The 129,658-nt window shown below is 42.4% G+C and overlaps 1 protein-coding gene across 2 annotated transcripts; it reads left to right on the top strand.

Moving 5' to 3' along the window:
- Nucleotides 1-9,056: 9,056 nt before the first annotated feature.
- On the top strand, nt 9,057-81,936 carry LOC136678006 (cadherin-7-like). 2 transcript variants are annotated; one of them, XM_066655753.1, is made up of 11 exons: nt 9,057-9,376; nt 30,005-30,299; nt 37,319-37,438; nt 41,334-41,501; nt 42,034-42,221; nt 44,898-45,151; nt 46,392-46,528; nt 55,849-55,970; nt 61,394-61,511; nt 61,642-61,893; nt 81,096-81,936. In XM_066655753.1, exons 1-11 carry the CDS (start codon nt 9,137-9,139, stop codon nt 81,602-81,604), a joined length of 2,403 nt encoding a protein of 800 aa, XP_066511850.1. In that variant the 5' UTR covers nt 9,057-9,136; the 3' UTR covers nt 81,605-81,936. The 2 variants fall into 2 exon arrangements, with proteins under 2 accessions (XP_066511850.1, XP_066511851.1); XM_066655754.1 differs by lacking the exons at nt 9,057-9,376; nt 37,319-37,438 and having other exon boundaries at nt 30,272-30,299.
- Nucleotides 81,937-129,658: the final 47,722 nt, after the last annotated feature.

Raw genomic sequence — 129,658 nt, 5'->3', positions numbered from 1 at the left:
TCATTGTAGCGGAGAGTGCCGTGCACGCGACACCGTGAGTCTCGCTCTCTCTCTCTCTCCCTCTCCTGTTCGGTCCTCGTCTCTCTCTCGTCTCTCTCTCTCTCTCTCTCTCGTCTCTCTCTCCTCTCTCTCTCTCTCTCTCTCTCTCACTCTGTGCACTTTCTCCTCGGAGTGAGTGATGGTGTCTCGCGCTGCGCTGGTCGGACTCGCCCGTGTGTCGCGCGCTCTGTCTCGTGCAGTGTCTCCGGTGTGTTGCTGGACCGCGCGGACCCGGAGGCGAAGGTAAAGTGCGGGGTTTAATGTGTCTGTGGATTTTATGGATCTATGGGCTGTAGTTGGTTCAGTGGTGTTCACTGGTCGGTGCTGAACGCGCGCGTGCAGTGTGTGATTGTGTTGCTTTTGTGTGTGTGTTTTTTCTTTGTTTCTTTCCTTCAGAAGAATTTTTGGAGATTTGGGTGGATTGTGGATTTGCTGTTTTTGGGCACTTTTATGTTGTGTGTAGAATTAATATTTCACCTCTTTTTTTTAAATTAAAACAACTATTGTTACTGTATAAATGTTATATTCCGTGAGTAAAGTCTGGGTGTATGTTTCTAAATATAAGAGCTTGTATTCATTCGATATATTTCCTTTGATCTGTCCTTGTTGGAGGGACATTTACATGTATTTACTCATGTATTTATGCACGTCTTGACATTTAGAGTGACCGATGTGAGCCGTGGGCATTTGGAGGGACCCACAGACTTTCATTAATAATAATAATATTAATAATAATCATCTTTATTAGAGTCTAGAGCCTGAGTCCTCAGCAGTAGAAACTGTTGCAGGAATTTCACTCACATCAGCATTCAGCAGCTCAGTTTCATTCTGCAGCACTTCATTCACATCACACACACACACACACATCACACACATCACTATATCCATACTCTGCAGGAGCCCCGAGCCACGAGATAATGACCCCTCTGCGTGCACTGCACCAATACCGCGTTCCTAAAGATTCTGAGGAGTTTGTTTGCTCGCTCAGGTGTTTAATGTCTGTTATTTTCAGAGAGAGAGAGTCTTACCCCCAAGTCACTGCAGAGATCAGCGGCGCTGTTTGTTTATTTATTTATTACTGTATTATTATCCCATGATTCCTTTTCTAAAGAGTTGTAAAACACTTATAAAGTAGTTTGCTTTGAAAGAGACCCATTTGTCCTCCTCTGCAATGCCACTGGAGTGACTCTGCCTCAGCGCAGTGCCACACCGAGCCACTAGGGGGAGTGATGAAAGTAGAATCTCTGATGAAAGTAGTTTGGAGCGATGATTTAAGACCACTTATAGTTTGGTGGTAAGGTGGTGTGTGTGTGTGTGTGTGTGTGTGTGTCTGTGTGTGTGTGAATGTGTGGCTTAAGTGGCCCTTAAAAGTTCTGAAAGTATTGATTTAATTTTTCCTCTGCACCTTTCTGCTGTGTGCTGATGGATTAATAGATAGAGAGACAGGTAGATATGTAAATAAGTTTGTAAAATGGTAGGATATGACGCAAAATAAAGGTTTGTGTGGATATATTCAGTTTTAGTGCTTTGTGGGGAGCAAAATGAAAGAACACATGGACGTCTGGACACGGACAAGGGCATTTTTGGGGACGCTGGACTGGTCCTGAGTTTAATTATTAAGTGTAATTGATTATATTCCAGCAACTGAAATACGCTGTAACCTTGTAAATAAGCAGACAAAATAAAAGTCCTCAAACGATAATAATAATAATAATAATATTAACAACAACAACAACAATCATAACAACAACACCAACAACAACAACAACAATAATAATAATAATAATAATATAATAATAATAATAATAATAATAAAATTATTCACTGTATGTTTCTTCTTTAATTCCTTCCCATTTAAATGATTAAGACACAAATGCAAAAGTTTGGGTACCCCATTGTGTAAAATGTTCTAGCTAACTTGCATAGAACCTTTGGAAATTTCAGTGCACATTTTCAGTTTATTTCCTGAATTAAAAACTATGCAAAACTTTGCTTATTGCTAATTTTAGTTTTTTTTTTAAAACACATTTCCCTTTATTTAAAAACATGGTAATTTGTGCCCTAAAATAAACAAACGGGTTTCACACCTAATGTGTCTAATACACACATGTACCAACTTGGAACAACACATCGGTCTCACATTTCAAGCTTGAAATGCACTTAATTCTACTAACACTTTACCCCTGATGTGACATATGTGTTAAGGTGATGCCTAACGTTGCGGTTACGGAGTGGATTAGGGCTGGGGATTTGGCTCAGGCTTTTGGGCAGCTGTATTGTAGCAGCTTGTTCATTTCTCGCTTTACTGCCACAGTAACGTAACACTGACAGGTGCAGCCTTGCGCCGTGTGTCATACACACCCTATTTTTTTTTTTTTAATCTTTAACTTTGCCTTTTTCAAAGGTGCTATTTAATTACGTAGTCATTCACAAATCAACAGAACAGCTCTCAGAATTTTTACAAGATGGTTTCAAATCACACCCTTCACCAGCTTCAGTTAAACAGTCTGTTAATGTAACAGCTTTTAAGACACAGTAAAATCACATGCGATGTAATGTATGTAAATGTGCTGCGCTCTGATTGGCTGTATTGCGTTACTGGATCAACAGGCATTGGAATTTAAATTAAGTTTGTAGGTGGAAATGAAGATAAATGGTTCTATTTTGTTTTGACCAAATTTTCTGGTAAAATGATAAAAATAAATAAATAAATAAATAAATAAATAAACAAATAATACATATTTAAATCCTAAGAAACGTACGGGTAACTTATTATTTTTTTAATACAACTAGATACAGGAACATTTCAGTGAGAGTTTTATGGCAGCTATAAGGACATTAGTGAGACCAGGTACAGATGTGATGTTGGATGATTAGCTCTGGATCACAAACACTGCTCACATCTCTAACACATCCCTAAGGTACTGGATGGCACGCTGTCACTCTAGAGAACACAATTCCACTGATTCATAGCCCAGTGCTGGGGGGTGGTGTTATTTTATTTATTTTTTTCCAGCTTCTGCTTGGCATTGACAGTATGGACCTTAGGCTGTGGCTGGTTCAGAGTGCTTTGTTCATACCATGCTTTTCTATGGAGATCAGTTCCACAGTGTGTGTACCTTAAAAAAGCGGAATAAACCAATTATCAAATTATCAAAGGGTCTGTATAAGGGTTGGACTGGTGGTGTATATGAGTGTTGTGAATTTGTCTGCTCTGATATAAATGATTCAGCACAAGTACCTTACTCACCTTGTTTTTTCAATGAGCCTTTAAATATATACACTTCCTGTGAAGAATGTGGTCTTTGAGCCCCACCAGAGCAATGTAGCACACCAGCAAGTGCACATAAGCAGCCCATAAACTGCCCAAACGCCAGGCCGAGTCCTTCAGCATTCGCCTCCTTCCTCCAGTGAGCGAAACCACAAGGCAGCCATAATAACAAGTCCATATGTTACCAGTCCTCTCCATGCTGTGTTTGAAGTCCAGATGCCAGGAGCTATGGATGCTCCCCGAGTTTGAGTGAACGAGTGAAAGAGAGAGTGAAGTGCTGTCCCTGGTGGACGCCTCCAACGCTCCTCCTCAGCAGGAGGACGGAGAAAGCGGGGGTCCAGCAGGCGGGTGTTTACAACTAGTGAGGAATCTGTGAGAGGTCTGGACACCCACCAGGAGCTCTGGGCATCAGACTGGAGGAGTGGGAAGAGGGGGGTCCTCTCGTCAGATGGTGTGGGAGGCTAATGAGACCACGGCAGACTCCATCAGGACTCCATCATCCGGTCCCAGACCATTTGGGGCCAATCTGTGCAGAACATGGCGTCTGGGGCCTGGGCCAAACCCAATAGCGAGCTGGACCTGGCGAAGAGGAGGATGAAGGAGAAGACAAGGAGGAAGGGAGTGAGAGTGATGCGCTCACTGTGAGTATGAGGGAGAACCACTGAGAGGAACCCAAACCGAAGAGGAAACTCAGAACAGAACTAAGGACCAATGGGTAAAACATAGGCAGAACCATTGAGAAGCAATTGAAACCCAAAGCAGAACCAAGACCTAATGGATAGCACATACTAAGGGCATGATGGAGAACAACTAAGAAGAACCAGGACTGAGTATGATGATGAACTAATTAAATGAACCCAGCAAGCTTCTAAAGAGCATGAAGGGGAACCATGGAGCAGAACCAAGACTCGGAAGGAAACCTCCCTGAGAGCACAACGAAGAGGAAGCAAGTCTTGAGAAGCTAAATGTCTCAGAGTATGAGAATGGGAGACGAACACACAGGGGAAAAGTGGGCATTGGGGGATTTCGAAGCTGCCTCAATATTTTTGTCCCCTATAGAGACAGGTGTGTTCATTAGATCTCCAGATCAGCAGAGGAACCCAAGAGAGTTCAGAAGAGAGCACTGCCTTCATCCCAAGGGATGGGTGGTGCACCCGGGTAGAAAGGGATGAGGATTTGCTTGAGGACAGAGGTTTAATTGGGTGGTCTATGCGCAAGCTGCTGTAGTGTTATGAGCACTACAAGTTTAGTCTTTACTTCATTCTATTACATAGGAGATATTTCAATGACTTCTCCGTTACGTTAAATGTTAGCGTACGAGGGTCAGGTGCACTGTGTCCTGACTGAAGGCAGCATGAGTGAAGTGTCAAAAAACACTTGGACTTGAAATGAAATTATCTCCAGAATGACTCAAAATGACAAAGTCCCTACAACCAGGCCAAGGACCATCTGAAAAAACTACAACTCAAGAAATCAAACTCATTAAAAGCATGGAGTTGTAAGAAAACTAAGAAAAGAATCAAGATTCAAAAGCAAAAACTCCCTTAGCGCAGAAAGAACATCTGAGAAGAACCAAGACTCAAAAGGACAAACTCCTTACCAGCACTGAGCTTATAGAAACACAGAGAAGAACCAAGACTCAAAAGGAAAAAAGTCCTTGGGAATCCAAGAATTTAGAAGCACAAAGTCTCTGAATGGCAAACTTTCTAAGACCATGCAAAGGAACATCTGAGAAGAACCAAGACTCAAACTTTTTATGAGCATAAAGTTTCAAAAAACACAGAATCGAAGACTCAAAATAACAAATTTCCTAAAACCATGAAAAATAAATATCTGAGAGGAACCAGGTCTCAAAAAGACAAACTCCCCAAGACCATCTGAAAGAACATCAGAAGAACCAAGACTTGAAAGAACAAAGTCATGATGTTTCAAGGAATGTAAAATGGTACCAAGACTTGAAAAAGCAATTGGAAGAAAAAACCTTAGAAAAACCAAGGCTTGTAAAACCAAATTCTCAAAGATTATATTAAAGGAATAGAGGGAAAAACCAAGCCTCCCAAGAATTATCTAGAACAAGTGCTGTTAGGATGCAAGTGGGATGTGTTTAATAGTCATTTGTTGAAAAGAACGGCTAGGTTTAGAACAGCAGGGAGAAGGTCAGCAGTCTTGAATCTCACTCCAGATCCTGGTGGTATGTGGTGGTCCACTATTCATTAAAATATTGCGAGGATCAAGGTGAGTCTTTTCATCACAGTAGGAGAGTGACCGGTGCATGCAAATGACTCTGAAGCGGTCAGCCAGGTCCAGAGGGCACGGCTCTGCATCTAATGAGAGAAGAGCTGTTTCCGTAGAGCTGTTTTGAGATGCAGAGGTATAGCTCTGGTTGGAGAGCAAGGGTGGTCTTGTTCTGCTGAGAAGCTCCTCACTGACTCCCCATTCATTCTAAGCAGGTATTTTTTGGGCAGTGGATCATTCTCAGTGCTGCAGTGACACTGACATTGTGTTGGTGTGTTAGTGTGTGTTGTTGCTGTGTTTAAAACTGAGTTTTAAAAACTCCAGCAGCACTGCTGTGTTTGATCCACTCATAGAGGTACAGGGTAAAAGGGGCAAAGAATGCATGCAGAGCAATAGATGGACAACAGGATGTAATTGTGGAATTATAAACTGCATTTCTATAATCAGTGGAGCTGTAAGAGGGTAGAAACAAGGAGGCGTATAACGTTATGGCTGATTTGAACCTGAAAGCGCACCTAGGGGGTCTTTATGGTGCTAGTGGTCACTTGATTGAGGGTATTATTTGGTTTAGAGATATTTGTGGCAATAGAGAGAGAGAGAGAGAGAGAGAGAGAGAGAGAGAAAGAGAGAGAGAGAGCATTACTTTGGCATGACTCCCATCCACATAATCTGCCTTTTTTTGGTTCCTCACCGTTTTCTCGCATTTACCTAGCGCAACGTGTAGCGATCTAATCAGCGAGCTAAGCGCTTGTAATTCCTCTGTAAAGGGAGGCTTCTGATGGAGATTATAGGCTTTAGATCAGACATTTCCCCTCAGAGGCACCTGGCACTCCGGGTCTCTGGAAGACAGGAAGGCTCGAGACAGTCTGTTCCTTACCAGAGAGAGAGAGAGTGAGAGAACCAGAGAGCAAGAGAGATGGAGAGAGAGAGATTTGAGACTGAGACTGTGAGAGTAGGCCAGAGACACTGGGAGTTGGGGAGTCCCTGAAGGATCCTTTGTGAATTACTCCGCTACAGTGTTCACAATCTGGACGAGAACAGGAGGAAAGAGAAGGAAGTGTGTGTGTTCGTGTGTGTGTGTGTGTGTGTGTGTGTGTGTGTGTGTGTGTGTGAGAGAGAGAGAGAGAGAGAGAGAGAGAGAGAGAGAGAGAGAGAGGAAGAAAATAGAGGAAGGACAGAAAGAGTGAGAGATAGAAAAGAAGCATTTGTTGCTTTGTGAAATGCTCTTGATTCTACATTGTAGATCGTATCAACCTCTTATCATCTGTTCTATTTCCAATTTCACTAAACTGCATCTCGCCAGACTTTTGCTTAGAGTGGATTCCCTATTCCCAATCCAGACGACATTCCCACTTCATAAGATTTTGTTAATCAAGACCCAGGTGTTCAGAGCACGTTTGGGAAGAGATGGGGATTGGCTGGCTTCTTTTGGATTAGTGAGGCTCAAGGCTGCTTCTTGCTATAAGCAATATTAGAAGCTGCATACAGCCTCCAACTACACAAAAGTCCCAGAAATGGGTCATGTCTAACTTTGATTTGGCTTGTATTTATTGAACTCTATTGTGGTCAGTATTGGGCAAAAGGTAGAGACCATAATTTATTGAAATGCCAAACGTTTGAAGAGACACATCTCCAGAGTTCATCTGGATGCAAAAGAGATGGGGAAGCTTTTATAATTGTTAATGGTATAACATGAATGGCACTCTTAATAGCCAGGCAAGGCCTCCTGGACCAGAAAAAAAGTACTTGAAATAGCCAGTAAAATGCCCTTCTTGAGAAAAGGAAATAGAACAAAAAATGGCAAACAATGGCAAATAAAAAAACCTGGTACATATCTGAAAGAAAATTGTAGAAACAGTGCTGTAAACTGTTGTGGGAGATGGTTATTTTTGTTCTACTGGGGAAAGAGAATTATTGTGCTTCAGATAAACTCTGTTAGCACACAGACTGAGAATCAGTGGATTATGGATTAACAGTTTGATCCATTTGCGAATGGACTTGTGTCAGTGCACCTGGGTCAAAAGACCCATTAGGTACAGGGTAATATTTTCAGATATTAAGTCCCAAAACAACCTCAGATAGACCTGCTTAGGTCATCACAGCAAGAATAGGCTTAGGGTTAGGGGTTAGGGGTAGGGGTAGGGGGGTAAGGGTAGGGGTTAGGGGTTGGGGTAGAGTTAGGGTAAGGGTAGGGGTTAGGGGTAAGGGCTAGGGGTTATGGGATTGGGGTTGATTGCTAAGTTTAAGTATAGGGTTCAACAATGTTTTTGTAAAATGGCAAATTTACGTCTGGGACTCAGGAGCCACGACACCATCCGAATGAAGCACTGGGCCACAAGGCCTTCAGCTGCTGCTTTTGAAGTGCCGTGAGGACGGATTTCTCCAGAGAACATCTGCTGGATCTGCCCAAATTCCGTTTGAACTTTTTTATTTTTTTCCCGCCTCTTCCCGGAATGTTAACGTCTGATTTTAAAAGGCGGTTTGAAACATGCATAAGGTTCCCTGGCTCCGAGAACCCCCCCCAGGACTGCTTAGGAGGAGCTGTGTGACTGGAATTTTGTCACTTCAACCAGGGTTACATCCTTTTGAACTGTAGTTTTGCATTGCTAATAGGGAGCCATGCCGTGTTCCTAGTCAAGGCTGCCTTGTTCTGCCGGTTCTCCATTACTCCCGTCCTTATCAAGGTGGGAAGTGGGCCACGGTGAGCGTTTGGCAGGGATGCAGTCGTTTTCCTCGCTTGCTATCAATCGGCGAGGAAGGATGGGGCTCTTAAGCTGTGGAACGCTTGAGAATCTCATCCTTTTATTGCACGGTTAGGCATTTCCATTCAGCTGCCACCTTCTCGGCGGGGACTCGGAGTGGCGTACGTTTGTTTTAAAGCTCTCTGCGATTCATCTCTTCTTTCTTTTGCTCTATTGCTTTCTCCCAGTACAAGCCACTATGTGACTCTGTCTTTCCCTCCTCCCTCCTTCCCTCCCTCTCCCTCTCTTTCTCCAAAGCTCACTTTCTCTCGCTTTCCTCATCTCTCTTGCTCCCTGCCCTTAAGACGAATGTGCTCCACTTTTCCGAGCGCTGTCAACTAGCCGTCTGGAGGAGAGGAGTGTGAGTCTGTTTGCTCACCCGCAGCACTCCTGACGCCTTTGCTTTGAAATATCAAAAGATACCACTTAATCTCAGGGTCAATTGCTGGGATAGACTGCTGAGGAAACAGTTGAAAGAATTGGGTGAATGTGAAGGAGCCCTTTCCTGAACCTTGTCTAAGAGTGGGTAATATTATATCGCTGGCAAAATGAGCCTGGCTTGTACTGACAGTCTCCTATCTCTCTCTTCTCTTTCTTCCCTCTCTCTATCTATCTCTTTCTGTCTATCAGGACCGGCGTCCCTGATGCGGCTGTGATCAGCGTCCACTAGAGCTCTGCTCCACCTCATCAATCACTGCCGAGTGCCTCGGCAGCCCCATCTCAAGCTTCTCCAAACTCCAAAGACCCTTTCTGCCTGGTACCTAGTGCCTACAAAACCCTGGATCTCTACTTCCCCCTGATCCTGGACTATCGCTCCGTCTATCACTGTTGATTTACCAGAGCCCACACCATGAGGAGGAGCTTCGGTGTTTGGGGAGGACTTAGCATAGTGACCCTACTGACGCTTGTTCAATGGGATTCTTGCTGTTGGGGGATGACCCTGAACTCAATCGCCTTGCATCCAGCATCTAGCAGGCCACCCAAGGCCAGGCCAGGAGCCATCCCTCACAGGCACAAGAGGAACTGGGTGTGGAACCAGTTCTTTGTTCTGGAGGAGTACACAGGAGATGACCCGCTCTATGTCGGCAAGGTAAGGAATGACAGGTTGTTCGTTGGTTGTCATTGTCATTAACGTTAAAGTCAACAAAGTCCGATTTGTGCATCCTACCACATTAATATCAACGTGAAAATCCTCACCCGATGTCTTTCTGCTTGTCTTGTTTTGCTGTTATCTGTGACTCGAGTCATACATTGTTTTATAGTGGTATTGAACCTGTAGGGGCAAGGTTATTGAGTGCCGTACCACTTATTGATACTTGATACATTGTAAAACAGTTAGAAATAATGAATTGAACCACCATTTTCCATATTTTTGTCATCTAAATGTTACTGAAATTACACGGAAATTATATTTTGATGATTTTTTTGCCACTTTTTATGTTGTTGGAAGAAAACCATGTGTCATTTCCAAATATGTTTTTCAAATATTTTTTCAGCTTCATGAGTCTGTTTAAATGATGGCTGAGCAGGTTTAATAGGATGAGTAGGTTGAATGGGTGTATTAGGATTAGGAGTGTGATTATTAGGTTTATTGCATGAGGCAGTTTGAGTGGGTTTATTGTTTGAGTGGCTTTAGTGTGTTTTACTGGGTTAGGAACACCTACCTTGTGTCTACATTCATTGTCCATTTTATCAGTGCCACTTACCAGACAGGAGCACTTTGTAGTTGTACAGTTACAGAGTGTGGTCCACAAGTTTCTCTGCATACTTCCTTATCCCCATTTCACATTGATTTTCAACAGTCAGGACACCCACAGGACCACCACAGAGCAGGTATGATTTGGGTGGTGGATAATTCTCAGCATCTAAGCACTTCTCAAAAGTTATGAGTGGGTTGAGTAAGTGCGATGTTCGATATTTTAATCAGCAAACACTTTTTATAAAATTTGGAGGATGTTTCCTCACCATTTGCTGCTCTCCAGTCTGTATTCTCGAAATCGGTCTAATTTGTTTACGAAGGCCCAGGAAAGAACTCCAAACATCAACAAGCATGAACCGAGATGAGGATATTGCTTAATTCCTGCTTTATACGTGGGTAATATTTGCTTATTTTTACTGTAAATGGAAATGATTCTAAATTATGTTGAAAACTTAAACAGCTCGATTTGTACAGGCATGTACAGGCAAACTGTAAGCCACCTACAAACAACTTGTTTTTCCCCACTGTTCGACCTTAAAAGATGACAGAGAACTGTTTAAGTGGGTTCCTAAGGTTGAGCAAGTCAGTAAGTTAGTTTGTCAGTATGAACTATGAGGACCAGTGTCTGTACACAATCAGAAAAAAAATCTGGTGCAGCACCTTCTGCATGAAACCATGTTCAGTGCCAATACTACACCTCTGAATCCAAGGCTTATTCTTCCTGACATCCACATTTTCTGTTTGGATGCATTTGCTGCATCTGTTTGGCACCAGATCTGCGGCTCTGGAGTCGGGATGTGTCCAAGATTTGATGGCAGTTGCCCGTTAGCAAAGCTGACATGTTTATTCAGGGAATGGAGTCTAGAATGTCCAGAGGCCACTGGTGCTGTCCAGGCGCATGAGTTCAGTTGTCTGCAATAGCTGAAGGAAGGTACAGGTACAGGTATATTTTTAAGGTACAAACAGTGTGAATATACTCACAGTAGTAGCCATATGTATCCAGTTGTTATCTGTAAGTAATATAAAACCTTCCAGATGGGTTGTATGTAGTCAGTGCATAAGGATATGGAACAATTTATAAAGGCACTAAAATACTTACCGTACTACCACAGTAACTATAAATACAAAATAAATGCACCCTCAAGCTAGACACACTCATGTGTTGGGGTGTACCTCAAGGTTATGTCTTAGGTCCTTTTTGTTTGGAAATATAATTTAATGCACATGGCATTAAATCTGTTTTCCTATTTTAAAACATCAGACCATGACGATGTACAAATGTATTCCACCTAACTTGCAAAATTTGCATTGATGTCCACTTACATTTACTTTGATAAACCAAAACATACCTGTACAGTACCACACACAGATAGGAGTTGGATCCCCCTCAGGGACAGCTTTCAGATCAGCTGCAGTCGAGCGCCTGGCTGGCTTCCACTAGTGAGAGAACAAAAATAAGCAAGTGCTGATACCAGTCACACATCCAGGTGGAAATGAGAGGAGGCACAGAAACAGAGCTGGTTTTAGAAAGAGCGTGTGAAGACATAGTTTTGAGAATGTGACTGAACATGGAGTTCCTTAAAAATAAAATAAATAAATAAAGTATAAAAACCTTAAAGACAAAAGCAAATCTATTTTCTAAGTAGGTGACGTTCAACAGACAAACAGTTAACACTAACACAGCATTTGCAGAGTAACACATGGTTAAATTCACCAGCAAAACCATCCCTGATGAATGAACGTCATGCCAACATTAAGTTCTGGGGTCTAACAGAAATATCAGTGACTTACTTTAGTCAAAATACCACAAGGTCCCATAAGTGCCCATACACTTAAAGGAAATGTCTATGAAATTGGGGGAAACACGATTCTCTTGTTTGTGTACGTTCTGTTTTTTAAGGTGGAATGGTATGTTTGAAGAAAAAAAAATGACTGAATTACACAGAAAATGTAGATAGATATGTAACTAAAGCTGTTTTTAGCGCTTTCAATCTGTGTTTACTCTCATGCAGTTGGCACTTTCCTGAATTTAAAGAATGTACAGCAACAGATAAGCCATTATTGCCAAGCTATGGAGCAGCAATAGAGCAATGTCCTCATCTTGGTTCATGCTATTCAAGATTTGGAGATGTAATTTTTGTCAAAAAACTTCCAGATTCCGTTTCTCTGCCTTGAGCAGGCAGTACAAGCCTAGCATAATGGACCGAGGCAATTGTTTTTTTACCGATTTACTGACACAAGGGATTCATAACTGAGCAACAACTGGTGAGAAAGCATCCTCAGAATTTTATAAAAAGTGTTTTATTAAAATCATGAACTTCTCCTTTACCAGTTGATTACATTCCCTTATTAAATCTCCTTTAATAAACCATGTATAAATTGTTGGTTGTAAAGAAGTGCAAAGGATTCCATTCCTTATCTGTTCTCTTTATGTTGGGAACTAGTAATCGCACACATTACTGTTCTTAAACTACCACTGAAGCCCCCTCTAATATTTGCTTTTCACAGCTTTTCCATTTGAATGCGGAGCTGCACCAAATGTAAGTCGACATTCGCGTTCCCCTTCAAAGCTTCGCCCCGGCTTTTAAGTGCGCCTCGCTGACGGTCGCTAGCTCCTTGCTAATGGCCGGATGTGTGGATGAACATGTCTGTTTAATGAATATCTGATGCATTGTTTGATCGTGGCTCTTTGATAGCGCGCTGATTCCTTTCTCCGCGGCCAGATTAAAGACGATGTAGGGATTAGTGGCCCTGGCTTTCAGTGAAATGGGAGAATATTGGGATTTATTTGTACAGGGCTGGCGGATTTCAGAGACTCAGTTGTGTATTCCGAGCTATGTTTTTGTTGTATTAGCACTGAATTCAAACACAAAAGACCTCTGGAGTTCAACTAAACGCTTCAGGCAGCCACCTGTCATAAAACAACACCGGGCTCTGTGTGTGTGTGTGTGTGTTTAGCAGTGTGCAGTGAGTTTCAGACAGCAGCCCGAGCTTTATTAGGCCCTGGCTCAACTCCAGCTCTCTAAATGGAAAGATCCAGGCAAAACAGAAGCCACTGAACATGAATGTGTCTCAGCAATGAATGTTAATCACACACACACACACAGACACACACACACGGACACACACACACACACTCAGACACACACACGCGCACACACACACACAGGGATTCAAATACAAACACACACACACACACACACCCACACACACACCGATTCAAATACAAACACGTACAGACACAAACACACACACACAGATAATCACACCAACACACATACACACGCACACAAAACCTGGCATACACACATGCGCGCGTGCACTAACACACACACAGACATACACACGCGCGCACACACAGTGATTAAAATACAAACACGTACAAACACACACACATCCACAAAACCAGGCATACACACACACACACAGATTCAAATACAAACATGTACAAACACACACACGCACACACACACACACACACACAGATTCAAATACAAAGACGTACAAACACAAACACACACACGCACACAAATACAAATACAAACATGTACAAACACACATGCACACACACACAGATTCAAATACAGACGTACAAACACACACACACACACGCACGCACACAAAACCAGGCACACACACACACACATAGATAATCACACCAACAGACACACGCACACAAAACCTGGCATACACACACACACACACACACAAAACCAGGTATACATACACACACACACACAAACACACACACACACACAGACACACACACACAGATTCAAATACAGACGTACAAACATACACACACACACACACACACTCACCGATAATTACACCAACAGACACACATGCACACAAAACCAGGCATATACACACACACACACCCACAGACACACATACACACATACACACACACATACACACACACACTCACAGATAATCACACCAACAGACACACATGCACACAAAACCAGGCATATACACACACACACACACACACCCACAGACACACATACACACATACACACATACACACACACATACACACACACACTCACAGATAATCACACGAACAGACACACGCACACAAAACCAGGCACACACACACACACACACACACACACACACACACACACAGGGATTCAAATAAAAACACGTACACACACACACACTTAAAGCTATAGATTTACAAATAATACATACATTTCTTTCAATTATCAGGTACTTAATTACTTTTGTGTGTAGTTAAGTATTTCTCTCTCTCTCTCTCTCTCTCTCTCTCTCTCTCTCTCTCTCTCCCCTGTTCTAAGTTAACTGTGTGAACTGTGTGGATGTATTCAGGGTGTTGGTTGCCACGTTGTTTTAACCTTTATTTTTTAAATTTCAGATTTCCATGTCTCTGTTTTATGTTCCTCCTCCTCCTCTCGGCTCCAGAAGATCTCCAAACTCAGAACTCGGGTACTCAGGCACTGCCCGGTAAAGGCTGTGGTTCTGTCCCTGGCCCCTGTTTAATTATAGAACAAGCCAGCATGGAATATGGAGATCATTCAGCGGGAAACCTTACACTCGTTCTAATATATTACTGCCACACATGAGGGGCTCCTAATGGGCAACAGTGTTTCGAAAGGGATTTTACATTCCTCCTCTTCACCTCTTTTGTTTTCTCTGTATTAACTCACCCTGGATTGGTTAAAGCTTCGGGTTCTTGAAGAGGTTGAAGGTCGCAGGCGAGTTTGTCAGTTTTCAGCGGATGCTGCTTTGTTTCCCTCGGGTACATTTCAGTTTAAGCACGATATCGGAACCAGTATTCCCGCTACAGTGGCATATAAATCATAATGTGTGTTTTTTTTCATGTCAGTCAGACTGTCAAAGTAGGTAGCCCTACATAATGCTAAGCAGCAGAACCTTAGATAATGTGATGATAGACAGAAGCCTAGCTTGCGTGACCAGGATGTTGGCATTGTTAGAAGCATCATTTGCATGTTGAAGCCTTCTGTCAGCAGTTCTATCAGTGCTGTAAAGGTCAATGTTTGCACAGAAATTCAAAAATAGCCCTACTAGGACAGGAAACAGCTAGCTGGCTTGGACAGCACACATGTCTGCAAGCATCTGTTCTAGTTGCTGCGAGGTTCCTGGAGGAGGTGCAGGCAGAAGCTGACGAAGCCTGAATTGTGGTGTGGAGAATTCCAAGCTTTCGAGCGAATGACAACTTCAAGGTTCTTTTCAGACTAAGACCAAGTCATTTCTTTGAAGGAGTTTGACGGCAGCAAGCAGATTTCCCGTGATATTCGTTGGTGCATTTGACTTTGTTTCACTCGAGTATGTTTTCGTTGTATCACACTTCTGAAAAGTTGGCGAGAAGGTGAGTGGTTGGTTAGTTTACATCTCATTCAGACGGCCCCTTCCTGTCACCGTAGTGGCTGGCAACACGAGGACACTAGGATTGTTTAAAGGGATCATTTGCATCTTGAAGGCTTCCGTCAGCGATTCTATCAGTACTGTAAAGGTCAGTGTCGCTACAGCGATTCAAAAACAGCCCAAGTAGCTGAGGAAACGGCCAGCCGGCTTGAATGGCACTGGTGTCTGGGAGCATCTGTTCCAGTTGCTGTGATGTTCCTGGAGGAGGCTGAGGCAGAAGCAGGAGAAGCCCGAGTGGAGTGCAAGTGAGGCTTCAGAAGAGACGAGACGAATTCAAATCAATGCGCCGCTGTTTTGATTGAATGACAACTTTGATGCTCCCAGAGGGGACGGGCGGAACCATTAGAAACGTTTTGTCACATTTCATCTCCCTGGCAGCACATCATACCACTCAGCGATGGGAGTGTAGTTTGGAAGAGTTTTTCTACAGATTGCGGGAGTTTAAGACGGTGAACACAACACTAGCAGAATGCCACAGTGTGTACTAGACTCAGCAAAGGTTCTACATTAGAGAAAACTCTGGTAGTATGCATGTGCTGATCATGAATTCATTTTTGTGGCTGATACACACTGATTTTCTTACAGCTGAGTTGGCTGAAGACTTGTGAGTGAAGGGTAAATCCCTCCATCTTGTCTAAGGGTAGGTAGAGGGGTAGGGCGAAGGGTTAGAGCGACATGCCCCTTCAAACAGAGACTCATTAGCTTTTTTTTTCACATGCTACTGTGTGACTTACCAGTGCTCGGAGCCTTGTTACTATTGTCCAGTGTTTCTGTTGCTGATCCTTTGCTATGTTTTTGATTCCTGGTTTTGCCGGTGATATGCTTCACTGCCCGTGTTCTGACCCCTGCCTGTTGTGCTATGGTTATAAGCTTAGTCCAATTAAAACTAAGCAGCACAGAGATCCTTCTTCCACGCCTCATTTATCACAGCATTATGATTCTCTTTAACTGTCTTGTTGAAAATTCATGAGTCCTCAGATCTGAGTCAAGTCCTTACTCTTAGGGGCAGTTTCCCAGACAGGGATTAAGCTTAGACCTGGACTATATCCTTATTTCAGTGGAAGGCCATGACTCAAAATGCTGGGTCATCCAGGACAAGACTAGACTTGTCTGGGAAACTACCCTTCAATGTTCATTCATTCATTCATTGTCTGTAACCCTTATCCAGTTCAGGGTTGCGGTGGGTTCAGAGCCTACCTGGAATCATTGGGCGCAAGGTGGGAATACACCCTGGAGGGGGCGCCAGTCCTTCACAGGGCACCCTTCAATGTTATAGTTCTGAATTAAGCCTCAAGTCCAAGTCGAGTCGTGGGTCTGAGGTGAGCAGTAAGTCTGAATCACGTCTCGAGTCCAAACCAAGTCATGCATCCAAGTGGAGTATAGCGAGTCTGAGTCAAGTAGTGGGAGTCCAAGTCAGGTTCAAGACTCACGTTTGAGCCACAGTCGGTTTAGGAATAATCAATTCGGAGTCATGTCTCAAATCAAGTCTCGTTGTGTTGCGAGTCCGAGTCAAGTCTTGAGTCAGAGTTCATAAATATAATGAAAATTCAAAAGCTACTTGGCTGCATCTAAGTTGCTCACATTAACATCCTGAACATACAGGACTCACAGGAACACGTGTCCAGCTCTTGCAGCATTTCAACTCTCTCCTGATTCTTTTATGAGAAACAAAATCAGAGTTAAACTGAGGGAATTAAAATCTTCGAAGCAAGGGAGGTTCAAATCAGACCCAAGGAATATTAGCGTTGCGATAACGAGGTGGTAATGACTGCTGCTGGAATGTTCTCGGAGGTCAACTCTCTGATTTCCAAGAATCAATATCAAGTAGCCAAATAAATAAATGAATAAATAGATGATTAAATGCAAATATTAAGCCAAAAGATTCTTGAATGCTGATTTTTAGAAAGAGCCCCCCAGTGGTTTGGGCCGAGGCCGGTCATGCAGAAACAAGCTCACCAATATAATCATCGGCATAATTATGCCAGAGCACTTTTTAATGAATATTCTTTTGTCGACTTGATATTGTAACACCAGTAACTGGGATTATTGCCTGTGACCTCACGTGGGCTGATGAATATTGATACGATCAGTCTGTCTCAGACATAAAAAAAAATAGCTCCCTCAGATGAAGGAATGTCGTGGAGGGCGGCATGAATAAAACATGCCCTTGTCTCTAGGGTGAGTTCAGTAATATCAACAATTATTAGCGATGACCCGCGTGTCTCTGCTGAAAGTACACATTCATTACCGCACTTCCAGACTCCATCGCATCGGAACGGGCCCGAGCGCCGGTCCGCTTTTATTAATAGCGCTCATCTTGCCCAGTTATCTTGACTGACAATCCTCGGTCCTGCTTTAAAAGAACTCAGACTCTACGTTTCTCCTTCCCTTTTTCACTCCAGCGGTCTCTCGTATCAGTCGTGTCATTATGTATCAACACAGTCACATTTCATTTTACTGTAAACAGGCTGTTTATGAAGGCACTTTGTTACTATAATAAACTCTTGCCGCTTTGTACGGATGCTTTTTTTAAATGTTTGATAGGTTTGGAGTTTGGAATGTTCTTGAACAAAGCACGGGCGGCACGGTGGCGCAGCAGGTAGTGTCGTAGTCACACAGCCGGTTGTGGACTCGAGTCCCGCTCCGGGTGACAGTTGTCTGCCAGTAGTCTGTTGTGTCCTCACCCTGTCCATGTGGGTTTCCTCCCGGTGCTCTGGTTTCCTCCTACTGTCCAAAAAACACATGTTGGTAGGTGGATTGGTGACTCAAAAGTGTCTGTAAGTGAATGTGTGTGAGTGTGTGTCGCCCTGTGAAGGTCTGGCGCCCCCTCCAGGGTGTGTACCTGTCTTGTGCCCTGTAACTCCAGGTAGGATCCGGACCCACCGCGACCCTGAAGTGGATAATAGAAACTCTTTAGAATTGCCCCACATCCTCTTCTAAGTCTCTCCAATCACAGTGCTGTATGCACATTTATGTGAGAGCGCAAAGGTGAGGTTAAACAGAGCAAGTAAAACACATTAAGCACAGAGAAATAAATAGAAACAAAATAAAAACAGAGAAAACTAGAACAGAGAAAAAATAGAAATGAGCAAAAACAGCTATAAACCTCACCTCGCTACTCACTGTGCGCTTGGGTTGGGGTGAACAGCGAGCCGCTCCTTGTCATTTAAAGTAACTGAACAGGGCTGTTCAGACAGGGGGAGGAAGCTGCTGTTGGGTTTGATCTTTGTGGTATTTTGGCCAACACAGGTCACAGATGTTTCATTAAGATCCAGATCTGTGTTCTCTTCTGGAAAATGAGAGAATAAAGTTGTTTTAGGGTGAATGGGCAGATGTTTAAAAATATGTCCATGGTTGTGACATCACAATCATTGTCAGGTCATTAACAGTGGCCAGCTGCACTGCTGTATGACATGGGAGTGTATGATGTTATCTGGAGTTTTCTTGGTTGTTTTTTGTTTTGTTTTGTTTTCCCTCCTATTGGATTTGCAAGGGTTCCCAGTGGTGACACCTGGGGCATGCCACAAATGCACAGTTTAGTGTTATTCCTGCTCGGGCAAACCTCGTTCAACTCATTAAGGGGTTGCTAATTAGTCACGCAGGTGTGCAAGAGCCTTGGAAAAACACTGTAAGGCGTGGAGGTCCCCCAGGACCACCGGGCTGGGCTCCATTATGCTGTTTCTTTTCCGTTCCTTCAGTGATGGACCGGGCCTGTCAGGCAGAATCCCGGAGCTTGCTGTTGAGCGTCCGCTTGCATTGCGCTTGGGCGTGTGGAGCGCTCCTGCTTTAATTGGAGGGGATCCTTTGATGCTGTAACTCTACAGGGTGGGGGTGGGAGCCCCCCCCCCCCCCCTCCACCGCTGCCGCTGCTGCAGTCCATTTACATCTCCTTTTCCCCTGCTGCCAAAACCAACTTGCAACTCACCTCCTAAACAGGGGGCTTAATGAGAAGCAGGCCAGCTAGTGGCAGACAGAGGTTGCCAGATCCATCGCTTTTACTGCCCACCTCCCCCATCTGGCCACTGACAGGGCCAGGCCGAGCAGATTAAACACATGCTCTCCGCTCCCCTCGCACTACATCAGAGATCCACTCAGGCTGATCTGAACCAGAAAGAAAGGGGCGACAGAAAGAGGCCTTTTTCATGTGGTGGATCGACAAGACCAGCACCCACTCACAACCCCCACCCATCCCACAGATCCTCCCTTGCAGTGATTCCGAGCATGTGTTGGGTAATTAAGCAAGGTGTATACAAGGAGCCTTTTCATCTGCTTCCCTCACAGTGCAGATCGCTGACGGTGAATGGTCATCACTGCAGATGAAAGGCATCAGGTTGCCAAACCTAACCCGCACTCTCCTGACAGTGGTGTGTGTATACACACACACACACACACACACACACACACACACTTTTATATTCCATCCCAATTTTGGGTAACTGTCTGTGAGGTGTGTGGTGTGGTCCCCTGTGTGTCCCTTTGCTCTAGTTTCCCCCCACAGTCCAAACACACATGCACATAAGAATTTCCCCACAGTTGTGTGTGTGTGTGTGTGTGTGTGATGCCCTGTAATGAATGAGCACCCTGTCCAGGGTGTGTTCCTGCCTTGTGCCCCATGATTTCAGGTAGTTCTCAGACCCACTGCAATCCACGATGAAATTATTGAAAAACAGGAAATGAATGTACAATAATTCTACACATAATTTAAACATACCAATGTCTTTTGTGTCATAGGAACACTGCATTTATGAGCTATATACTTGCCTTACTGCTGACAGGGGTGTGCAGTGCGGGCACAAACACAGACATTTGAACAATGACTCCTGGTATTACACTCATCATTTTGTGATATTTTATTTAAACATATTTAATGTCATTTTACTGAACTCTACTGAAATGGTTTGTTGGAAGCTGAAACACCTATTAACCACCTGCTTTGGGGAGCTCACCTTGTCTCATATGTGCTGCTGCATCTGAAATGCCAGAGGTGCCTGTTCTTTCTTCCCCAGGGACTGCGGCTGCTTCTGGAATTAACATTATGCATTTTACGAGTTAGTTGCTGGGCTGAGGCTAACTTGGCTGGGTTGTGACGGCTGAAACACTGTTATACAAAAGTAAATAAATAAAACACTGTCTTTAATAGCGTAACCTCAACATACAAATCAATTCACTAGATATGGAACCTGTCTTTTGGTGACCTGTATTTTTAGGACTGATTATTCACGGGCCTCAATTTATTTTAGTGAGTCTTTAAGAGTAAATATGCTCTACACCTTTTGTCCTTTATCTTTTGTGATATTTCCATTGATGAAGGCACCAATGAAAATGCCCCAAAACTGGAAGAAAATGTTAGGAATATGTTTTTCTTTGGAGAATACTGATATACATACTGTACACAAGCCCTGGCTATAAATGAACACAGCACTCCATTGAAATAATTGAAGCAGACTATATTACGCCGGGCTGATGTGCGTGAGCTGCTCCTTTCTAGCATACACTCTTCTGCGGAGGATATGAGATGACACCTCCGAATCTAATGACAGCCAATAAGAAAAGGATTCCTCCACAATGCCGGTGGAATGAGGCTCGCTATGCCCCAGCCCTGGCGCCGGCGTCACAATACAATACGATAGCATTTGCATTTATATAGCGCTCTTAAGGTGTTGATTCAGGTGAAATATCACAAGGGGGAACGGATCTATCACCTTCAGACCATCTTCAAAAGGCCCAGGCGAATCAATCCTATATGTAAAAAAGCCAGCAGCTGGGAACGATTGACTTATCTCCGATATTCAGGCATTCACACTGTTATTTAAGGTGGACTGGTTGCCTGGGGGTGATAGGGGAAGATGATTCTTTTTTTTTTTTTTTCCAAAAATAGACTGAAAATGATATTGTAAAGTGCCAAACTCACCTAAGGAGGAGAGAAAAAAGAAGGCCAGCCTGTCCTCGCCTCATCCCAGATCTGTCGCTTGCCGTTAAATGTCACAAAAACAAAAGACAGCGACACGAACGCGGACATCGGAATGCCCAGCCAGATTTTTATCACCTCTCTACAGTGACCCAAGAATAGTTTACAAGAAGCTGGAGGACTGGTGAAAGCCTGTGTATGAAAGTGTGTGTGTGTGTGTGTTTTACCTGTTTTCTGCAGAAAATCTCAGCTCAAAGGTGACTCTTTAATAACAATGTGCCCAATTTGGGTAAAAAGTGACCTGTCCGCTGTCCAAAAGCTGTAATAATTCTCACAGCTAATTTGATATAGTGCTTGCAAGTCTGTGCCTCTATCAGCTCATGTGGCAGATCTGGGTAGTTTGCATCCCTCTGATGTGTTAAGCTGTCCCGTGGCAACAGTAGAAGCGATGGATAAGGGGTGGATTTTATCATGTCCTAAAGCTAATGTTGAAATGACATTTTTGTTGTACACATTCAGAACCTAATCTCCAACCTAAAGTCATAACATTAAATATAACGTTTCTCTTCCAACCTCTAACAAAAGACAGCAGTCAGTTACATGATCAATGAGAATCTTTCTGTGGAATCTATCCCCAGCTTTGTCCAGGCCTGGAAAAGCGCATCAGCTTTTTTTATTTGTGTTGGTTGCTCTGTGGCTATAGCACTCACATATAACAAAGTATAAAACAGAAGCTTTTTGCAGAAATAGCTTGTTGAAGCACTTTATCCTCATCTGTATTGTCATTTCCACAAAAGGACGGGCCGCATTATGAGAGTTTCAGCTTGGGCTAAAAGATGAGCCCAGTGCGCCACTGTAGGCTAATGGTAATTGGAAAGTGCATTAAAAGTAAATTTGGAAGAGCTGGGGACGCTCAGTTGAACTATACAATGTGACGAGACGTATTTTTTGCTCCACGGCTCAGAGATGACCCCGGGTTGCCGTCTCCAACAGAACGCATGACTGTGTTCTGTAGCCCGGCGCTAATAATGCTAATACAGCAGACATCTCAAAATAGCCTAGCTATGTTCCGGCTGGATGATAAACTGCGAGCAAGCATTTTGCAACAGTATAAAAAAAAATAGAATCTCGAATGCTAAGAAATACAAAGCCAGGGAAACTCAGCATTTCCTGCTGCTTTTGATTTAATCTTACAATGTCATTTGCTTCATTTTGTTGCTGTATATGAGCTAATGCTAAAAGCATTTCACAAAATCAAATCTTTTGTGGACTAGAATTGCTTCTGAATAGACAGCATGGTGTATATTTGTTTAGAAAGGTGGAGGAAAGTGATTTGAAGAGAGGAGAGTGTGTAATAAGCTTGCTACTATACTGCCGATGAGAGTCATTCTCTCTTGCTGAGTCACTGACGCTCATCTGATGCTCACTGAATGCATTTACATTCACATAACAATCCAATCTAAGTCAGATCTCAGTAGTTACCTGATTATTCAAGATCATTCCTATGTCTCAGATCAGAATAAGGTCTAGAAATCCATATAAACACTGGATTTTAGCTCAGTAATCTGATTTCTCAGAGCATGTAAAATGTATATTTTAAAATTCTCTCACTATCCTATATATGAAAATTCGTTTCACTCGCTCCCAACCACAAAGACCTGTCCAGCAGCTCGGGTCTCTGTCGGTAACCCAGGGACAGGAGCTATGTCCAAGAACAGATGCTTGTGTTTTTGTTTTTTTTAAATCTTCTCTCCATCTCAGCAGCAGTGTAGAGAAAGCTCAGTGTAGAGAAGGGCGACACTGCATAATATTAGAAATCATGATAAAGGAAACAGACATATTTGCAGGTAAAACTTGCCCATGTTTAATGTCTCATATTTCTGTGATATTACTGGCTGTTCAGAAATCAGACTATTCCCAGAGTTTTCCCATTATCTAAGCGTATGTAAATGTGTTGATCAGATGACTCACAAAAAAAAAAAAACTTGTGTGTGGTTATTGGATTATTACATGAGTATAAAAACACCAAGACTCTTACTGAGTCTGGAGGAAACCGACGCGGACACAGGGAAAACACACCACACTCCTCACAGACAGTCACCCGGAGGAAACCCACGCAGACACAGGGAGAACACACCACACTCTTCACAGACAGTCACCCGGAGGAAACCGACGCGGACACAGGGAAAACACACCACACTCCTCACAGACAGTCACCCGGAGGAAACCCACGCAGACACAGGGAGAACACACCACACTCTTCACAGACAGTCACCCGGAGGAAACCCACGCAGATACAGGGAGAACACACCACACTCCTCACAGACAGTCACCCGGAGGAAACCGACACGGACACAGGGAGAACACACCACACTCCTCACAGACAGTCACCCGGAGGAAACCCACACAGACACAGAGAGAACACACCACACTCCTCACAGACAGTCACCCGGAGGAAACCCACGCAGACACAGGGAGAACACACCACACTCCTCACAGACAGTCACCCGAAGGAAACCCACGCAGACACAGGGAGAACACACCACACTCCTCACAGACAGTCACCCGGAGGAAACCCACGCAGACACAGGGAGAACACACCACACTCCTCACAGACAGTCACCCGGAGGAAACCCACGCAGACACAGGGAGAACACACCACACTCCTCACAGACAGTCACCCGGAGCGGGAATCGAACCCACAACTTCCAGGACCCTGGAGTTCTGGGGTTGTGTGACTGCGACACTACCTGCCACCGTGTGCCGCCCCGTTGGTGAAGTTGTTATCAAATATTCTTACTGACTGAGTCAATGACTAACTGAATAAATAACACTTTTTGATGAAAAGGTACATAAGACTGACTCTACTAATGAAAAACTTGAGCTTCCAGAAAGTTAAGCCAAGTAACACAAATTCCATATCTTTTTTTTTTTCATTTGACACACTGCATTTCTTGAAATCAGGCTCCAGGCTCCAGGCTTAAGCTAAAGTTTTAGTGCCATGTAGTTGTTTTGGCTTCAGTAAAACTGGTAAAACTCTTGCCTAGTGCTGATATAACTGTAACACACACTGTCCAGGGTGTTTTGTTCCTGCCTATGGTTCCTGGTTGGCTCTGGTCCCACTGCAGCCTTGATCAGGATGCTATAGCAGTTACAGAAAATGAATGAATGAATGAATGAATGCCCATACCTCATTACAGCATACAGCTGTGGATAATATGCGCCCACGCTGGAGGACAGAACTAGGTTTTCTTGTTCGTTTGTTGGAAGTGTTTAACGAATTCGCAGAAGCAAATTCTGGTTTTCCCTCATCGTAGCGTCGCCATTCATTTTCGGCAGCTCTCAGTTCTTTAACAAGAGGCATGTTCAATGGCTTGATTGAGGAGATGTAGCTAATTAAGAGAGGCGCCGCCATCTGTAACATAGCCGGTGCCGTGCGGATCTCCATCACACTTTGCGCATTTCAATGAGGGAATTACGGCGAATCTGAGGAGGAACGCTTGGGCGATATCGCAATGAGCCGATCACTCCAGAGATCCTTGGACTAATGCTGTGTATATTTTTTTTATTTATTTTTCTGGCTGCTAAGGTTTGTTTCAGCTGGAAATGCGCTCATTAGATGCGACTATGAAGAGAGTAATTGATATGTGCTGGCAGGCAGAAAAGTGTCGTGTTCCCAATCAGCAGCCATTGGAACAGGGAAAGGAAGATGCAAGAAAGGAGCGAAGGAGCAGGACGGAGGACTAGGGATGGCTCCTGCAGGACAAAGGGAAGGGGAAACAGATGAACGGTAAATTAGCTGTGTGTAAAACAGGCGGCGTCCCTAATCTCGCCGCATAATTGGCACTCGCCTCTTTCTCTCGTCGGCGACAGATGACAAGGCTGTAATGGCTGTCTTCATTTGTCTTGCTTTATTGTGGCGTAATGCGCTGGCAGCATGGACCTGGCCTCACTCCTGGACAACAGGCTTATTAGGCTGCTTCTTTTCGCTGGAGGACTCTTCGCCATTGACGAGGGTCAGGTTCAACGAGTCTCATCTGAAACAGTTTGATGATGAATCGAGTTTTGCCGTTGTTTTGCAAACACAGACAATCTGCCAAGACAGGACTGTTGGAGAAAGTTTGCTTGAGACTAATGTAGCTAGTCATTAGTGAAGGTGATGTTTCGCAAAGGTTCCTCTGCCATTAAAAGGTTAGGGTCAACAAGTGTCATCTGAAGACAACAGCTTGGCAGAAATAATAGTGCATGGTGTCAGATGTTTGCATCATTGGATCTACAAGGCTAATATAGCTAGCAGAAACATAAGCATGTACTCAACCAACCAGTTAGCATCATGCTAAAGTAATTGACCTCTAATTTAAAGGACACTTGGCTGTTCATAAGTGTCATCGTCAACAAGTCCCTGAAATTGCAGTTTGTCTGAGACCTGTCTAAGACCTTTACCTCAGACATAGCTCATCTACCAAAGCCTTTATTGGAGCTGCAAAAATATTGTCGCTAACTGTAATGGCAAACAATTTTCCACCAATTAGCCTCAGGCCACAAAACAATGGCTTGAAACCTGAATGCTAACTATAAAATGTTATTGTTTCTTAGCAGCGGCACGGTGGAGCAGCAGGTAGTGTCGCAGTCACACAGCTCCAGGGACCTGGAGGTTTTGGGTTCAATTCCCGCTCCGGGTGACTGTCTGTGAGGAGCTGGTGTGTTCTCCCTGTGTCCGTGTGGGTTTCCTCCGGGTGACTGTGTCTGTGAGGAGTGTGGTGTGTTCTCCCTGTGTCTGCGTGGGTTTCCTCTGGGTGCTCCGGTTTCCTCCCACAGTCCAAAAACACACGTTGGTAGGTTGATTGGCGACTCAAAAGTGTCCATAGGTTGTGAATGTGTGAGTGAATGTGTGTGTGTGTGTTGCCCTGTGAAGGACTGGCGCCACCTCCAGGGTGTATTCCCGCCTTGCACCCAGTGATTCCAGGTAGGCTCTGGACCCACCGCGACCCTGAATTGGATAAGCGCTTACTGAAATGGATGGATGTTTCTTAGCAGAATTAGCTTTGTAGATTCAGTGCTAATCTAAAGTAGCATCTTTTGTTGATTACTATGGAATTTTTAGCATTAAAAGCATAGCAGGAAGTTGCTTCCCTCTGCCTTTGTCTTTGAGTGCAATTCTCTAATAAAATCAAATAAAATTTATTCAAAAAGTGGTTTATTAAAAATATCTCAAACTCAGTATATATCATCAAATCTTTAGTTATGTGTTGTGTCCACTCAGTGTTGTTCATTCTTTTCAGGAGACTTGTCATGGAGGTTGGTTATATTTTCTACTGTGCACTATCCAACCAAGCTAAACGCATTCTGCAACATTCCGGTGTGGACTCTGATGTAGGCGATACATTGATGTTAGTGAGTGAGGTGTTGTGCCCCGAGTGCAAACGACAGAATTACAATTATTACTTTTCATTCATTCCCATTCATTTCTTTTCAGTAGAACTTATAAGACTCTATTTATGCCTCTGGCCTCGTATTACTCTGACCCATTTTGCCTGAACGTACCCTATAGACGGACGGTCAGTGGTCATTTCTCTCTACATTCATTAAAATGCAAATGTGTAAAATGTGAAGCAGTCCTTTTGAAGAGGCTCATAATGAATTTCTGTGTTCAATAACGGCCAGAAATGAAAGCTGAGTTTGTGCTGAATCAGAGGAGACAGGTCACTGGGGGAAGGGGGGGGGGTGGATTTCACCAAATGAAAGCCTACATCAAGGAGATATGCCCACTTTAAGGCAGGGATGAGGGCCTCGCTGGGTTTAGGGGCTGAATTTATTCCGAAGACTTTGGCTGTGGTAGTAAACAGAGATTTTGTTCCTTCTTTAAGGGTCCTATTTCTTCTGTTGTTTCACGATCAGGGGCAGTGAGAGGACTCATCTCTGCATGATTGTTGTTGTCCATGGCCTTAGAAATCACTTTGCATCGCATAAGAGAATGGAGATTTAGGATGAGGCAAATTCACACTGCATGATTGAGCAGAAATAAGAGTGATAAACAGAGAGAGAGAGAGAGAGAGAGAGAGAGAGAGAGAGAGAGAGAGAGAGAGAGAGAGAGAGATACTCATGACTTCAGTAAGAGAAAAAAGTGAGATGAGAGAGCAAAAAGACACATAGAGAGGGAGAAAGAGTTTTTAACGAAAGTTAAAGTAAGAAAGATTGGAGAGAAAATGGCAGAGCATCAGAGAGATTAGAGAGAGAGAGAGACATGAGAGAGAGTGAGAGAGAGAGATAGAAAAAGAGAAAGGAAGACTCTTGGGGTCTGAGAAGATAGATAAGTCTCTCTCTTTTCTCTCTCTCATTCTCATTCTCTCTCCCTTCATGCTGTTGACCCTCCATCCTCTCATCCTCCCTCTCTCTTTCATTTCTTTCTTCTGCTCAGACCTCCTGCACACTATTAAGTTGTGCTTTGTCTGCGTGGGTGAAGAGGGAGGGGAGGGGGAGGGGGAATGCGGTCACACAATGGCCTCAGAGCAAAGGACAGTTTAGAGGGGAGGACGATCATGAGCAGGAATGATACTGAGAACATATGCTCACGTGAACTGACCACTGAGTTCCACTCACTTCTCGGCTGATGAAGGAAGTCTCAGAAACTGAGTGTGATATCACAACGTCCAGTCTGTACTGTGTCCACCGCTGACCTTGAGCTCGGCGTCCATTCTCTTCAGCAGACGTTCTTTCAGCTTTTTCAAGACGTCTGTGGCCACAGCTCCAAAGTTCAGTCTCAGATGTTGGTTGCACTTTCTGCTTTTCACGATCTTATTCGGTCTGGAGCAGGATGGCTCTGCGAAGAACAGTGAATATAAATGTTCTTCTTCTGTGTCTATGTCTTTTTTCTCAGTGTGGGCTTCCTGTTGGCTCCACGTCCTTTCAGACCCATAGTGTTGTGTTTTATCTGCTGCCGTTTAAAAATGAAAGTTGTAAGAGGTGTTAATGTGATGGGAACAGTTTCTGTGATCAGGTTGGTAGGGGTCCCATTGATTTTCCTTTTCGTAATGGAAGTGGATCTGGACAGTACATAACTAAACATAAGTGAAAGGTGGTCTCTGATTTACTCTCTCTCTCTCTCTCTCTCTCTCTCTCTCTCTCTCTCACACACACACACACACACACACACACACACACATACTACACAGGTTATTAATCTAATAGCATGTATTGCTTAGACGTCCAGTCGTGTTTGCTGACTGAAGTAATAAAGCAGCACCGAAACCATAATGACCTGCATAATCATCCGCAAAATTATGCATACAATAAAGATCGCACACAAGACAGGGGCTTCTGCCAAGCAGCACTTTTCTCATTGATATTGGACTCACTATTGGAGAATCACTGAAACAATGACCACTGCACACTCACGCCTCACTAATTACACTGAGCCGACATGAGCAAACACAAATGGAATTTCTGGCCATCTGAGTCCTACAGACTTTTATTTTGGCATGGATTTGGGATGAATATTAAATTCTTTCTGGGTGCTGTAATCCTGGAGCACATGGAGGAAACCCATGCAAACATGGGGAGAACACACAGAACTCCTCAGTCAGTCACCAAACCCTAACCCTAACCCTACAGTAGAAGATCATACAAGAGAAAAACAAACTGGTTCCACAATCCCTATTCCCTAAAAATCAAGGGCACTAATATTTCCCACATTAAATTTTAAGCTAGCATTACTCAGGTTTGCTCAGCACTGGAACAGCAGTTACATTGTGCTACATATGACACAGTGCATTATGGGTATACCGTATTTGCCAAAGCACAAGCTAAAGTAGTGCACTGTGGGATTTCAGAAGTGCGCTGGATATTCTCCACTATGTTTTCGGACACCATTACTCACTACAGCACTGTTTGGTAAATAGGGCACCATTGTGGCCAAGCCAATCACATCTTGGGTTTATGGATAGTTACATGGCAGCAAAGTCCCAAATGTCCTCGGAAACACACAGAAAGGGCCAAATCCGTTGGACAAATAGAGCATCTGTTGGAAAAATATCCCCGGCTTTGTATCTGTGGCTTGGAGTTCTCCATCAGAACGCTCATAAATAAAGGCTCTCAGCACCAAATGCAGGAATAAACAAGTCAATAAAACCGTTGTTGGGTTTTACAAAGAGAAGACAGGAGAAATAGAGATGCAGAAGTTATTTATTTATCAGCCTGTGTGTTGGACTGTGTGTACAAACGGCCATTATGAGTTTCATTGTAGAATTCCATGGAAATCACAAGGGATTTTCTACCCGCATGAGTTGTTTTCTTCCTGCTTTTAAATAAGACGATAAAGAGGCCTCTGAGAACGAGAAATAAGTGGTTGTTAAATTGGCCTATTGTGGTTCTTCACCACAAATAAGTGGCACTTTCAAAAAGTACAGTTTACATAATATTTATCACAGTTTAGAAACAATGCCATGGAAGAGGCTTTATTACAATATCATGCATTAATTTTCATTTTTACATTTTTTTGATTATTGCTTACATTGTCTCTCTTCATTCACGTTTGTTTCGATCTCAAAATTAGGACGTCTCCAATTGATCCGATGAGATGTGCGCTAATAAACACTAGTTATATAAATAATGGTTATAAACTTGGAGAGTTAATGAGGTCTAGACCAAACATGGATGACAAATCAAACACAGAAATGTTCTTCTTTTTCTCCCTGTAGTTGCATTCTGACGTGGACAAAGGGGAAGGAAAGATAAAGTACGTCTTGACGGGCGAAGGGGCCACCACCATTTTCACTATCGACGAGAACACAGGTGATATCCACGCCACCAAGAGATTGGACCGTGAGGAACAAGCCTATTACACTCTGAGAGCCCAGGCCCGAGACCGGGTCACCAACCTGCCTGTCGAGCCAGAGTCTGAGTTTGTCATCAAGGTCCAGGACATCAACGACAATGAGCCCAAGTTTCCAGATGGCCCCTACCAGGCCCACGTGCCTGAGATGTCTCCAGTGGGTGAGTGATTGCAGTTATAATGAGGCTAGTGACTTACTGGCATAGGGCATTTAGGATTCAGGTCTTTAACCTTAGTGCTGGAATATGTCAGTTCAGCTTCTTTCAGTTCATTCATTCATTCATTCATTCATTCATTCATTCATTCATTTATTCACAGTCGGTCGGTTTCTCAAAAGCAAAAAGACAAAGGGCTTGTGTGAGAGGTCACATTACAATAGCAAATTCACAATGTCACATACTGATTCATCCTCCTTAATTGGATTGGATCAAGAACAGAATCCCTGTAGTTTAACTGTCCTTGGTGTTTGTGTTTTGGAATACTGGGATGTAATGTGAGCACTAGAATTTGACGTTAAGAAATAACTCAAAATGAGAAACCATTTCTGTAACCACTACATCCTTATCAGGGTTGCTGTGTCTCCAGAGCCTATATTAAATCAATAGACGCAAGGCAGTAACACACATTGGACAGGCACCAGTCCATCAAGACGATCACACACCCAGGCACAGACCAAACTCCTCAGTCTTTGGATAGAACCCAGGACCCCAATATTCTTTTGCTTTGTAACAAGTACTAACGGAAAAATAATTCAGAACAATTGCACTAATCCAATTCATTCATTGCCTCCCACAAATATTTGCAGCTAGTTTCAGTCTAATTCAGTTTAATCATTCATTCATCTTCACACAAAAAAACAAAACAAAAAAAAATGCTTCATTCTGATCAGGGTCATGAAGGGTCAGGAGCCGACCCAGAATCATTGTCAGCAATTGACTTATCTAGCCCCATTTTAATCATTTTACTGTAGAAATCCTTTAAAACCTCACGGGCTTCTCTACAGTTTCTCATTGAGTGGAGTGGGATTTTGGAAAAAGCTTATTGAACATTCTAACCACGGTTACATTTGTTGGTAAAACTTGGGCAGTTCAGTTCAATGTCATTTTCTTTCATTTCATTCCAGTAATGTTTCCCTCTTTATGTGTTTCATGGGCAGAAATATAACAGATATATTCATCTTATGGCAACAGTTTCAAGTGTCTAATGGCAGAATTGATAGAGTAATTTAAGCCTGTAATTACTATCCAGTAATGTCCATGACCTTGTTCTAGACTGGCCAGTTGTGTCCTTTGGCATAAATGGTCATTCTTGTACAAAACATCTCAGAGTACTTTTCTTTGAGAAGCAATGCGAGGGTTAATTGACAGCATGGCATTGTGGTGAGAAACACGCATTTGTTTAAAGCAAACACCTTTAGATGACTCCACAGACTGATGAACCCAGAGCAAATCAATCACTGGGCGGACAATATTTACTCTCTGGACGCTGCTGAAAGGAAGGTTTTATTTGCCGCTGTTTGACCATGCGGCGTGTAATGGCCAACAATCAGCTGGAGAGAGTTGACATGCTGTTTTATAAGAGCCATTAACATGCTGGCCACTAGTGTCCATCCAGAACCCGAGAGCAAAGCCATTAGCCCTAGCCAGCGCACGCGACCTCGTTTCTCATTGACCGCGTTACAGATCAATTTCAAATCATTAGCGGCTGAGCGCTGATGAATGGACTTGATTAATGAGAAAATGATTAATTTAATTTGGTAATTAAGAAGCAGGAGATTGTTTGCGGCTGCAGACCTCCGGTGGCACCTACACACACGTCTCTCTCTCTCACTTCTGACTTCTGGGTGTGCAAATTTATAACAGATGCCGGCGATGACCGCCTCGCCCGGTCATTTTTCACACATTATGACGTTATTAAGATGTGAGTCCGGCTGCATTAAAACGTTATTGTCCGGTCAGTCGGCCTGAACACGTGACGTGGAGGTCTAGGAGTTTCATTCTTCCACTAATTTAATTCTGCTAGCAGCTGAAAGAAAGTTTAGCACTGCCTTGTGTTTTATCACCTTTCTGGAGTGAAATGGGCCTTAGATCAACTTTATGAATTCATGAATACATTAAGGGCTAGCAGCATAGCCAGCTACATAGACAACTAGCAAACTAGCTGGCATTAGACAGCAAAAGTGCTAGTCGGGCATTAGACATCTAAATATAGAATTAGCCAACTGGCTACTATCATAACATCTTAGCTACCGCAGACCACAGGCCAACTACTAACTAGCTAGGATTATGCAGCTAAAATGAGAATTAGCTAACTAGCAACTACCATGGAATTAGCTACTTAAAAACTATCCAGGAATTAACCTGCTATAAAGTGAAGTTAGCCAAGTAGTACTACAGTGGTAAAAGCCAAATAACAAGTACCCTAGAAAATCATCTTCAAAGATATTAACAAACTAAACAGAGAGTTTGCCAAATATTTTCCATGAAATTAGCCAACTAAGCTTAAGGTTAACTACCAATCTGCAAGGTTTTAGCAAGCTAAAATTACAGGTAGCCGGCTAAAAAGAGAGTTAACCAACATGCAACACTCATAGCAATAGCATAGCTCTGTGAAATAAAAACTGGTGACCATGCAGAGGGTAGGGCAATTAAATGCTTTATGGTTATGTTTGGTGTTATGGTTATATTTAAGGTAGGTTTAAGACTCATTTTCATGTTGAGTAGGTGTCAGAAATTCATGATAATGCCCACAAAAATCCACTATATTTGGTACAAATTGTACAAATTCCAGAATTGTCTTAAATAAATAAATATATATATATATATATATATGAATTCAAAAGCAGGCTGGAGTGAGATATTTCTGCAGTTAGATCTACACGTTTGAGTAGATATCTGAGGCGTTGACAGGTTTTTGAAATGTAAGCTAATGTCATGTCTTTTTAATCATGTTGCACATCAGCAAATGATGGAAGAGAACAGGGAAGATGCACAAGAAAGATGCAGACTTTAAAAGAAAATGCACTCTTTAAAGTTGTTGAGATTTTATATATATATATATTTCTTTGTGAGTGAGAATTCTGAGCTTCACTTCTGTCTTTTAAGTTATAAGTTATATGCAGTTTATTAAGGGTCAGGCACAGGGCATAGATTTGGACACACATGACTTGGTTTAGCCTCTCAAAAGTATTCACAGAGATGATGTAACAAAATCCCCCAAAGTTTCAGTCAGAAGTGGGCTGGATTTTCAGCTTTTCAGCTACTGTTCTTCTGGTGGGGGAGGTTTGGTTGGTCTACCAGTGCTGAAGCTGAGAAGGACCCCATGGCATGATACTGTCACCACCATGTTTAACCATATCAATGGTATGTTTTTCACCAGACTTAGTGCGTGCTGTTTTACCAAAAGTCTGAAATGTTACTTTTGGCAGTTCTGTTTTTAGTAATTTGTTTGCGTTTGACATTTCTCTGCTTGTGTGGCAATGTTTGAATGAATATTAACGTCTATGTTAAACTGGAAGCAGCTTTTGTTGGAAGATCCAACTTTTACCTGATTTCAGGACTGTAAGGATGGAAGCGGCTCAAAAGGTTGCTGAAATGTTAACAGTGTTTGTTAAATCAAGGTTTCCTGCTTCTATTTCCGACATGAAATGTATGACTAACGTCTATGTAATGGCTGTTTTGAATGGAATAAATTATATCCTGTGTTATGATATATTGTGTATATGAGATTCAAGGTCAGTGGAAAAGCAGGTGGCTTCTCAAAGCTTCTTTTAAGAAGGCAAAGGTGGTGAAAGGCTGTATCAGTGGCAACTGTGGCTACTTTGAAGAATCTAAAATAGAAGATTTGATCTGCAATTTTGTTTGGTCACTGAATAATTCCATATGCGCCTTTCCATCACTTTGATGTGTTCAGTCTACAGTGTGGGAAAGATTCTAAAAAGAGGTGACACTCCCTTTTTATGTGAGAGTCCAAACACTTGACAGCCACCGTGGAGTCATGTGCTAAAATGTGGACAGCCACTGATTTAAATATGCTAATGTTGAAATATTTACAGTACATACAAAACCATACAATACAGTATGTGGAATAATAGTGCAGTGGAAAATCAAAGACCTCAGATTTCACGCAATATTACAGGATATATTTGGATTCTGAATGTTGCTTTATTAGTTTAGAACAAAAACTGAGATGCTAACTTTGCTAACAAACACTGGAAATCAATAGCCAAATAATTTCTGTAAAAACCGACTGTTGTTTGTACGTGGCTGAAGTTTGACGATTTTATTCACAGATTGATTTACCACAGAAACTTGAGGTGTTTCGTTTCGTAGCACTTTCCATAACGTAGTTAGCCGTCTTCTGAGTTTGGAAACATTTTCATCTTAAGTGATCCGAAACAGCAATAATAAGTCTATATTACCCACCTATGGAGCACTAATACAGCAATATCCTCTTTTTGTCAGGACAGGACAGAGAGCTGACACTTGCGGAACACAGTAAACAGTTTAATGACGTTATCCAAAAGAGTAATCAAAAGTCAAGCAAGGTTCAAAAACAGGGAGCAAACAGTACCTCAGAGGATAAGTGAAAAGCGTAGTCGAAAATCAGGCAGCGTTCAAAAACCGAAAAATACAGACAATATCAAAAGGGACAAGGCAGGAGACGTAAACCGGAATAACAGGCAAGAAGTAGGCAACAAGAAATCATCAGACTGATAACAAGAGAATGCGTTGTAAGCTGGGATAAACCACTGCAATACTCGGCAGAGAACAGTTCAGAGATAGGGGTATATACAGGGAAACAAACAGGTGTGCGTGATTAGAATTCCAGGTGAGGGAGACCGGTAGGTAGTCATGTGACTGATGGGTGCGTTCTGGGAATTGGAGTCCTGGGATGTAGGCGTGACACTTTTCAGTTCATGCTTTTCAACATTTGGAGTTCTCTCCATTGTCTAAAAAACTCCAAATGACCTCTGCCATAAGCAGAGAAAGAGAGAGAAAAGGACTAGCATACAGAACCGTGACAGTTGTTTTTTTTTTTTTTTTAATAATTTACAGACACTGGAGCTTTGTAAACACATTAGATCGGTTTCCAGCACTCACAGGTTTCCAAAAACAATTTGGGGTATTTGGGTGACTACTCACTTTAATGATTTGTTAGCAATATTAGCAATGATTCGTTTTTTCTAAACTGGCTAAAGAAAAGTCTGACTGTAAATAAGTTGTTGCCAATAAACTGCATCTTGGGTCTGTAGAAAATCACGTACATTTGATTTTTCCTTGAACAATTCCTTTAACATATGGTGTGAAAATCATATTAACATTTACAATTTACACTTTTAGGGGGCTTTATACACCTTGACACTTGGTACTGAGCATCTTAGGTTCATATGCAGCTGAGGGTTACATTATATACCCTGGGTTTGTTAATGCAGATACAAGATACAGCTGTATGAGCAACGGGTGCACATTAAAGCAGCTGAATTTGTTTGTTCTTAAGTTTTTGGACATAAAGTGTAGATGGTGTCTTTGGGGACGTAAATTAAAGTCCCATCTCATCATCTAATAGCGAGTGCTGCTGCCTTTCAGCAGCATCCCGTTCCTTTTCCCAGTGGCATTTTCCAGATGTTTGGGTTTCAGATTTGACACAAACTGGGCCTGTTCCCAAACATCTTATTTAGTCCCTTTATGAGCGAATGCATTTAAGGATAATCAGCATTTTCTTTCTTTTCCAGAGGAATGCAACAGCCTGTAAATTGAGCCCAAATGAAGCTCTGGCACTTTTCATTAGATATTTTAAAGTTGAAATAAAATCTATGTGGGAAAAAGCAGCTGGCCAGACCGGCAGTATTAAAGGGGACATGTTATACCCCTTTCCCACAAGTGAATGCACTTCTGGGGTCTTAATTAAATGCCTGTGATGTGCTTTAGTTGAAACACCAAAAGGATCAAACACCGCAGCAGCATTCTCCCGGAGTCTAAACATCCCTGTTCATAACGGCTAGTTTCTGCACCTTTCCCTTTAAATGATAATGAGCTGCTCTGTGTTCACCCCGACCCCGAGTTCACAGCAGTGAGGAGCTAGGGGCGGAAGCTCTGGTTTTTAGCAATTTATATATTTTTTTGCTCAGTCCAATGTTGTGATTGGATTAGATGTGATTGGACTCAGATGAGGGGGTGTGGCAATTCTAAAATGTCAGCACTCTACACAAGAAGCCATGCCAAATTATATTAGCTCATTCTATATTATGGTTTCAGACTTAGGCAGCACACACACACACAAAAAAGGAAAAACAAAATGAATGCACATATGCACGGAACAACCAAGCTTTTCATAAGCTATCCCCTTTAAGCCCTCTTTCTGGAGATGAGAGGCCGCTTGTAATCATGGTAAGAGACGCAGTCTCACATACGAATTGGATTGTGTTTGGGAAGAATAGGATTATTTCACAGAGAAATGAAGGAACCTGCCATGAAAGCATGAATCTGTTGTCTGATAACAATGATATGGAAGTGTTTAGAGGCGTAAATGGGACTGCGAAGGCGTCTGATTCAATAAAACACTTGCGGACGACCACAGACCAACATTTTGTGGTGTGTTATAGTCTGCTCTTGGAGTCACTCGCTGTGTCCTTGTGTTGTTTTGTGACTTAGGCACGGCTAAAAAAAAGATCAGAATGAGAACAACATGAATGAGTTGCCCACCACACGACAGACGCTCAGTCCAGCCTCATGTTTTGACGGACAATGGAGAGCACACACATACGTTTGCCCTTGTCTTTTGTCCTAAACATTGCGGTGGGTCATTGTATTCCTTACAGTTTATCACAGTGGAACTCCCTTCACAGCTCCTTACACTGTAATGGCATTGAAGTATGCTACTCTTTAAAATCCATACACATCTGCACCAACTGTTCAAGGGAAAAACTAATAGTCCATTTAAACAGTTCATGAGAAGGAAGTAGCCAATCACGGTCGACCTTCATAGGCCTGTCACATGACGTCTTAGCCTCTGACAATGTTTAATCTCCCAAAACGTTTCTACACAACAGTGGTATTGGAAACAAACCAATGGCATGGAGCACAGTGTCCATAGGCTCTTGAGTGACTGAGTGTCTCGATAGTTTTTGGACGTACACTCTGTTTAATAAACCACTAATGACATCACGGTTGTTTTTCAGGTACCTCTGTGGTGGAGGTGAAGGCCACAGACGCAGACGACCCCACGTACGGCAACAGTGCCCGAGTGGTCTACAGCATTCTGGAGGGACAGCCTTATTTCTCAGTGGAGCCCAAGACAGGTACAAACAAACATTAAAGAAGGAAATGGTTCTCACTCTTTGTTCCTGCTAATGTTCTTGCAAAGATCCAGAGCTCTTCTCACTGCAGCATACGGCACTGTTGGAACAAAACCTCATATCTTCAGAATGGTAAAATACAAGGGCAGAAAAATGTTTGTACCCTTCAGTGATTGTTACATAGTTAATGGAATTCATTCATATTCGTGGCCCATTGTTTGTCAATTGGGAATAATAATAATAAAGAAAAAAATAATAATACATTTATTTAAAGGACGTCGAAACGAGCAGCCCTGATAAATTTTGATTCATATTTATTTTACTTCAACAGTAAAGTGCACTCCTGTCCACTGGGGGCACTGTTTTATTAAATAAACTCAAATTCTCGTTTTTTTTTTACCTGAAGAAGAATAACAGAAATAATGTTGTAGAAGAACATTACTCAGGAGGACAGCAAAGAAATATCCTGCAGCTTCCAACTTTTTGGAGCTGGGGTTAGGAATGACGTTTAGGGATTTGATTATGTTTAAAGTTAGGTGTCAAAAATTAACTCGTACATCCATGAAGAGCAAACTAAGATAAGATACAATGTTTTATTTTGACGGCAACTCTTTACTCATAATAACAGGCTTCAGAATTTTTATATTTTCACATTTGTCTTTAAATAAAATCTGTAGTTATGTTCCCTATTCACTATTCCCTATAATACTCACTATACACTGCACAATTATAGGGGACTGATTTCACGGTTTTGAACTCTACCTTGTGGGGGTAAATACCAAACAGCGCAGAGTATTATGGGTATCCTCTATCCACTAGCATATACCAGTTGTACACTACTTATTGTGGTACAGTGTGAAATTGTTTTTGTACAACACCAAAAATGGCGGAATGCCAAAATAGTTCACTAGATAGTGAATAGGGCACATTACATTCTTTTTGTGTTGTGCAATTTTTACAGATTGTTGATTAAATATATTTCATCCCTCATTGTTTACTAGCACCTCAACATGAGTGTAAAATATATTACAGAATCCAGCAGTTTTCTAGTTAATCTCATTACTGAGTAACTAGGAAATTCCATTTCCACACCTCTGTTGAAATTCTCATTCCAAAAAAGTTTGGAACAATGCAACTTCTGAATAAATATATCTGCAATGGAGCAATGGCAGAATGCTGGATTCTATACACCAATCCCACCAACATCCTACTGGATAATAAGTTGCTGCTGCATCCATCAAACACTGAGCATTATTTTTATGTCACTTGGCAGGGCAACGGTCACCATGTGTCAACTCACCATTTGAACTGAAGTCATGTGACTGAGACACAAACTCAAAACCCTGATGCCTGTCATAGGAGGGTATCCACCACATGTTTTCCACCCCTCACCAGATCCACCCCACCTCCCACGCTCGAGACCACTGTTCGTTCGTATCCCCCGCAGCGAGAGCGAGTTAAAAAATGCCCGACCTCCTGACATTCCTGAGACATGCTGATTATTCCGAGGAATATTTTTAGAGGATTTATTGTCGAGATTCTTCAAATGTGCCCAGTGCAGCAGCGCAGAAAAGCCCTATCTCACCCAGCTGCAGAGGGACCTGGCGATAGATCTCAGGCTGTCATCTGAGACTACAATCCTGAGATTAAATAATGCAGCTTGAGCAGCCGTGACAGCTCTGACACTCCATAACAAACCCCCCAACTCCGAGCGCTCTCACGAGGGGATACTTAACATTCAGATTTTGCATTCAGATTCTTACTGGCGGGGTTTATATGCCTCATGTATGTAATTTACAGGGGATTTATGTTCTTTAAACTTGATTTATAAGTGGTGTGTACACACAAAGTTTCATTTATAGGATTTAAACTTGCAATTTATACATGATTAATACTTGCACACTTCATAAGTGAGATTTATATATGATTTATATAAGTTTTGAAGTTTGAAAACAATACCAGGTGTGCTTACTATAAAGTTGCATGTTTTAGTTCTACAATTATACACTGGGGGCGGCACGGTGGTGCAGCAGGTAGTTGTCGCAGTCACACAGCTCCAGGGGCCTGGAGGTTGTGGGTTTGATTTCCGCTCCGGGTGACTGTCTGTGAGGAGTGTGGTGTGTTCTCCCTGTGTCTGCGTGGGTTTCCTCCGGGTGACTGTCTGTGAGGAGTGTGGTGTGTTCTCCCTGTGTCTGCGTGGGTTTCCTCCGGGTGACTGTCTGTGAGGAGTGTGGTGTGTTCTCCCTGTGTCTGTGTGGGTTTCCTCCGGGTGACTGTCTGTGAGGAGTGTGGTGTGTTCTCCCTGTGTCTGCATGGCTTTCCTCCGGGTGACTGTCTGTGAGGAGTGTGGTGTGTTCTCCCTGTGTCTGTGTGGGTTTCCTCCGGGTGCTCCGGTTTCCTCCCACAGTCCAAAAACACACGTTGGTAGGTGGATTGGCGACTCAAAAGTGTCCGTAGGTTTGGGTGTGTGAGTGAATGTGTGTGTGTTGCCCTATGAAGGATTGGTGCCCCCTCCAGGGTGTATTCCCGCCTTGCGCCCAATGATTCCAAGTAGGCTCTGGACCCACCGCGACCCTGAACTGGATAAGGGTTACAGATAATGAATGAATGAATTATAAACTGTTCTTCTATAGTGAGGACACCAATGGGACCACCACAGAGCAGGTATGTTATGATTTGGGTGGCGGATCATCCTCAGTGCTGCAGTGACACTGATGCGGTGGTGGTGTGTTAGTGTGGGCTATGCTGCTCAGAGTGGATCAGACACAGCAAGTGCTGCTAAAGTCAGTTTCACTGCTGGACTGAGAATAGTCCACTAACCAACAGAATCCTCTGGGCAGCATCCTGTGGCCCTGATGGAGGACTGGAAGATAGATGAGCTAAAGTATGCAGAGCAATGGGTGAACTACAGCCTGTAATTTTAAAACTACAAAATGGTCCTGCATGGTCAGTGGAGCTGCGAGAATGGACAGTGAGTGTAGAAACATGGAGGTCATATTAGCAGACACTGGCATAGTACCTGCCACCTTCTCTGACTAAGTGCTTACAGCTGTTGACCGCTGCTTCCTGCAGGACGATAAATAACGGAATCAATCCCAGGCCTTTCTGAAGTTGTGGAAGGAGTTGACAAGGTCTGGATGAAGTTGGCGCCGCACATTAGCACCTGATTACATCAAAACAAACCTCGAAGGCAATCAGCACACTTGCAGTGAGCTGTGGTCATTTCTCCTGCCTCATGAGGCTTGTCATCAGGGGCAAATTGCAGCCCCCTTGATTAAACTTTGTTTATAAGAGTATAGGCTAATTTTAGAACTGTTGTTCACATCCCCCCCTCCCCCTTGCATGTGGAAGCGGCAAGTGCCAGACATGGTAAATAGCAGCTCCTATTGATTAGAGTTTATCTCAAACAGTCTGGACACAGGGTGGGAAAACGAGGGGCCGTTTAATCGCCACGGGATTGAGTCAAGCGCTGATAATGCCCAAACTAACAAGGATCCGGAGAGGAAATTAATTCCGAGACATGGGCTGAGATGAGGAGAGGCATTATTATTATGATGCTTAGGGAAAGACTGAAGATGGGCTAAAGCTAGAGCCACTCTTAAACAACATGATCCTGATTTAATTATGACACTGAAGAGCTTTGGAAACTCATCCAATGTCCCTCAGAACTGTCCCTACCAGTTTTAAAGAGGACATATAAAAAAATGTGCCTACGTACATTCATTTGGGGATCTGGAGTCCACCAACCCACACACTGTGAAACAGAAAATGAGAATGGAGAAGATAGTGAACTAAGCAAAAACTGCTAAATGCCAGGGCTTCTGCTAGTCACTTCTCACTGCTGTGCAATCGTGAATTCCAAAAGTGTGTAAAATCTTGTTGTAATATGTTCTTAAAGGTATCGTGAGGACTGCGCTGCCCAATATGGACCGAGAGGCGAGGGACCAGTACCTGCTGGTCATCCAGGCCAAGGACATGGGCGGCCAGATGGGTGGCCTTTCAGGAACGACCACGGTCACCGTCACACTGACTGACGTCAACGACAACCCCCCACGCTTCTCAAGAAGTACGTCTGTCTCTGAAACAGCTTTAACAAGTGTAGACACTAGAAATATATTTAATATTCTACACACACACACACAAAACTTGTATCTTGTATCTGTGAATTGTGGGGACATTGCATAGACGTTAATTCGTTTTGTGGGGACTTATTTTTAGCTTTTTCATATGCATTACTAGCTTAACCCTAATCTTAACCCAACTTTAAAACACGTCTCCAAAGAAGACAAGTCCCCACACTGTGAGTGTGTAAGCAGGTTTTGGTCCCCCACAATGGGATATATACATGGTATACACACACACACACACACACACACACACATTGTAGATCACCGTTATCAGAAATGTGTTTAACTGGTGCAGTGAATCTCAGTCTGTCCACACAGTGAATAGCGCTCAATGTAGCACACAGTGAGGTCACATGACCAGCATGGACCGGTCGCAGCAGCCAGGTGATAAGAGAAAAAGAGAAATAGCATCATCAATAATTTCTGTGTGTGTGTGTGTGTGTGTGTGTGTGTGTGTGTGTGTGTGTGTAGAATCCTATCAGTTTTCTATGCCTGAGTCTCTGCCCCTGGCCGCAGAAGTGGCCAATATAAAAGCCCTGGACTCGGACGTGGGAGCCAACGCAGAGATGGAGTACAGAATTATCGAAGGAGATGGCCTGGGGGTCTTCAGGGTCCAGCCAGACCCAGATACACAAGAAGGGGTCATTTCTCTGCAGAAGGTGGGCCATAGAAACGGGGGGTCTGCACTGTATAAATTAGAACATGGTGGAAGCTGATTTGTGTTGAAGGTTTGATTGAAGAATTGCTTCATCATTGCTGCTTATTATCAATCATTTCAAAATCCCACCCACACTTTAAAGCCCCACTTCATGATCACACAATGCTACCGAGCTGAGAGAGCAGCCAGAGCCAAGGCTTGCACATGCTTCTTCTAGGATATTTGAAGCTAGCCACTAACTCTGTTTTAAGTGTTGCCTACACAATAACACTGGGGTTTAACACACTTGCAGGAGATCACTAACTACCCAATTACACTATGCTACATGATGATTAACCCTAACAATACCTGGTTTAAAACTCCAGCAGCACTCCTGTCTCTGATCCACTCCGACCAGCATATCACACACAAACCCAGTACCACAGATAATCCATTATCAGAGTGTCCTGACCATTAAAATGGGGTATACGTGGGGTAACAATGAAGCAGAGCAATAGAAGGCCTACATTATCAAACTGTAGAACCTAAAATGGCTCCTGTCTGGTCAGTGGAGCTAATAAAATGGACAGTGAGTGTACCTTTAATGTCACAGCTTATGTGTTTTGTGGCTGAACTAATAGCAGAATTAGAGACGGGGGTGGGCCCACATCTGTACGTGATATCAGAAAGTTAATCCGTGGCTGTGGGATGTAGCTGCTGCTGAATATTTCCTGGGATCAGCTTCCAAATGTGCCTTTGAGCTGCTGCTAAAGTCACCAATGATGTGCCCGTGCATTTCTCAGAGAATGCTGAAGTCACACATACAATGGAGTTCCACCAGCTTTTAACATTTGAGATGTAAACAAAGTCTTTTACAGTGAAACTATGGGAGAATACTCATTGTAAAGAAACATATGCTGATGTATTTACAGTGAACCAGTGGTCAGCAGGTGTTCACCACAAATGCAGATACTACACCATCAACAACAACTGATCCTACACCTTTCTTTGGGGATCAGTCTCTGTGGAGGATGTCCAATTTCATTTCCAGGACTTATATTTTATTATTTTATTTTACACACGAACGGCACAGTGGTGCTGCAGGTGGCGCTTTCACACAGCTCCAGGGACCTGGAGGTTGTGGGTTCAAATTCCACTCTGGGTAACTGTCTGAGAGGAGTTGGATGTGTTGTCCTGTGTGGGTTTCCTCCGCGTGCTCCGGTTTCCTCCCGCGGTCCAAAAACACACGTTGGTAGGTGGATTGGCAACTCAAAAGTGTCTTTAGGTGTGAGTGAATGTGTGAGTGTGTGTCGCCCTGCAAAGGACTTGCAGCCCTCCAGGGTGTGTTCCTGCCTTGCGCCAAATGATTCCGGGTAGGTTCCGGACCCAGCGCGACCCTGAACTGGATAAGTGCTTACAGACAGTGAATGAATGAATGAATGAATGAATGAATGAATGAATATTTTACACACTTGTATAATAATTAAAGATTACAAATGTTCACCTCTCCTTCTGGAGAAGAGAATGTAATGTATCTTTTTCTGTACCTATCCAGTGGTGGCGCTGTTTCACTAAATCAACACAGTCTCTTATGTACCTGATGAAGAGTTACAGAAACAGTGCTGTAAATGGTTGTGGGAGGACATTATTGTAGCTCTGCCTGGGAAGAAGTGCAGTTAGGCTTAAGGTTAGAGTTAAGTTTTAGGTTTAGATTTAGGCCTTGAGGTTTAGGGTTGGGGTTTTATATATATATATGTATATAGGCACATGCCACATTGTACATATCCTGGGAAAGGGGTTTCATTCTAATACGTCCAAATTCATTTTGAGACCAGTCTTTTGGACACCGGGTTCCTACCACCACAGTGAAGAGTCCTGGCCACTTCATGTCCACTTTCCCCTTTCCAACTTTACCATTTAGTTGAGCAACCATGTTTAAAACCTCATCTCCAGCATGGGATCACCTACCAGAGTGGCTGTAGTCTAGTCTTCAGAAAAAGTTTCGTGTTGAAAGTTGGACGCTGGTGACCATTTTTCATTTGGCTGCATATTGCAGTGGACAGGCGTGATGAATGACCATTTGAGAAACTATTCCAGAAGACATTTTTGGCATCATGTATCTCTGTCTTAAAATCAATATACGGCTTTGACTCTACTGCACCGTTCTGTCGGCCGCTATCAGGAGCAGCAGCAGCTGGGGGACGTCATTGTGCTCTGACTTTTGTTGGTGGGGTCAGTTTTCAAACATGGGACTTTGATTTAGTTTCGTCTGTCAGTTTGGACACAGTTATGAAAACGTACACTCCTTTTTTCTGAAATCAAATGAGAATATTTGTCCCACTTTCCAGCAGTAACAAGCACTATTCTCCTAGGAAATGCTAATCAGATTTTGGGAGATCTGTGTGTATTTTTGATTGCATTCAGTTGTATAAACGTTAGTGAGATCAGGTGCTGATGCTGGTAGATTTGTTCTGAATCACAAACACAATTCCAAATCAAAGGTATTGGATGGAGGTCCATCCCTCTAAGGAAGGCTGTTCCACTGCTGTACAACCCCAGGCTGGAGGCTTTCTTTTTGTCTAGCCTATACTTAGCAATGGTGACCTTATCTCCAGCTTCTCCAGAGCATCCCATTTTATTGATATCCCCTTAAATAAAACTACATAAATAATTTCATTCCTGTGTGTCCACTTCACAGAATCTTGACTATGAAACAAAGTCCAGCTACACCCTGAAAATCGAAGCCTCCAACAGGAACATTGACCCCCGCTTCCGGGCCCAGGGTCCATTCAGTGACACAGCCATGGTCAAGCTGGTGGTGAACAATGTGGACGAGCCACCGGTCTTCTCCACTCCTCTGAGCAGGATGACTATCTCAGAGGCAGCCAAAGTGGGCACCATCATCGGGACAGTCTCTGCCCTGGACCCAGACTCCACCAACAGTCCAATCAGGTGAGAGTTACTGATAATTTCCCATGATTCAGCACAACTAACCTGCCCGTGCTCTACCTATATCTACATGTTTTTATAGCAACTGGGGTAAGGTTGGTCAAGCTTAATCCCACTCACTTGACTGCATTAGGTCAGAACTGGACACAGCCTGGATGGGGCATCACACACTCACCCAGTCACTCACACGTGCTGTATCCCTCTGCCAAGCCAACATGATTCATCATTAGCGAAGTTTAGACGTAGCGCTTTAGCGTGTTAGCGTAGTGCTGACATTATTCATGCCTACCTTCCCAGCTTAATTACGACGTAAACAGTATCACTTTTCTCGCACCTATTACTCTCACCGCTTTCTGAATTATCATTGATTAGCTTTGATATTCCACACTGAGGAAAAACAAAGAGGATTGATTGTGTGGCTTATTATTTCTGTCATGTGGAGCTAATACAGAAGTGTATCAGCATGTTAATTGGAGATATCAGTCTTCCGAAATGAGCGCAGAGCTTGACGTAAGAGATGAATGTTGGCTGCTAAACTTTGTTTGGGTCACATCGGCTGCTGAGTAAGGGTACTGACTGGATGGTGTTGTTTGTATTTTTTCATTGTTTTTTGCCTCTCCAAATGATTCCTTCTCAGACAAAACACAATCTCAGTTGTAGGAATATTAATGATTTGAAAAAATAGAATTATAAACAAGACAAAGCTGGATATTCATGTTTTTTTTTTTTTCAGAACGTATTGACTCCTGTCTCTAATATACATTTAACAATAAGAAAACATAAGGAAACCTTAAAAATCTTATAATACTTGTTTATAATGTTTTATAAAAGCTACATTACATGTTATATGATATTTATAATGCATTATAATGCTTGGCATAAGCCTGTAAATTTGTCCATTCATTGCTGTAATTACCTACATACTTTTTTATGAAGCCAGACTATGTAGCTCCATAACGTTACAGCATTTACTCATGAGAACGTAGTAAACATTATAATGCACTCTGATAAAGTCTTCTCATTGTTGTTATCAACACATGTTATTACACAAAATGGAGCTTGACTATGATATACACCATTATTTGTTGAAGTGATGCCCGATATTATATGGAAACATGGAAACACATATGCTATGATTCCTCATCAAGACAGAATCAACTCTAACATAACATTCATTTGCAGCACCTCTACATCTCTATGGTCACTGCATGCTAATATATTGTATCTATATTCCTTCCCACAGATACTCCATTGACCGGAACACAGATCTGGAGCGTTTCTTCAACATTGAGGCAACATCAGGGGTCATCAGCACGGCCAAAGCTCTGGACCGAGAGGTCAACGCAGTTCACAACATCACCATCCTTGCCATCGAGAGCCGTGAGTCCACTGTTTACTTCACTGCAGGGGTTTCCTTTGGGTCACTCAGGTCAGGGGTCATTTGAAAAATGCTTTGGAAGAGTTTAATACATAGATTTTGTTCTTGCCACTTAATGCCTCTATTCATAATGTTCAATTTATCAGCTTTATTGACCATTTAGTTGCACTTTGTAATCCACCTGTTGCTCTGCATACTTTGAACACCCCTTTACACCCTGTTCTGCAACAGACAGGAAACCTACAAGACCACCATATTCCAAGTATTTTTTGGGTGATGGTGTATTAGTGTGTGTTGTGCTGGTAGGAGTGGATCAGACACAGCAGCGCTGCTAGGGTTTTGAAACCCCTCACTGTCATTGCTGCACTGAGAATAGTCCACCATCCAAAAATATCCAGACAACAGTGTCCTCTGTCCACTGATGAAGGACTAAAAGACGACCAACACTAACTGATGCACTTACAAGGTGGACCAACAAGATAGGAGTGTTTAAGAGTGGACAATGACTGGGCAATGTTTCTAAACTACACTGCTGTGTCTGATCCACTCATACCAGTGCCACACACACAGATATTTAAAAAGAAATGGCTTAACTAAGTTGTACTTTCCTGAATCAGGTATCTGTATATATTGCGTTTTCTTTCTGCATGAGGGTCTCGGGGACCTTTGCTTCGGCCGTACAAGCGAGGCAAGAAGAGACCTAAAAATATGGAAGAAGGTTTAAAATTTAAAACTGTGAAAAGCATGAAATGTGAAATCTGAACTTGACCCAAACTTGGATTTTGTGAAATGGGGTCGAGGCGAGACCAAACTTGCCGTGACCAGCCGGATGCCACTGGGTTCAGACATATCTCCGTGGCGATGGTTCTGGGTACTGTGCATCCTTGCGCTGTCCTGTGTAGCTGGACTGTAGAGGTCTGAATACGTTCCTGGAACAACAACAACTACAACAGCAGAGACAGGAACAGCAGTGCCTCTCTGAGGACACGAAGGACACGCTCAATGCAAAAGCTTTCTTCCTTTTGTACTTCTTTCTCTTCTTTTTTGCGTCATTTATAATTGAGACCTTCAAATGGCAGAGAGATATTTCATTTTCACGACAGATACATTTTTTTTTTATTTCCTATCGCAGCGTGGGGCTTGGAGGCAGCTGGGTTTCGCTTTCGGCAATCCCAAATTCTATTAGAATGAAATCCTGCATACTGTAATAAGAGATAAAAATTTAAGCCTCTCAAGCAATTTCCCAATGAATATCATTATCCCGAGGCTAACGGGCTTTGACTGACCTAACAGCTGGCTCCGAGCTGACAGTAATCAATATTTCAAACCGTAGGCTTTGAAAATCAAACACTACGAAGTGCGCTGTGTGTGTTTTCTGGCACTGCGCATGTTTGTGTGTGTGTGTGTGTGTGTGTGTGTGTTGTGAAAGGCCATGAGATTGGACCTGGAAGCAGATGCTCTGCGGTAAAGGTGACCGCTGACCGCTGACCGCTGGCCAGTCCTGAACTCGTGGAGTTTGATAGAGTCTTGTCCTAATTTTCACAGATGTTCTTAACTCAATGCCTGTCTCTACAACCTTCACTCCAGTGCACCTGTTCTCCGACATGTCCCTGCGGTCCTCCTGCAGATATGCTTCATGGTTATGATTGCTTTTAAATTTGAATTTATTTTCATTAGTTACTTGGTTATAACAATGTAGTAAATTATAATAGTACTGTGATATTCATTTGTAAGAGAAAATCATCAGTCATTACATTATTATTATAGAATTGTAAAAAAACAATAAAGGGCGCCAGTTATTCTTGTTCCACTCTAATTTTAGACAGATCTCTGCAATTCTACTTCTGATCTTTTTCTGTAGCTTTTGTGGTATAGGTTTAAACCACAAAGCAATAATTATCTCATGGTATCAAATTAATAAAAAGAACTAACTTCTAAAGCACTTCAAATAAAAGCAAGTAAACTTAAGCCCGTTGACTTATTATAAGTGTTTGGGCTCAACAGCTTCCCTCTTGACTCAAATCACACCTCTTTAACCCTTTAAAACCCATTAAACCTGCTGAAGCATCTGCCCCATCCAGTGTGCTATGGGTCAACCGCTTTTCTGTTGACATTCAAAATGTTGCTGTGCCTTCATTATAGCTTTACATAACACACATCACAGACACTGAGTTTAAAATGGTCAACATGATCATCAGAAAAGAGCCCTTCAGGTATTTGTAACATAGTTGTATTCAAAGTTTATCTCATACTCATAATTCATTGTAATTTTATAATCACTAAATAAGCTCCCGTCCACTGGTGGCACTGTTTCGTTAAATCCACTCAAACTCTTTGTTTGTTCTTCTTTTGAGTCTATTTCCTTTCTTCAGTGCAGGCTTCTAGAACAGTTCCACATTCTTTCAGACCCACAGTGTTGAGCTGTCAGACCCAGTGTTTCACATCTGCAGCAACCCCTTCCTTGAGGTGGATTGTCTTAAATTTAATCAAGAAATGAAATATGAAGTTCAGTGAAATGTCACGAGCCTTTAAATGTATATGTAACTTGTGACAGTGTGGATGGTGCAGCAGCATCACTCCTTCATGTGTCACACTTTAACTCCTCCACCCATGGACATGGATGTGCAGGAAGTGAAGTTTGTGAGCTCTCCCTCATGGTCGATCGATGTCTGTCAGATACAGCCAAGGTCCCTGAAATGGGGCCTGGCACGGAAGTTAAGGTTTGGACGCAGTTGTTGTCTGATTGCTGTGGGTGCATTGTTAATGCCATTGAAAAGCACCAAGGATGAAGAGTGCACTTCTGCTATTGGCTTTTTACATTCAGAGTCTGAAATGTTAAAAACATTACAGTGTTCACTCTTCTTTTTTATTCTTTCATCTTTCTATTTCATATTCCAAAACCTAGAAATCTTAGTATATGCTGCTCATCCTTAACTTTGCTCCAGTTTCCTGCCACAGTCCAAAAACACACGTTGGTAGGTGGATAGGCAATTCAAAAGTGTGAGTGTGTAAGTGAATATGTGAATGTGTGTCACCCTGTGAAGGACTGGCGCCCCCTCCAGGGTGTGTTCCCACCTTGCACCCAGTGATTCTGGGTAGGCTCCGGACCCACCACGACCCTGAAATGTATAAGCACTTACAGAAAATGAATGAATAAATGAATGAATGAATGAATGAATGAATGAATGAATGAATGTTTAACCCTTTCACCCAAGTCGCGACCCGCAGTTCCTGCAGCAGTTTTAATATCATGACATGCTTTTGTTGACGTTCAGGTTACAAACTTACAAAGGCATTTTTCCCACAAATTCACACCGGGTAATAGTCCATCCGTCATTCCAGCGTCCAGGTACCACACACTGCAACCACTGCAAAATCTTACTGCAAATTTTTACTGAATTAGAGTTCCTTTTCACATTTGCTCTCAGGTGATATTGACTATAGACACTGTCGATTCATCCTGGATTATAATCACTCTGGAATATTACTACCTGGTAGTATAGGCTACACATCACTGCTGATTCATATTGGATTAAAAATCACTCAAATTTTAAACCAGTCTTTAAATATATTATAGATCCATCCATCCATCCATCCATTATCACTGTGGGTCCAGAGCCTACCTGGAATCATTGGGCGCAAGGCGGGAATACACCCTGGAGGGGGTGCCAGTCCTTCACAGGGCAACACACACACACACACATTTACTCACACACTCACACTCGGCAATCAACCTACCAACGTGTGTTTGTGGACTGTGGGAGGAAACCGGAGCACCCGGAGGAAACCCACGCAGACACAGGGAGAACACACCACACTCCTCAAAGACAGTCACCCGGAGGTAACCCACGCAGACACAGGGAGAACACACCACACTCCTCACAGACAGTCACCCGGAGGAAACCCACGCAGACACAGGGAGAACACACCACACTCCTCACAGACAGTCACCCGGAGGAAACCCACGCAGACACAGGGAGAACACACCACACTCCTCACAGACAGTCACCCGGCGGAAACCCACGCGGACACAGGGAGAACACACCACACTCCTCACAGACAGTCACCCGGCGGAAACCCACGAAGACACAGGGAGAACACACCACACTCCTCACAGACAGTCACCCGGAGGAAACCCACGCAGACACAGGGAGAACACACCACACTCCACACAGACAGTCACCCGGAGGAAGCCCACGCAGACACAGAGAGAACACACCACACTCCTCACAGACAGTCACCCGGAGGAAACCCACGCAGACACAGGGAGAACACACCACACTCCTCACAGACAGTCACCCGGAGGAAACCCACGCAGACACAGGGAGAACACACCACACTCCACACAGACAGTCACCCGGAGGAAGCCCACGCAGACACAGGGAGAACACACCACACTCCTCACAGACAGTCACCCGGAGGAAACCCACGCGGACACAGGGAGAACATACCACATACTACAAATTCGTACCAGATTATAGACACTGTGTGTTGCTGTAAAGCATAGCCTACACACAAACCACAGGCCCATACTGAATTATTCCACTACCGTTTCATTTGTTATGGACGTAAAAGACTGTAAATACAAACTGGATTAAAGTGCCAAATCTTGATGCTTATCAGTTTATGTCCAGTATACTCTAAAACTGTGACATGAGCCTCAAAATGATCTTCAGATTTCCAACAGAGCAGCATAGCTTCACCTCCAAACAAGTCTGCGATCATATCTTGCTGGGACATGGAAGTTATAGAGTTGTAAATACGAGAACATGAAGTGTGGGCCTAAGACTTTTTAAGGGTTAACAGCCATTGCTGTGGAGCTGACACCAGCGCCTCGGGGACGAGGATCAGAGAGTAGCATGAGCCCAGTTAGAGCTCAGTGCTCCAGGCAAATACCCAGAGGTTTGGCCATGATGGCAGGAAAGCTACCAGAGATGGAGACAAGCGCCCTGCATTGCATTTGAATCATTCAATGTGTAGCTTTTTTATGCCCTTCAGCAAGATACTGAACTCCTGTGGACTCCAGAGTGGTCAGTCTGCTCCAGTGTCCGAAGCAATTCATGAATATAAATATAATCCTAGCAGACAACCTGCAGAAGTGTGTACTTCCTCCATGTCCCCAAAGACTGCATTGTTGAAACAGTAGTTTGGCAGAAAGTAAGACTTACTCAGTGGATACACCCCAAATATATCCGGAAAAGACATGCTGTGAGGCTGCTTCTTAACCCAACCCTAAACTTAAAGCAACACTAGATGGTAGTTTTAACCTTAGAATTACAACTTCGAGATCATTGAGTTGCGACTCTGGACTCTGGACTGCAGAAACTGCACTAAGTAACTTTCAGAGGAGGGTAAGGAACCACTCCTTCCCTCCCCTCTCGTTTCAGGGCAGTGCTGTAAGGGCAGACCATGGGTAAAATTATCTAATTTTACCTAGTGTTTAACTGTAAATTCCAAAAATTAACAACAACAAATGACAGTGCCACCAGTGGATGGGAGCTCAGTGATTGATTTATAATGATTCAAATTGTACATATGTGTATAATTCATACAAATTTTTTCATCAGTCATTATCAGTCTTTTCATGGCTGCCATCAGATCCTCACAGCAATGGTTAAACATAATCTAAAGCCTTCCTCACAGATTTGAAGCTTATTTTGCATCAAAACAAGAGGACACTACCAGCTCATACCCTTTCAAGTGGGAATAGCAGGTTTTCCCAAATGTTTTTGTCCGTGTAGAACATCATCCATAGACATCTCACTGGATTCTGTTTACTGTGGATGAATCACTCCTTTCTAGGGTCAAATAAGTAGATAAATGAACCGGAACTCTGTGCTATTTTTTCCCCCCTTCCACCTCCCTGCAGGTGTGGAGGGCTCAGGAGCAGATGTTGTTAATATATCTCAGACAGAGGATGCTCTTAACTCTGTTTTCCCAAAGATCTGCATTTTCCCAGAGACTAGTGTCGAAGCAGAGGGCTTTGGAAAGGCAGGCCGGCTTGGGTTGTGCCAGGCACGCATAACGTTAGCAAGCTAGTGAGCTATGTACAATAAATCACAGCGCAACTCTTGCCAGAGTGAGTCAGCACTTTTTTTTTTTTTTATATTTTTTTCAAGCCTCAAGCCTACGCAACACCTTCATTTAACACCTTCCTCCACTCACTCGGCACAGAACCGTTACTCAGGTCATGGATAATAGCCTGCTAATAACCAGAACATACATCTGTTCAAGTGAACAATCCCCATGCTTGGCTAATGTGGCCAGTGAATGCATGCACTTTTTTGTCATCTAGGAACACTATTCTGGTCATACTTCTGGCTTATGACCAAGTATACGAGACGTATTCAAGAATAAAGCCCCCCCCCCGGAAGCCCCTGTGGCTAATGGCTATTAACAATGAATAGTCTCGTGGTTCAAGTGATGGTCAGCTGGCATGAATTATGCCATTAGCATCCACTAGCAAGTCCATTCATACACTTTTAGCAGCGCAAAGGCACTCCATTCACAGTGAGAACGACTTTGACATCCACTCAGTAGTCAATTGTTCATAAGCTACATGGTCAATAAATTGTGGATACTCTGATTTTAGCTGGTAGTTTGCTGTAGTAACAAATTCTGCTCTCCAGAGAAGGGCTGTAGAATAGATGTGGCAACACTGAGGATCTAATAGGAGTCTCAGAAATATTAGTGAGTGTTGAATGTTTAGTTTTGCCACGGTATGTCCATCACTCATTGACCAAATAAATAAATAAATAAATAGCCAAAGTAGCAGTTCTGTGAATTAGATGAAACTTTGTGTGTGTGAATGTGATGCTGATATATGTAAGTGATTTAAACATTAGAGATTAAGGATAAGTCTCCTGGAGAATACTGTACAATTGAAAGGAGACACTAGTCCCCTGTTGGGCCGCTTATACAAGATGAAATATGGTGTACAGGTTCTATATGACATCCTGCAGCACATTTGCCCACAGCTGGGACTGTAGATCCTGCACACTCTTAGGTTGCCAAATCAACCTATCATGGTCCCATTATACTTGACTGGGGATAAATACGGATACCGAGGCCAAGTAAAGGCCAAAATCTTGCAGAAACATCCCCGGGAAGCCCTTGCACAATCAAGTTGGATGCCCTCAGAGGCAACACGTGGCCACAGGACGTCCTGCACATATCACTGAGCTGTTAGTGTCCCTTGTGTCACAGCATGGGGTGATGGACTGTTGTATGTGATCGCTCCCCAGATCATCAAAGCAGCAGTGGGGGCAGAGAAAAAGCACAATTGAAGCTCTCACCATCAGGTCTCCATATTTGACCCCGGCCTTTGTCGAATCCCAAACAGAACCTGGATTCATCACTAAAGACTATGTGGTTCCAGTCCATAACAGTCCGGGTTTCTCGTTTGTGACATCACTGCCCCAATACCTTTGAACTGCTTGGTCAGAAAGGCCAGGACAGCAGGCAATTTGTTGAAATGACCATCCTGCTTCTCCCTTTGAGTGCATCATAGAGGCGTCTAGCACTGAGTGATCACTCACCAAGAGGTACACTACAAAAGTAACCTTTGAGACCTTTTATAGGGCAGTGGGCAATCATTTTTACACTCTCCAGTGGCAACGTCAAACAAAAATTCAGATATCTGCCTGAGACATAACTGCATGCCGAGATTTGCAGCAACCTGGGTGTTTTTTTTTCTTTTTGGGCCATATGGCTGCACCCACCTTCAAGCAGCTTCATTCACTCATTACAAATTGTCTCTAGATGTTGGTGACTACTGCAGACATCCTACTGTTCCATGAGTCAGTAAATATGCGAGATGTTGAACACATCCACCCTATGACAACAACTTTCTTAAGTAACACAAGCTGGTGCTGAAGACAAAGTTCTCCATTAAAGTCGATGCGTGAGTTTGCGGTAGCTCGGGAAGATGCGAACGCACACACTCAGCTCTTCCCAGCAGATGTGCCTCTTCTGGTTCACTGCTGCTCTTTGGCCTCCACAGGTGTTTGGACTTGGCTCATGCTTTGGAGCGCACCAAACTCTCAGCTGTATTATATGCTTACAAAACAAGTATACTGAGAGCCCCATATGGTTCATTAATTTCCCCGTTTGCCAAGTGTTGCATAAATGGTGATGTCCAACAACTTTTTCTGGGCGAATGTTGCCAGCATACCAAGGATGACCTTGATGTTCAAAGTGAATGGGTCTGATGGTCAGTGACACACTCAGTGTTTATTTCTCTGCTGTTTCATTGATTTCAATTGTACTCAAAGATTTTGGATTTTTTTTTTCCTTTTATAAATGCAGATATGCTGATATTGCTTTATTGAGTCTGAATGGCATTGCGAATCCCATCAATTCCTCCCGCTGTTTGTTTTCCGACCCTCTTTGGCCTAAAAACAGAGGCAAAAAAAAGAAAGAAAGAAATTACATAGCTAATTCTTAGCTCATAAATAATGCAGGACTCTGATCCGTCACACTGACACTCACCCTGGATATCAAACACTTTTCTTTCAACCTCATCCAATTTTATTCCTGAGGTTTTTGAGTGTAAATGAAGGTCTATTTCTTAACTTTTCAGGTGCACTGTTCAAACGGGTTTGTGACGATGCGTTGATGAATGACTATAATCAACTGTAATAATATTTTTAAATATATGCTTTTATCTTATAATGATGCTGCTTCAGGTGGTGTTGTAATCCCTCAGCTCTAGTGTTCTGGAGTCTTGGGATCAGTGTTCCAGCGTAGAGGCTATCATTTGGTTTAGTGTTAGGATTAGGATTAATGTTATTAAACCACAAGATTGTTTCGTTTTCTGAAAAGATAATGTAACAGGAGTATAGTTTAATTTGAAAAATGGGGTTTTGGGGTTCAGGGAGGCTGGTAACGGGTGGGGGGTCACTCCTAAGAAATACAATTTATGCATCCAATTTTTAGAGGGTAATAACAAAGGCAAGATATGGTGATTGACTAGATTTAATCTGGTGCCTTCTAAAGCTGAATGTTTCACTGATTTTACTCTGGATTGCTGTTCATTGTGCTTTGATAGTGTTTTGAATGAATGCATTATTATTTTATTATTTTTTATAAATATGCTTACCACTGTGTCTATTTGAGACTGCCATCTGTTTTTGTATGTTTAATACACACACACACGCACACACACGCACACACACACACACACACACACACACACATATATATATAATATGGCAGTCTCAAATAGACACAGTTGGTATATTTGCCAATTTGTATATATTATATATATATATATATATATATATTTTTTTTAACAACTATGTTTTGTGTGTCTGTGTTGCAGTGGACCCTTCTCAGGTGGGGAAAGGTGTGGCTCTCATCACAGTGATGGACGTCAACGACAACGCCCCGGTTTTCGCGATCGAGTATGAAACGTTTGTGTGTGAGACCGCTCTACCAGGCCAGGTACTGACCACTGCTGTTTTAATAAGAATCTGCTTGAGTGGTGAAAAATGTCTATGCAGTGCCTTTGGGAGGACATTTGTACACCATATAGTGTACAACAAAAATGTTCTTTGATGATTCATTAGTAAAGGCAATGGTTCTACCATCAGATCTCTATTTTCTATGTGAAAAGTTTATGAACTTTTTTAAATAGAGCTACTACCTTTTTAAATAGAACTTGTTGTTACTTGTTGTTGTAGCATAGAACCATATACAACACATGCTCTATAAATCTAAAGTAGTGTTTTACGATGAGAAACATACAAATTGTGATAATAATAGAACCATTGACTAAAGCCTTATGGCTGCCTTTACTGTAGAACCCTGGAAGAACCCTCTTTTAAAGAATGTATTTTAAGTTCAATGCACTTTATTCAGTAGAGTTTTGTATATCACATTAAAATATTGCTGCCAATATCAGCACTGAAAATTAATGACATGGTCAGTTTTGGACTTTCTCCTGCCCACACAAAAATGCTAATCTAAAGGAAGCCAGAACATCAAAAATATCTCCCATGCAGAGTGAGGCTAACAGTTCCTAAAGTCCACAGCTGATGAATAAAACAAATTAGTTCGATAAGGGTGATCACCCAACACTTGGAGAACGGAGCTCACACTCCGAACTCACTTAATTAGCGCTTAGCTTCTCTTCCGCCGGCAGTTTGAGGTGTCGGGGAGTTTGCCGGAGGAGAAAGTGGTTGGTGTGAAGAATAAAAAAGTGAGCGTGATGGTCTTCTTAATGTCCAGCTGACATACTCCTACTTCACCCTGACCACCCTCAACACTGCTCATGAAAAGTATATTCAGTGATTGGATGGGAGTCGTCAAGGGAAGAAGTTCTGTTCACTAGACCGATACACAGCCTTGCCTTGACTTTTTGAGGGGGCAACCATGAGGGGGCATCACTGGAACTGTTAGCAGGGCTCTTATTACCGTTTAAGTACAATTTGCGTACAACTGACTGATTGGTTATTGGTAAAGAGGCACAATGGGTTCTTATTTGTGTATGAAGACCACCCGTTCAGACCACCCAACCAGTGTGGGTACCTACCTTTATTACATTGCATACCACAACTGATCAGAAAGAAGAAGCTACAGAAGATGAAGAATGGATGGATGGACAGATGGAGGACAGCTTCCTCATGGCATTGTTAAATCCAAACCAAGAACCATTTAGTGACCTGGAGTGGACGGTCTCTGAAGCTCAGGAACATAACAGAAAGAGAAATGAAGGACAGTATAAACGTGGTGTATTTCTGCACCAGGTCACTCTAATCAGGGGATCAAAGCTCTGGACACTGGTGAGGAAAGAGCTTAACAGCCATGCAAATGTGGCCGGAGGTAACTGTGGCATGAAATTGGTTTTGTTGAGGCAGGATGGCATTGTGTCAAGTCCAGAGAGTGTCCAAAGAGTGGTACACACACATCGGCCATTTGTAGACTGAGCTGGTCACTTTCCACGAATGCAATGAAAACCTATTTTTGTCAGGATTTGATTGCTAACGGCCTCTAGGACATTACTGATGACAGGCAATGATGCTGGATGATTAGTTCTGGATAGCAAACACCACTCCAAGTCATCTCATAGTCCAGCACTGGAGGGCTTTATACCCCTAGAGTTGATGAATGCCATTGGGCATGGTGACTTTAGGTTTATGTTTTGTGTTTCCAGAGTGCCCCCCCTTATCAAGTAGTGAGAACCACTCATAGACATAGGAGTGTCTAACACTATCTGAAGTGAACATGATCAAACTGTGATAGATACAGAAGCTCCCACTTTTCCCAGGAGAGGTGGGGATGGAATCTGGACATCCAGCAGAAGGGGACGTGATTTGGAAAGCGGTGAATAGGTTTAAAATACTCATCTTTCCCATTTTTGCTTTAAACGTACACTGACTGCTACAACGAACTGAGTCCAGGCAACTCCCTCATGGAAGATCATTGTTTTTGGGCCCGGCAATTAGTCCCCTGTCCGCCTGAGTGCCAATGTCACAGGGAATCATGCTTGTTTTTCCTAAGTGTGGAGCTGGTGCTGATGGCACTCATCGTGTAAAACACTCTCTCTGTCAGACGGGGTCCCTCCGGACACTGGCTTGTGCTTTTTGGCCCTCCTAGGCCCACGTCTCTTTTAACTTTCCCAGATTGCTCTTGTATTAAGAGACGGGTGACTTTGCTGTGAGTCTGGGACCCCAGTGGAACTGTTCTTGGAGTGAAGCTGAAAGCCGCAGCATGTTTTCATAACCGTTTTATATTTTGCTTCCCTCGTGGGCTGAGATCGTTTGACCACACCCCGCTGCTACTGCAAGGCTGTGGACGTCTAGTAAAGTTCTATTCAAGGCTTTTTAACAGTATTTATAAGGCAGGTATTTTGACATTTACAGCTGTGTTCAGGGTACAAGGCACAGTAGATGAGAATAATATTGAGAATAATGTTACAGAGTTTATCTTGGTTAAATTTAGTAGTGATTGATGATATCACCTGTAGCTATTCATGATTAATCTCTTAATTGATCCTAAAGTTAAAATTTTAGGGTTTTAGCTAATTATAGAGTATTTAGAAGCAGAAGTGACCAAATAAATTTCATCAGATGGTGTTTATTACATTCTGATTCCATCCCTTGATCCATTAAAATCAGCAGTTAAACATTTCTGTATTTCTGCTGGTTCACACTGAAATGGACACAAGCTACAGCCATTTACTCCTACATACAGTTACAATACACCAACATTCAGCGAGACTGATGTACTGCGTCTACAGCTTTCTGCAGTTACCCCTTTGAAGAATGAATGTACCTTATATCATCTGAAGGTCTAAAGGGCAGATATATAGGAGAACAGGGTGCATTGTGGATGCTGTTAGCTGCCAATGGTCTAAGTAACTATCCAGTGTAACAAGATAATATCTGAGAAATGTCAACATACCATTTTCACTTGTTTAATTTATTAGCAACATTATAAAAGGTATGTACCTGGTTGAGCTTGTGTTGTGTTGGTTATGAACCATCTCCAACTTCTCATTACTGTCAATGGCCTTATTATTTGCTGCATTCATTTCAGCAAGGTTTAAAATACATATGAAATATGACTCCACAAATTCAGATAATTTTGTTTAATATTGTAGATGGATGGTTGGTGGGAACTACTAATAAAAGAATAAATGAATGAATGAATGAATGAATGAATGTTTAGAGGGATGGAAAAATAGAAGACTCTTGTTTCCAGCTTGCCCAGGAGTAGTATGCAACCGGTGTAAGCCTGTAATTTGTAAACTGAGCTGCATTCAACTTTGATGTAAACCCATGCTACGCCTTAGAGAGGGAGACATATGTTGTACAAACAGCGGTGATCATATTCACTCCTATTGTCATATTTCACTTTCAGAATGTGGATGACTTTTTGCGATCTCAGGCAGCCCTTGGGTATGTTTTCCCTATCATTGTTGTGATACACGTCAGCGGCACATTTATATATTTGGAGCGACACACACCTGCCACATCGCCGAGTGTGCCGCTCTGAAAGAGCTTGTGCAAAGCTCTTGAATTTGAATGAACTCCGTCAAATTGTCTGCAGCGAGAAGTGCTGCAGATTGTAGTGGATACAACGTGCAACCTGCTCTCACTTATCAAACCAGACAGGGTTTCTCTCCATCTCCTTCACTGGGTGGCAACTATACGGGCGGGATGGAGAAGCCCCTAGTTGCTGGACACAAAAACAGATGGCTAGTTGTTAAAGAGAGTCCCCAAACCCCACCCTACAAGATCTTCTAATGGGGTCACACCAGGTGCTTATCCGCACCTTCCATTTCCAGCTCACAGCACTCGGCCAACTCTCCTTCAACTGCCCTTTTGTTCTCAGCATCACTTTTTTAGCATTTAGCATTTAGCAGGGGCTTTGTGCCAGCGTAGGCAATGATCTCTGAACAATTCGTCGAGAATTATCCGCAGGCAATCGAGCGAAGAAAAGATCCTGGAAAGGGTTGGCTGCTTTGTAACATTGTCTTTTGAAGAATCCCAGTGCCCAGTCTGGTCTCCTTTTTTCTGAGCTGACGTGGTCAGCCTTGACGGTCAGACAGGCCACTGCTGCTGCTCAGCATGTGGTCCCGGCATGGTCAGAAAAGATTTCCCCTTCACACACTTCAAGCTTAACCAGAAGTGGTGATATCCCTCATCTCCAGCTGCTGGAACCCACTCAATCAAGCAGAAATTCTCCTGTTGTGTCCTTTTTTAAACCTTCTACCCTCTGAAACTCAAATATATTGTTATATTAATATGATTTTAAAGTAAAATTATTACTTAGTGTTGCTTAAAACCCACCTGAAGCCAGAGGCAGTACCTGCTGCTGCTGTACTACCCCCATTTTAAGACTCCTCCAGTGCTATCACTGTTCGTTTATACACATCTAAAAAGTGGACTGATACATGTAGAGTGAAATGTCCCAGTGCTGTTATACTCTATATCAACACACATGGAGTGTCTCTTGTCCAATCAGATTACTTGTTTGGAACTGTTGTATAATAGCTAATATAACAGCAGATCAGTGTGTCGTTGAGCGTAGTGTTAAAAGAACATCCTGAACAGCATGAGGTACTTATGGGTGGGGGCTGGGAGCGGGTTTACGGTTCAAAAATATTTACAGATTAAAAAGATAAACCCCTCATAATGACTCCTGCCAAATAATCAGTTAATGTGCGAGCGTGAGATGAAGCCGAGCCGCTGAGAGGATGAGCCAAGCGCTGAATTTTTCTCCGTGATCGCAAGTCGGTATAAAGAATAATCAGGGATGAGTCTGTTTGGTGGTGCCTGGTGCTGGACGCCGCTGGACACTGGTTTTAGGAGATTTTCAGGCAGATTGAGTTTGTGCTGACGACAGCTTGACCCAAGGGTAGAGCCGGGCGCTCTGTATTTAACCCAGCCAAAGCCGGCAGATTAGGCCACAACAGAGTGTCGGGGAATCTTCTTAGCGCACCACCTGATGGGCAGGCCCTGATAATCATCTCTAAAACACAGCACTTTTCTCTGCTTTGCGAGGGGCTTGGGTGCTACATTAGCCCAGGATGGCCTCCAGCTTTAGCCCAAATCCCTGAAGAACTGTCTAAGCATGGCTGCACGCAGACAGGGCAGAGAGTTGCGCAGAAGGTTTTGATTAGATTCCAAACTTCACTCGATATTTGAACTTTTTTTCACTTGCGCCAGCTTCAAATCGTTGCCTGACCTTGGTTGTGTATATTTTGATATGAGATATATACGCCTTATAACGCCATTCAGCCCTGGCATGTTCACTGTGTAGGAACACCACGCTGGTCAAAGCCGGTGTGTGTTTGTACTGATTCATCCAGTTTGTTTTGGGAATCTGATCTCATTAACAGTCGGACTCTTCTCCCACAGGTGATCGAGACCATAAGCGCAGTCGACAGAGACGAGCCGCCCAGTGGTCATCGTTTCTTCTTTTCGCTGACGGCTGAAGCTGCAGGGAACCTCAACTTCACCCTCCGGGATAATAAAGGTATCCAACACAGGCAACAGAATTCCCAATATATGTATTTGAAACAGACCATCACAGATTTTTTTACAATCTGCCGTCCACTGGTGGAAGAATTAAAGGAACAGCACTCTCTCACCCTCTCTCCTCTCAGATAACACAGCATCTGTCCTGACGAAGCGCAGTGCTTTTCAGCGGCGAGAGCAGGCCATGTACCGTCTGCCCGTGTTGATAGTGGACAGTGGGAGTCCAGCGCTCAGCAGCACCAACACTCTGTCTATCCGGGTGTGCGACTGCGACTCAGATGGCACTCCCCAGGCCTGTGGCACAGAGGCCTTCCTCTTGTCTGCCGGACTCAGCACCGGAGCGCTGGTGGCCATTCTCGCCTGCATCCTCACACTGCTGGGTAAGAAGAATCACCGCCATCTTTACATCTTTATATATATAGCTACACACATACTTGAACTTTGAATCACACTCCAGTGTTCTGTGTAGAATGCAGCCATATTGCCCACTGTACTACATCAATATCGACATCATCATCATCATCATCATCATCATCACACTACCAATGTCCTCAGAATCATATACAGCTTTCGACATCAACATCAATAGCATTAGCATCACAAGAATCATTAACATCATCATCACCATCAACAATTACATGTTTTATCTCCATTATCACCATCATCCTTTACTTTTTCTTTTTATCTCCATCTACATCATCATTATCATCATCAGCAAACATTGTTTTTTTATCTCAATGTTTTTATCTCGATAAGTTTCATCATCCTCATCGTCATAATCATCATTTTCACATTTTGCTATTATACTCACATCATCATCATCATCATCAACATTATCAGTAACATTGTTATCATCATCAGTATCTTCACCATTAACATGAGTATCTTTAGCGTCACAAGAATCCTCCAACAATGTCCTGACCATTATAATCATCATCATCATCACTGTCACCATCAGCAACACCATCGTAATCATTATCATCATCATTATCCTGAAAACTCAGTTCTGTATCATCGCCATCATCACTGTAATCACCAACTATCATCTTCAGAAATGACATCATCGCCTCCAATGTCTTTCTGCAGCCATCATCAGTGCCGCTGCCATTAAAACCATGACCTTCATTATGTCACGGCGCATTTTCTTGACGACTTCATGGGCGTGGATGAGTTTCAGCGGATTGATGCCGTACACCGGTGTGTAAATCCCCTACAGTACGTCTGAGCCCTACGTCGTGTAATTGAGCGAGACGAATAGAAAGTCAATAGCACCGTGAGGATGTTGTCTCGCTGCTTGCCTTGTTTGTCTGTCTCTTGCCTGATCATTTTCTTCATTAGGAGCTAACCGACTCCAAATGAACTTGCTGTTGTTGTTTTTGTGTGTATGAAGGAAATTAATTACAGACAGATTGGCTTGTGGGTGACAAAGCTAAGCTTGGAAATCAAATAACATTAGCTAATTATGTAATTGATTTTCAGAAAGTGAGTGCGATCCATTGCTTTCTGTGATGATTTTTTTATTATTATTTTTTTAAGAGAGTCCTCAAAGTCATGGGATTTGGGTGGATGAAAGAGTCTGGGGATGCTCCCGTGATGGACAGTTGTGCAGTGACCAGATTGCCGGCTCTTGGTTCTATGTTAGCGTGGCTGATTAGCGCGCTCGCGGCTTCGTTAGCCGATTGTGCGGCGAGGGTCCCTTTTGCCGATAATGCGGAGGGTCTGATTGCGTGACTTTGTGTAGGTTTGTTGGCCTGAGGACTCTGGAGAGAGAGAGACTGAATATGGCTCTGATGGATAGATTGATTTCGTGATTATAGCATTGATAGCTCCTCTCTCGCTCAGGTCTAGACCAGCCATGTGTGTATGTGTGTGTGTGTATCTGCCTACAGCGATGCTAGCTGACCTTTGTATCTCACGTCTGGCAGCAGCTCCCTTATTATTAGGACAGAGAGGATGTGTCCTGGGAGTAATGAGACAGTGGAGGTGGAACAAGCTCCATATTCTCCGGCTGTAACGCGCTGACCCCATTGGTTGTTTGGGGATATCAAACGTGAAGAGCGCTTTTTTTCAATTACGATATAAAAAGGACTGTGTTTTTCATGATTTTCAGCGACATCATTGTCTCAGGTTGATTCCCACCAATGGACCACACCCCTATGTCCCCAATAAACCCCCCACCACCACCCCCCACCCCTTCACTCCACTCTCAGTGATTCTGTCTCATTGTTTGGAGTTCCAGGCCTAAATAGTCTCGTCGAGGGGTGCAATCAGTCAACAGATTGCAGTGTGATTGCGATTTTTTTTTTTTTTTTTCTTTTGGCTTTCACTTGGACACAGACAGAGAGACCGGAGATCTGTCGTCTGAAAGTGGGCACCCACACACACACACACACACAAAGCCTCTCCCGTTGAGAACACATTCCCTAATTAAGACTGACAGAAGCTGGCGAGAACCTCCATCCTCTCCATCCCTTTCTTTCCAAAACGTCTCCCTCAGTCTCACACTGGCTTTCTTTCTTTTTCCTTCTGAACAGTCAGTCTTTTCTCCCATCTCTGATTCATTTCCAAAATGGTTTATCCCAATGCTCGTCCTGTGTCTTGTATCTGACTCTTCTCCAAACCCGCTATGCTATTATTGTCAACCCCCCCCCACCCCCACCATCACAAATGTACTACGTTCATACGTTGATCAGAGTAATGCATTGTATTGGTCAAGTGTATTTAGTTTTAATTCATTAAGCTCCAATCGGAGATAACTGAAGCAAACTAATATTTATATCAACATTTTATTTACTGAACAACAATTTCAATATATTTCAAAAATATATCTTCATTTTCACAGAAACTTGGATGAATTACACATAAGAAACACTCTAAATAAGTCATTATTTTCTCATTTCAAGTAAAAATAAAAAATGCTTTGAATTAAAATGTTAAAATTATATTATTTTTTAAAAAGTATTAAAATAAAGTAAGAATTTTATTGCCTTTTTTACCACAAGCTTCACAATGTTGACCACCCTCCTCCGCTCACTGCACAACCAGCAGCTGATACACAACTCACCATTAACATGAGTATCTTTAGCGTCACAAGAATCCTCCAACAATGTCCTGACCATTATAATCATCATCATCATCACTGTCACCATCAGCAACACCATCGTAATCATTATCATCATCATTATCCTGAAAACTCAGTTCTGTATCATCGCCATCATCACTGTAATCACCAACTATCATCTTCAGAAATGACATCATCGCCTCCAATGTCTTTCTGCAGCCATCATCAGTGCCGCTGCCATTAAAACCATGACCTTCATTATGTCACGGCGCATTTTCTTGACGACTTCATGGGCGTGGATGAGTTTCAGCGGATTGATGCCGTACACCGGTGTGTAAATCCCCTACAGTACGTCTGAGCCCTACGTCGTGTAATTGAGCGAGACGAATAGAAAGTCAATAGCACCGTGAGGATGTTGTCTCGCTGCTTGCCTTGTTTGTCTGTCTCTTGCCTGATCATTTTCTTCATTAGGAGCTAACCGACTCCAAATGAACTTGCTGTTGTTGTTTTTGTGTGTATGAAGGAAATTAATTACAGACAGATTGGCTTGTGGGTGACAAAGCTAAGCTTGGAAATCAAATAACATTAGATAATTATGTAATTGATTTTCAGAAAGTGAGTGCGATCCATTGCTTTCTGTGATGATTTTTTTATTATTATTTTTTTAAGAGAGTCCTCAAAGTCATGGGATTTGGGTGGATGAAAGAGTCTGGGGATGCTCCCGTGATGGACAGTTGTGCAGTGACCAGATTGCCGGCTCTTGGTTCTATGTTAGCGTGGCTGATTAGCGCGCTCGCGGCTTCGTTAGCCGATTGTGCGGCGAGGGTCCCTTTTGCCGATAATGCGGAGGGTCTGATTGCGTGACTTTGTGTAGGTTTGTTGGCCTGAGGACTCTGGAGAGAGAGAGACTGAATATGGCTCTGATGGATAGATTGATTTCGTGATTATAGCATTGATAGCTCCTCTCTCGCTCAGGTCTAGACCAGCCATGTGTGTATGTGTGTGTGTGTATCTGCCTACAGCGATGCTAGCTGACCTTTGTATCTCACGTCTGGCAGCAGCTCCCTTATTATTAGGACAGAGAGGATGTGTCCTGGGAGTAATGAGACAGTGGAGGTGGAACAAGCTCCATATTCTCCGGCTGTAACGCGCTGACCCCATTGGTTGTTTGGGGATATCAAACGTGAAGAGCGCTTTTTTTCAATTACGATATAAAAAGGACTGTGTTTTTCATGATTTTCAGCGACATCATTGTCTCAGGTTGATTCCCACCAATGGACCACACCCCTATGTCCCCAATAAACCCCCCACCACCACCCCCCACCCCTTCACTCCACTCTCAGTGATTCTGTCTCATTGTTTGGAGTTCCAGGCCTAAATAGTCTCGTCGAGGGGTGCAATCAGTCAACAGATTGCAGTGTGATTGCGATTTTTTTTTTTTTTTTTCTTTTGGCTTTCACTTGGACACAGACAGAGAGACCGGAGATCTGTCGTCTGAAAGTGGGCACCCACACACACACACACACACAAAGCCTCTCCCGTTGAGAACACATTCCCTAATTAAGACTGACAGAAGCTGGCGAGAACCTCCATCCTCTCCATCCCTTTCTTTCCAAAACGTCTCCCTCAGTCTCACACTGGCTTTCTTTCTTTTTCCTTCTGAACAGTCAGTCTTTTCTCCCATCTCTGATTCATTTCCAAAATGGTTTATCCCAATGCTCGTCCTGTGTCTTGTATCTGACTCTTCTCCAAACCCGCTATGCTATTATTGTCAACCCCCCCCCACCCCCACCATCACAAATGTACTACGTTCATACGTTGATCAGAGTAATGCATTGTATTGGTCAAGTGTATTTAGTTTTAATTCATTAAGCTCCAATCGGAGATAACTGAAGCAAACTAATATTTATATCAACATTTTATTTACTGAACAACAATTTCAATATATTTCAAAAATATATCTTCATTTTCACAGAAACTTGGATGAATTACACATAAGAAACACTCTAAATAAGTCATTATTTTCTCATTTCAAGTAAAAATAAAAAATGCTTTGAATTAAAATGTTAAAATTATATTATTTTTTAAAAAGTATTAAAATAAAGTAAGAATTTTATTGCCTTTTTTACCACAAGCTTCACAATGTTGACCACCCTCCTCCGCTCACTGCACAACCAGCAGCTGATTGGCTAATTTTGTAAATGGGTTAGACTTTATCTCTAAACAGAGCCTTAAGCCTCATGAGAACTTCCACTCGTATTAGTACAGTCCTCTGATACTGCAGCTGTCTTCAGGATCAGTAAAGTGTTCTTCTCTATCTTTTTCTCCCAACGGTCTCCACATTATCGTCCAATGAGCTATTTTTCTTGGGCCAGGACATAGGTGCCTGGAGCCTGGCCCTGTGTGGGTCGCTCAGTCGAGTCACAAAACTCATCATAGTAGTCCCTCTATTATTGACCTCTGGTATAGGTACTTTCAGGTTCACTAAATGTAAGGTAGGAACAGTGTAAATGTACCTTCAGTGGTAGGTGGTCTGAAGATTGCCTCAGTCTAGTAAATGTCAGTGGTTTTAAAATGCATTTGTTTACATTATAGCTACACGACGTAACCTCATCCAGAAGCAATGGTGAATATCTGTTTTAATGCATTCATTCGTTTTGTGTAATCACTTCATCCTGAACACCCAGAAACACTGGCCACTAGGAAAGTACACACCATAGACATGTTAATAAGGTTCTGTCCCCTATCCGAAGTCTTCTTGAGGGAACCACCCCAGAGAAGTGAAAGGTAACACTTTCAAAGCATGGAAACTGACTGCGTGTATTTTACATGTGGGCAACATTTTTTGACGTCCCCTTAGTGTCTCACCGTATCGTTGTTATTGCTCCGCCCTGGTGTCCAGCTCTGTATTAAGATCCCCAGTGCCCTTCCGCTCCTCCACGAAATCCTCACCTCCTTTAACAGCAGGATTAGCCACTGCCTCGCCTCACCTCGGCTGAGCTGCAAAGTTATTTTAGGCGAAGGAGACCCGGCCCGGGGCTGTTCACTCATGGATAGAGAAGGACGCTGAGAGTGTGTGTGTGTGTGTGTGTTTGGGGGAGTGGGGTGCTAAAGAGGATTAGCTGAGGTATACGGAGAGAACATATCTTCCTTTTTTTCTCGTTGTTTGTGAGGAATGAATTAAGGAGCACTGCGCACATTGTCAGGAGATATTCATCCATGCAGCGCAACTCCAGGATGAGGCTACGACACAATAATATATATATACAGTATATAATAAAGAAATTTTTAGAACAAAACCTTGTATTTGGTCATGTGTATCTCTTCCATTGCAATTGGGGGAAAAATCCTGATCCATTTATTGTAGGGCCTTTATGACCTCTATGACCTGGGGTCCTGAAATTCAACATATTTGGAGATACAAGGTTTTGTTCTAACAACATTAATATGTCAGTATAGTCTTCTTTTACCAGTATACACTACAAACTGTTTGTAGACACTGCTTGTGGTACAGTAAGTAACCTCCACTACTTCAATGTGTCCATTTAGGACACACATCTTGTATAAACCGACATGCTTCTAAAGTGTTGGCCAGAGGAGTGTAAAACAGCTCAGTGTTGGGCCATGGAGCAGTGGAACTGTGTTCTCTGGAATGACCCTCATTTCATAGGATTCCCTGTAACACTATTAACATTTCCCAACAAGGCCCTTTGATTCAGTTTATTACCTTCTAATTAATTAGTTAATAATTGATCGTGTAATTAAGCTGCAGTGTTGACGTTATCCCAACACATGAAATATGGAATTCGGTACTTTAAAATGGTTTTGTTTTGTCTTATGCATGACTTTTCAGGTTTAATCTCACATCTGAGTTTGTTACATTGTAATTACACCACTCTGAACATAATGAATGTGTAACGCTCGGGTCTTGCTGGGTCTGTTTACATGGTGCTCTGATTTAGACATGGTTGATAACATAATTAAGCTTTAGTATTCACAGCAGAGTCATGGCAGGTCCCTAAGCCTCCTCACTTCCACATTAAAGCAGCCACATTTGAAATCTCGGGTCGCTCTTTGCATTGAGTCTGAGTTTCAGGATGAATGGATTCAAATGCTACAGATTAATTAGGCTATTAATTATGTATTAAATATATTAATTATGTAATTAGAAGCTAATAAAGTGAACTGAAGGCTCAACACTCATCTGTGAAACAATGAAGCTTTCGCTGGAACCTGTAATGTATCGAGCTGTATACTGTGTGATATATTGACGTGATATTACAGATTAATTACGCTATCAATTATGTAATTACAAGGTGATAAATTTAACAGAAAGATGAAAGCTCCTCTGTAAAATAAACAGCTCTGACTCTCGTGAACTATGTATCTCTTTTAATTACTAATAATATTAATATATATTTTAATAATAATATATACACTAAATAGTATTTAATATAATATTCCAAACAACACAGCATTCAACAGTCTGCTTTGTGTTACCTTTTAGAAAAAGATGAAACACCGTTATTGATCCCGTAAGTGGTACTGCTTCTCCACATTAGACACATCCATAGCAGTGAACACACACTAGTGAGCAATTCTTGATGCACACTAGGGGCAGTGAACACACACACACAACCAGAGCAAGGCACTGCCGGTAAATTTTGTTACAAATATTGTAATTACAATGTAATAAATGGGGCAGCTGTGGCCGTGGAGCAGTTTAGGGGTTATGTGCCTTGCTCAAGGGCACTTCAGCCATGAATGAATTTTCTCTTGCCAGTCTCGGGAATTGAACCGGCACCCCTCCGGCCTCAAGCTCGCTTCTCTAACCTCAAGGCCACAGCTGCCCCCTTTAATTACATTGTAATTACAAAATTTTTAAGAGAATTTATATGTAGCATTTAAGACGTGCCTTGTATGTCTGTATAATGCCACTAACAATGCAGAGTTTATAAGTCAGTTTTGCTTTGTATATGTTTTAATTCTATATGTTCTTTCAATTGAATGTATTACATTGTTATTACACAATTTAGCATTTAGTCATGCCAGGTCTTCCTAAAGCAGGGTTCAACAGTCCATATTGTTTGGTAGATGATTGTGTAGATGATTAGTCTTCTGATTTAATTATGGAAATACAATGTTTATAATAATAAAGAATATTTTTTGAAGTAATGATGGTATTTAAAAGTAATGCTGAGTTCTAGTTTAAAGATGAGCAAGGAGCCCTCTTTATTACATTGTACTTATATAAATTTAGAATGTAAATGGTCGGTAGCATTCCAGTTAATCCAGGTCAGTCTGTATAGTTCAGCAGTCAGTATTGATTTGTAGATGAGTATTGATTTGTCAATTTAATGAATAATGTTGTAATTACACCATTTATAACACAGGTGAATTAACAAGTCAAATTTAATCACACATCTATGTGACGTTCCAAACAGGCCAGAGGTCAAGAGTTTAAACCTATCGGTTAGTTTAGTTTTATTTCCAGATGCATTTTTGCCAGTGTTGCAGCGAGGTCATCTCAAAATATTCCAATCCTTATCTCCACATAATGATATCTTCTGTGGCAGATGTTTTTTGGCTTCGTCTCAGGGAGTCTTCCTTTCCCTCATTACTCCACAGCCTAAGGTGGAGGAACAGAGAGGTCAGCCAAGCCCCGGGCTCCCTGGGACAATCCTGACCACAGGGTCGCATGAGCATCAGAATCTGAGCCCATCAAACAGCTGGGGACCCCTATCTTCCCGAGATTCAAATTAAACAGTAGTTTGAACCCTTAATCCTGTATTGATAGTGCTGTATATATACATTCTTAACATGTTACACAGCAAATACAATGCCTCATAAGACATGGGATAAACATATGTAGTTGCTTACTTGTAGTTACATGAAAACACTGAAAAATGAAAAATATCGGTACAACTTTTTAATGCATTAATGCAGTAAAATATCTACAAGGACCGTGTAAAACATGAGGATACGAAATCTTAAAACGAGGTGTTGTATTAAGTCTTATGAATGTATTTTTTTATATCTTATATATAGAGGATTCCAACCTGGTCTCAAGGTCAATTTTTAGGTCAAGGTCAATTCTGACAAAACAAACATTCCCAGAGTTTCAACTATGTATCTGAAATATATTCTACCTTTTTTGCTGATGCCTACCCAGCTTTAAAAAACAAACAAGCAAAAAAAAAAAAAAAAAAACCTTAACCATGACCCAGACCATAACCCTAACCCTTTATCCTACCTCTAACCCAAACCTTAACCCTAACCTCCAGAAGGCTGGGAAAGGATTTTCTGCCATGTAGTGTACTTCCACATCAGTTTACAGCACTGTTTCTACAGCATTTCTTCATCAAGGGTATAGCACAGTTTTTTTTTATTATTATTGGAGATTGGTGGTGCAGCAGGTAGTGTCGCAGTCACACAGCTCCTAGAGGTTGTGGGTTCGATTCCCGCTCCGGGTGACTGTCTGTGAGGAGTGTGGTGTGTTCTCCCTGTGTCTGCGTGGGTTTCCTCCGGGTGACTGTCTGTGAGGAGTGTGGTGTGTTCTCTCTGTGTCTGCGTGGGTTTCCTCCGGGTGACTGTCTGTGAGGAGTGTGGTGTGTTCTCCCTGTGTCTGCGTGGGTTTCCTCCGGGTGACTGTCTGTGAGGAGTGTGGTGTGTTCTCTCTGTGTCTGCGTGGGTTTCCTCTGGGTGACTGTCTGTGAGGAGTGTGGTGTGTTCTCCCTGTGTCTGCGTGGGTTTCCTCCGGGTGACTGTCTGTGAGGAGTGCGGTGTGTTCTCTCTGTGTCTGCGTGGGTTTCCTCCGGCTGACTGTCTGTGAGGAGTGTGGTGTGTTCTCACTGTGTCTGCGTGGGCTTCCTCCGGGTGACTGTCTGTGAGGAGTGTGGTGTGTTCTCCCTGTGTCTGCGTGGGTTTCCTCTGGGTGACTGTCTGTGAGGAGTGTGGTGTGTTCTCCCTGTTTCTGCATGGGTTTCGTCTGGGTGACTGTCTGTGAGGAGTGTGGTGTGTTCTCCCTGTGTCTGCGTGGGTTTCCTCCGGGTGACTGTCTGTGAGGAGTGTGGTGTATTCTCCCTGTGTCTGCGTGGGTTTCCTCCGGGTGACTGTCTGTGAGGAGTGTGGTGTATTCTCCCTGTGTCTGCGTGGGTTTCCTCCGGGTGCTCTGGTTTCCTCCCACAGTCCAAAACACACATTGGTAGGTGAATTGATGACTCAAAAGTGTGAGTGTGTGTGTGTGTGTGTGTGTGTGTGTGTGTGTGTGTTTCTGTGTTGCCCTGTGAAGGACTGGTGCCCCCTCCAGGGTGTATTCCCACCTTGCACCCAATGATTCCAGGTAGGCTCTGAACCCACCGCAACCCTGAACTGGATAAGGGTTACAGATAATGAATGAATGAATGAATATTGGACATTTTTCTGGATTTAAAATGAGTGTCACCAACACGTTCTATAGTAAGTTTTCCCCAAGAACGTAACTCCCTGAGATAGAAAGCAGTTCAGATCTTGCCAAAGAGCAATTGACAAAGGACCTATTTTGGGAATAAAGCCAGAGCCCCTGTATTTTATCTTCTTTCGGTTAGTGCCTTGGGCAAGAAACTGTCAAATCCTGATTTAGTCAAAACCATATCAAATCAAAGAAGGTACTTTGATGAACCTGAAGCTCACGCTGAAGCTAAATGTGCTCGGAATATTTGGTCAACCAAAAAAGGCACAACAACCAAAAAAAATCTCTTTCTAACTTTTTACAGGCTGCGTACACGGAAAGACAATTGATGGGGACGTCCTGCTGAGCCCCTCTGTTGGCTGGCCATGCTGTTTGAGGGAGCTCTGACAATGCATGTGTTCAATCAGACAATCTGTCTCTAATCCCATTGAGCAGATATAGAGAGAGAAGCTGGTGATGCCTGGGAACATCTCTCTCCATGAAGGGGGTCAAGTAAGGTTCTCCTCCAAGCATGTTGAACAGAAACATGGGTAAACAAAGGGAAGATGTAACACGAATGCTGAACAGAGGGCAAGTAAATTCACAGTTGGACTCCTTTGGACAGGATTCAGTCCTTACTCAGCTGACCAATTAGAGGCTCAGTAAAGTGACCATTCATGCTAGTCAGGTATGGCTGGTGTCTGACCAGTTGGATCTGCCTCTTTATACAAAACAGAAGTTGAAATTACGTGACCAAACATATCACAAGGTGTTAGGTTCCTTGGGCCAACAATCTAAAGCTATTTTTGAGCTTTGCTTGCAGTGAACTCATCCTTATGAAGAACCAGCGCTCACTTGCCTCCTTCGCAGTAAACGGCAATTTATTTTAGCAGATAATGCAGTAGCCGTGGAAGGCCGGTGGCAGACGGGTGCTGTAAACTACAGCCGGCTCTAGTGCGGTCGTATAAACGTCCAGCAGACAGAGAAGATCTCCGGCTGCATCTCCATTAGCAGCTGCTGCCCTGGGGTTATTGTGGCGAGCGCTAAAGCTCAGCCAGACACAGGGAGAGTGGCAGTGCATAATCTAGCCGGCGATGGCTCATTTTTACGAGGTCGATGAGGACGAGCCCCCCGCAAAAAATATATTCCACTTGTTGTTTAATTGATTCTGGATGATGGATTGTTTTCTCAATCCAATTACAGCAAATTGGGGATAATGTTAAATTGATCCACCGCTCGCCGCCGAACATCCATCTTGTGTCACCACAGCAGCAAAGCAAGCAAGCTGAATCACGTCTTTAAGTGGGAACGGTCAGTAACTGTACAGTCCGGCAAGACAGTCTATATAACACTCACCATAATCGCCACAGCCCTCCGCGCCCCCGGAGACTCTGTGCGTTTGGTAAATGGCAAGAGTGGATATTTATTCTTTGTTTTTTTTCCCTCCCCAGACTGTTTTAGTGGAGTGAAGTAATGCACATTGATGGGGTGCAAGCTTGCATTCCCTTAACGACTTACGGAAAGAGGCAGGGTTATGTTTCGAGGAAAGTCTCAGAAATGTAATGTCATCTTCCTTTATCTGTGGACTTGATGATGACAGAATAATGAAATTATTTACAGAGGACATATTATGAAAAGTTATTTGTTCAGGGCACTGTGAAATAAGACCACACAGTCATCAGACAGATGTTCGAAAACTAAAGTGAGAAGTGATAAAAATAAGAAAGAGGAATGAGCTAAAACGGCTAAAACAAAAGTTGAAAAGGAAGAACCGAGCTAAACAGAATGTTGCACAAGCTGTTTGGGAGCTGTGTGGCTTGTTATCTTTTTAAAGAACAGGGATGTTTAGACAGGGCGAGAGCGCAGCTGTGGTGTTTGATCCTTGTGGTATTTTGACCAAAGCAGGTCAAAGACATTTCACTAAGATTCCACTTGTGAAAAAGGAGAGAATATGTCACTTTTAACGTTCCAAAAGGGGTCTGAACTGTGATGGAATTGTTCTCACATTAATACTGCATCATATGGTGTTCCCTTCCAAGTGTGTTGTGCTCCAATGATATATGATAATCATAAAGATACTCGCAATTATACAACGAAGTGTGTCTTCCCATCTGTGGCAGTGAACAAACACACACACACACACAGAGAGCAGCCATCTCCGACGTTGTGGGTTTGTGGGAATAGAACCAATGACCTTTCAGTCCTAAGTCCTCTTCTCTAACCATTAGGCCACAGCTCCCCACATGATTCATACGTCTGAGAGGAGCATGTGCCCCCTTCCCCTCCAGCTTAATGGAACTGGGGGAGTTCTAGCTAACGATACTCTCAAGAAATATCTTAATGTGGGGTCAGGGTTTCAATCTTAGCCCATGCTCCAGTGTGGGAAGGTGATGAGTGTGTGTGTGTGTGTGTGTGTGTGTGTATGTGTGTGTTCACGCACAGCATCCCCAGGCCTCTCTCAGCTCTCTAAGCCTGTCTGGCCCTGGGAGTCTACACCATGCCTAAGGATGAAGTATGAGTGTGTGGCACCATATTTCACACTCTCCATGGCAGGCCGATGGACGGATCATTAGATGTTTACTCCCTTTCCCACACACACACACACACATACACACACACACATAAAACCTCCCCCTCTCTCAACTGTCTCTCTTTCTAGCTTTCCTCATCTCTCTCTCTCTCTCTCCCTCCCTCTCTCTCCCATCCCAGGATGTGCCGCAGCCATGCAGCTGTCCTCCCTGTGCTGTGTCCCTTGTCCTGGGAGAGAAATCCCTTCATAAATGGAACTAGTTCTTCGGCACAAGTGTTGTTTCTGCACTGACATATTTTCCCCATGTGTGAGAAGAAATATATAAAAGTGGCCACTGTTGTAGTCATCACCTACAATCTGAAATGAACATCCAGTTTAGTAAAGCTAAACTGGCAATGTGCTAAACTTGCAATGAAATCGAGGAGCCAAGCCTGTGCTTCCGAAGACAACCATTGGCTCATGAGCTGCTGATCACTCTTCTGCTATTGACTGTCTGGCGAAACATCTGTTTACATTAGGGCATATTTCATGCTCATTTTATGCAAATGACTTTACAGATGACTGGGTCATGACCCCTGCACATGTCCTCGTTTCAATGCACTGAAGCTGATTCATGAGTTTCACTCAAATCCGGCTCTAATCACTGGCTCGTTTGGAGGTCATTTGAATCAGAGAGTCATTCAGAGCTCTGCTGTCTGTGTTCATTCATACACAATACACAACACTGAAGAATAAGGGTCACTGGACCTCACTCACACAGTACACTCTCAGACAAAAGGTACAGTAGAGGTACATTATTAGTCACTAAAGGTACAAACTGTGTAAATGTACCTTTAAAGGTACAACTGTGTTTAAAAGTCCAGTATTGTTCCCTATAGGTACATTACATTCTCTTCTCTGGAAGGAGAGATAATTGTTTGTAATGTTTCATTATAGAACTGTGTCATATAAAAAAATCCTGGAGATTAAATTGGGCGTATGAAATCAACACAATTTAAAATCTACAATTAAATAAGATACAATTATGTTCCAGTAACACATTTTCTGAGAGTGTAGGGTGAAACAAAGGTCAACCATCTAATGGACAATAGCATTGGACAAAGGGCAATTGCCAATGGACAATGCTTATCCACTTTATTGCATTTTCATTGGGTAAATTTGGGCCCTAGTACTTGAAACGGTGGATTAGAGACTAAACCATGACGTGTAAACTTTGTAGAATACTGATTGGCCAGAGAGGCTTGTCAATCACTTTCAAATGCAGACGTCCACCACAAAGTAGCCATCTATGAAGTATCCAACCTAGAGTAGCACTCACAATTGTTTAGATCTGACTCAACGGCAGCTCTTAAAATGACACTGTTGTCTTCTAAAAAAGGTTTAAATGCTCCTTGGTTTTCGAGGTGGAGGGTGCCACAAAGAACAAACAAAACTCTACTGATCTGAAGTGATGCACAGAGCTGTGTTGGGTCCCAAAGAACAGCAACAACAGGACCACACAAGGAAACAATTCTTAATGTTACCACTGTTGAGAATAACCATTGGAGAATAAGAGTTTTGCAGCATCACTGACAATTTTTGGAGGGTTTGGGAGTGAATATGCTAATGCTCCAGCTTCCAGGGACCAAGCACCAAAAAGCAAGTAGAATAGAGTCAGGTAGAGTAAGTTGGAAGTAGGAAATGTGTCAACTGTGGTAGGGATTGTGACACAGGGGCGAATGGGAGAGGGTTAAGACTGGTGTTTCATGATGGACAGGTGTCTGTGAATTACACAGATTGGTATATAGATTCACAAACTATGTATAAGTTGTGGAATATTCCCATTGAAACCAGGCTACAATTTCAGGAAACCAAATACAACCTGCAATCCTCCTTGTTTCTAAATTCCCCACTTATTTAGGTGCCACACTCCCACATTTTGCGCGATCCCAGTTCAAACAAGGGACCCTAGCTGATAAACTGCACATTTAAAACCTGGAACAAAATGCTTAGCACATCTGGTCCTGAGGATTTTCACAAGAGCCAAGCCCATCATTTAGTGATCCTCTGTTGTTTGTGTTTTACTGCATCACTCGTACACAGACAACCACATCAAAACAGTGAAATATACCAACATATATTTACCTCCTCTTTCTCCATTGCCTTGCACTGTATTAACAGAGCTTCTCTATGGTCCTGATTATAGCGAGGGGATATTTGCATGAGCTGCTGTTTATCATTGGGATCGTGTGTGTGACCCGCGCTTTCGGGGGATGGGTGCTGTGTTTTTTGACTGATGTATAATCCTGCCTTATTTTTGCAGATACAGTAGGCATATGCCGGACTCATAAAACAGGATTTAGTGCTGGGCAGCGCGGCTAAGCCATCCGTGGGAGAGTGGGGGGGTTGGGGTGGAGGCAGGGTGACCGCTGGAGCTTCGTATTTACAGCACATTTCCGCCTCTAAATCTCAGCGTCTGTGTGTGTGTGTGTGTGTGTGTGTGCCTCTGCCAATTTAACTACACACAAGCATGACAGCGCAGAGAGTGAGGAGACACAAGGGCCTCCATAGGCTTAAATCTCTGCAAGACTTTTACTGCAAAGGAAGGGATCCAAAGTGTTTGGTTGTTTCTTTGTGTGTGTGTGTGTGTGTGTGTGTGTGTGTGAGAATGTGTGAGCGCATGTAGCCTAGATATTCAGCACATCATGGAGACGAAAATTATGTCCCCATGACGTAGTTCATGATTTTAAAGTAAGCATGTGTTAGGGTTAGGATTAGGGTACTTGTAGTTATTGTCAAGGTCAGCGTAAGTCTCCACAGAGTGAATGGAAGTCTATGTAACCTTCCTTTAAGCCGTGATCTGTGTGTTACATTGTGGGGACCTGTCTTCTTTGTGAGGACCAAGAAAATATTAAAATTACATGATGAAGACGTTTTAAGATTGACATCAAGGTTAGGGTTAGGGTTAAGCTAGTAGTTCTTTTGGATAAATTAATGGTAAGAGTCACAAAATGAATGGAAGTCTATTTAACATCCCAGAACCAAGAGTATGTGTGTGTGTGTGTAGTGTAGTGTAACATTTAATGAAATATTAGTATGGAATAGACTAGAGTATTTGCTCTAGATAACAAACACTACTTCAGCTTATTGCAAAATATAGAATGGTGGTCTATAACTCTTGAGAATGCTTGGCCCTGGTCATGGTGACCATAGGCAGCTCCTCCAGTTCTATTGTCAGTTTTGCTCCATGATTCTTTATAGAGACTAAATATCCATAGACTGAATGTGTTCCAGTGGCGGATGCTGGTCTTTCAAGGAGGGGAAGCTCAATTTCGGCCATATCATAAAATGTGTCGGTTTATTTATACGTAAATTCTACCCTCCGTTCCTTTTTAAGAAAATGCTCTGTGACCCTGTCGTACCAACAAGGCGTCTTTTCCAGGGACTTGACTAGTGTCCTCTCAATGGCCAGCAGAGCTAGGCTGCTTAAACGGCCTTGGCCCATGTGAAGTGTGTCCGACTGTGCTCCCACAGATCTTTACACCAAGTGATCGCTGATTCGCTCATTTCGCTGTCAATCAAAAAGGGATTCAGCCTCAGACAGATCATCCAATCATCATGCAGAAGCTGAGCGTCCGGGCCAGCCGAGGCCAGCCCACTGCCCCATAGACCCCCAGAGACGCTGAGCGTCCGATGGGCGGGACAAAGCCCAGCATTTATCCAGTGACTCGTCTCGTTTCGCTGCACTTTGCTGCTTCGCTATTGAACTCTGTGGACGCTCAGTGTCCTCACTGTTTAAAGCACAGTGAAGCTGCGGGAATGATTGAGAGGAAAGCCGCGTCTTTACCAGTGATAAGAAGCTGATTCTGAACAAAAGTTGAGTGCGTTGTAGTGCATATTTATTCAATGACATGTACACACAACAGTATATATTTGATCACTTATTTTTTGACATTTTAGCGGAAGCTGAGCTTCCCTTGAAGTCTTAGAGCAATCGCCTCTGCTGTGTTCATAGTGGGTGCACTTTACAGTAGATGAATTTTCAGATTTTAAGGAGAGTCTAAATATTCAGAGCACTCTCAACACACATTTAACCCCGCGTTGTGATTGGGACGTTTTAATTTCAAATATTTAAGGTGGCTTGCTTAAGGCCGTTAAGCCAAATATACCCAGTGGATTAGCAAATAGCTGCTTTAATCAAACAAAGCCTTTACGGGGATGTTTTTCTTCTTTAGTGTGTGTGTGTGTGTGTGCACTGGGATAGTTCACGGTAGTAGATCGTAATTGACTAAAGCATATATTACGGTGATTAAATCAGCTGAACTCCTTAACTGGTTCTGTCCCTGCAAACCCTGTGATAAACCACCTTTCCCTCCCGAGCTGTCAGCCCTGCTGCGAAAGCCGCTCCAGGCCAAGCTGATGAATATATTGATAAAGCTAATGTACCTGATCTGGCTTAATTGAACTGAAGATAACAGCAGTTATCTTATAGGCGCTCCACAGCATTGTAGCCTAGAAATAACAGAAATAATCTCAGGTGCATTACCCAAAGAGAGAGTATTTTGAAGTCGTGTCATAAATACGGTGGTGATACTGTCTTCCTGTTCTCACTGATTTTGGACTCCATCCTAGCTTTAATTCCGAGCTGTAAATAAGGCACAGTTTCTGGGGTGAGGCTTGGGTTAGGGTTAGAACAATGGGAGTCAATAAGTCACAGACTGAGTAAAAGACTTAGGCTATCACATACGGTGGGTGTTAGTCGGTAATTCAGTCCGTCACAGTGTTGATGCCAAAAACAATGGCAAAAATTGCATGTGGTCCAGAACAAAATAAAAATAATCATTTGAAGAAACACAAACTATGATAATGATTTGCGCTTTTTTCAGCAAATAAAAAATACATGAAAAATGGTATGAATGGTAAAGTAGTCATTATTTTTGATTTAGAAAGACAGAAAATTGTCAGAAAATATGTACAGGAAAACACTTTGTGTAATGTTGTCAGGGCCAAGAGTGCTTTAATGTACGGGGTTAGCCCAGGGGCTCCAAATAATTAGGGGCCTCGGATTGGCTGTTTTTTTATTTATGGTGAAGCTTCAGGCGTATCAACCAATGATTTTGTAAATCATTTACACGTCACTCATGTTTCTGACAGTTGATTGGCCAGATTAACTCTGATAGGTGTAATATGATTGGTGGCTTTATGCTACGCAACGTGACTATTATAGTTAGGGTGTTATTAAAATGTCTGAGGTTCAAAAGTACGAGAGTGGGGTGTGTCGCTACCCGATTCACACAACTTCTCCGATTTGGATGGTGCATGCGCTGACCTTCAGGCGTATAGCTTATAGCATCTTCAAGAGTGCGTAACTTTAAACACGCATGAACATGAGTTAGACTCTTCTCACTATCCTTTACAGCTTTAAACACCTGGAAAACCTGCAAAGTGTCTTTATATACAACTTACAATATCCGTGTTGAGGTAGTCTTCTGTTAAAACAAAACATGACCACTAACGATGTGGAACACCGTACAACCAAAGAGGGCCGTGTCTCTATGAGTCTCTATGGAGCTATGAGTAAAGTGTACACAAGAATGGTGTTCTGTGCGTGTGCAGTTCACCGGGCAGCGGCGCAAATCTGATAGAGACAATTTGCAAAAGAGAAAAGCCTAAAGTCAAAAAGGAAATGAGGACAGAAGCTGATGAAAAAAACAAAAAAACAAAATAACTGGGGTGGGTGGGGGTGGGTGTTTAGCCCCTGGGCCCACAGGCAGGTTAAATCGCCTCTGGTCAGGGCGACGAGAGCGGAATTATGAAGAGTACTCGACTCTCAAAGAATGTTTTATTTGAGCACCTAGGAGCACCTTTTTCTCGACTCAAACTCGCTTTGAGGTGCTCTTTAAACTTCAAACATCAATGTTGATTAAATGCAGAATGTTTTTAAGGGAAAAATGTGCATATTCCTTCCGTATTTTTGGGGATTCATTCATTCATTCATTCATTCATTCTCTGTAACCGCATATCCAGTTCAGGGTGTGTTCAATTTGGTGTGTTTTCCCTGTGTCCGCATGGGTTTACTCCGGGTGCTCCAGTTTTCTCCCACGCCCCAAAAACACACATTGGTAGGTGGATTGTTGAGTAAAAAGTGTCCGTAGGTGTGAGTGTGTGAGTGAATGTGTGAGTGTGTGTTGCCCTGTGAAGGACTGGTGCCCCCTCCAGGGTGTGTTTCCGCCTTGCGCCTATTGATTGCGGGTAGGCTCCGGACTCTCCACGACCCTGAACTGGATAAGCTGTTACAGACAATGAATGAATGAATGAATGGATGAATGCCTCTAAAATAGTAAAACCTTACCGCAACGTACCTACACTAGGCTAAAACTAAAAATAATGAAATGACTAAAATGCAGTTACTCCGGTCCGTCAGAGACTCAGTAGGAGATGGACACTATCATATAAAGTGGATGTCAGTCAGTGTCACAGTTTGCTCGTTGCATGAATATTTCATTTAGAACTGACCAATCAAAATGGTTCAAAATGAGATAAAGCAGACACTAACAATGCTTTAATATTGTTTTGTCCACAGTGTTGGTGCTCTTGATCGTGACGGTACGAAGGCGGAAGAAGGAGCCACTGATCCTGGACGAAGATCGTGACGTCCGGGAGAACATTGTACGCTACGATGATGAGGGCGGCGGGGAGGAGGACACGGAGGCCTTTGACATGGTGGCCTTGCGCAACCTGAATGTGGCCCGGGACAGCAAGACCCGGCGGGACGTGACCCCAGAGGTGCCCACGCTCTACTGCTCCCGCCCACCTCCCTACAAGATCACACCAGACAACGGCATCTTCCGGGACTTTATATGGGACCGACTGAAGGACGCAGACGTAGACCCTTCAGCACCGCCTTACGACTCCCTGCAAACATACGCCTTCGAGGGCAGCGGCTCAGTGGCCGAGTCCCTGAGTTCCCTGGAGTCGCTCAGCACAGACTCGGAGCAGAGCTATGACTACCTCAGCGACTGGGGGCCAAGGTTTAAGAAGCTTGCTGATCTTTATGGGCATAGCGACAGCAGCAATATCTTCTCCTCCTAGCCACGGATTTCCAGTTCAAGGTTGGGTCAATCAAGGATGTAACGGAAGAGAACAATTGTCAAGACTCTTTTTGAAGAGATGTGTGGGAGGGAGGACAAAAAAGGACCATTCTCTAGGTCTGGGAGAGGATTTCCCAGCGTAGGTTCTCAACAAAAAACAAAAACAAGACTATGGTCCAGTGTGATAAGATTCTCCAAGGACAAGCTGTGGATTCTTGTGCCCTACAGTGCATTTCAAGCTGAAGAACATCATATGATGCCAAGTCTGGCCTTGGGATGTGGTCAAAACCACTAAAGAAAGAGTCTTACAGACGAGTTTCAAGCTGCCGTCACCGTGCAAGGGTGCTACTCTGGTATCTTGCAGAGACATTGGAAGGCGCTTCATCTCCATGGTGATGGTGATAAATCAAAACAGCCATTGCCCTGTACCAGTGTTCTCAGATCCGTATCTTGGTATCTGTATGTTTCTGTTTCTGTTTCTGTCAGATATTTCTATGACTCATGGGTTCTCCGAGTAAAAAAAAAAATCAATATGAATTGAGCAGCCAAGAACTGAGAAGCACCCATTCCTCGGAGGAAAAAGAAGGGAAAAAACTAATGTTTTGCCAGAAGCATTGCCTCCTGAGGAATCGCAATTTTTGCTGTGTATAAAATATCTTCTCTGAGTAGCCTCTCAACTGACAGCTGGCTTTAGTTTTGAGTTTCATACGAAATGAAGAGCTCACCGTCTTTCAAACTTTAGTTGGAAGCCCACCAATACAGAAAAAGCCCTCAGTCTTTTAGACGATAGATATACATATACCATGCATCTTTAAATGAAGGTGTTGTCTTTTTGTTTTGTTTTGTTTCTTGGGGAGGATTCCCTTCATGGAACTTCTTCACTTCATGATTTTTTTTTTTTTTTACTAAATGAACGTAGCAGCAGTGAATACAAAATGGAGGATGGTGATTCTGGATTAGACCCATTTGTCTCCCAAAAAACCAAATGTGTTTGTAGCGTCAGGTTCTGCCTCATATACTGTGTACTGTAAGTACATGCCAGCTGATTGTAGTAGTGGGAGTTGGTTTTTTAATGTGAGAAACAGCTGAAGTGTTGTAGAGTGAGGGTGCGTCTCAGTGGAAATCAGTGTTACTTTTTTTTTTTTTCCACATTATTATTGTAATTTTCCTAAAGACAACAAACATGGGTCCGGTTCTACACTATATATGTTCTAAATATGAGAAGTGAATGTTCCTTCTTAAAAGGTTTTGATTTGTTTAACCCTTAGAAATCAAAATTGATCATTTTGCTATACTCTTGAAATGTAGTTACTATGTAATTACATACTTATATAATTACCGTATTTTATTAACAGGTCGGATCCTGTATCTCTGACTGTGTTTTGATGTAAAGGAATTGACACAAACACTGCAAACCTTTATATATCTTGTTGCAAATCTATAAACAAATCTGTTCTATGCAGCTTAGACTGAAAGTTTGGATTCTGCCTTTTGACAGAATATTTCGGCTAGTCTTGATTTAATGAGTAAGAATGTTTTTATTGGTCCAATCATGGAAAGTCCACACAATGTAAATAGGTGTTTTCAATTCCGTGAAAACCTAAAAGAAAACAAAAAAAAATGGTTAGAACAAGTTTTCATTTCAACAATATCTATTGTTCCTTGTTCTTGCTTTTGTTATTATCTGTGATAATTGACTTCTAAGGGTTAACCATGTGAACAGTTGAAATACACTGCAGTCTTAGCTCTTGTACAGACTCTGTCGTAATGTTTCTTTTTGAACATGGCGGGTTTCTTTGGTTCCTGGTCAGAAGACAGTAGCCATATCTCTGTCCAGCGCCGAGTGCTGAGCTCATAAATAGGTGGTTTGTTTTGTGTCTGTGGTCAGGTGTGGTAGCGGGATGATCAGTAATCAGGGGCTTTGGCGCAGGCTTTGATGAATGACTGGAGTCACGTCGGAGCGTTTAAAAGGCCTCCGCTAAATTAGCCTCGAGTGCAGTGACTGATGACTCTGTTGTCTAGGAGAGAATAAACATACGTCCAGAAATACTACCACATGTCCACACATGGCCAGATAGGATGGACGATGCCTCAGCACTGCGGAAAATCCGCTCTATAAATCCTCCAGCCGCTGGCAGGTTAGAGTCGCTGTAGTGATTCGAGGGAGTTAATGAAACACTGAAAACTGAAGAAACTGGTCATTCTATGGTAGGTGCTTGATTATTAAGGCAGTGTGACATCTACATAAGCCTTTTGTGACAACCGACACTGACTTATGTAAATCTCTGTAAGGTCGTTTCCAACAGGCGTCAGTTATTACCACGCCTCCAAGGATGAAGCTAAATGAGCCAGCTTTTATAGCTTGTTGGAATAAGGTACTATAGATATTTATGTTGGTTTGTGTCGTTCATAAAAGGGTTACGTATACGTCCCCTTCACCTACAGTCAAATATTACACAAATTTACACATTTTCTTTGCCTCAGATATACTTCTTGACTTGGCTGCTTTTAATGTTTCAGACATTTATGGACCTCCGCTCATACAACATTTCTTCAAGAATATGAGCACTTCATTTGTTAGAGTTGCTGCCACACTGCTCCTCGATCCTGTGAGACTGGGTTCTATCCTCGCCTTGAGTCACTGTGAAGAGTTTAGTGTTTTCCCCCTTGTATCTGTTGGGGTTTCCTCTCTTAGTCCAAGAAACATACATTGCCAGGTAGACTGGCTATCTGAAATCGCCCACTAATAAAAGAAACTGGTGGCGCAAGAGCTGGTCCCAAGCCTGAAAGAATAAAACGGTTCCATCAGGAATGGGATCCAGTGTAAAACCTGTGCCGAGGTGAATACGCAGAGCAGCTGGAAAAAGGAAATAAAAAAATCAATAGCTAATTTGTTCTCCATGGCAACTCATCTGGAATGACTGTGCAGTAGACGTTGGAACCCTGCTGTGAGGATTTGTTGGCAGCCACAAGAACATTAAGCTTAAGCTCTTACTATAAACTTTTGGTACTATTTATAAATAATTATTATGTAACAACATAGTTATATAAACCTATTACATAGTAACGACAGCAGTGTTCATTTTCATTTCACAAATTCAGGCCTTGTGAATTTTAGGCCTTGAGGTTGTAGCAAGTGATACCCGTTTGCCTTTGTGTTTTTCTCCACATTAAGCAGCTTAGGAGGAGGTCAAAAAAAAAAAAAAAAAAACGTTTTAAATGCTTTGCCTTTGCTGTTGAACTGTTTATATTTTTATATACCCTCTCTGATAAGGGTGTGATTATGTAAAGACCTTTTTTATTTTTATTTTATTTTTTATTTTTTGGCACCATATCATTTAAGATCATTTGGTCATGATTTGACACTTGCTTGTGTTTTAAAGCAAGGCATTCCCGCTTTGTTTTCTTCTGCTAATGGATTTTCAGTATGACCCCAACGGTAATTCAGTCGTTTGGTCTCTGAAGCAAAGGTAATGAAGATTGAGAACACTGTGATCATTAGAGAGGGGCTGTTATCTGGAAAGCAAATGTAATTATTTGTTAACTGGCTGGCTTAAATGAAAACTAAAAGGGCAATAGAAATCTCGTTTGACTTAGCACTAAGTAATAATAAATAGCATTTTAATTAAGCGAATAAGCATGGAGTAAGCTGGGCTAAGCAGATAACGTAGAGCGCGAGGGCAAAGCATCGCATCAGTGCCGCAGATGAGGCTCTACTGCCATAAATCACCAGGACTGGAAATCAATAGGATTTTTACATTCGAGCATAATCATACTTTTGTTTACTGCACTGCCTATTGGATTTGTTAAGTGGCGGACGAACCTCATAAATGTCCTCCACTAAGTAATGACAAAAGACATGACATTGGGTAAATACTAGAACTTTATTTATTGTCACTTAAGTACAGATAGATATCCAGAGAACCTATCAATTTTAGCCCCTGCTCATATTTCCGTGAAGGGGATTTCTTATGCAGTGGTGCTGTTGTCATCTGGATACAAAAGCTTTCTTCGCCAAACTGTTTCGAGGCGGAATTGATCACACAAACTCTTTACTTTGGAAATTGCTTACTATCTGCCATTTCATTTTTATTGCTCTGTATTTAATAAATTCCTCAGTACTTGACAAAAGCTGTGACACATCCACATCGCTTGACCCTGGGCAAAATCAGAGGACTTTAGGACGCTGGAAACATGCAGAAACTTTCATCTGTGTCTAGCCGACAATCAGTAAACCCTCCCATAAACATCCACACGCTTGGTCTCTGAGTTTGTACATAATGTTGGGAGACGGGAGCCGCTCCAGTTTTGTAAACGGAATTTTCCGTCAGCGCTCTCGACTCTCGAGTCTCATGTATGATTTTCAAATAAAGTAACACATTGTTTCAGTGGATGGTTGTCCGTGGGAATTGTGTTGAGGTTCAGCAGGGTGAGAGAACTTCCCTTGCATCAAGAGGCAGCCATTTTCCTCCAGGTTGGAATTTCTCCTTGCTGTGTTCATTGATATGTATGGTCCAGGGAGTGGGGTCTACACTATCTCAACTACACAACTACAGATGGACAACTAAAAAATACTGAACACGACCAAATTTTCACTATCCAGGTAACAGCCAATAGAATCTGCTAAAGCAGTCCACAAATAATGAGCCATTTCCTCATTGGTTCAAACATTTTTTGACTTGGTTTCAGACATTCTGTGGATTCCAGGTATCTCCAAGCACCTACTATAAAATATTCCACAACCGCTGAGTATGTGTGGTCACTAAAGTGTAATTAACCAATGATATCACCATACTGTGGCTAGGCCAATCTTTATGGTCTAGATAGGCCTTCCGAGACCCATTCTGGACAACCCTGATTTACCGAATGGAGTATTAAATTGATAATGGTTGTTTTATTTCCTGTGACATGGTCCAGACACTGTCAGATGTGTGAAATAGATGTATGCCACGTTGTCCAGACAATCCCTGTGTTTTTCTTAATTGACTGAGATGGCTTAACAAGCTTGAATGTGGCAGTGGTTAAATGTACACGGTGATCTGGAGGTAGGCCAAAACACTCAGCAATCATCACAGGAAAACCTCTCTCTCTCTCTCTCTCTCTCTCTCTCTCTCTCTCTCTCTCTCTCTCTCTCTCTCTCTCTCTCTCTCTCGCTCTCTCTCTCTCTCCCCCAGCTTGTGCTATATGAGCCCAGAGATGTTTGGCCCCCTTCATTAACCATTACAAGCTTTACAGCTCTCCACGTTTCTACACTTTAATTTAATTCCACCGCCGTGAATGTCCGAATGTCAAAGCAAGACAAGGAGCAAATGGATTAAAGTGGCTAATCGTCAGCGTTTGGTAGACGGGAAAATATGACCGCTAAGCGTTCCATTAAAAAACGGAGGTCCATTTAGAAAATGAACAGCTTTGGCCGTTCAAGTCCCCAGGAGACCATAGCCACCTCACTTATATAGTCTCTACCAAATACTTATAAAGCGTCTGGATTGGATTTACAGGTTTCATTAGGCTAACGAGATGCTGGTGTGAGTGTGTGAATATATACGGCCTTTCTTGCCTTGCCTCGCCTCGGCCAAGCCTGTCACATGTACACACACACACACACACACAGAGACTGGACGAGCGACAGCATTCGCCATCGATTTCCTTTCAAAATTAAATATATGATTTCACACATTTAACAAGATTGCTTCAAGAAAAATCCAATTACAGCGTCAAGAGGCAGTGGAAAACTCATTAAAACAAGCCAGGATAATTACGCCAGGCGACGCCTGTTTTCAAGCAAATGAGAGCGGGCTGAATGAGCCGAACACACACACACACACACAGATACACACGCGCCGTATTTAGTGACGGTCCCTCGTCAAGGTTGTTGTGGGACCGTTTTTCAGAGATAATGAAAATATAAAAGACAATGAGTAGTTGACACCAAATGGAATGAAAAGTGACAAAATGGGTGTTGAAGCCTGCAGATATGAAATTCAGAGTTACAGGAGTCATTAAGGATTTACAAAACATTAAACACCACTGAACCAGACAGTGGAGGAACATGGTCAAGGGAGATTCCTGTAGAAACCCGGCTAACTTGAGCTCAAAGTGAGTGTTCTCCAACAAAAAACAAACCCACTTTCCCTCTCTGTGCTTACTTTATCTGGGGAAGGAACATCCCCGTGAGAACACTGACGAGGTCGGGTACTGAAGGTGGGTAATTAATTCATATCACAACTCATCCCAAAAGGTATGGTGTTCCATCACTCCAAAGAACACTACTGCTTCACTGCCTACTGCTTTATACCCCTCGAGCAAACAGCTGACATTGAACATTTGCGTGTAGATTACTTCTCGCTCATATAGCTTTACAGTTTGAGGAACATTTGTACTGAAATGGATGCACTCGCTGGGATTTCTTACTAACTCCAGAGAGATAGAATACAGAGGGGACACTGTGGAATGGAAATCACCTTAGTGTATGTTCTGATTGAAAAGGAGGAGCTCTGCCCGGGCTGGAGCGCTGGTGTTAGCTCTGGTCGCTAAGCTAATACACTGTGCCTTATGTATGTTTAATGGCGTAAACGCTGGATGTCAACTGCAGGTCTTCATAGTGCTGAGCCTGCTTCTTATTGGCTTTGAACCGACCTTAAACGACTGCTATGCTGCTATGTCCTTTGAAGAGAGGGAGTTGACCGGTACACACACACACACACACACACACACATATACACACACACACACACACACAGAGGATGCTAATGGAACTGAAATATGTAGCTACAGAAATACTAAAAACACAGACAGATCAAATGAAATAATAAAGAATAAGAAATAAAATAATTGTCACTCTACAGAGACACAGATGTGTGTAGTTTACAACATCATTTGGACACAGCAGCTGTCCTTCACACTGTGTGAAAGTTTTGTGAGGAACCCACAAATATAAATGGCCCAAAATATTTTACATTGACTTCCATTGAAAGTTAAGGTTTTTCCTTCCATAAAGTTACTATTTTCGGGATAAATGTTTTTCTTTGAACACTGGTTAAATATTACTCATTTCTTTATCTATCTATCTATCTATCTATCTATCTATCTATCTATCTATCTATCTATCTATCTATCTATCTAACTGACCGACCACTGAGTTTTGTACTTTTTTCTGACCCAAGTTACATTTGAAATGAAGTGTTGGAGAGGACAGAGGGGGTGGGGGTGGGGGTGGGGGCGAAGAAAGACAAGGCAATCAAGAAGAGAAGTGTCCAGGGGCTGTGGGAAGTCTAGGTGCTCTTCTCAGGGGGAGAGAGAGAGAGAGAGAGAGAGAGAGCACAATCACCCACGTGAAGACTTATCAGTGTCTCAATCTGCAGATTAGGATGGACAGCCTCCTGGCTTGCCTGCCCGAGGACAAGGGAAAGAGAGATATAGAGAGATAGATGGAGAAAGAGAGAGAGAGACAGAGAGAGAAGCAGAGAAGCACTCCATGCCACTCTTATTGTGTCCACAAATCAACTGTAAATTGCCACTCAGAAAATGAGTTCTCTGAAATGGGACAGAGAATGAGACCAGGCTTTTTCGAATCCAGTAAACTCTTCCAATTATCTTAAACTTGGGAGTTCAGCGCAAGAGTGTGTGGTGATGCTGCTGCTGCTGCAAAAAAGTTGAGAGTAAAACATGTTTGCCAACAAAGAGAGAGAGAATAAGAACGGCCCAAAAGGTAAACTCAGAAACAGGAACGTTTACACAGATTCTTTAAAAACAACTGAAGACATCACAGCATGAATATCATCAGACAGTTTGACCGTCCTGCGAGGGAATGCGGCCATGTCCAGTGTGTGTTTTTGACTCGTACCCAATGAGTCTCGGTAGGCTCTGGACCCACTAAGACCCTGATTATGATGAAGCAGTTACAGAAGATAAATAAATAAATAAATAGTTCCATTGATACATCCAATTTATGTTGGTAGTTACATATTTAAGGCCTTCAGTTCAGCTCCTGAATTACCTATACAAATTTCAAGCACAATTTTTATTGGATTTTTTTGAAGAAAATCAGCCTGAGTGACTAATTAAGTGACTCTGCCATACTACACGCATCTAGAGTGATGGATTTTTTATATATGTATTTTCATAGTAAAAAATGCCTTGGACAGGGCACCAGTCCATCACAGGCATCAAACACTCACCTGTGGACATTTCTGAAAGTGTTTTTAGACAGTGGAAAGAAACCTGAACACCTGGAGGATGCCCCTGCAGGCACAGGGAAAACACATCAAGTCCTCCTCACTCCTCACCGACTGTGTCCCAATGCAAGTATTGAACCCACGACACCAAGACCCTAGAGCAGTCTAACAGAGACACAATGCCCCCCTGCAAAAATTCATTTCCTTATATATTTTGTGACCCAAACAGCCATCCAGACAGATCACTGGCGTAAAGAAAAAATCAGCACAAACCAAGCATTTAAATTCTAAAAGCAGAAGCCTGATTTATCCAAAGGTCAAACACAGCAAAGGTGTCTCCTTCAGGAGCTGAACTTTATTAGCATTTCTTACTGTTTTTTTTTTTCAGGAACAGGTTGTGGTTGCGCACTTCAGCGCTCGTGTGCCTGTGTACAAAGGAGCTCATCAAGTCGCCGCCTCACATCCTCAGTCTCGGGACAAAAGCCAGCAAGAAGAATGAGGGGAACTTTATTGGAAGCCTTCCTTGGGTGTGATCCGGAGTGCATGCTGAGCGCCCTTAGTCATAGCGCCACTGCCCTAAGTGCTCTCTCCCGCCTTTGATTCTGTGTCATCCTTCACCCAGTACGCTCGGCTTTGCTTCCCTGCCAAATGCTGCCTCCTCGCATCAAAAAGATGTCATTAGACGGAACATCTCCATATGCTTTCAAAAGCGAGCCTTTAAAGAAAAAGAAAAAAAAAACATGTCATGCCATATCAGCAGACTGAAGCACTTTTCTTCTCTCACAGGCAAATCTAAAAAGTTTTGTTGACATTGCTTTCGCTTAAGAGAGAAAATAGAGAACAGTTCTCACTGTGAGTCTCAAGTACTGCTACAAAACTCTGGCCTCAGGTCTCTTGACAACACATCTTGAGAGTGTAATGTAGTTTTTTTGACTGGTTCTAAAAGGCAGAAAGATTTTTGCACTGATCTGCCTGCTGCAAGGTACTCAGAATTTAGTAAATCCAGCAGAATATGTAATCACCCATACATGCAGAGCCAGACCACCCTATACACTCACTATGCATGATGCGTAGTGCCCTGCAAATTAAAGACTCCTTCATCTCAAGTCAGGGAGGGTGTTGTGTATCATCAGAAGATGAAGAGAAACTATCTTCCAGGAAATGAAAAGAGGAAAAAAAAAAGACTCCATGAGACTGAGCTGCGGGAACAGCAGTGAGGTAAACCTGTGACTGTTCTTCTCAAGGCTGGATTGTTAATAAATCATAGTCTACTAATATAGCCATGAGAATATATTTAGAGGTAGCATGCACTGTGCAGCTACTCTCCACGACTGTAAAATCATCACGGTATCATGAACCATACTTTGAACCAGAAAAGTGAACATATAATGCTGTTTTTATACTGTGCAGCATTCGTTTAAACTTCCCCAAACACAGCAGTACAGTCTAAAAGTTGCTTACTATTTCACTCCACCTTTAAAATGATGTTGTTATTTCCAAGTGATAAGTTGAGTTCTTCGAAATTTCAGTTCCACCTTAAATTCTGCAGCAATATCACATGACCACACTATTCGTGGCATATTTGATGTTTTTGTTACAGCTTAAACAGTGAAGCAGTTACAGGCACCTAGACAAAACTACTGCATAATTTAAGATGACAGAAAGCTGCAAGGTGGAGTATAAACAGCTATGTTTGCTTCTTTTTCTTCTATTCCACCTTAAGCGCTGCAGCTGTTACAGAATCTGACAAATGCTGATTGGAAGGGCTTATCACAAGTTAATTATGTTAAAACTGTTTATTTATATATTAGTTGTTGTTGTTTTAATAAATATTGTTTGTTTTCACCTCATTTTGTTCTGTATATGGCTAGCTGTTCTTACTTAAGACAATAATGGAGGGAGAGTACTAGTGGAAAGTCATGTGTAACTGTCAAAAAATGGTCACATTTTGGGCTTAGAGTAAGAGGGCCCCATATCAAATTTTTGCTTAGGGCCCCAGGAAAGTCTAGACCTGCTCTGCCTACATGTAATATATATACTATAGATCTTTCACGTTTCCTCAGCCAGATGTCTAGACGAAAAGCACTTTCTGGGTTTCCCATGCCCCATAAATTGCATTCAAACTTAGGTGCCAGTTTTGTGCAACTTGGTGCTTCAGAATGCCAACACTCTGCCAACAGGAACGTCAAGCCCTCATCCTTGTTTTGCCTTTAAGACCTACAATTAAGTAGCAATGTTTCAAATGTATACTCCCCAGGTTTCAAAGTTCACTTTGATCCAAACCCACCTGATCCAACTAACCAGCACACTAACAAACACTACCTGAGCCAAGGTGAATATGTTCAAGCAGAAACACATAAACAAATGTGTTGGGCTACGCTAGGAGCAAGGCTGAAAACCTGTGGTCTACAAGATGCTCCACTGACTTTTACACCTTTGTCCATCTCAAGGGCACGGAACACTTGGTAACCCAGGCTAGTAGACAGGGCTGTGTGCACGCCTGGCTGGGAGGCTGTGCCGCTGGATGCAAATGAAGTTTGGAAAGAGATTGACCTGCATCCTTGATCACAGCATCATCATTCATTCTGATTAGGGCGCAGATCTGCCGGCCTCATCCCAGCTGCTGTGATGGATTAGACGCCCTGACAAAGGCCTCCTTCAGGAATTCACAAATCCCTGCAGTTCAATCACCCTCCTGGCTCCAACATGACAATATTTGGGAAGGGCCAAAGAACATCAGAGGAAGGATCTCTGGACACGGCACTATAGATTCCATGCTTTTCCAAGCTCTATGTGGCTGGACTTTTTGGATGTTCTGGATTACAGGCGGAAAGGCACAACAACGAAAGAGTTAGCCTAAAAAGCCAACTCTTCATCTGAATTCTGCCTTTTCTCATTCCAATGACTTTGATCTTAAAATTTTGGGAGTTGGGAGGGATGCAAAATTCTGAGCAGAAAAAACAAAGATGTAAACAAGTTGTACAGAATGCTCTATATAAAGTAAACCATTTAGCCCTGAATGTTCATCCAGGAGTGATAAGGAGAAGTATCATTCAGACTGCTTTGTGAATACAGGTTAGGCAATAGGAACGTATCTTATATACACACATTAGTCTTAAAAAGGCATAAACTAAGTGATAGTCAAATATTGCAAAGTTGGCTATTAACATTGAATGGTTTTGGAACTTGTTCGATTTGTTACATCGATTTGTACTGTGTCCAGAAGTAATTGTGAGTTGTGGTTTAGACGACGGTTTAAGATGGTGATGTCAAATGTTAACGATCAGGAATATAGCATATTAATAATTCATTTTTACAGTATTATTTTACTTCAAGAAAGTGGCTGCTATCATTTTTAATACAATGCATCATAAAATAGAAATAAAGTAGGATATTGTTTACATTTTAAATTGCAATTTGTACGATTACACAATAAGCACTAAAACATATTCGTACACCTAATAAAAGGATCCAAATTTAAAGGTGCATCTCCTACACATTCAAACCAAATACTGCTCAATACAGTCCATCTTGCTTAGTCAGCCCCACTGCCCCAGCATGGCCCTTTAAGAACCAGATTCAGGCAAAGTCACTTTGATTGTAGGTCTATCGACAGACCTGTGCAACCCTTTCATTACAGCTGGGAGAGAATGAATATTGACTTTAATATATTCCGTCAGGTTTCTCTGTCCTTCCTAGAGCTTGTCACATTGCACAGAGCCTAGCAGTGCCAGTTTTTGGCCAGTCAGTGGATGCTTAGCTCCCTACTGCTTCTCTGTTTGTCCATTCGAGCACTAATCTCCTCCAAACGGCGTCATGCTGTATTACTACTGCAAACCAATAGCTGTAAATCGGGTCAATATGGGAACAGGGACACTAACTTTGGCAGGGTGGACCTTCTCTCTTTTACTCACCCTCCTCTCACTGTGCCCAGCACCTGGTACAAGTTGGGGGTGAAATACGGCCGTGCTAACACACCCTGACACAGGCCACATAGGTTCTGCAACATTACCTCCACACCATATGGCGCGTTGAGTCATAGCAGTGCTTTAGATGAGGCAATTGTCCCTACAGCTAACATTGGTATTGGACATTTCCGTGGACAAGATTTATGAGGGGACTATGTCCCTTAACGTTTTCAGATTGTTTGTGGGGGAAATACAGCAATGTTGATCATTAGCAAAGAACAGAAGGCATTATGGTTACCACACACCAAAAAGAAATTAGAAGGACAGACTAATCATCTGTTATTTATTTATTTATTTTAATTAAAATAACAACTTAAAATGTCCAATTAAAATGTATTTCAAAGATATCTATTTGAATACAGGTGGCACAGATGCACATGGGACTATGCCACAGCTAGCTAGATTTACACAAGTAACAGAAGTTAATTATCTTCAAGTATCAATAAACTTATCAAAATCAAAAAAATGTTTCTGGCTTTTTTTTTTTTTCCTTATGTTTAAAATGGTCATATTGATTGGAAATAGCTCCGGTTTTCTCCCATGGTCCAAAAACACATGTTGGTAGGTGGATTGGCGACTCAGAATTGTCCATAGGTGGAAGTGTGTGAGTGTGTGTTGCCCTGTGAAGGACTGGCGCCCCCTCAAGTGTGTGTTCCTGCCTTGCGCCCAGTGATTCCAGGTAAGCTCCGGACCCTCCGCGATGCTGAACTGGATAAGCGCTTACAGACAATGAATGAATTAACGAATGAACGATTGGAAATATACTATTTGTAGGGTGGTCTCTAATTTTACTAGTACTCTATCATTTCTACATAGCTTATGAATATCACAGTACTCCATATAAGTGCCATTCCAAGCAAGGATGTGTGTGTGTGGATGGAGTGGGGTGGGGGGGTGCTATCTGTCTGCAAGATGAGATGACTCATAAGATGAGGAACAGATCGATAAACACAATTGCTCACATGGCTTCGGGGGTTCAGCCAGGTCAGCTGTGAGCTTCTACTAAAAAATACTCTCTCCAGGCTTGGACCTATTTTGTAATAAACTGCATTGTGTCCCTCACTGCCGTTTAGGTGTTTGCAAGATGTGAACAGTAGCTAAAAGGCAGAGGTCCACTGACATAAAACAACAGAGCTTGAACCCAAAATCCTCCGTCCTCTTGGGCAGGCTCTAGAACAAAAGTACTGACTCTGCTTCCTTTCCCCCATCAAACTGATCTAAAGCAGGTGGACAGGTTCTTTTAAGGTTCCTTTTGCCTTTGTTCCTCACAGCAGAGGTTTGGGAGCTTGGCTTTTCTGGTATGGATGTTGTATGAACCAATGGAGCCCAAGGGATTTTTTGCTACAGATCAAACTTCTAGAAGCTTGTAGGTAAAGTTTCTTTAAATAATTATCTCTTTCTTAAAAAAAGTGGTTTACTAAGCAACCATCTATTGAAATGTTCTTTAGTGAACCAAAAGTGATTTTTTGGTTTTGTGGTACATTCAGAATCCCTAGGTTCTAATTTTCAGACCCTTAGCCTTCAACCATCAAGACACCATTTATTATAGCAGCAGAAGAGTGTTTATATCCTAGGCTTTACTGTGGAAGAGTAAAGACTTTGCAAACCATTATCACCAATATATACTGCTTTTCCCCTGATAAAGCCATTGCTGTATGTGTCTAGCCTAGCTTTGGCTGAAGAGCTTTAAACCTCTGGGGTGTTATTAGCCATTTATAAGCAGAGTCTGTGATATAGAAAAAATATCAAGTCTATCCGCCTACCTGTCTCTGCAGTGAGGAAAAGCTGCAGAAAGCGAGGTTAGCGCAATAAAGACAGTGGCGAATCAGGGTGAACATCTCAAAATCAGATTTTCAAAACACACAGCAGGGAGCATAAGGGGCCAGATGAATATTAATGAGCTCATTGGCAGTCTGCCACAGTGTTGGAAGTGTTTTATTGAGGAATAACCAGATAGGTACAAAATATTTTTGTTACTTTTTCCCCTCTTTGCAAAATTGAAACCTAAATTCCAATGGTGATTTGTAAAAAGTTCCAGTTAAAAGATTTACAATAAAAGTTTACAATATGTTTATATGGCATTGTATAAATATGTTGCACATTATGTTACATATTAGAAATATTTATTTTCTCCCAGTTTCATTGTACTGTTGTGAAGAGAGGTGGCACATATTTTGGTCCTTGATGTGCTATATTTTGTTTAGTTTTGTTTGTAATTTGACAAAAAAAAAATGTTCCATACAATTATATATACAAACCATCATCACTCCTTATTTGATTGTAGAGCATGTACCAGAGCAGTACAGGATTCCTCAGTGAGAATCTCACATTAGAAAATGGTAAGTAAACAGCAATGCTAACCTAAAATTAACACATATTTTAGCGTAGCGTCCCTTGACCCAACATGACAAGTATTTCCGCAGCATTTCAGCTGTTTTTCTTCAGCTTTCAGTGCTAAGACTCCGTGGTTTTAGAATCATCCCGTTTTTAAGTGCCGCTGCCCAGAGAGCAACAGAGTGGACCAGTGGAGCGTACAGTACATCGGCTCTAGTTATCCACATAGACATCCGCCGGCCTTGTTTACGTCTCTGCGTCTGGCCCCTGGCATCTGAGTCACCGCCCATGGTGCTGGCAGCTCCGCCTCTGGGTACATCAGTATGCAAATGAGGGGCATCCATACAACTGCCCTAATCCGGACAGACAGGCAGGGGGTCCGTAATGGAGCGAGTCATCCCACAGCCCTAAGGGAGGACAAACAGCCAGGTGTGCTGACCATCAAAAGTTTGGTTACATCCCAATCTCTGAGACATTTTCTGTGCAAACAGGCCTGTTGTCACTTTTGGCTTGTAGTAACAAAGCATGCAAGGTCAAATGTTAGGGGACTCGTTAATTTCAATTATAAAATATTTCAACAAGTACGGTAACACTTTGTTTTAAGATCAGCCTCTTAACAGTTTAACTATTAGCAAGCAGTTAATTAACAATTAACAAGCAGTTCATATGGATAAGCGGTTTCAGACAATGAATAAATGAATGAATGAAAGAATGAAGCAATTAATTGTTACTTATTTAAAATTAACATTAAGAGAGATTACAAACCTGTTATAAATGTATAGAAATGTATATGTAAATGTACATAATGTATATAAATGTATATAAATGTATTTATGTAATGTGTTGAATACTGATTCACTATTTATAATCACTAGATATAAAGGTGCATGCTGTGTGTTTACAGCAGTTATTTAACTCTTTATGGTGTAAAATTTCAGTGGCCATTAGATTGAAAGACTTCTATAGCAATTGCAAAACTAAAGTAAAAGAGACTCTTTCTCAATTACGAGCACTTTCCTGTTAGTAAGTGCTTATTAATGTTGTGGAAGAAGTTCACAAAGAAAAATTCACATATATAAAGTATGTATTAAGGAATTTGCAAGACCATAACTAACTTCAACTAATGACTTACCTTCAAGAAGTGTGTATAAATGCTATAATTCATAGCAAAACTTCAACAATGCAGTCGCATTCTAACGTGGGTATTGTTGGGAACCCATTTTTTTTGGGTTCATAGTGACTTCTGTTCAACAGGATGCCTGAAAATATATTAATCCTATCATGCACAAGTACTGCAAATGAGTTCATTGGTAGTTCACTGGATTTAAGTGTTTTTAACATATTTATATTCTAGGGTCAGCATGCCATATTATTTGCATTCATTTTTAAGAAATAACCAATATTTCATAACCTATTTACAGAATCTTAAAAATACTTTATATGAATGTATTTTATTTGACACATTTGTAGGGGCTTACAACAGATATGCTACTACTAAATAATGTAAATTATTAAAAAACTACTTTTTACTATATTTTACTACTATAAAATAAGTAATGGTTAATTACTTGTTAATAGTCAATTAACTGCTTGCTAAAAGTTAATTGACATTTAGAAGCTAACCTTAAAATAAGGTGTTATCTTATTATGTGTGTGTGTGTGTGTAAAAGAGAGAGCGAGAGAGAGAGCGAGAGACAGAGCGAGAGCGAGAGAGAGAGAGAGAGAGAGAGAGAGAGAGAGAGAGAGAGAGAGAGAGAGACATAGAGAGATATTTAGCACAGTAAGTGTTTGGGTCACACACCAAAGCCTGACCCAAACAAAATCTAACTGAGCCGTCAATATCCAGCAGAGAGCACATCACTGAGGCTAAAGACAAATATCTGGCAGTGTGTGTGTGTGTGTGTGTCTGTGTAATGGTGGCACATGCATGAAAGTTGTTTGTTTACTTCCTCTTTGACATGAAATCAAATCAAAACAGTGCTTGCACATATTGTTTTTAAACGCAAACACACCCCATTACTCCCTCCAAAAGCAGCACTCAATGTAAGAAACAGATGACAATTTTAACCCAAACAGAATGGCCACAGTTTACACTGGACTTAAAGTATACTTTATTTTATTTGCATTGCACTGCCCTTTAAATCTCTAATTTAAGATATCAGCAGATTATTGTCTGGATGCCTGACAGAAGGAGGCAACAGCCTCAGTTTGAATAATACAAGGGAAGCTGAGTAGTAGCGTATTGTGTTCGTACAGATCAATAGACACAACTAGCATCAGTACAGTCAATACACACAAATCCACAGTGTTTATACCAGCACTGTCCAATGATTTAAATAAGCTGCTGAAATTAATGATTTTCCACTTGATACTTCATCACGACCCAATCCTTTGGAGTACTCATTTATAGGCAATCGCATTTGTCTTTTTATTTTCAAGTCTAATTCTTCTTTAAGCTCTCTTACACTTCTGGGCTCAATCTCCAGTGATGCCACAGCCATCTGGAAGTCCAGGACATCCCACATGGCCTCCCGCACTCTTGGTAGTAGAGGTGGTAGTGGGATCAGGTACGGAAAACAGGGCTTGGAGTCAAGTGCATGGTGGGGTAGGCGTGAACACACAGCATAAAGTCTCTAAACATGAGGTCAGTCTAGCAAGGTAAACAAGCTGAAACAGTGGACTGAGGGCATAAATCTGAGAGCAGGGCCAGTGGTCAAAACCAGTTAGGACATGAATAGTCGATACTATTTGAAAACTTAGTGTAAGACTAGCAACATTTCACAAAGTAACAATGAATAAGACTGGAGCTTAAATACTACACTAACACGCCTTTATACAAGAAACTAGGTCAAATCTAGGACTATTGTGGTGGAGGCAGTGACCTCTAGCTGTGAGGAGTGGAACTGGCCTGAGCTTCCAGTGTAAAAACTGGGGAATGTTATTTTGTCAATTATTACAGTTTGCTCAAGAGATATTTTTAGGATCAAATTGAACACGATTCAAAAAAGTTTGGTGAAAAAACTAGTCCATATCATAATTTTTTAAAAACTTCATTAATATATTAGTTGTACAAATTAGACTTCATAAATATGTGTACCATATGATTTAATTCAAACTTTCTCCTGCCTCTTTTGTCATTTTATAGCAACTGTGGCATAGTATTAAAATGAAAATGGTAATTTTATTTAACATACGTTTCTTCTTTCATTTATATGCTGTTACATAGTGCAGTTTCTATATTACTGAGCCCTCTCTCTATTACAGGTCAGTGGGGCATCACAATGAATTTTGAATCTGAACTTGTAAGATAATATTATGCAGTGTTCCTTTAAAATATAACAATGTGACTGTGTTACACACTTGTAGCAGGTGGAGAGTTGGAGAGATTTTGAAATGGTCAGTGAAAAGTAGAAAATTGAGTAGCTATCTAGGCTGTTTGTTACAATGCCTACAGTAATCAATGTCTTGTTTATTATTTCCTAACAGAAGACCACCAATGTACAAAAGGATTGTTGAATGATCACAGCCATTATGTGATGAATGCTTTTCCAGTTAAACAATACAACACATCCATCTCATTTCCAGATCCAGCTCCAATCAGTTCTCAGCTCCTCGGCACCATATGGAGAAGACGAGGTGACAGGCATGAGCGTGTCAAAGTTTCAAGGTGAGGGAGAAAATAGAAGCAGACACTGGAGACACAGCCTTAATGATGAGAGTAGTTCTGAAGGCTAGCTGATGCTGCTTGACTGATGTGACTGAAAATTAACCATAGAACAGTGTTTCAGATTCCATTATGGCTGAATGAGGCCATGATGAGCCTCCTAAACACATTTAGCTCTCAGATGCTGACCTAAATTGGTTCTGCTGATCTTCAACAATGGGATGATGGACACACTACCTGTCCCAGACCTCAACCAACCTCTAGGACTGAAGTTTTGAGTGAAGATGTAAGAACCATCAGAACCAGAATCAGAGCATGTCACCAAGCTGCATGAGCTTCTGTCAAGTCACGTGACACCATCCACTGCTTCTTTTCACAAGTATATTACAGCTCAACATGCTCGGAGGAGAACACTAAGTGTCCGGATCTGCTGTGTTAGCAGCCACTGCTAAGGATAAATTGCATGTGATTAAGCACCTGGCTTTTGGATTAATGCTCTGATGTTTGCACCATTAATGAGCCTTGTTAAATATTAATTTCATATTAATCATTTTTGGGGGGTATTTCACAGGAGAAGATATTCCATTTAAGCTAGATAAACCACTGACTTTGCTGAAGATTTTACAGTTTTTACTAAAGCACTGGAACAAAAGACAGGACAGAAACCAGGCCACGCCACAGGAGATGGTTAAGACAGCAGACCAGTGGGGTGAGGAGAGCTGGGGCCCGGGACGTCCCCAAGGAGCACTGATAAAGAAGAGTACAGGGAGGTTTTAATGGCTAAGGTTTGGGTGGGGTCAAGGTTATCTTGCAATAAGAGGCGACACTGACCAATCAAAGATTCTATCTGTGCTATAGATATAACTGAAAATCATAGGTCTGAGACTGGAGATCAGGGACAGGAACAAGGTGTCATTAAAAAATGTAGCCAAGCTCCCAAGTGGCCCAAGAGGCTAAAAACGTAGCGTCTAGTCACTGGCTCGAAAGAACGTTGCCAAGTAATGTGGCAGCCATCTGTGGCTGGACGTCCCCAGGAGTACAATTGGACATGCTTTCACTAGGCTGGCTTAGGTACTCTCAATCTGTTGGTCAAGAGTTCAGTTCTAGCCAATCAAAAGTGACTGCTGATTTGCATATCCTCACTGTTGGAGCTAAACGGTTTTTCATGTTTAACATCAAAGAGCCAGCAAACACTTACATTGTGGATATAAATATTGGCAGCACGGTGGCTTAGTGGTTAGTACGTTCACCTATCAGTGCTGGGATCTTGGGTTCAAAGTCCCATCTGGGTTGAGTTTCCATGTTCTCCCTGTGTCTGTGTGGGTTTCCTCTGAAGTCTCCGGCTTGGTCCCAGAGTCCAAGAGGCTAGGTGAATTGGCTTCTCTAATGACTCTCTAATCTGTCCTGGTGTGAGTGACTGAGTGAGTATGTAAATGAATGTCTGTATGTGTGTGAGTGAATGTGCGTGTGCCCATATATGGATTGGCGGTCTATCCTGGGTGAAACCGCAGTGCCCGATACTGTCCTCCAGGTGCACGGTCATTCCTGGTCAAGAGTACGCTGTGCACGTTTGGCTGCTGCTTCTCACCAGTGTGTGTGTGGATTGAATGTTGAGTGTTGATTCTAAAGTGCCCTTGGGTTTCTAGAAAGACACTATATAAGTGTTCATTAAGAATAAACCAATAGAAATGGCTCAAGAATACTTTAAAAAAACACACACACATTGAAAAGTACATTGACTTTCATTACAGCTGAAGGACACTTATGCTAACTGGAGATATGAGGTGCGCTTTGATGTTCTACAATCACAGACTGGATTATACGTCTATGCCACCCACAGCTACACTGGCACCTTGATCTGTTTTCGCATGAATTAACACTAGCAATATGTATCAGGTACTCCCACTTGAGTTGCTATTTTCAACTAACACTTGATGATATCAACTCGACAACAATGTTCACGGTCATCTGCTTCGCTCCCACGTTGGCAGCATAAAACAGGATGTGATTTCTCCTTCGATGTGTTGAAATGAGTTTAGCTTTGCGAGAAACAGCTTTCTGAAGAGATGCACCAGGGTTGCCCAATGTCACTGCTGCTCATGGCCATTATGTCTTAACCAACAGCAGCTTTTCAGGTGTTCATTAGCATAATATGAGACTGCCTACTGACGGAGAAAAGGGCAATGGAAGAGATTGAACATCTGTCTTGTATTGAAAGGAAAGGCACAAATGAAGTGCCTCCAAGGTGAGTCCTAGCATAACCAAATTACAGAGTACTGCCATATGGACCTTTTCGCTTTGCCACAATGACACTTCACTCCTTTTTTAGCCCCCTTCTCCCACTCAGCTGCAGTAATTATTCTGAGGCAAGACTCGGACATTTCCCACAGTGACTTAGTGCCCGGTGTCCAGCCCATTGTATCTTTAGCCACTTCTAAGTGGCCGGTCTTCAGCTTGCTCCTATAGAAGGTGGCATTTTCTCTTAGTACTCATAATACTCATTATGCGGCCATCCGAGACAGGCCGGTTCATCTGATAAAGCTAAAGGGAGCGCTGATCTTTCTCTTTTTTATCATTTTCTTTCTCTATCAACACAAAACCGGGTAATCCAGCCAGCCTTTGTGCCGTACCAGGTGCTTTCTCACTTCAAGTTTTCTCCCTATTATCGCTGAGAAATGAATGTTTTGATATGTAAATGATTTAATTAATTATACATATCGCTCGCTTCCTCTTCACAAAGACGACTTGAGTATTGGAATGGGTTTGGTTACACTGTTCTCCCTCCCGAAAGCTCATTCAAAAGGCCTTGTGTGTTCAATGTTAACGCCTCACAAGTTTAAACAATTACTTTCCAACCACAGCAGAGAATTTGGAAGTTAGCTGTGCTGGTTTGGCTTTTCAGTTTCTGTTGGAACATGGGTTTAACATGCTAATGTTTGGTTCAGTGTGCTGCACATTGTTAGATTCTCAAATCGATGGTACGCGAGAGGTTTAACCAACTAAGAACTAGCTAGCATGCTAATCCTCTCCGCTAGTAACCTGCCTTGTTTATGCAATTATTAAGCTCTACTGACCATGGATGTGCACGTTCTAGCACTACAATTACAGACTGTAGTTCATCTATTGCTCTGCATACTTTATAAGTCCACTTTCTAGTTGTTCTTAAAAAGTTCAGGACCACTAATAATGTGCAGAAATTATGTTTTGTTGTATCATTCTCAGCTCTGCAGTGGTGGTGTGTTAGTGTGTGTTGCACTGGTACGAGTGGATCAGACACAGCAGTGCCACTGGAGTTTTAAACACCTGAGAGTCAATGCTGTTACTTAGTCCACCAACTAAAAATATCATCAGACGGTGGCCTGTAGGTAGTATTCTGTGACCATTAAGACATCACAGAATCAGAACTTGGCCTCCTTACAGTTATGATTTCAGTTATTTTACCAGTTATTTATTACCAACAAATTATCATAGATATATCCCAACATTTAGACTAAAGCATTCCCAGAGCTTTACAGGCTGTCAGAAAAGGGCACACAGGTCATGGGTCCCTTTGACCAGAACTTGGGTATAGGCCTCTCTGGGTATAATAACCCCTGTGTGTTTGGGACAATGAAGAAAGGCTTAAATCACATTTGCTTTACTGCTTTGGATTCTGGTTACCCCAGAACGCTCACACCCGGTCTCCAGAAGCAAAGAAAATACTAGATTGACAAGGCAAGTATCCTGAAAGTGCTCCCTCCCTCCATCTCTCTCTCCCTCACTCTTCTTCATTCTTAGATCACTGGCAAGCTTGCTCACCCTCACTGGGAGTGGATTAGTGTCCGCGTCTTTCCGATGGTGGTGTTTGCTCCATGGAGTTTGTGGTGGAATGGACACACTTGCCAAATCCCTTTCAGCCATCTCTGGCCCTCCCTTTCCCCACTCCGTCCTTCCCTCCCTCCACCAAGCCTACATCTCCCATCCCACTATAACATCTGAGCCATCTGCAAGGACCTGAGAGAGAGAGAGAGAGAGAGAGAGAGAGAGAGAGAGAGAGAGAGAGAGAGTGAAGGGGGCTGGGGGTCTTTAATTCTCCCTGCTAGCACTGTGGAAGCAAAGGAATATTTTCTATGGAAATGTAGCTGATGAATTAAAGCTAATGGGGTCATTATGTAAATAAGAATCTGCTTCATGCTAGTGTTCATTCAGTATTAGCTATGCTTTAATTTTGGCGAGAATCTTTTTTTTTTTTGTTTTAATCAACGTAAAAAATAAAAACAAAAAAATCAGTTTTTATCTTTGAGTTTGTTTTTTGAAGAATAAGGTTTTGAAAAAAAAAGTTCAAATTTAAGGCCATCCTTTTCACTTTTCACTACATAAAAATGCCAATAAAAAAAGTCCATAAACATTGCTCAGTTTGAAATTGTTACTTTTGTGATGTCACAAAATATTGCAGTTACATATGGCAGCCTTCATTTCCTTTAATTATCTTGTACTCACTGGATAGTTTCAGGTGCTCAACAAAAAGCCCCAAAACATTCCTTCCCTTCACAGGTTCTGTACATGTTTGACCACTGTAATGGATAAGGGCATGGTACTGCTACAGGTCATGGACTACATTGGTCTTAGGGTCCTGGGTTCAATCCTCAGCTCAGGTGTCTGTCTGTAAGGAGTTTGGTGTGTTCACCACATGTCAGCGTATGTTTCCTCCTGTTGATTCAGTATCTGAAAGCACATGTTTGCAGGTGGATTGGCGATTTGAAACTAGCCACAGGTGTGAGTGACCCTTCAGACCCAAAGATGACAGGAAGGTACCGGACCCTGATCAGGATGAAGCCCTTACAGAAGATGAATGAAGGACTAGTGTCGCACTGTTCCACATCCAGATGCTTCAAGTGAACACCTGAGGAACACAATGTCTATTTGACAAGGGAAGCAAGAATAAAAAATAACCCTTCTTTGCTGAAAGACAAACGAAGTTTGAAGATGACACGGCAGCGGCTTAGCATTCCTGCGCAGACTCCAGATTACCGAGGCTTTGATGGACTCAGAATTTAAAACCAATTTGCTTTCAGTAATGAGAATCTCCATTAAAGGCTGCAGTCTAATTGAGAGAAAGTGAGCAAGGAAAAGAAGGGCTAGGTATTGGAGGAGTAGGAATGGGGGTTGTTGGGGGGAACATGAAACCAGTGGTGCTGGGTTGGGAGGTGTGGGGGGAGCCGTGGTGTTCACGACCACCACATTTGCACATTAATTACCAGGCAGGTGCTGGCGGTCCATTTTAATGGGCTGAGGGAAAGGTCAAGAGGGTTTAGCTGTCATTCCCCCCTCCCCACACCTCACAGCTTTTTTTCCCTGCTATTTCACAGTTTCACATTCCCATTTAAATATATTGGCATCTTATTAAGAGGTTAATGAACCTATTGCGTGAGTGAAGTTGGTAATCATGGCTGCATTTTGGGAAGCCCAACTATGCCCAATTATGCGTAATTAGCTCCACTCTACACCCACTCTATGGTTCGAATGTTTGGGAGTCAAAAGATCCGGCTTTATGTTTTATCACCTTGCTCTGTACATATCATTATCAGACAACCTTACACTCATTACTCTTTGTTTCTCCTCCGCTTAGTTGGTACTACATCCACTTTGCAGATACCGGTCCCATTGAAACTGAAAAGGCAGGTCGACAAGATAAAAGCTCAAGTAGTGTTCTAGTGACTGCTGCTTGCAGGGGTCCAGGAGGCACCCCATGGACATTCTTCCAAACTAGATCCATTAATGTTTCTAGTCCATCAGAAACTGGGCAAATTATAGCCAACCTCTGAAAAGACACAGGGTTACATTCTTTGGAATGTTGGAGCTAATTCCTTCGGGATGCAATGGAGTGGAATACTCAGGCCAGGTAATGTTCTTAGGATGCAATCAGGATTGTTCCACAGTCTAATGTATGGTTTTCCTCAAAAGATGAGATGTTACAGCAGCAAAGCGTGACAAAATACATAGTAGTAGTAGTAGTAGTAGTAGTAGTAGTAGTAGTAGTAGTAGTAATAGTAGTAGCAGTAGCAGTAGTAGTAGTAGCAGTAGTAGTAATAGCAGTAGCAGTAGTAGCAGTAGAAGCAGTAGGAGTAGTAGAATTAGTAGTAGTAGTAGCAGTAGGAGTAGTAGAATTAGTAGTAGTAGTAGTAGTAGTAGTAGCAGTAGTAGTAATAGCAGTAGTAGTAGTAGCAGTAGGAGTAGTAGAATTAGTAGTAGTAGTAGTAGTAGTAGTAGCAGTTGTAGTAGTAGCAGTAGTAGCAGTAGGAGTAGTAGAATTAGTAGTAGTAGTAGTAGTAGTAGTAGTAGCAATAGTAGTAGTAGTAGTAGTAGCAGTAGTAGTAGCAGTAGTAGCAGTAGGAGTAGTAGAATTAGTAGTAGTAGTAGTAGTAGTAGTAGCAATAGTAGTAGTAGTAGTAGTAGCAGTAGTAGTAGCAGTAGTAGCAGTAGTAGTTGTAGTAGTATGGCCATTCCTCTCCCATCATCAACAGCCAGTTTGCTAGCTTCATGTGACTTGGGGTGTCATAAGAAATGGTGGAATTAGCAGTGACTCAAATGCAGAGGACACTGGACAAAATTATTTCTGTTGAATAAAAATCAACTGGACCGTCCCTGAACATCTTCCACACTCACTGCCTTAAAGACAACGTATGCAATTCTGAAGAACTACCGTTCTCAGAGCAAAGCAAACTCCCACATACTGTTTTCATTCAGAAACTCTGCATCTTTTAAAATGTGGAATGGTATGTTTGAGTAAAAATCTGACTGGAGCTTGTTTGTGGTTGAATGGTATCTGTACTGTTTTATTCATTGTTTGATTTACAACAGAGACTTGTTTGTAACTCCAGCTGTTTAGTTTTGTAGCACCTTCAGCATGTTTATGCTTCCATGAAAAATTAGAGCTCTCCTGGTTTTGCAATCAGGAGACAAGTTGCATCAAGTTACATTACTTAATTTTCCACCTTATGTTTGAGTAAGAAACCAACTGTAGTTTATACAGAACAGTAAGAGAGCAACACTCTTTTCTGCTTTGCTTTTTTTACAGTCCAAATGCCTGCAGATGCCATATCCTGGCTGTGCCTGAGCCAACAACACAGACAGAGACAAAGTTTGGACCAAGACAATATCTGTATCCCCATTTACCAAGCCAGGGCTGCACACAAACCCTGGACCATTTCCCAAAAGTGTACACAAAATACAAAATGTGTATTGTATTAAAATTGTGAGCAGGTTCTCTGCTCTGTAAAAGCTTGAGCTGTCAGTCACAGTGTGTTCATGAACCATTTCAATCTGCTCTCATTTAACAAAGACAAAATCAGAGTTTTAGTTGTCTTTTCTGTGCTTTAAAACAATTATCCACATACTATGCGCATACCTAAATGAAAAAAAAATCTGTCATCGCCATCTGTGCAATTCCCAATCTATCCATTGGACACCCATGGGTGCTTATTACGGCTCAAGTGTTGGAATTCCATGCAGAACAGAAAGTTTTGGACAAGTTTGGGGCAAGTTGTTTACGGCACGATGCCACACAGCACTTAATATGACGTATCGCAGCAATTACAGAGCTGCCATTAATAATGCAAGTGGCCAAGAGGATGCCGATCCATCAGAAAAGAAAAAGAACTCTCCAGGGGGCTGGGGGCTACTGACCAAAAAAAAAAAAAGAAAAAAAAGTCGTCAACTGATATTTGGGAAGTGAAGAAAGTCAAATAAATAAATAAAGATAGAAACTATTCTCCATCCAGTGCCTCACCTCAGCACAACAAGCCATTTTTCACAACATCAGCAATTCTGCTGCGCTTTATCTTAGCGGGAGCCCCTCACCACCACCACCTCCCGCCATTTGGTAAGCAAGAAGTGTTTTTTTTTGCAAAATTGCAGGGAAGAGGTGGGGGAGAAGAGGGAACAACAATGTCGGTGGGAAACGATGCGGCGGCGGGTTGAAAGGGCTTTTTGAAAGGCAGATGAGGGCTCTCAGAGAAGTGCTTGAGTGACTGACTCAGTCTGTTCGACTGCTATCTCTTGCACGCTCTCTTGCCCATTCCTTATTTCCATACACTGTGAAAGGGGCCGCAAAGAGACACCTGTAATTAGAAGCCAGTGTGTGGTGCAGGCTCGCTCAGATCTACAACGATTGCACTCTCCTGACCAGAGAATCACAGCACAAAGAGGCTGAGTGATCTCTAGTTCCTTGGTGCCTCACTTTCAGCGTTCTCTATATGCCACCTTCACCAATACAGACTTTATAGGGGTCTCTCTGCTAGACTGTATTGACTGTACTTCACCAGGGGAACCCTCAAAGCCTTCTATGTCTTCAGAGAAAGCGTAATGAATTCTGGGGACATAGAAGTCTGTCATTTATTGAATAGAATAGTTTGCTTTGTGTTTAAACTCTGTACATAATAGTAATGCTATTCTGATGGAAATTATGGAGTAATACTCTTGAAGTTGTCGGGAGTGTCAAATGTGTTTTCCTATATGCCTTCAGAAGCTGACCTGAAGGCCCTACAGGTGCCATTAGACTAACTAGCCCAATGATGGAAATGACAGTGAATTGGACTAATCATAAATCAGATTTAAAACAGACACTATAGGAATCTGTCTACTGCAGTATATTCCACTCCAGTGGGGAACCCTCAATTTTCTAGGTCTTTAGAGAAAGCCCTAATGACATCTATGAAAAAAAAAAATGTTCTCATGTTGAGCTCATTTCTAATTAAACAGGAGCATGTCACTTCTGTTGAAGCTCTTTAGATATTAATGTGGCTTCGGTTCTTCTTTGAAAGGTGTGGAAAAATTGCTGTGAGAATTTGATTGCCATGCTCAAACTGGGTTACAGCGTTAAAAACTGTTGGTCAGAGCTCTCCTATAGAGTTAAAGCAAAGTTTACATTGTGTAATTAAAAGCAACCACGTGGGATAACAATGGCAAGCAACAATTATTCACCCACCTACGTTACCATAGCAACTCCATTGGTAACTTGGTAACCATTGCAACAGCCTACATATACCTTAAACCACCTTGAGCAACATCAACAGCCTAAAACAGTTGGGAAACCACAAAGGAATTACAGCATCTTACCTTTTTCAAACATTGTTTTCTAACTTTGACAGTTATGCAGTTTGTTCACCAAATGTTTCCATTCTAGAAATGTCTTCTCACCATATATACTCACTGCAGGCATATGCATCATCCTGCACACCCAGACAGACAGATACCAGCCCACCATTTAAAATGAAAGAAACGCAACTTCTTTGTTTTTGCCAGTTTCAAGCAGTGGTGTAGCTCCTTCCGGAGATGCACATCTAGTTTAAAACTGTGTCTGGCCAACTTGTCAGTAATGACAGTCTATAATTCCTATGGTCTACAGCTAGTTACACAATCCTGGTTCTCTGCATTCAGCTCTAACAGTGTTAGGAATTATGGCCTTTAAAGTGTGAAGCTATAATCATTGTGACAATGAGTGTTTTTAAATGTCAAGTTCTTCTGGAACCAGAGGACTAAAGGCCTGAAATCTTACTGTGAAAGAAAAACAAGTCCTTGAAGCTGTGATAAAACATTCCAAACAATAAAACCGCTTATTCCTCAGGATCATACTCAAGTTGGGGGAAAAAAAAAAAGACTCAGGCATAGAGTCAATACAGTGGAGGGAAAAAGGAAAAAGATCCATTACAATAACAGACTGCCCATTCAGGCCACTAGAATCCCCTCAGGGCCTTTAGAGAACCTGAAGCTGTCTGTGGTGTTTGGTTCATTGTTGTTTAAAAAGATTTTTTCTTCTTGTATTTAAACCCTGCAAGGTTAGTATTGGTATGCTCTTAAATTTTGCTTGGAAACCAGCGATGAAATGTAAAAATTTTTGAGACACACAATGGGAAGCTGCCCAATCAGAACATTTTTTCTCTATGATGACTAAGTAGCTCAAGCTAATAGAGTTGACCCATTGGTTAGTCAGTTTATATTTAACAGTCAAAAACACACATTCACTTTGGTAAAAGTATTGATGATTAATCAAAAAACCTTTTATTTTCTCCATAGATGTTTCAGTACAGATTCTAGATATATATATATATATCCAATATAGATGGAATAGTGGTGGACATGTTTGGCAAGTGTCTTTGTTCTTGTCCTTGCCATGTACTTGGTGGCTGACATGCATATCTTCCTGTGACACCTCTCGTTAGAGTGAGTGTGTGTGTGGGAGGGGTGAGGGACTAGCCCGAGGCGAGTGTGGAGAGCCCGGCAGAGACAGAGGCACAACGGCAGATTTAGCAGGGATGAGAAGTCGGGCTAGGCTGGGAATATCCCTATCAGCTTCAGAAAACAGAATAAGTGCTTTATCTCCACACCATGCACTGAACAAGCTTCTCCCTCCACACCCCCTGCTTGCGATTCTGACATTTCCAGGGCTTGCGGATCCGGGGTGGGATATGAGAGGGAAAGAGGGAAGAGGGAGCAGTGTATTAAAGTGTTATCTGCCTGCCACATTTGGCTGGGGCCACCATAATCCCCCGAGTGCTCCAGAGATCTTGCATTGTAATGAAACTCTAAGAACGACATAATCGGCCACGCGTCCCTCTGTTTGCGCCTGGTAAGTCCCGCCAGAAAGAACCCAGCCAAACCCAGGGGGATGGATGAATAGTGGTGCAGTCTTCTCAGAGAGTGCCCCTTTGTGAACCCACCGTACTCTACTCCGAAAGTGACTCCAGATCATTAGAAATTCCAATTCGGCTCAAAAGAATCTGAAATAATAATAAAAAAAGTGGCTGGAATTCAAAGCCATTCCAAGAAATGAAAACACAGAGACAGTTATGTAGGTCACTTACAAAAGGAACCTGAGGTATTTCAGACTGGAGTAGTTTCATTGCAATCTCTAAACCTGGAGTTACGGCATGTTTTACCTGACTGTGCATCTAGCCGGGGCTGCGGTGGCTGGCACTAGTCTGCTAATTTAGGGTCAATCAGAATGCAGGACAACAACAAGACTCTAGAGCCATTCAGAATTAAGAGAGTAAATATAGCATGTGTTCTTGCATTGAAAGAACCTCTGCACAGTATAAAGATGGAATGACAATTTTAATAAAGGGCAGCACAGATTTCCTTTCCCTTTGGTTCAATGTAAACAATGCCCCAGCTCACTGCTGCCACCTCTGGTACCTCCATGTTTTCCACTTTGTCTGATCAGCAATACAAGGCATGTGATATGAGGACTATTCAGCAAAAACGTTGTGTACCATGTGATCCCTAGTGATTAAGTTGCTGAGCACATGATCACCATTCTTTTATTCACCATTAAGTGTGAGAATTGTGAGATGCCCATTCATTTTATAAGCAGTTATGATATTAAAAGTCATGTACTGTACCCAAAGCTCAAGTTCATTGGGAGATGCTTGACTTATGGCATAAAGCATTGAGGAGCGCAATGAGCCCGGCATTAATTCAGTGTTAAATTGCTCTGAAATGGGGTTGTGAGTCCACATTAGCATGCCTGGTGCTTTTTATTGGCTGCCCTTTCACATTGCACAGCCAGACCATGTAATGCCACAAATTTAGCCCCAATGAAGCAAGAGGATGCTATAATACAGTTTAGGATTTGCTTATTACACATGGCTTTTGAAAAGGTTGCAGAAGGTAATGGGCTGTTTCTGCGAGGATCCATTGTGCTGTTTACTGCCATGTAAAACTGTACAGATTTGAACACCTCAAGACACCAGGACTATGAATGGATTGAAAGGCTTGAGTGTAATCATTTTTTGTCAATAGATATTGTTTCAGTTGTCTTAAGGCTTATAGTCACAACAACACCCTGATGAAAAACAGACAAAACTGCATTTTGTGAATTCAGGTAATCACAAAAGTCTAATTCTTTGTCTTAGACAAATTGGCATCGAAGCTTATGAGCAAATTGGTTTTGGGCACCTAGGTATTTAGACCAAAAGAAAAAAAGAAAATGAATGTAATAATAGCTATAACGATACAAACAACATTAGCGGACTAAAATCAATTGCAAGTAATCATTTAGAATCTTGAGTTTTAATTTACTATCAATTTAGCATCTGTTCATACTGTTGGAAAATTTGATAATGAGTAGTCTAATAGAAATGTTTCTAAATTACTTAGAATATAATCGTTTTATATAGATTTTTCACCCTACTCTGCTAAAGTTACTGTTTCTGAGGTTTTTGGGCAGTGACAATTTGCAAAGTAAAGAATAGAATGAACCAAACCTTTACACTGAATGTCAAGTAGCTGTCTGATTTAACGCTGGGTTAGCAACGTATACACGCAAGGAGGTTCTGTACGTTTTGTATTGTTGTTTGCTGGCAAATCTACTCAGACCCTAACACTGTTTTCTTGCTCTCCTTCCCATCATGTATCAATTATATGATTTTTACATCATGGCCAAAGGCAGTAAAGAAACAGCAGGAGGAACAGAGCTCTCTTGGTCTGTACCAGTTGACCTGCGGTCAGGTGCTAAATCACTGGGATTGCGTCAGTAGGCCTGGATCTCTTCGGGGCAAGGGGAAGGCAGCTGACTGGACAAAGGGCTCTGGAGCAGGCTCACTCGATTTGCTTCCTTCCTCTTGGGCTAGCATCATGGCTTTACAGTTGTGTTAACTGCTGTTTCCACAGCCTCGGCTATACTTTTGATTAGCAGCCCTGTCAACTTTCAGAGCTCCAGTTCCAAGCCAAACCAAGCCCTGAGGGCACGTCTTGCAGAATCTATATTTATTTATATATAACTGGCTCCTGCTATACAGCACGTTGGAGGGCCTATGCGGATTTGTTCTTGTAATTATTGCATGCTGGATTTGCATACTTTCCTGACCACATGTTAAATTCGTTTGACTTTATTTCACCCATCTCGACCTGTGTTAAGCATTTTAAACCGATAATTCACCCCTGTGTAAAAAATCTTAAAATGCTGGGTCTCATTTGCATAATGATAACAGGTCTCTACTGGCTCCCATTCATTATTAGCAACGTTAGTATACGTGGTTGAGAATTCCTAAAATTGAGGGCTGTTATGATTATATTTCAGATATGATTTGTGGCGAACAGATTGCCAAGAGTATGTACAGAAATTGCCAGGGTAATAACAGTATAGGCCCCTATTCACTTTCATTATTAGCAATATTAGCATTCAGAGTGAAGTACTTCTAATTCAAGAGGGTTTGAGGGTTAGTGTAATACACTTATATATCAGAGTTCAGATTTATGATGAAGGCTGGAATTGATTTCCATAATGTTGTTAACACCTCACTATTGACATTTATTAATTAAGAGCCAAATTAGCAACATTAGCTTTTCTGAAGTTATGCTTTATATAATTTGGTAATGGGGTCAACTACAGTAATGTGATCATAATGTGAGCTTTCTGATATGATTTGTAAAGAAAAATTGCAGTGGGGATGTTTTAAGTTGTGTTAACAGGCCCCTATTGACTTTTGTTTATTACTAGCATTGTTAGCATTTAGCATCTGCCAACAGAAAACCTCACAATAGTTATTTTACTCAATTTTTAAACACAAAATAAATGCTTTTCTTCCCCTAACACTACAAAAGATGAAGAAATTATTCAGAAATTATTTGGACAAGATAATCATCCCCTATATTAGTCTTTTATCAGCTTTTGGAGTCACTGATTTTTAAAACAGTGACAACTGGTGGATAAAGTAGTCCTTTAGTAGTGACCTACAGTGCTGATATGATTTGGGATATGATTTATGATGGACATAAAAAAGGCTGTGTGGAGGTGGGGAAAAATAGCCACTCCATAATGATATTAGACTCCTATTGACTTCTATTCATTATTAGCGAAGTTAGAATTTGTGAGTAAGGTATTCCATTAAGCAGCAGGAAAGGGACATGGTGATGATCAGATTTCACATGTGATTAATGGACAGTAGTGGACAGGGATGATGGGAGACGATTCAGGACTTTATTTTGGCTGAAGTCCTGGTCTCATTCATGCCTCATGGCTAAATAATTACATGCATTATTTAACATTAGAGTGCTGTAATGCCGCTCGTGTTTCTACATCCCATGGAGCAAGTGAAGAGTGTGAGTAGTGTGAAGTCTGTGAGTGTGTGTGAGGGTCTAAGTCCCCAAGCCCCTGAGCAGTGTGTGTCAGACTGATTTGGGGCTCTGATTTTAAGCTGAGAGTGTTGGTCTGAGGGTTGAAATGTCAAAACTTGATATTTTAAAATGAAAATGCTTTACAATGTCCATGGCTGACTGTTCTTCACAAGCTATTTGGAGTGCAGTGAAGTGAGTTGAAAGCCCTATTTTATCGGATATGTCGTTTTTGAAACTTCAGCTGCCTGCAGTAAGAGCTCAGTGAGGTTCATTTCTTTTTTTTTTTTCAGAAAAGGAAAGTTCACAAACAACAAATGCAGTCTTGTATAACTTAGTTACACATCTAGGGGCCAGTCAAGTAGCATTATCCAACATTTAGTTCTGACCTCACAATCTGATTGGCTGAGGGCTATTGTAACTATGCAGATATACATAACAACAGCACGGTTTTATTTATTTTTATTTATTCTATCTTTAGACCCCAACGGCATCACTCTACTGACGTGTTGTTACATCACAGCTAGTCTTATGCACCCAACTATTAGCGGTATTGTGCTTATATTGTACTCAAGTGTACATTACAAAATGAGGAATGAACACAATGGAGGACTTTAAAAAATAGCATTTGTCCTGCAGTCTATTTGGTAAGATTTAAATTCCAAATCTGTTAATACAATAAAAACTGAGGTCAACTGAGAAGGGCAGAACTATTAAACTGACAGAAAAAGATGATCAGACCCTTTGAACATAATGCCATGGCCACCAGGGAAGTAATAGAGGCTTATGATGGTTACCAAATACAAGTAAAGCCAGCCCTAATAAAGAGATCAGTTATTAATGCATCAGATGTTAATGCTTATTTTTGTTTGTTTTGGATTTTTAGTTTGGTTTTGTTGTGTGCATTGACTGATTCCATCTAAGCCACGCCCCCACACCTGTGCAGTTGAATAGTTAGAAAAAAAAGGTGTGTGTGTATGTGTGTGTGTGTTGGGGGGGGGTGGCAATGTGGGCAATAAATATAAAATGTGGGCAAATAGGGCAATACATGTGGGCAATAAATATAAAAAACTAGGTGTACTAGGTGACTGTGTGCTAGATTTGGGTTCCCCAGCCACTGAGGACATGAGCACAATAAGGACAACCTACCACTCAAAAGGGAGTGTGAGTAGGGGTGGGATCTGACTATGAAGTAGGTGACAGGAAAAAAAAGAGTGGGAAATGGCAAACAAAGGAAACACCACATGGTGTGATCAAACAAAACATATTTTTCTAACCAGCAAGAGAACAAAACCAAAGCAGCCTTTTTCTTTCTTAAGCTGATATTTCTTTCTCTTGCTTTATCTTCTGTTTCTCTGATCCTTTGTCTCATTTCTTGTTCTCTGTTTTATTTTTTTATGTTTTACTCTTTTATTTTCAGTAACTCTTTTTTTCAGTTCTCTCTTATTTATTTACTTATATTCAACCATTCATGAGTTGCTCCTCTTCCAAGGTGCAACATTTTCCACATGTGTCTCTGGGGTTTAAATAGCCACCTCTTCAGCTGAACACAGTTTGGGCAATCACCCCAGAGCATTCTGGGAGTTGGAGTTCTTGGTAAAGATCGGAAACACTAAGTTATTCCTTACAGCTGCATTAAACGTGTCTTTTCCACTGTAAGATGTCGTATGTAGTGGATCTGCTGGCATAAGGACTTAGGCAGTAGTAACAGGTCTAACACATTTTTTGTCAAGCCCATACTGGCTTTTGAGAAAAAGAAATAGGCACAAAAAGCATGTTTCTATTAGAAACTGAATCAGAAATCTGAGATGTAAAATAAGCTTGTTTTATATGGTGAGAAGCAGAAAGTACAACCAGCTTCTAAGACTGAGCTTTTGTAAGTGAGGACAATTAGCCGTACAGTTTCCTTTGAAAATTGAAAGCAAGCTTCCTGCAAAGAATTTGTTTTGTTTAATTGTCTGTGAAATATAGAATACAATGTGTGACAAGATGTGTTAAAATACATCTGTGATCATGAACTGCTATTAATTAACACACTCTCAGATTTCATGTTACTTTAGAGTGCGACTGTAAAAGGACGTGTCTCATACACATTCAGTCAAAGCAAGGTTAAAATCACTTTGTAGTTAAAGAGAAAGAGAGAGAGAGAGAGAGAGAGAGAGAGAGAGAGAGAGAGAGAGAGAGAGAGAGAGAGAGATCTGCTGGGACTAATTTCAATGTGTTCCAACACAGCGAGCTTTGATCCAGAGGTCATGTAACAAAGCGCTCGCTGCACTTTAAAAGAGAGAAGTCTGGAGGACCGCACTCACTCATAAGCTCCAAGCACACAGACAGTTCTCTGATAACAAACAGATCCAAGTCCACAGCACCCTTCAGAAACCGTCCTGTAAAGTATGTGTCTGAAGTTTCTAAAAAAAAAAAACAATGTAGGCCATGGAAACTTTTACATTGGCAATAAGTTTAATGCTAACATACTGTGATAATTATACTTACAGGGGTTGGACAATGAAACTGAAACACCAGTCATTGTAGTGTGGGAGGTTTCATGGCTAAATTGGAGCAGCCTGGTGGCCAATCTTCATTAACTGCACATTGCACCAGTAAGAGCAGAGTGTGAAGGGTTAATTAGCAGAGGGTAAGAGCACAGTTTTGCTCAAAATATTGCAATGTACACAACATTATGGGTGACACACCAGAGTTCAAAAGAGGACACATTGTTGGTGCACGTCTTGTTGGCGAATCTGTGACCAAGACAGTGAGTCTTTGTGATGTATCAAGAGCCACGGTGTCCAGGGTAACGTCAGCGTACCACCAAGAAGGAGGAAATACATCCAACAGGATCAACTGTGGACGCAAGAGGAAGCTGTCTGAGAGGGATGTACGGGTGCTGGCCCGGATTGTGTCCAAAAAACATAAAACCACGGCTGCCCAAATCAAGGCAGAATTAAATGTGCACCTCAACTCTCCTGTTTCCACCAGAACTGTCCGTCGGGAGCTCCACAGGGTCAATACACACGGCCGGGCTGCTGTAGCCAAACCTTTGGTCACTCACGCCAACGCCAAACGTCGGTTTCAATGGTGCAGGGAGTGCAAATCTTGGGCTGTGGACAATGTGAAACATGTATTGTTTTCCCCACCTCCGGGAGAGTTACGGTCTGAAGAAACCCCAAAGAAGCGTACCACCCAGAGTGAAGCATGGGGGTGGATCAGTGATGGTTACCGAAACATTCTGGAGGACCATGTGCATCCAATGGTTCAAACACTGTGTCCTGAAGGCGGTGCCGTGTATCAGGACGACAACGCACCAACACACACAGCGAGACTGGTGAAAGACTGGTTTGATGAACATGAAAGTGAAGTTGAACATCTCCCATGGCCTGCACAGTCACCAGATCTAAATATTATTGAGCCACTTTGGGGTGTTTTGGAGGAGCGAGTCAGGAAACGTTTTCCTCCACCAGCATCACGTAGAAACACAAATGAAGTATGCTTAGACATTAATTTTAAGTGTATAATGCTTGATACAACTCAAAAATGTGCACTTGATGCTCAATACTATTAAGTACTATTAAAGAATTCACTGTAAAATCCTCTAAAAAAAACTGTACATTTACAGTAATTTACTGGAAGCAGTTTTGCCAATGTCGTGCTGTTTTTTTTTAATTTATTTATTTTTTTTTGTATTTTACAGCATTCATTCATTCATTATCTGTAACGCTTATCCAATTCAGGGTCGCAGTGGGTCCAGAGCCTACCTGGAATCACTGGGCGCAAGGCAGAAATACACCGTGGAGGGGGCGCCAGTCCTTCACAGGGCAACACAGACACACACACATTCACTCACACACTCACACCTACGGACACTTTTTCAGTCGCCAATCCACCTACCAACGTGTGTTTTTGGACTGTGGGAGGAAACCGGAGCACCCGGAGGAAACCCACGCAGACACAGGGAGAACACACCACACTCCTCACAGACAGTCACCTGGAGGAAACCCACACAGACACAGGGAGAACACACCACATTCCTCACAGACAGTCACCTGGAGGAAACCCACGCAGACACAGAGAGAACACACCACACTCCTCACAGACAGTCACCCGGAGGAAACCCACACAGACACAGGGAGAACACACCACGCTCCTCACAGACAGTCACCCGGAGGAAACCCATACAGATACAGGGAGAACACACCACACTCCTCACAGACAGTCACCCGGAGCAGGAATCGAACCCACAACCTCCAGGTCCCTGGAGCTGTGTGACTGCGACACTACCAGCTGCACCACCGTGCCGCCCTATTTTACAGCAGAATTTAATTCACTGGGTTTGTATCTGGTTTTTAATCCTGAGATTTTTTAAATTTTTAGTCAAAATAGGCTATTGATAAACGCAACGCTCCACTCCAACCATGTTCAGAACCTCGAAATCTAAAACTGGAACAGCTCTCAGCTCTGCTCCTTGAACCTCACTCACCCATATTCAGGCTTGTCAACATAAAAGTCTTTGTATGGAGTTGAGTATAGTCAAGGCCACGCTGTTAACACTGTAAAAATATTAATACAAATTCAAATTAAAGAAAGGAGCATCACAGCCTCTCTCAATACACTTTTATAAACACACTTCCTCTTTGTGAATAAATGATTAACACGTTTTGAGCAGAAATACATTAGGACGCAATCACCTCATCCTTCTAGTGTTTCCTGCTGAGCAGCCAGTTTCCCAGCATTCTTTGCTAATAGCAATAAGTTACTGTGCTTAGGAAATGCTCACATGGGTGTGATATAATTACAGCAAAGATACCCATAATGCTTTCCAGTCCACAGCAATGATCAATATTTAAATGAAACAATAGTTTACTGTAAGAGTTTCCCTGTAAAATCACATCAAACGTTTAGTGTAAATATTGAATTTTGTCTAAACTTGTTGTGTAAGACTTCTTCTAACGTGATCATAAATACATTCATTGTCTGTAACCACTTCATAGTCACAAAGGGTCCAGAGCCCACCTGGAATCCCTGTGCACAAGGCAGGAGCACACTGGTGGGGGGCGCCAGTCCATCACAGGGCACCACACACTCACATATATGGATACTTTTGCACAGCCAGTGTTTTTGGACTGTGGGAGAACAATGTGGGGCTCAATCCCACAACACCAGGACTCCTGTTCCTCTACTGCTTAAGTGATCAGGACCCTCACTGGGCCACAGCAGAACTGGAAATCCATCAGTGCTGCTGTGTCTGATCCACTCATACCAGCACAACACACACTAACACACGGCCAAGTCAGTGTCACTGCAGGGCTGAGACTGCCATGGTGAATGATGTCATGTGATGTGTTTCATTTTAAACACAGTTTCATATTATAGCTTGCAAAATGGATGTAGAGTCAGTGTAAACGTAGCTACTGTCTCTATGAATTATATCAACGCAGTGCTTCGGCGGAACAGATTTACGGTGCGGAAATGAACTCAGATATTTCAGTTATGATTTTTAAGCCATGATTTCCCTTGGAAATATACACAGTGACGGGCGGCCTGATGGGTGTAGCCGCTGGTGTATGAGCTGGATTGTTTATCACGGACGCTGCATATTGTTACTGAATATCTCATCTCTCTTTCTCTTCCCCACTCTCTCTCTCTCTCTCTCTCTCTCTCTCTCTCTCTCTCTCTCTCTCTCTCTCTCTCTCTCTCTCTCTCTCTGTTTGGTGACTGCTTGTTTAGCTCAGTTTTGTCTGTGGAGACCAGGCCCAGCTGTAATTAAGCAGAATGGAAGTGTCAATCAAACACAGGAGATGGCTACAGCTGTCTAGCATCAGCAAAGCTCAACCCCCACCACCACCACTTCCTCCATCTCTATCACTGCTGGGGTCCCTAAAGTCACACACACACACAAACACCAACCCACTGCAAAAAATGATATTATGCCAAGTTTAATCATCTTACATCTAGTCAATGCACCCAGTTGTTCTCTTTCCAGTTGTTTATTTACATTTTCACTATCTAGCAAACACACTTATCCACAAGGACCTGAACCTAGTGACAGACTGATGTGAATGCAATGTTTGGTGTCATGCCCAAGGACTCTTATCGGTGTAAAATACTTACCTGAGCTGGGAATTAAACATTAATCATCTTTACAGGAGTCAACCATGTTACCCACTAAACCACACCAGCTTTACATCAGTTAAAGGGAATGTCTACGATTGTGGGGAAACCCAGCTCTAAGCTCAGCTTCTTTTAAGGTGGAATGATATGTTTGAGGGAAAAGCTACTGTTGTTTTGGCATGGCTGAAGTTGAACCTGTCTGTAAGTTTATTTCACTGTTTGAATTGGAACTTGAGTTGTTTAGTTTTGTAGCACTTTCGGTAATGCAAATAGCAGCCTCTTGTTCGGAGACATTTCCACCTTAAGTAATCAATATTACCCACCTATGGACCAGTAGTAGAGAAATCCTCATTTTGGTTAGTACTTGTCAATGTTTGGACATCTAAAGATGCCTCCGCTACGAGCGGAGAGAGAGAAAAACTAGCATACCGGACTGATGTTTTTTCATTCGTTTACAAACACTAGACCGGTTTCAAACACACAAACAAACTGGAAAGCACCATAAGGTCAGGAAACATCTGAAATTTATAAAAAAATGTTTTCTGATTCCATTCATGAATTATGCTTTTACGTGATTATATCTACACACTGATTTCTTGAACTAGACTTGGTTCAATGTTTGAGAAATGATTTTTAAACATGGCTTCTCCCATTTGGGTGACCCATGCTATGGAAATTGAACTGGCTCAATCAGGGATAATGGAGCATCATAACAATAAACTTAACTTTCTAGGAAGTTATACGAATAAGCCATATATAACCTGTTTTTTTCTACCCTCATTGTCCACTTTATCAGCTTCACTGACCACACAGGCGCATACTGTAATACTACAATAGTGAAAAAATAAACATAGGCCGTGTCTGGCGTCCACTCATTAAGTGCTAGAGGGTGACCAACACAAACTGCCCAGCAACAGATGAGTTACGGTCACTGGTTTTGTGTTTACACGCTGAACTAACAAGGTAGTTTTGTCTAGGAGAGTGGACAGTGAGTGAACACAGTGTTCAAAAACTCCAGCAGCACTGCTGTGTCAGATCCACTCATACCAGCGCTTCACACATTAACACGCCACCAGCACATCAGTGTCACTGCAGTTCTGAGAATGATTCATCACCCAAATCATACCTGGTGGTTCTATGAGGGAGGTGAAAAGGGGTTAACAATGTTTACAGAGCTGCAGATGGACTGCACTCTGTTACTGTAAAACTACAAAGTGCCAGAGTGCTCCTGTATTGTTAGTGGACCTGATAAAATGAGCAGTGAGTGTGGAAATGAACTGATATATATGAACATGTGAATCCTCCAGCATTTCAGACCTCACATTAAAAAATGCTCCACGTTAACAGTGTCTCTGCTGTTATGTCGATAACGAGACCTTTAGCCTGACACCAATCGTGTGATACTTGACGCAATAAGCACATCTGCTGTTTGAGCCACTGTGTGTTAAATCTGTTATTAAACCGTGTGAATTCTGGTTACAACAAGGAGGCTTTCCAAAAACTAGCTCAGCGCTGCAAAACTTATCTTTAATTAATTGACATTTTAAATGTAGTTTTTGTTTCCGATGTGAGTAGTATATTACTGCATTGTTCAAACTTCTAGACTCTCCTGTTTGTTCCGTGTCATTACAGAATCTGACCAAGATAAATGTAGTCAATGTGCCGACTGATCTGTCAGTGGAATGAGAAATGTCAATTGAATAATGCAGAATAAGTCATTCATTCATTCATTCATTCATTCATTCACTGGGCACAAAGCAGGAACACACTCTGGACAGAGCTTCAGCTTATCACAGGACATCACACACTCACCCAGTCACTCGCACATTCATATATCTGTGGACAGTTTCACACATTCACATTCACCCAGTCACTCACTCACACACACCGGTGGACCATTTCACACACTCATGCAGTCACTCACTCACACAAACCGGTGAACACTTTCACACACTCACCCAGTCACTCACTAACACACCTGTGGACAATATCACACACTCACCCAGTCACTCACTAACACACACCGATGGACCATTTCACACACTCACCCAGTCACTCACTAACACACACCGGTGAACACTTTCACACACTCACCCAGTCACTCACCCACACTGGCAAGCAATTTCACACACTCACGCAGTCACTCACTCACACACACTGGTGAACACTTTCACACACTCAACCAGTCACTCACTAACACACCTGTGGACAATATCACACACTCACCCAGTCACTCACTCACACCTGTGGACAATATCACACACTCACCCAGTCACTCACTAACACACACCGGTGAACACTTTCACACACTCACCCAGTCACTCACTCACACACCTGTGGACAATATCACACACTCACCCAGTCACTCACTCACCCACACTGGCAGACAATTTCACACACTCACCCAGTCACTCACTAACACACCTGTGGACAATATCACACACTCACCCAGTCACTCACTTACACACTTGTGGACAATATCACACACTCACCCAGTCACTCACTAACACACCTGTGGACAATTTCACACATTCACCCAGTCACTCACTAACACACCTGTGGACAATATCACACACTCACCCAGTCACTCACTTACACACTTGTGGACAATATCACACACTCACCCAGTCACTCACTTACACACTTGTGGACAATATCACACACTCACCCAGTCACTCACTAACACACCTGTGGACAATATCACACACTCACCCAGTCACTCACCCACACTGGCAAGCAATTTCACACACTCACGCAGTCACTCACTCACACACACCGGTGAACACTTTCGCACACTCACCCAGTCACTCACTCACACACCTGTGGACAATATCACACACTCACGCAGTCACTCACTCACACACACCGGTGAACACTTTCGCACACTCACCCAGTCACTCACTCACACACCTGTGGACAATATCACACACTCACCCAGTCACTCACTCACACACCTGTGGACAATATCACACACTCACCCAGTCACTCACTCACCCACACTGGCAGACAATTTCACACATTCACCCAGTCACTCACTAACACACCTGTGGACAATATCACACACTCACCCAGTCACTCACTTACACACTTGTGGACAATATCACACACTCACCCAGTCACTCACTAACACACCTGTGGACAATATCACACACTCACCCAGTCACTCACTAACATACCTGTGGACAATATCACACACTCACCCAGTCACTCACTAACACACTTGTGGACAATATCACACACTCACGCAGTCACTCACTAACACACCTGTGGACAATATCACACACTCACCCAGTCACTCACTAACACACCTGTGGACAATATCACACACTCACCCAGTCACTCACTAACATACCTGTGGACAATATCACACACTCACCCAGTCACTCACTTGCACACTTGTGGACAATATCACACACTCACCCAGTCACTCACTAACACACCTGTGGACAATATCACACACTCACCCAGTCACTCACTAACACACTTGTGGACAATATCACACACTCACCCAGTCACTCACTAACACACCTGTGGACAATATCACACACTCACCCAGTCACTCACTTACACACTTGTGGACAATATCACACACTCACCCAGTCACTCACTAACACACTTGTGGACAATATCACACACTCACCCAGTCACTCACTTGCACACTTGTGGACAATATCACACACTCACCCAGTCACTCACTAACACACCTGTGGACAATATCACACACTCACCCAGTCACTCACTTACACACTTGTGGACAATATCACACACTCACCCAGTCACTCACTAACACACTTGTGGACAATATCACACACTCACGCAGTCACTCACTAACACACCTGTGGACAATATCACACACTCACGCAGTCACTCACTCACACAAACCGGTGAACACTTTCACACACTCACCCAGTCACTCACTAACACACACCGGTGGACCATTTCACACACTCACCCAGTCACTCACTAACACACCTGTGGACAATATCACACACTCACCCAGTCACTCACTCACACACACTTTTACACATTCACTCACACACTCAAACCTGTGAACAATTTCATACAGCCAATCCACCTTCCAGCATCAGCATTTGGACTGTAAGAAGAAACCAGACTGTAAGAAGAGCCGTGTTTCCTGATGTTCACGATCTTCAAGACTAAGCTCCATCTTGAACTAAACCCATGCTTATCCAGCTTAAATCTGAGGCCTCCAAACCTAAGAGTCATTGACATATAATAAATGATTACACGCTTTGCAAACAGCCGGCTAATTAAGGTCTTGGTCAAATAATTGATCTAATCACGAATCCCTAATTAGTTGCTCATAATTGTCCTAGAAAAGTTATGCCCGATGTTGATATGCAGTGTGCTGAGTATGAAGGTTATGTCCAGTAAGGCTGGACACATCATCACTGTCCAAACATAACAACAGAAGGCCAAAACATGCTAAACTTTCAATAGCAGTTTAACGAAAAGTGATTTGGTCCCAAATACATTGAGCACTTCTTTATAATCAAAGCCAAGAATTGCCTAGAGGAGACAACCACACCCCCACTCTGCCCCAACCAGGGCTGTGAAACAGTGGATCTGCATTCCCTACCTGTCCTCACTTGGGTTCTTGTGGCAGAAGGCCATCAAATACAACCAGCAGTGTTTGAAACACGAAAAATTCCCAGAAGATTAAAGGCTCTTATTGCAGTAAAGCCAGGACAAACTACTTATGGATCCCCCTGATTTGTGTGTGTATCATGGCCATCGGTACAGACCATTTTTTAAAGGTGTACATAGAAGAATGGTTCAGGTGGAAGGTTAAAAAAAAACTAATTCCACCTTAAAGAGCTGCAGGTCCAAAAGCTGATAAAGAAAACTTCTTTAATTTAGTGTTAGATCTGGAGAGAAAGCTCAGCTCACCCTGATTATAGCTGTGTTAATGCTGCTATTTACTTTATAGATTAGAGCTGCAGAGCTAGAATTGTGTAGGCACCGTGTTTTTATTAAAACAATGTTCCTCAGCGCAGACAGTTCAAATCCCTCGTCATAAAGGACCATCTGTAAGGTTCGACCATGTGTGTGTATTTCTGGGTGTCTGAGTGTGTGTGCATCTGGGAAAGTGTGAGGGCGAGAGACAGACCATCGGTGCTAGAAAGAGGAGTATTTTTGTGTCTGTGTGTGTGTGTGTGTGTGTGTGTCCAATTAAAAACACGTATCTCCATTTTTGTGAATATTTAGTTGACTACATCAACATCTCTCCCTCACATTGGGTGAATTTCTTGTTGAATGGACCAATAGAAATGCTTCAATTTTACTTGGAATAATTTAATTAATTCATTCATTATCTGTAACCCTTATCCAATTCAGGGTTGTGGTGGGTCCAGAGCCTACCTGGAATCATTGGGCGCAAGGCGGGAATACACCCTGGAGGGGGCGCCAGTCCTTCACAGGGCAACACAGACACACACACATTCATTCACACACCCGCACCTACTGACACTTTTGAGTCACCAATCCACCTACCAATGTGTGTTTTTGGACCGTGGGAGGAAACCGGAGCACCCGGAGGAAACCCACGCAGACACAGAGAGAACACACCACACTCCTCACAGACAGTCACCCGGAGGAAACCCACGCAGACACAGAGAGAACACACCACACTCCTCACAGACAGTCACCCGGAGGAAACCCACACGGACACAGGGAGAACACACCACACTCCTCACAGACAGTCACCCGGAGAAAACCCACACAGACACAGGGAGAACACACCACACTCCTCACAGACAGTCACCCGGAGGAAACCCACGCAGACACAGGGAGAACACGCCACACTCCTCACAGACAGTCACTCGGAGGAAACCCATGCAGACACAGAGAGAACACCCCACACCACTCACAGACAGTCACCCGGAGGAAACCCACGCAGACACAGGGAGAACACACCACACTCCTCACAGACAGTCACCCGGAGGAAACCCACACAGACACAGGGAGAACACACCACACTCCTCACAGACAGTCACCCGGAGGAAACCCACACAGACACAGGGAGAACACACCACACTCCTCACAGACAGTCACCTGGAGCGGGTGACTTCCATTGAAGGTTATTCATTCTCCTGTAAAATTCCCTTTTTTGCGAGATACATGTGTTTAATTGGACATCAACAATATCTACATGTATTAATCATGTTGTGGGGACTGGTATATTGACACCCTCACATTTTGGGCTGTTGTCTCATTTATAAAAACAAAATGCATGCCCCCAACATATAAATCATTACATCTTAAGGTGGAAGTGTGTGTTAAAGTTAGAGTTAATGCTAGTGTTAGAGTTGGTTAGGGTTAGGGTTAAGCTTAGGGTATTATTTGTTATTTCAAGTCTCCATGGAATCATTGTAATGCATCAAAGTCAACCCCAAACACATTCAGTGATGTGAACTTTGACTGAACTTTGGCGATGTGGAAAAACTATCACTGCACATTTTCTGAACGGATGACACCTGGTTTGTTTTCATGCGTTGTTGGGACATTACAATGATCAGTAAAGGCCCCCTGGCAGCTCCACATCCTTTCAGACCCAGTGTACAATGTTCTTCTCACTGTAGGAGGATGAATACTGTGGGTATGACACCATAGTTGCTGGGTTGTTAGTGTTGTTTATTCTCTACCCTGTGCTTCTGTCCTCATTAGAAAGACACAAATTCCACATGTGCTTGTGTTGACTGGATATTAAATGAAAAGGAGGTGGTCTCTGACTTTCTAACAACACAGTGACTCTAACTGTACTTTTTTTTCTGAGTTATAAGTTTGAATTACAGTATCTCGACTATAGCAACCAAACAATGGTCTCCCACACTTGTCAAAGCAAATTTCCACCCCTGTGTATGTGGGAAATGGATAGAAAGAGAATGAGGTATACATACACACACACACACACACACACACACACACACACAGAGAGAGAGAGAGAGAAAGTCTGAATTGAGTATGAGTGAAGGTGGTGAATGCTCTATGGAGAGGACTTCTGTGGCCATGAAATGTATGTATGTGTGTGTGTGTGTGTGTGTGTGTGTGTGTGTGTGTGTATGTGTTCGGGGAAAGGGAATGACACGCTCAGGAGAGTGTGTAATTAAAGGCGCTGCCTACTCAGCACCCCACACAGCAGCACCATCAGCTCGCCGCCTAATGATTACACTGCAAACAATCTCACTAACGGCTACCCACCACCTCGGCCCAGCCCTGGAGTTCCTGGACACCCTCTGGTCAAGCCTTTCTTCTCAAATCAAGGGTATCAGTATGACAGTGTGTCCTCCAACATGGCTGTTTTAATTTGATGGTACTCAGCCTTGAGAATATCACTGGTGTCTGGTGACCACTCCAACTCATATTAGCCCCATTGGAAGGAGCTGGGAACAGTAGAACTGTGTTCTCTAAAGTGGTAACTCACCATCCAATATCTTTGGGATGAGATGGTGTAGTGTTTTTGAGGCAGAACATATCGTCAAGCACCAGCACCTGGCATCACTGCTGTTCTCATGGCTGAAGGCCATCGAATCCTCACAGAAATGTCCCAAGGTCATTGGACACAAGTGTATCTCTGCTTTATAAACTGTAGTGGGAGCAATTATCCCCTGGCCACTGCTCCCACCACTGAAGAGCCCCTACACTCCTGTCAGAGTTTGACTTCTTCAGGGACCCCTGACAATGGGAGAAGTAGCCCCTCTCCAGCTTGACCTCTAGAAAGGTCAGTTGATTCCTACACTGACCTCAGCCTGGAGGGAAAGGACACAGAAAGAGCAAAAATGTCCACCTGCCTCCTGGCCTTCCTCATTAGCAGAGCACAAAGCAGGAGCTAGAGTCCGGCACTGTCCGCCTTCAGGAGATAAGGCACGCGTGGGCTTCAGCTCACGTTCGGAAGTGCGTTTCGGGATTGCGAATGATGGTTTGATTTATAAAATTACTGAAAAACCCAACTTAACTCAGCAGCAAGTCTGACATTCAAAAAAACACCAGTCAGCCATAACATTACAACCACCCCTTTCTCATTTCTTAACTGACTACCCATTTCATCAGTTCCACTGATATTCATACTACACAAGCACACTGTAGGCAATCGGTTGCTCTGCATACTTTGTCAGCCCCTTTACAGAAACACACCGCAGCAAGTAGGCTATTGATACATCATTCTTAGTGCTGCAGTGACGCCAGGGTGTGTTAGCATGTGTTGTGCTGGTATGGGTGGATCAGATACAGCAGTGCTCCTTGAGTTTCAAAAAAACCCCTGTGTCACCACTGGACTGGGAGTAATCCAACAACCAAAAATGTCCAGTGAACAGTGTCAGAAGACGACCAGCACAAAATCTGCCACAATAGATAAGCTACTGTCTCTGTATCACTCTGCTGTTAAACCACCAAAACACTAAGGCTGAATCTCAAATATCTTCTTCCACCCTACTAGTGCACAATGTAGGTCATAAAACAACATTTTCTGCACTCAAAATGTGCATTGTATGCTGAATAATAAAACCATTTTTGGGATTTACATTCATGTATCCCTGTCTGGGTAATCTCTGAAGTGCACCATGTAGAAAATAAGTCTTCCCACCCGGGTCCTTGCTCTTCGTAGTGAGATATTGTCCGTAAATTTTATTCACCTCTTCATACATGCGTCACCATGATCATCAGACTGATGTTTGAGGAAACATTGCCAGTGCTGAGAACAATCCAGTGGTCATTAATAATGATGTATGCCACAACAAGATGATGTATTCATCACCACAACCTAGTCATGAGAATGAGATAATTAAGTTGCGGTCATAGCTTATCATTGTTTTCAAAAAGTTCAGACAGTAAAAGACACAGGCACATTTGTATTCACAAGAGTGCCATCTTCTTAAATGGGGCATTACCCGTGACCAGGCTCGTGTAAACAACTTGCTGTGAAAACCGTGTCCCAGCATCGTTTTCTCCACCGATTCACACAATAAGTCTTTATCTAACCGCCTTTATTCCCTTCTCTCCTTGAGTTTTAGCAGCTGTAGAAAACCCTATGAAAAGGACACAGGGCTCACAGCATCCCGAGTAAAAACGCAAGGTTGAGCCAACCACAAACAATGAGAAGGGCTCATTCATTTCATGGAGCACATAAACAGCCCGGGCAGAAAATGACCACGGGTAAAAGGAGAGAAAACACTCAGAACATGGCCCGAGGTTAAACAAGGTCAGTGATTATCACCAGCTTGACTGAATATGGACAAGACGGCACTGGTTGAACCAAGTTGTTTATCTGGTCGATAAATCTTTTCTATACAAAACCAAAGCCACTTTTATTAGAATTATATACAAATAAACACTGTTTTTTTACACAACACAATGAAAAATTAGGGAAAGGCATTCGGTGTATTCAGTTGGTGGACTGCAGCATTCACCTACAGGGTGAAGTGTTGTTGATTTCATATTGTACCCTAGTGTTGTACCAACTTCCGTCTGTACAGCTAAAATATGCAGAATTGGACACCAATCCTGTCTTGGCATATTAACCAAAAAAAGCCATACCAAAAAGAACACTCTAGATATTTGTATCATTTCTGTTTGTGTGATTTGTTATAATTCATAATTAATTAATGGTCACTAAGTAAGCTCCTGACCTGTGGTGGCACTGTTTCTCTAAACACGTGCAGACTCTCTTTTATGCAAATGAAGAAGCGCTACAGAAACAG

The sequence above is a fragment of the Hoplias malabaricus genome, chromosome Y (genome assembly GCF_029633855.1).
Source record: "Hoplias malabaricus isolate fHopMal1 chromosome Y, fHopMal1.hap1, whole genome shotgun sequence".
Classification (NCBI taxonomy): Eukaryota; Metazoa; Chordata; class Actinopteri; order Characiformes; family Erythrinidae; genus Hoplias; species Hoplias malabaricus.
The sequence above is the reverse complement of the archived record's forward strand: the minus strand, read 5'-3'. Positions and strand labels throughout refer to the sequence as shown.

What these genes read in the sequence shown, in the direction of transcription:
- LOC136678006 (XM_066655753.1), top strand. Translation starts at nt 9,137, where the DNA reads ATGAGGAGGAGCTTCGGTGTTTGGGGAGGACTTAGCATAGTGACCCTA. An exon ending in ACCCGCTCTATGTCGGCAAG is followed by an intron (nt 9,377 to 30,004) that starts GTAAGGAATGAC and finishes TTCTCCCTGTAG; the next exon opens with TTGCATTCTGACGTGGACAA. An exon ending in CCCCCCACGCTTCTCAAGAA is followed by an intron (nt 41,502 to 42,033) that starts GTACGTCTGTCT and finishes GTGTGTGTGTAG; the next exon opens with AATCCTATCAGTTTTCTATG.